At 45.1% G+C, this 121,896-nt stretch overlaps 8 protein-coding genes, 1 non-coding gene and 2 pseudogenes across 12 annotated transcripts; 6 read left to right on the top strand and 5 right to left on the bottom strand.

Annotated features, from left to right (window-relative positions):
• The first annotated feature begins 575 nt into the window (after positions 1-575).
• On the top strand, positions 576-8,631 carry LOC117848763 (protein MODIFIER OF SNC1 1). The gene is made up of 9 exons (XM_034730296.2): positions 576-1,001; positions 2,584-2,664; positions 2,754-2,798; positions 2,920-3,283; positions 3,367-3,448; positions 3,736-3,816; positions 3,915-5,452; positions 5,873-8,278; positions 8,369-8,631. Exons 1-8 carry the CDS (start codon positions 973-975, stop codon positions 8,210-8,212), a joined length of 4,560 nt encoding a protein of 1,519 aa, XP_034586187.1. The 5' UTR covers positions 576-972; the 3' UTR covers positions 8,213-8,278; positions 8,369-8,631.
• Positions 8,632-10,128: 1,497 nt separating this feature from the next.
• On the top strand, positions 10,129-14,399 carry LOC117848764 (ATP-citrate synthase alpha chain protein 3). 2 transcript variants are annotated; one of them, XM_034730298.2, is made up of 12 exons: positions 10,129-10,376; positions 11,790-11,966; positions 12,060-12,302; positions 12,453-12,504; positions 12,595-12,709; positions 12,843-12,924; positions 13,062-13,157; positions 13,337-13,438; positions 13,524-13,640; positions 13,754-13,870; positions 14,002-14,076; positions 14,195-14,399. In XM_034730298.2, exons 1-11 carry the CDS (start codon positions 10,278-10,280, stop codon positions 14,068-14,070), a joined length of 1,269 nt encoding a protein of 422 aa, XP_034586189.1. In that variant the 5' UTR covers positions 10,129-10,277; the 3' UTR covers positions 14,071-14,076; positions 14,195-14,399. The 2 variants fall into 2 exon arrangements, with proteins under 2 accessions (XP_034586189.1, XP_034586188.1); XM_034730297.2 differs by having other exon boundaries at positions 14,002-14,399.
• Positions 14,400-17,713: 3,314 nt separating this feature from the next.
• Positions 17,714-20,678, top strand: LOC117846937 (membrane magnesium transporter). The gene is made up of 4 exons (XM_034728062.2): positions 17,714-17,908; positions 18,339-18,391; positions 19,117-19,217; positions 20,377-20,678. The coding sequence occupies exons 1-4, from the start codon at positions 17,836-17,838 to the stop codon at positions 20,468-20,470; spliced, it is 321 nt and encodes a 106-aa protein (XP_034583953.1). The 5' UTR covers positions 17,714-17,835; the 3' UTR covers positions 20,471-20,678.
• Positions 20,679-21,457: 779 nt separating this feature from the next.
• On the top strand, positions 21,458-29,884 carry LOC117850834 (uncharacterized). Of its 3 annotated transcripts, XM_072292855.1 has the most exons (10): positions 21,458-21,707; positions 22,481-22,571; positions 22,706-23,641; positions 23,732-23,841; positions 24,260-25,106; positions 25,602-26,081; positions 26,211-26,491; positions 26,918-27,013; positions 27,137-27,262; positions 27,689-29,884. In XM_072292855.1, the coding sequence occupies exons 1-10, from the start codon at positions 21,558-21,560 to the stop codon at positions 29,483-29,485; spliced, it is 4,914 nt and encodes a 1,637-aa protein (XP_072148956.1). In that variant the 5' UTR covers positions 21,458-21,557; the 3' UTR covers positions 29,486-29,884. The 3 variants fall into 3 exon arrangements, with proteins under 3 accessions (XP_072148956.1, XP_034588599.1, XP_072148955.1); XM_034732708.2 differs by having other exon boundaries at positions 21,459-21,707; positions 22,709-23,841; XM_072292854.1 differs by having other exon boundaries at positions 21,459-21,707; positions 22,706-23,841.
• Positions 29,885-32,042: 2,158 nt separating this feature from the next.
• On the top strand, positions 32,043-32,181 carry LOC117851133 (small nucleolar RNA Z247). The gene has a single exon (XR_004639492.1). It is a non-coding gene; the product is annotated as a small nucleolar RNA Z247 (small nucleolar RNA).
• A 4,273-nt stretch (positions 32,182-36,454) lies between these two features.
• Positions 36,455-39,383, top strand: LOC117849296 (leucine--tRNA ligase, cytoplasmic-like; annotated as a pseudogene).
• A 14,605-nt stretch (positions 39,384-53,988) lies between these two features.
• On the bottom strand, positions 53,989-56,940 carry LOC117847333 (cellulose synthase-like protein G2). The gene is made up of 5 exons (XM_034728524.2): positions 56,276-56,940; positions 56,084-56,191; positions 55,840-55,971; positions 55,443-55,661; positions 53,989-55,354 (listed from the first exon to the last, which is right to left on the bottom strand). Exons 1-5 carry the CDS (start codon positions 56,888-56,890, stop codon positions 54,131-54,133), a joined length of 2,298 nt encoding a protein of 765 aa, XP_034584415.1. The 5' UTR covers positions 56,891-56,940; the 3' UTR covers positions 53,989-54,130.
• A 19,358-nt stretch (positions 56,941-76,298) lies between these two features.
• On the bottom strand, positions 76,299-81,042 carry LOC117849295 (uncharacterized; annotated as a pseudogene).
• A 139-nt stretch (positions 81,043-81,181) lies between these two features.
• LOC117847302 (L10-interacting MYB domain-containing protein-like) lies at positions 81,182-82,136 on the bottom strand. The gene is made up of 3 exons (XM_034728489.1): positions 81,923-82,136; positions 81,831-81,847; positions 81,182-81,742 (listed from the first exon to the last, which is right to left on the bottom strand). Exons 1-3 carry the CDS (start codon positions 82,134-82,136, stop codon positions 81,182-81,184), a joined length of 792 nt encoding a protein of 263 aa, XP_034584380.1.
• Positions 82,137-99,890: 17,754 nt separating this feature from the next.
• Positions 99,891-102,215, bottom strand: LOC117849294 (uncharacterized). Its single transcript, XM_034730851.1, has 7 exons — positions 102,049-102,215; positions 101,599-101,878; positions 101,190-101,513; positions 101,045-101,131; positions 100,922-100,981; positions 100,719-100,844; positions 99,891-100,637 (listed from the first exon to the last, which is right to left on the bottom strand). Exons 1-7 carry the CDS (start codon positions 102,213-102,215, stop codon positions 100,479-100,481), a joined length of 1,203 nt encoding a protein of 400 aa, XP_034586742.1. The 3' UTR covers positions 99,891-100,478.
• A 3,521-nt stretch (positions 102,216-105,736) lies between these two features.
• LOC117847204 (cellulose synthase-like protein G2) lies at positions 105,737-110,672 on the bottom strand. Its single transcript, XM_034728368.2, has 5 exons — positions 109,984-110,672; positions 109,792-109,899; positions 109,548-109,679; positions 107,309-107,527; positions 105,737-107,220 (listed from the first exon to the last, which is right to left on the bottom strand). Exons 1-5 carry the CDS (start codon positions 110,596-110,598, stop codon positions 105,997-105,999), a joined length of 2,298 nt encoding a protein of 765 aa, XP_034584259.1. The 5' UTR covers positions 110,599-110,672; the 3' UTR covers positions 105,737-105,996.
• Between the last annotated feature and the right edge of the window lie 11,224 nt (positions 110,673-121,896).

Here is a 121,896-nt window from a genome sequence, read left to right as displayed (position 1 = left end):
CAACAGGACTGACAAGATGATATCACATGAATGATCGCAGACTGATAGCTTGGAAGATAAGGAAGAGAGCCTGATAACCTGGTTGCTTCACTTGTAAGTACTTTCATGAAACACATGCTCAAGGTCAGACACGTTCTCAAAAGACTTGTAATAAGTGCTTTAGCTATCAACTTATCAAATCTTTTACATATCGTTTATATCTTATACTAATGATTACTGTGGATGATTCGTGACATCATTAAATTAACGAAGTGAAACCGCACTGCCTCTTGTACAACCTTGGCTCGCACGAAACGTCCACGTCGCGGCCTCCGACGTGGCGAGCCAAATCCAAGCACGCAATTACGCCAAACCACCTCAAGCCCGTCACACCGGATCCTCTGCTCCCCGCGGCCACACCCCACCCACCCCACGTGGCCTATCCACCCTGACACCTGGGCCCGGGGCGCGCACGGGCTCCCGTCCCCACGTCCAGTCTCGCCCCGCCACGCGTCCCTCCTCTCCGCCCTTTATATCGCTCTCACGAACACACCCCACAACCTTCTCTCTTCCCCCTCCCCTCCCCTCCCCTCCCCCCCCCCCCGTCTCCTCGTCCTCCCGCCTCCGCCTCTGACGAGCGGGCCCCACCTGTCATCCTCCCCTCCCCCGCCGCCGCCGCTCGCCGGACGGCAGGGCGCCGAGGGTCCCCGTTACCTCCCCTCCCGCAACAGCATCGTTTCCCGCCTCCGCGGTCGCGCGCCGCCGATCCGGGCCTGCCGCTACCCGCGCTGATCGCTTCGTCCGCCTCCGCCTCCTAGGGTTTCGGCGGTCCCCATCGCTCCTCGGGGCTCCAGGGAGGCGGCCCCAGGGATCTCGATCTCCACGGCCTCGGGGCCCTCTTCACGCCCCGGCAGTTGGTTCCGCTCGATTCGCCACCGGGAAATTAGAGAGGCGTGTCCCGCCGGAGGAGCTCGCTCGCGGGGAGGAGGGGCCATGGCCTCGACGCTCAGCACGGACCGGAGGTTCGCGATCTCCATCCCCACCTCTCAAGCGCGATGCAATTATGTTTCCCAAATTGCCCCTTAAGCAATTCTGGTATTTTGCGTTGGGACTGTGCATTGTTACTGCGGATTCTCTAGGGGGTAAAAATTAGAAAATCTAGCATCTGTTTGCTGTGGTGTGTGTGTAGCATGCATCTGGTTTCAATTGATTACGGGGGTAAAGATGATACCTTTTGGAAGGTCAGGTTTGATATCGAGCCATCATTTTTGGACAATTGGCCCAACGGACTCACAGAGTTGAGAGGGTGTGGTACTCGTGTCATCGTGTGTGACCTAAGTGTTTTATTGGTGAGATTTACATGTAGATTTTGTCAGTTTTGGATAACGGTCGTGTCCGGTAATCCAGTTTGTGTGGGAAATCACCAGACTGTTAAATGATGCGGTGATTATATCCATTGTCTTGTGAATGAAGAGCTGCGGTCCTGGAAATTCTGGGGTCGTGCTTACAATTTCGTGCAGCTGAGCTGCCTCTCTCAATAGCTGGCATACCTTTTCCCATATTTAAATCACCTCTTTTTTCTGCTTAACTATTCTGTTTAACATATTTGTGATTAGGGTTGACTTATTGAAGTTTTAAGGTAAGAACAGTGATTAATTATTAGGTCATGGTGCTGAAGTTTCTAGTTAACCCTATCACAAATATAAGTCCATCTAGGTTTGTCCCAAGTCGAGCTTTTTTTTTTTAACTTTGATCATATATATCTAAAATATTTTATATAGATTGAATGGATTCATTATGGAAACTACTTTTATACTCCATCCGTCACAAATTATAGGTCATTTTGGCTTTTTAAGGTTCATAGTTTTTACTATGCATATAGATATACGCTATGTCTAGATACATAGCAAATCTATGAATCTAGAAAAGCCAAAACGACCTATAATTTGAAATGGAGGGAGTAACATATAACTCCTTTTCATTTAACATAATACATTTTAATAGAAGTTGCTAGTCAAAAGTTAAAAAGTTTGACTTAGAACAAACCTAAATGGACTTATATTCGTTGTCAAAGTTAAAAATGTTTGACTTGGAACAAAACTAATTAGATTTTTATTCATTATCAAAGTTAAAAAGGTTTGACTGAGAACAAACATAAATAGACTTATATTTTTTTGAGGTAAAATAGACTTATATTTATGATGAAAGGAAGTATCTATTTATGTTGGGGACCCCTTTAGGTTGAGGATCCCTAATTAATGATTGTGCAATAACAGAAACAAGCTTGTTACGCTATTGCATGTACACTGGGTCACAAATTGAGGTGATATTCATTTTGTCCCATCCAGAGCTAGCCATGTGCGAGTTGTCACATAAATTTTGTTTTCAAATGTTGTCCCACATGTAACAAATCTTCCTTGGCACCTGCAAATTAAATGTTGTATCCACATGAACTGCCTTGTTTTGTGATGTCATTTATTGCGATGTTTCATATTTGTAATTTGTGTGGGTAGATTTTTGTGTTGTACTGGCTGCAAACATTTTCCTTTGTACTTGCATAATCAGTTCTCTGCTAATTTAATTCTTCCTTATGGCTTCCTTCAGATGGGGTGCTGCTCCTGCAAGGAAATCTGGTATGACTGTTCTAGGAAAAGTCCCAAAACCGATTAATTTACCAAGTGTGAGGTAACAGTTTCGCTATTAGCTTCTTGTAGCAAATCCTTAATTCTGTAAAATTTTCTGTATGTGGATTGATTTGGTTATTGCTTATGAAGGTCGGAAAACAATGGTCTTGATCCCAACCTGGAAATTGTTCCAAAGTAAGTATACATTCTTGTTTGGTTCGTAAGTGTTGATATAACTCGATGTTTTTTTATGTTTAAGATGATCTCAATGTTTTCCCATAATTAGTATGCCACGAAACTTTTGTTTCAATGTTAGGGGCACCCTCACATGGGGCAGCAAAGCACCTTCTGCAACACCAAATGCATGGGGTTCCTCATCAATTATGTCTACCAAGAATGATGGAAGTTCCAGTTCATCCAGCCACTTCAATGGCCGGCCCTCCTCTGGGGGCGGCTCAAGGCCATCAACAGCTGGAAGTGAATCACTTGGTTCACCCAATGCTTGGGGTCCAAATTCTCGCCCATCTTCAGCATCAGGCACATTCCCATCATCTCATGTACCAGTGGCTACAAATCGTCCCCGAAGTGCGGAAACAAGACCAGGAAGTTCACAGCTTTCTCGATTCGCTGATAGTGCTCCAGATAATATGAAAGCATCGATAAGGACTATTGATAGATCGGTAATTCTGCAGACCTACAACTCAATCTAGATTGGGATTCAGTACATCCTTCTTTTCATATTTGTGTTTTTTTAACTATGTAGGGATCTTCATCACATGGGCATGGTTTTACTCTAAGTACTGGTGATTTCCCAACCCTTGGCTCTGAAGTTAACAGTCAACGAGGTACTTTGTGCAACATAAGATATGTTCTATAGTTTTTATGTCTGCTCCTGCCAAATTGTTTTTGTAGTTTTTATGTTTAGCATGTCAAATTGTGAGCTGTCTTTAAAACATTTACATAAATACAAGGTAAATGCTAGCATTGGTAAACTATTTTTGGCAAAAACGGTTTATTGACTTTGCCACAATTTGTTTTTGTTCAGACTTCTTTGTCTACGACTGCTAATATTATCTACTTACTTTATGTATAAAGATAAGAAAAATCCTCCTTACACGTCTTTTTATTCTAGGCCATAGTTCGAAAGGGCGCCCAACTTCTAGTTCGGGTAAAGAGGCACCGCAAGTGGAACAAGTGAAGAGCCTAACAGCTGGTATGGTAATTTCATAATTACATCATCGGTTGATAACATTCACTGCTGTTGGATACATATAATTGTCTTATTGTAATCGGAAATATCTTATGTGCTAGGAAATGCTGAAGTGATTTCGTCATCCAATAATCATGCTGTTGATATCATGAAGACAGAGCAGCATGCCCACACTGGAGGTGCTCCTGCCCCTGTCACAAGTCTGCCAACTGAGGGCCTGCAGCCACAACCATATCCACAAAATTTTCATATGCCTCCTCCACAGTTCGATTCATGGCGTGCACCTCATGGTCAACCCCCCGAGGGAATGTGGCATAGAGGAGCAGCACCAGGTGGACCATACAGACCTGTAGGCCCCCCTGGCAGTTTCCCTGTCGAACCATTTGGTTATTATGGTCAGTTCCCACCCAACTCTGAAGCTGCAGCAAGGCAGGGGTCAGGGCATGGTGGATATCACCCTAAAAATGGTGATGTGTATCATCCTATGCCTCCTAATTCCTATATTATGAATCAGCCTGTTATTCCAGTCAGAACAGTTTATCAGGGTCCAGTGCCTTATGATGGATATTATGGCCCTCGAGCAAATTTCAATAATGCCAATGTGAGGGATCCTAATTTTGTTGGAGGTCCTCGTCAACCTGGAGTATTGAATCATTTTCCAAATCAGAATGACAAGTTCCACCCTGGACATTCTCAAAGCAGACCAGACAAACATGAAACGGTTCTGAGGGAGCAGCTGGAACCTGATAAAGTAAATGTGTTTCGTCGAGGACAACCTGGGAGTTTACATGATAACCCTGATCGCCTAGGAGGTTCCCATGAATTTGAAAGGAATGTGAAGCCAGCACTGCCACTTCTTCCGCATCCTGATGGAAACCGGACTGATATGAACATGAGGACAGATACAAGGGACACCTATGGTGAAAGAAATAGGGTACTTACAAAGTCGGTGCCTAACCAGAGAGGTCCCGTTGGTACGGACCATTCATCTGTTTCTCAAAATGCACATTCCCATCCCAGGGAAACTGGTGATGGCACTGTGCGCAAGAAATTCAAGGAGGATAGTTCAGTTACACTTGATCAGCAACCTGTCATTAAGAAGAATACAGCTTTAATAGAGAAAATTGAGAGTTTGAACAACAAAGCCAGAAATGTTGATGCACGTAATGTTCCAGAACCAGCTTCTTCCAAGGAATTCAAGAAACAGCAAAAAAGCACTGATATTTCATCTACTGCTGTCATTACTGGAGCTTGCACTTCTGACCGGGTGACTTCTGTTTCTCATATCTCTCCTGTGGTGCAGAGACTACCAAATGTGCCTAGCGAGGGTGCAGTTGTTGGACCGGCACACTCACAGTTAACTGAATTTAGCAAAGCTGGAAAGCTGGGTGATTCAATTAATGATCGTGCACATAGGAGAGGTGATTCTTTAAGAAACAGTCACCATGGTCCTTCTAAAGACAGACTAGCTATTAAGTTAGCGAGTCATGGAAGGGGAGAAAGTTCCACTGCTGATTCATTACCAGTAGCTGATCTGAGGAATAACATTCAGCATGGCCAACCAGCTGAGAGTGCTTCACAGCTGCAACCTGTGATCTTACCTGATGATATGCCAGCTTCACTTGATTATGAGTCCCAGGTATATTTGCAGATTTGTGATATTCTTACTAGTTGTATGGCCACCATTCTTATCTTCTAGAAGTTTCTTATTGCAATTATCTTTTTAGCCACTATCTCTGAAATTTTTAATCCAATGAAACCTCGCTTATCAAGTGCGTATGAAAAAAAGTCAATTAGAAAAGTATGCTACGTGCTGCAGCATTGCCATTGCTTCAAGTTATAATATATTATCCTACCTTGTCTATTTGTATCTGGGATTCCAGTTGGAATTCATATCACAGGACAGTTGTTGCGCCATAATCAACTAATGACTAGCTTTTGCTAATTAAGACATATTAGTCTGCTTTTATTGCCTGTGGAATTTCTTAAAGTAGTGAGGTTACTTGAATGATGTTGATTGCTGATTAGTGTTGTATTTGTTTTTTTCCTCCCAATTCAGCGTGCAAAAATGAAGGAGTTGGCTGCAGAACGTGCAAAAAAGTTGAAAGCTGAGGAGGAGGAACGGATTAAGAACCAAAAGGCAAAAGCTCTCGCGAAATTGGAAGAACTGAACAGACGATCATCAGTTCTTCAGAAGAAATCAAATGATACAAAAGTAGAAACTGATGATGCGCATGATGATAAGCAAAAGGCTGGACCTGATATGACTGCTAAACTTGACACTTCAGTTGCTGGACCATGTGATGTTACTGCATCTGACAATCTTATTGTTCTTCCACCTCCTAATGATCCCAAGCATACTGTGGTTCATGTACAGCCCCAGACTACTGCACTATCACATACTTCAGATGGTGGCAAAGACCCTGCTGCTCATTCCACCTCATCCTCAGTCAGGAACACACAGATCAACATGAATCATGTTGGGCAGAAGAGTATCTCACAGTCTCATGACACCAGCGTTCCAAAGCCTAAGCAGGGTTACAGGAAAAGGCATGTTGTTTCAGAGGAGAAAAATTCTAGCGAGAAGCCAATCGTTTCGATAAGCACTGGGAATGCCAAGAAAAATGCTGAGGTTCCTGTGGACACAGCAACAGCTGGTGCACCACATGATGATCCCCCAGCTCAGAACAAGAAGGGTGCCCGGCATTTGAGAAATAAGAAAAAGGTGGATGATGCTCCAGTTACTTCTAAACATCCACCTACAGTGTTTAATGAGCAGAATACAATGAAAGTCCCTAGTGAGCCAAAGACACATACTGGTGGTGTGATCATCAGTAGCTCTATAGTTCCCACTGAAGGTACTATTGTAACTGTGGGAAGTATAACTGTGGGTGGAATATCACTTGCATCTCTAAATCAGAATCGTGTTAAATCACCAGATGGACCACATAATACAGAAAGTAGCCGACCAAGACCTCAGCAAGCAAAAAGATCCGGAAAACATCAGCATGGTGTTCGGGCTGTTGAAAAGCCACTTGGGAATGAAGGTGTCTTGTGGGCACCAATTAAGCCACCAGTGCAGAATGAGCAGTCTGATGGAGCCATGCGGAATGCAGCAGCAGCTGACCCCACTGCTGGGAAGACCTCCAATGATGGGGAGAATGTTACTAGAACAAAGAGGGCTGAAATGGAAAGATATGTTCCTAAGCCTATGTCCAAAGAGCTGCAACAGCAGAATCTGGGTCATGATAAGGAAGCAATCGATAACTCCAGTGCTGCTAAATTAGATGCTGCAGCCGAACCCAAGAAATTGGAGGACAAGAAAACTAGCAAGGGGCATGGGAAGTCTAATCCTTCTTGGCGCAGAAGGAATACTGATGAATCATCTTTGGTGGTACCAAATTCTATTGAGCAAGCAGACAACTCTCATGAATCAAAGGAAGTTCAGAAGTCCACCAATCAGAATCAGCCAGTTGAACCTGGCAAGCAAGAAGATAAGCAGTTAAAATCCAAGGCAGATGCTGCTGCTGAGAGCAACTCAGCTCGAGCTCAAACAGTTCCCTTATCTGTCAATGCTGTAAAAGAACATAGTGCAGCTAACAGGCAAAGACGACAGCATGTTAAGGCTCAAAGAAACGAAGCAAGTAGCTACTCAAATGAGAGCAAAGATAGAGAGGGCAGGACTGACTTTGTCTATCAATCAACAACCCCAGCCATGGATTCAAACTCATCCGAACACAGGAGCATGCCAAGATCTGATGTGAAAAGCAGCGGGTCAGTTTCACATTCTAGAACGCACTGGAAGCCTAAATCCAACTCCCATCCTCAGAACAGCTCAGATGGCAACAATGCTGTTGAAGGGCAAGTGGGTACCCATGGAGCTAGGGTTGAGGTGAACAGCTTCAAAGGACCTGATAGTTCTACCTGTCAAGACAGCCGCAGTAGTAAACCTACAGAAAGGAATGATGGCATTGATGAGAAGTTCACACACAGTGAACAGGAGAATCTGACACGGGTAGATGGTAACCAGAAAGGTGAGACAGAACAGGAGCCGGTTAATCCTTCACCACGTCGCCAGGGCCAGCATAACACAAGGTACCACAGAGGTGGTGGGGCACATAGGGGAAGGGGTGGTTATGATGCTGGGAGGCCAAGCCATGGCACAAATGCGGAACGGCGGAGGGGTGGCAGTCATCTTGAATACCAGCCAGTCGGATCCCACAGTAAAGCTACAGACTTCCAGCAGAACCTGAGTGTTGAAGAACGAACCGAGGTGCCTCCCGCTTCTGGTCCGGCTTTCAGGGAGCGGGGCCACAACAGGGGGCCACGTCCAGCAGGCCACTTCGTCAGGCGAAACCCAGCTCCTGCGCCAGCTGCTGACTCTTACCAAGATGAATAATCTTCCACCGCTCCCACGACTGCTGAGCTGCAGGAAGTCGCTCTCTTCTGATATCTCAACAATCAGGTAGGTGAATGTGGTATTTTTGTGACCTGTACAGGGATCATGTCCTCCAATCTCCATCCCGCCATGTCTAACATGTTCTGGGGCTGGCAGGTTGGACGCGCTCGGGCTGGCGGCAGATGCTCGTCGTCTACGGTGGTGAGCAGTAGTAGTAGGATCATGTAATGATAATAGTCTTTGTTCCCCAGGGCCGTTGGGCCCTCGCGTGTGGTTGTCAATTGTTCCGTAGGACATCCCCTTTGGTGAGATGCGATGTTGGAATGTGTACTAACGGAGTTGAGTTGTGTTTGAGAACTGGGTTTAAATGTTGTTAGCTCGTGATGCTAATGGGAACAGAAAGTGTTCGTTTTTGCTCAGCTTATGGCCCCCGCGTGTTGGGTGATTTGTTGTGCCCGGGTTGCGGAAGATGAAAGCATGCTCTCTTTTCCTTTTGGTTTGTTTGTTGGTGGTGTCAGTGGTATTCATTCAAGCTAATGGTTCCTTTGGGTCCACGGGATCCTGGTAATCTATCAGATGCAGCGTTCGATTTGAGAAATGGACGCTGATAATCTCATCCGTTTCCATGCTAAACTTGTTCATCATATATGTAGCCGCACGAATGCAGCTAAAAACTTAGTACATCTATACAATTACACGTGAAGGTTGCGAGTAACGCAAATAAAAAGAAGGCGAGAGAGTTTGGTATGGTGGAAGTGTGAACTTTGCTTGTTCTTGCGGGAAGCAGGTGAGGTAGTAACGACGGGGAACCCACCCAACCTCCCATGATTCCATCGACATCACCAACATCGGGTTGCATGGTTTCCAACGCCCATCGATCACCGGCACACCAGGCCATCCGTCCATCCACCCCGCGCACGACCGCTCAACGGGTGAGGCGCCCTGCGTTGAACGCTGGCCCTGCCGTCTCCGAGACGCGGAGACCGGCTGTGCGCGCAGAAGAGATTGGGATGCACGTTATCTGCCCAGTAAAAATACTGAATTGGGAAAGACTAGGACATGGCACGAGTAGAGAGTAGTGCAGCCGCATCCGTGGCATGGCACCGTTAAGTTTTAGAGGCGTACGACAATGCCTTGGTATCACACCTACCCTCCCGCACTAAAGCTCCTTTTTCCTCTGTGTCACTACTTTGTCGTTGAATTGTAGATACGAGTTGGCATTATCCTCAAGTCAAAAGTTCATCTTTTGTGAAGTCAAAAGTTATACAGGAAGTCAAGAAAAAAAAGAGGTGAGAACAATTAGTCTTAAACCAGGACTCATGTGCCACTTTCACCTTGTTAGTAGCTTCCAACGATCCAAACCAAGGGATAAGTTGTGCTAGTTGCTAGGTATGGACAAGGAGCTAATATAGCCAACGGTTTTTGCTAGTCTGTTAAAAAAATTCAACTTTAGCGAAGAGGACGGGTCAACCTCAAGTTAGAGCCTATCTTCGTGAGGTAAGAAAGGCACCCTCTCTCTCATGTATACTCGCACATGGTGTAACGAGACAGCTCGGGTAACCGACAAATTAGGAGATGCTCCTAAATAATCTTTCGTGACTACAGTAAAATTATTTTAAAAGGAAAATATTGCCGCTGCCCTGTTACCTGTGATGCCCCTTGACAGTGGCAAGGTAGGTACCCCACATGTCCTAAGTTCAAATGTTTGTGCTTGCGTGTCAGCCCGTGTGGTACGTTACCACTCACCGCACCAACCCAAACGGTCCCAACGCAACCAGATCCCATCCACCTGCAGCCAAACCAAACCAGCCGGGGCCCACATCCCAGTGGCCGAAAGAAACCCGCAGCCGCTTCACCACCGGCGGGCGCCTCTCGTGTCTCGTCTCGGCCGGCCTCGCTATATAAGCCGCCCGTCGCGCCCGCGCCGCGGTGGCAGCGCACGGCGCACACGAGTCCCGACGTCGCCGTTGGCCACCCCGTCCGAACGCTCGCTCACCGCTAGAGCTCTCCACCAACCCACCTGCTCCCCCCCCTCCGCTTTCAGAAGCCTCGGCGAGCGGCGGCGATGGCGCGGAAGAAGATCCGGGAGTACGACTCCAAGCGCCTCCTCCGGGAGCACCTCAAGCGCCTCGCCGGCATCGACCTCCAGATCCTCTCCGCGCAGGTCATTCCCTGTTTCCTTCCTCTCTCTCCCGCCGCGCTGCAGCCTGCTGCTTGCTGGATCGGCTCGTGATCTGGGGGTATTGGGAAGGTCAGTCGGCGGATCTCAGCGGCGCGGGGCGCGGATCCTGCCCTCCGGCGCGCGAGGGGTTCGATTGGATGGGCAATTCTGGCTTCTTGGGGTGAGGTGTGGCTCTGGGGGCGTGTGGAGTGAGTACTTGTGCTGGGAGAGACTAGGTGGGCGCAATTTACGCTCTGAGACTGGGAGTTCTGAGCTCGAGCAGTTGTTGGTGTTTCCTGCTCATGATTGCAGTTTGAAGCTGTTGCAAACGTGCAACTCTTCTAGGCTTGCAGTAGTTGCTTTGCTGTTTGTTGGTAGTTTAAGATTCCAGAGTGGACGAAGACCTCGGCTGGGCAGAAGCCAACCGCAGCTATTTGATTTGAGAGTCATGATTGTTGTTGTTGTTGTTAATTGGTGCTAAAATTTGCTGGAAACTTTCTGGGCAATGGAATTCTGTTGTGTACTTGGGATTTTGACACGGTACTTTTTGTACGGATCATGCGGGAATTAGATTTGAAACAATTGCAATGCACTATGCTGCAAGAGCTGCTGTTTGCAGTAATATGCGGTAGAATGCTTGCCTACATAACTTTTCACCACCGCCGTTTCCAATTAATGATTTAATGAACTGATAATGTTTTGGTTGGACGAGTCAAATGATGCTCAATGCGTAGTTATCCAAGACATGTGTGGCCTGTCCGAAGATATGTTTATGACCTGATCCATTGTGACGTTAGTATATATCATGTACGAATATTGGATATGTTATATTACTGAGACCCATCTTTTGTTTATTGTGTGTATGATTGGCCCATTAGTTATTCGTTGTTAGTTGGTGAAAGCTGGCTAGTACTTTGGCTGGGAATGTTCAATTCCTCTTCCTAGTTTAGAGAAATGTTGAAGTCATAATAATTGGTTTGCTATAATGGATTTGTAAGGTGCAGTGCTGCTATGATCCAGAGTCTCAACATTCACTAGGCTGTGATACTTTAAGTAATAGTATCTCTAATTTGCTCTGATAAATTGGATCTGCATCAAACACTGGTACTTCATTGGTTAATGCTAAAACATTGTGTTGGTTTTCACTCAGCAGATAGCAACAGGAAATTCATGATCTTTATGTGGTTTCTCTTGGGTAGGTGGGCTTGCTGAGTATTTTACATTAGCTGGGTTTGTTGGTTGTAGAAACACAGATTGAATTTGATTGAGCGGAATGCTTCAACTTTTTTTTTCTTGAACCAAATGCTTCAAGTTTTGATGCTCTATAGTAGTTAACTTTTCTCTCTCAAAAGCATCCCTGTTTCTGAATATTCGTCAGGATGAATTTGACTGAATGTCAAGTATGCTTATTTGTAGGTCACACAATCAACGGACTTCACTGAGCTTGCAAACCAGGAGCCATGGCTCTCATCTATGAAGTTGGTCGTGAAGCCTGACATGCTGTTTGGTAAGCGTGGGAAGAGCGGACTTGTGGCCCTCAACCTAGACCTTGCCCAAGTTCGCCAATTTGTTAAGGAGCGGTTGGGAGTTGAGGTAGTGAAAAACAACATTTTCCCATGCTTCCCCAGTACAAGCTTGATTGTTAAAGCTATTTATAATCTGTATGGGTTTGCTCGTGTATCTTAGGTTGAGATGGGTGGCTGCAAAGCTCCAATTACAACCTTCATAGTTGAGCCGTTTGTGCCCCATGATCAAGAGTACTACCTTTCAATTGTATCAGAAAGGCTTGGCTGCACCATTAGTTTCTCTGAGTGTGGAGGTATTGAGATTGAGGAGAACTGGGACAAGGTTAAGACAATCTTTCTTCCCACAGAGAAGCAAATGACACCTGATGCATGTGCTCCGTTGATTGCCACCCTGCCACTGGAGGTGAGCTATTGCCCTGTTACTTGCCTATTTATCATATCATTTATTTTGTTCCCTGCAGGTTTGAACTTGTTACTGCTGGTAGTTTTCGGATTCTTGATTAACCATCAACGCTCTATTGATTCTCAGTGATGATTCATGTTTGAATTTCAGGTCCGCACAAAAATAGGTGATTTCATTAGAGGTGTATTTTCTGTTTTCCAAGGTACCTCACCCATGCTTTCCAAAGGCAGACAGTTTGTAATTGTTGATTTTCCGGTCTCTACAATATGATGATCATTGATTCTTTTGGCAGACTTGGATTTCTCATTTCTTGAGATGAACCCATTTACCTTGGTAAATGGTGAACCATATCCTCTGGATATGAGAGGAGAACTAGATGACACAGCCGCTTTCAAGAACTTCAATAAGTATGATTCAGGCTTTTGATGTACCTCACAGATTCTTATTTTCTCCTGCATACTAATCACTTTTTTTTATGTGAAAAGGTAGAGGGTTTCCTACTGTATCTCCAATCATAATGATCATTGTTTTCATGTACAGGTGGGGTAACATTGAGTTCCCTCTACCTTTCGGAAGAGTTCTCAGTCCCTCAGAAAGCTTTATCCATGAACTGGATGAGAAGGTATATTCATGTGAAATTGGAAATCTGATATTCCTTTTCACCCTTTCCCCTGTCTGCATTTGTATATGGATTAACTTGTGTTGACAGTTCTGTATGTTCCATCTGATTTTAGTAATGAACCATTTTCCTTCTTTCAGACAAGTGCTTCTCTGAAATTCACAGTATTGAACCCAAAAGGACGCATTTGGACAATGGTTGCAGGTGGTGGTGCTAGTGTCATATATGCTGATACGGTAAGCCTGAATTTCTGGCAAACCCTCCTTCAAGTTACTTTGCACCTTTTGATACCTTCTCTCGATAACTTCATATTTGTCATAAAATGGATTTCTAAAAGGAACTTATATTTAACAATAAAATGTGCCATCTGTGAAATGTATGGCGGAATAATCTCATAGTTCCTCTTGCATACCAGGTTGGAGATTTGGGTTATGCTTCAGAGCTAGGAAATTATGCAGAGTACAGTGGAGCTCCCAACGAGGAGGAGGTTCTGCAGTATGCTAGAGTGGTTCTGGATGTAAGAACAGTAAAGAACCTTTCAGCTATCTGTCTATTCTGCTCATTACTTTTATTTGTCATGAATAATGTTTGAATCCTTGCAGTGTGCTACTGCTGATCCTGACGGTCGCAAGAGAGCCCTTCTCATTGGAGGAGGTATTGCTAACTTCACTGATGTTGCTGCCACATTTAGTGGCATCATTCGGGCTTTAAGAGAGAAGGTAAATTGGACCGCATGGTTTGATTGCTGTTCAATTTCACAACCACTCCCACCTGTCTCCATTTAAAACCTTCACCAATCCCATTTGTTTTTACCTTCCAAATCTGGTTCCAGGAATCCAAATTGAAGGCCGCAAGGATGAACATTTACGTCCGGAGAGGCGGTCCAAACTACCAAACCGGACTCGCGAAAATGCGCACTCTTGGTGCGGAACTTGGTGTCCCAATTGAGGTATGATTGCTCATTCTTCTTTCACAGAAACGCCGTACATGCCGTTTCCTGAAATGAAATCACCGGGATCAGCTCCATGCCTCCATCCCCATAACAGATGACCTGACTATGCTTAAAAAAACTCGTTGCAGGTGTACGGACCAGAGGCGACCATGACTGGGATCTGCAAGGAAGCCATTGAATGCATCATGGCTGCGTAAACCACGGTATAGTTTCTCCCATTGCAGTTGCACCCGTTTTGCACCAGACGTTCAATGTAAGCGATTGTTCGAGTGAAACAGAGAACGATCATTGTTGTGAGTAAACTCTACCTTTGTAACACAGTTGCGCAATAATCAAGATCTTGGCTTGGGACGTGAATGTGTAATGCAGTTGTGGTGATCCACCGGATTGCAGTGTTCCTGGCCGTGCTGGCATCCTATACCGTCTCTGTTCTTTCGAGTGAAACAGAGAACGATCATTGTTGTGAGTAAACTCTACCTTTGTAACACAGTTACGCAATAATCAAGATCTTGGCTTGGGACGTGAATGTGTAATGCAGTTGTGGTGATCCACCGGATTGCAGTGTTCCTGGCCGTGCTGGCATCCTATACCGTCTCTGTTCTTCTGTCGTGTGTTTCAGTGTGTTGGAGCCTTGTGCTGTGTATTTCTCGGTTGAGACTCTACGGTTGTAGCCAGGCAAGGTCCTGAGATTTTGGGGGCCAGGGACCGCAATTATATGGGGGCCTTTTAATAATTAAAAATGTTACTCCTTCTGTTCCAAATTACTATTCGTTTTCACTTTTCTATGTATATTGCTTTTGTTATGAACATAGATATAGGTCTTGTTTGTATCCGCTTATTTCCCGCTTATCTGTGGAAATAAGCGATAAGCCCACCCAAATAGCTTATTTTTCGCTTACCCCCTAAGCCGCTTAGTCCACAATCCAAAAAACAACTGGGGCACCACTTATCCAGTAAGCGAGCTCGGGGGCGCTTCTCGGGTAAGCATCGCGATTTTTACCCCCGATACCCCCACCAACCCCTGCCATCCGCTCCTCGCGCCCGCCGCCGGGTGCGTCCACCGCCCGCCACCTTCCGACCGGCGCCATCCCTGGGCTTGCCCCCGCCGCCGGCCGCCCCTGCCCTCCTCCCTTCCTCCGACGCCGCCCCGCCCTGCCCGCCTCCCTTCCTCCGGCGTCGCCCCGGGGCTTAGCCCCCGCCCGCCCCTGCCCTCCTCCCTTCCTCCGGCGCCGCCCCGGGGCTTGGCCCCCGCCGCGGCCGCCCCTGCCCTCCTCCCTTCCTCCGGCGCCGCCCCGGGGCTTGGCCCCCGCCGCCGGCCGCCCCTGCCCGCCTCCCTTCCTCCGGCGCCGCCTCCCGCGACTCCCACGACCGCTGCCGGCTCCCGTCCGCCGCCTGGCTTCCTGCAACCGACGAGGCGCCCCTGGGCTCGCCCTCCGCTGCCGGCCGCCCCTGCCGCCTGGGCTCCGCCCTCCGCCGCCGGCCGCTCCTGCCGCCTGGGCTCCGCCCTCCGCCGCCGGCCGCCCCTGCCGCCTGGGCTCCGCCCTCCGCCGCCGGCCGCTCCTGCCGCCTGGGCTCCGCCCTCCGCCGCCGGCCGCCCCTGCCGCCTGGGCTCCGCCCTCCGCCGCCGGCCGCCCCTGCCGCCTGGGCTCCGCCCTCCGCCGCCGGCCGCCCCTGCCGCCTGGGCTCCGCCCTCCGCCGCCGGCCGCCCCTGCCGCCTGGGCTCCGCCCTCCGCCGCCGGCCGCCCCTGCCGCCTGGGCTCCGCCCTCCGCCGCCGGCCGCTCCTGCCGCCTGGGCTCCGCCCTCCGCCGCCGGCCGCCCCTGCCGCCTGGGCTCCGCCCTCCGCCGCCGGCCGCTCCTGCCGCCTGGGCTCCGCCCTCCGCCGCCGGCCGCTCCTGCCGCCTGGGCTCCGCCCTCCGCCGCCGGCCGCTCCTGCCGCCTGGGCTCCGCCCTCCGCCGCCGGCCGCCCCTGCCGCCTGGGCTCCGCCCTCCGCCGCCGGCCGCTCCTGCCGCCTGGGCTCCGCCCTCCGCCGCCGGCCGCCCCTGCCGCTGCACTGCACACGCGCTCCCCGGTCCCAGCATCATTCTCGCCGCCAGTCGCCAGCTGCTCTGCGCGCGTCGTCTCCACCCTGGTGGCCGTGGGGACTGGGGACAAAAGGGGCAGAGGCCGCAGAGCAAACAGGAAACGGTGAAGTGTTGAGGGGCATTCAGGTCAATTTACCAACCAGGACAGACAATCGACACAAAATAATCAGGATTGCCAAACACCCTGCTTATTCAAACAGCAGATTCTCCAGGCAGCAGGCTTATCAGATAAGCTTGCTTGCCAGAAAAGCAAGTTCCAGAAAAGCGTATACAAACAGGGCCATATATTATGTCTAAATACATAGCAAAAGTTATGCATCTAAAAAGTCAAAACGAACAGTAATTTGAGACGGGGAGGGAGTACGAAACACTCAAGATGCATAAAAAAATATTCATATCAAAGCAATGTATATATATTACCTTAAAAGTTTCTCTTAACATTTCTAGATGCAAAATCATTGGTGATTGTATCAAAATCAATCTTATCCAATAATCTCTTCTTGACACATTTCTAGATGACATGTTAGTGCTTTTTACTGAATATAAAAGAAAAATACAATTAGTCGTGGGTGTCAATGATTTAGAGCAAATATCTGGTGTCCTAGTTGCTTTTGATTGGCTAATTAGTGCACAAGAAATTGGATATTTGGATTGGACGAACTCCTCCTTTACTTGCTCAATGCTGCTCGGTGGGCTAAGAATTAAAGAAAAATGTGGCACCTGTTTTTTTATCAGTGGCACATCAAATACTCAAATCATGCATGTACTTATGGCGCGGCATGTACAACTCATTGGTCATGTTCGCTTCAGCTTATAAGCCGGCTGAAAAGCTGAAACGACTGATTTGTTGTGAGAGGAAAACACTATTTGGTGGCTGATAAACCGGCTGAATAAGCTGAAGCGAACAGACCCATTAACTCATATACCTTCCCTGTATACATACCTGCCCCCCCACACACACATACAAAAGGACCGGGCCTAGTTGCAGCCGGTGCTGCATTTACCTTTTCTTCCTCTCAAGTAAATGCAGGATACTTTATATTATTATTAGATAAAAACTCCTTAAAAAACCTTTGTTTCTTCTTCACAAATTCATGGTACTCTATGCGTGGTTCTTTTTCTTTTTTGAGATGGAAAAAGTTTCCATGAAACAAAGACAGGTAATATCAACCGTTGTCGAAGAGATTACATCGGAGGGTACATTGTCAGACCCAAAGTTAGCAAAAACTGGTCCTAACTTTATATCCAACTCGACAAGAACATGAACAACATTCCCTTCAAAAAAAAAAAAGAGAACATGAACAACATATAATTGCAAGTGCGAGGGTTATGCAAAATTATACTCCTTCAATCTCAAAATGACAAAGTATAGATCGTCCTACTTTTATCCCAAAATAATACTTCCCTAACTTTTGATCAAGTTTAAAAAATACACCAACATCTATAATATCAAATTAGTGTTTTTTTGTTAAAATCCACATTAAAATGTGTCTTCGTAGTGCATCTATTTGATTAGATGCCATATATTTTTCTATAAATTTGGTTAAAGTTGAACTTGATTTAAGAGAAAAATCAAATCAAGTTACATTTTTGAAATGAGGGAGTAGTTTTTTAAAGATTACTATATGCAAAATAATAGTACATTCGAAGAAAAGGCTACATCCAATTTTGTATGGTGCTAGATCCACACCGTAGATCGGACGGTGCACGCACCCTTCAGGCCTGACAGTCTCTACTAGTCTAGTCAATCTGTTAGCCGGCACGGCCAGCAGAGACCAACGTGCTCGTCGAGGCATCGAACCGCATCGAACCCGAAGGAGATTCCCCGCGGCGCGGCGAGCAGGAGCAGGGGGAAGCCACAGCCAGCCTCGCCTCCGCCATGGGGATCGGCTACGTGGTGGGCGTCCTCGGCGGCGCCATCCTCGCCCACGCCGCCTACGCCACCATCCAGTGTACGCTCCATCCCCATCCTCTCCCCTACCTTCGCCGCGCTCCGACCTAAATTTGCTCTGGATCTTCGGTTTCCGCGGGCGGCCACCTCTGATTTCCCGTGTGGTTCTAGGTTGCGTTCCCGTTTGGTGGGTTCCCGGTTCTCCGGCGCCCGCCGCGCGCTCGGATCGGGCCCGCCGTCGAGCTCTGGGTGGATTGGGGGAGGGGTTTAGATCTAGTCAGTTCATTGGTTCATGAGTTTTGTGATCCTGGTGCTCTCTTCATCTGCCGGCTGGAGGCTGCGGGTTGATTTTCAGGATAGTAGTAGACTAGTATGACGAGTTGGCTTTATCTGCGTGGCAGTCCCGGCGAGCTTTCTGTATAATAATTATCTTGAATCGGGTGCTGTTGGTGACTAGGTTTCATGGATTGACGTTTCCTGTGTTGCTGCAGATCGCACGGTGCTGAAGATCACGGAGGAAGAGTTCACTCGGCCACCCATGGATGTAAGTATGCTCAGAACTGGGCAATCCTTTTTTTACCTTTGCCCCAATCTTTGTGATGCAGTGGAATTTGGTGGCTAGACATTTGCTCTCTATCTACCTTGGTAACTTAGGGTGGTGCCCAGAAGTGGGGATTTGGTGATGTATAGGTGTAGACTATGGTTTACGGATTGTACAAAGATGTGTACTTTTACTGTCAGTCAGTGTTTCAAAGGCGTCGCCTAGGAGCCCAGGCGGTCCTAGCTCGCCTTGGGAAACCGGTCCACCTTGTCGCCTAGGACGCCTAGGTGATAAGGCGTGCAAAGATTTCCAAGGTCGCCTTATCGCCTTTAAAACACTGCTGTCAGTGCGTGCCATCTAGGTTGTTTATAGTGACACAGTAAGTTAGCGTCATCAGGGGCCGGTTGTTCTAGGCAGTGCACAAACACTGCTGTCAACGTGAGTAGTTGAGTACCCTGCACCCGTGCTGTGTAACAGTTGTGTAAAACACTTTCACCTTTACCTTTTCAATACCAAGACATGGCAAAGAAAATGTGATTTATATTAGTTCAGAGGCTAGAAGTTTTCTGCCAGTACTGAAAAATTTGGGCATGCTTATGAGAAGAAGTATCCTGACGTGCTTTAGCTCCAAAGATTATGTAAAACATTTTTGTTTCTAGCTCCTAGTTTTGTTTTTACCAACCAAATTGGTGCGTTGCTTTATCTAATGTTTGCTTCTGACCGTACAGGTGATGATCGAGTTGCTCCTGGGGTTGGCCTTGTGCATGTGGGCAGGCCTTGCTGTTCCAGCAAAGTTTTGCTCGGTGCTTCCACATTCTGAGGAGAATAGGTGAGCCTATTTGGTGTTCAGTACTGTGTTCGATTGTTCGAGTCCTGAACTTGTGACGTCGTGGTAATTTAGCTGGTTGGCATGAAGTGGCTTTGAAGATATTGCAATCTAAGAAAGTTGAAACTGGGTTCTTTCCCAAGTTATAATCGGGAAATTTTGGAACACAGAGCTAGCAAACAGAGTTACAGAACGTGGGACTTTATACCATTGTTTTAGCCATGTGATCAGAATAAATTTTGGAACTGGGAGCTAGCAAACAGCTGAGTTTATTGCCCAGGACTATAGTAAATTGCAGTCTCATGGGCTAATTTCGACCTAAAATACAAGAATGCACAACTGTTTGCAGTGCATCGTCCATTGGTGATTCTATCAATAGGAAATAATGATGAAAGGTTAAATGCTGTAACATATTTGAAATTGGCAGATTCATTCAAACATCAATTGTTAGTCATTCAACATTGGGTTCATTTCACCATAGCATACCCTGACTGCATTGCACTTAATTTTATTCAATGATGGCTGTATGGCACCTGACAGGTGACAGTTTTGTATATTGAAAGAGGGAGAAGCATATTTTCATAATATATGTGGGAGGCTATAGCATGACATCAAATTTAGTTTCGTGTTGAAAGTTTTATTAATTTTATCACTATTAGGACTTGATACAGTGTTACTATTTTGTAAACCTATAACTGTCCTGCTACGTGAACCTACTGCTTGCTCTGATTCCAGTTACTTGAAATATCTATTTTAATAGTGTTATTTAGCAATGACTTGTAACAAAAAAACCCCTCTTTAAGTTCTGGCACTTGCTCTCTTTTTCTTTGGGGGTCATTTCGATGTTATTTTCGGTCATAGATAGCTGAACTGTACCATAGTACTGGATACCTGAAAGCCACTAGCCCACTAGGTGGTTCTGGACTTGTGTGGTTGGGGTATACGAATAAGGATCCTTCTCATTCATGCTTTTATTCTCCTATGCTTACTCAAGGATCAGAGATTTACTTGTATCCTTGTTATCAGAAAGAGTTGAACCTACATTGAGCTTTCTATTGGATTATCTAATTTGATGAACCCTGGTTGTGTTGGGGGTATCCACTTACATCGAGAAGAGTTCTGTTGTTGTGGGTCTCTAATACATTTGCCACCATGCTTGCAGGATCGTCTCACTCCCGGCTAACCTGGATTTCATGATCTTCAACCACCGCGGGAGAGCGCTGCCGTCCGACCCAGACCTAAAGCTGAAGACATAGACACACATCTCTTCAGATTTTGTTCTTTTACTTGCCTTGTAACCTTTGATCAGGAGGAGGTTCCAGTTTTTGTGTGTCCATTTGTTTAGGGGAAAAGAACCTTCCCAGACCATAATTAACTTATCTACGATGTAACTCTTAGAATTCGTGGCACTGTGATTCTACAGATTTGTATGGAGGTCACGTAATTCAAGCTTCTGTTGCAGCCTGAGCTGATTCGGTACTGCGTGATGCGTGAATCATCATCACCCATCAGCTAATCACTTGCCAGCTGATCATGGTAACTAGTAGAAAAGCTTTCTTACGCCTACCTTCCAACGGGTATGAAATATCTGATCGGTCAGCCAGTGTGTCCAGCCACACCATTCCGAATTTCCGATGATGATTTTTCTGTGGTCGCAGCAAAGCATGCGCGAGTCGGATGGATCGGAGATCTGAGGAGGTGGCAAAACGGAAGAATCGGGGGTGTTTGGATCCCGAGCTAAATTTTAGTCCCTGTCACATCAAATGTTTAGACAGAGTATTAAACAACATAGGTTAATTACAAAACTAATTTCACAACCCCTAGACTAAATCGCGAGACGAATCTATTAAGCCTAATTAGTCCATGATTTGACAATATGATGCTATAGTAAACATTCGCTAATGATGGATTAATTAGGCTTAATAGATTTGTTTCGTGATTTAGTCTAGGAATTCTGCAATTAGTTTTGTAATTAGCTCATGTCCTCCTAATTAGTATCCAAATATCACACGGACTAAACTTGAACTGCAGGATCCAAACACCCCGAAGGCGAAAAAAAAAGAAAAGAAACGGGGGGCGCGGCCCACGTTGGAATTGGAATCTCGCTCGCGCTCTCGGCTCTCTCCTCCCCCACCACGGCACGGCGCCCTCGCGCCTCGCCGGCGGGCCCCACCGGGCAGCCTCCCGGCGCCCGGCCCCAGAAAAATCACCCCCTGATACTCCACCTGCTTTCCCTTTGCCTTCCATTCCCTCCTCCCCTCCTCGGAGACGAGACGGCGACCGAGCGCGGCGGCACGCGAAAGCGACGCGGCCGCCTCGCGAGCAAAACCCTCGCCTCCTCCCATGTCGGGCCCGAGGCCCGCGCCCGCTGCCACTCAGAACCCTAGCGTGCCCCAGGCCCCGCCTCGTCCTCCTCCCCCTCCGCCGCCGGTGTCGGCGGCGGCGAGGGCGCGTGAGGAGGGCGAGCTCTCCTCCGGCGCCGACGACGACGAGGTGAGCTTCCGCGCCCCCGGCCCGTACGCTCTCCTGCTTGTCTCGGATCTAGCTGCTTTGCTCTCCTTCCGCTCCCGGCCTCCCGCGCTTCGGCGTTGGCTGGGCCCCGTGTGGGGGGAGCTGCCGCGCTGCAGTTGCTTGCCGCTGACGCTTTGAATCGTCCCCGCGGCTTGGATTAGCGCGGTTGGGGGTGCTTGGTTAGATGCTTCGCGGCCTGCTTGTTTGCAGCTCGACGGATTGTGGGGGCATGGGATCAGTTTTTTGGCAGTGGCGCTGAAATCTAGCAAGGGATAGGGTTTCTAGGATGGGAAACATGCTTATGAGCTCATCGCATTGTTTTAGGAACTTGGACATCCTCGCCTCCTTGGTTTGTTTGAGGGACCTGGATATGCTCGGTTTTAATATGATCTGATTCTGCAGTTATGGCTGAGCTGGATTAAGCTGTAGTGCTGCTTATAAATCAAGATGTACGGGCAAACGGGTTGTTGATGTGTGCTTTCCGTTACTAGTTGCCAAGTCGGTGTTGTAGGTTTGGGAACAGTGCACGGATGGCGGCATGGCGCTCTAAGTGTTGTGGAGTTTCGATTGGTGTATTTATGCACTGAATTTATCGTCTTATTATGCCAGTACTCATGTAGGATGCGCATCATCATGTTTTTGTCACCTGTTCGTGTTGTGTATGTATATATGTACGTCTCGACGCATTTATTGCCCATTCGTGCGCTTAGATTAACGTTTGTCACTTTTCATTCTCATTAAATTGCCCTGAGCAGGCTCTGCAAACTCGGAGGGCTGCTTCATCCATTATTCGAAAGTTTGCGGAGGCTGCTTCTCAAGTTCCATCGGCAACTCTCCTTGGTAAAGGTAAGTTCCGACTTCCGATTGGTGTTAAACTGCAACTTTTGTGCGTTTCGTGTTTTGTTTCAGTTTCCTTTCATGGAAGGATGGTCTGCCTCTTATACTGATCCTGCTGCATTGCTTCTTATCTTTTGACTTAGCAGGCGGTAATAGCTTGAGTGTCTCGAATGCTATGGCTCACAAATCAGCTGCTCCAAGTTACAAGAAGGTCATGAGGGGGAATCAAGGGCAATTCAAACCTGGCACGAACCGAAATCTTTCATGGCAGAAGCCTGTGCCAAGTGATAACCTTGTGATAACATTCTCTGATGATGATAGTGGGACCGACTCTGGAAAGACAAAGCAAGATACAGTAAGAGGCAGGAAGGCCACCCCTCAAGGTACACAGAAAACAGGGAATTGTATGCAGACTAGGATCACGAGAGAGGAAGTATCTCAGCAGAAAACTCTTGGTGCAAAGGTAGGACCTACCCATGTGCCTGCTTTTCCATTCACACTCAGAAATGTAGGGGCTGGTAGGGGATCAGGTACCACCTTTTTCAGGAAAGAGCCACCTGTGCGCCAAGTTAATACTCTGAAGTCTAAGCAGAAGGATGGAAATGGTGTAGGAGTACATTCTGCCGATCATAGGTTAGAAAGGTTGCGCCATAAAATTGCTGCTAGAGAAAATGAACTAAAAGGTCAAAAAAGACCTTTAGCCCCTGTTGCTATGAAGAATACAGATTTGTCCTCCAACCAGGCAAGGCTGCCATCAGAAAAGATAGGGTTTGAAGCTTCCAACAATGGTGAATGTTCACGCCCTAATAGTCCGTTTGAACATGATGGAAGACCAATTAAAAGGTTGAAGCTCAATCAGCAGCATTCCTACAACCAAGATCACAGTGACTCGGTAACACTTGCACATAGTGGTGGTTCATCAAGGAAAAACACTCTGCAATCTTCTGAAATGGGGGATCACTTTGCAAATGGAATTACCATGAACACTAATGTTGATGAAACAGAGGTCAGAGTCACAACAGAGCTTTCAGGTCAGATGCACAATGGTGGTGCAACTAAGAATCTTCCTTACCACAAAGGTACAGAAGTTGCTGGAAATCATCCTATGATTGAGTTGAATGGCAGGCTTGCAGCAGCAACATTGACTAATACACAAATTATTTCTAAAGATACTAGTGCTTTGATGCCTGCTGCTTCCACCCAAGCTGGGCAACAGGTATTGCCTGTTGGTCCTTCAGCAGTGTTAGACAGGAGGCCGCACTTGAAACCTGGAGAGGAGGTTAGTTTAACACTCTTGTGTCACTCTACTTGTTTATCCTGTTCTTTAAAATAAATTTAACTGTTGGTGCTTAATGAATGCTATTGCGAACCTGGTAGAATGTCCCTTGTTTGAACTTGAGTTCCTGAGATGCAAATACTGGCAGTTCGGAATCATTAGAAGTTTACTGCTGATTATGCTTAATACCAAACTGAGATGGTTCCTTCTGAGAGCATGTATTTCAGCAGTTCCATGTTTTGATTTGATTGTTGAACTCATTTTAGTTTCTTTTTCTGTAGAGTATTAGTTGTATTCAATTTTGATAGTACACATATATTTTTTGACCAACAGTACACATATATTGAAATAATATAATTTGAATCAGGATGCCAATCTGTGTGTAGAGTAAATGGTCAATTACCCTTTTCTATTTTTGCAGAATGCCCACCAGATGAACTGTAGCAACCAGATAGGCGCAGAAGGCCGGAGCACAAGATTGTTCTCGCTCCTTGAAATGGAGGAACTTCAAGAGAAGGAATTGGAGGATGCTCAGGAACACAGAAGAAAATGTGAAGTTGAAGAAATGGAAGCTCTTAGAGCATATCGCAAAGCACAAAGAGCTCTACTTGAGGCAAATGAAAGATGTACAATTCTCCGAAGGAAAAGAGAGATTTGCTCTGCGCAAGTTCATGGTTTAATTGCAGAGAATTCTTCTTTGGTTATACGGAATACTGAAGATGGCCTTGCAATGCCATCCCTGCTCAATTCACAGATTCATGCAAACAGTCAGATGCCTGAAAATCAGGGTGGTAGACACAGCTTGCACCCTGAAGAACCTCCGCAGCAGCCAGTTGATAAACATGAGGCACAGCCACACAGTTCACACTATGATGAGCTTGCTGCCAGCACAGCTGATCCAAACTTTGTGAGTACTGTCAATGATAACAACATGCCTTCGGATTACATGGATGATGATCTTCTCTTCCCCGCTAGGCAAGCAAGATCAGAATGCCCTTTGGATCTGGAGAATCAAATGGAAGAAACTATACATGTATATGCAGAGAACAGGCGAGCTTCTGGTGACAGTGTGCAGGATTATGAGCTTTTAGAAGCTTCTTTGAGGTCTAGATTGGTGGAAAGGTTTGGGAAGAAACCATGTCTGAATAGCACTGGTGAAGGCACAGAAGAACTTGCTGTTGGAAAAGTAGCTGCAGAACATGGCAAACAGCCTGCACATGTGCTTCGATTACAGGAAGCAGAGCAGAATGATATGACAACTCCTGAAGGTCATATCACTTTCATTTGTATTATGGACCTCTAAATTCTCTACTTAATGATCTGCATGTGTTGAGGTGTTGTAATGATATACTGATTTACCCTGCGAGTGTTCATTCTATAAGATAATCATTAATATTAATATCTCTGTGATGACTATCGTTGGGCTCTTCAAAATATACACACAACATGAACCACTTTACTAAACTTTACTGACAGTTTTAGTGCAATAATGCTACTATCTTCCTTTCATCATTATGCTGAACTTGCATGGAAATCTATTACAGTTCTAAGTCCTGTAGGATGAAATCATTACTATTTAGAGGCATCAGTTTCTTATGTGCATGGGAATGGAAAGGTCTAACTATACGAACATTTGGGCAAATACATTTGATATCCAAGTGTGGCTAAAATATTCTGTATCTGCCTTTCCTTTTCTATAAAATGATGAGCATTCTACACTGCATGCAGGCTTCTGTGTAACTATATTTCATTGTGTTGTACAGGTACAATGGAGCTGGGAAATGATGGTGCTGAGAAGACTGGCGATCTCTCTAATTCTAGCAGTGGCCCTTCAATGGGCAATTGTGATCATGAGGACACAATCTCTTCTCTCAGAGAAATATGCATGCCATCGGGTACAAACAATTTGGCTTTTCCTTCTCCAGCTCCGCAAAATGCTGCTAGACACATCAAGCAGGCGTTTCCTTGGTTTTGTAAGGAGGCTTCAAACTACAAGAATGACTATCTGACCAGTGATACATCATCTGAAGCTACAGAATGTGTACAAGATATGATACAGGACTGTGTTAGAGAGAACACAAAGGATAGTGATATGGCACACAGTCTGATTGATCCCTTCTGGCCCTTCTGCATGTTTGAGCTTCGAGGAAAATGCAATGATGAAGAGTGCCAATGGCAACATGTTGAGCATCATGCTTGGAGAAAGTCAAAGCATACAAAACATGCTATGACCTCTGTTTCAGGTTTGTTATATGTGCAATCAATCTCTTGTCATTTTGGATTACTTGATTTAATCTGTATTCGTATGACTTCCATATGCGTCGTTCATGGTGAAGGTTCCACATCTAATGCATTAAAATGAATTAATGCAGGCCAAATTCCTTATGGTCTGTCTCAATATATGCTTCCTGTACCAGCATATCGTGTTGGTTCGAATCTTATTAAAGCTGATCAGAACTTGACGCAGTCAGTGTTGGCTAGCAGCTTGTGGCAATATTGGCAAAGGGGGTTTTGTGCTTCCTTTCCTTTACCTTTATCTGTTCAGAGAGTTCTTCCATCAGATGCACCATTCTTACAGGCTGGTGATGGTTCGATTTCAGATTTTCATAGGAACAGACAGCTATCAAAGTTTCGAATGCTGGATAGCTGGAAGGTGGGTAGAGTGCACTGTATCACAATTATCATCTCATCGCGGAAGTGGCATACATCTCGGAGTCTGGTTCTCCACACTGAACAACTTTTTTTTCCTGCTCTCCCTATTCACATGATGGCTCAATGGCATATGCTATATTTTGATTAGCTTGTATATTGGTACTCGCTAGATGATACTGCACTCTTTTCTTGTGACTTCCTTGCAAAATGCTTTGAATTTGTCATTTGCTTCTGCAGTAAACCAACTTCACCACTTAAGGTGCTCAAATTTAAACTTTATTGGCATACATGATACATTTCATGTTATAGTAGCTTAAACATGATGAATTGACATTTTTCCTTTGAATTATAACATACAATCATACATATAGTTCATTGATTTCTGATCTTATATTTAATTACTGCCATGTAACTTTTTGTTCTGTAGAATAAAACTGTACAGGGATCTGTTGATGTTGAAGGCTTCTTAGAAGGAGCACTTGATTTATATTGTGGAAAAGTAAGCAAACCTGACAGGATCAAGGTGATTTTTCCTGTCTTGGATAGCGTAACTTTCTCATGATACATGTTTTAGCTGCTGCTATACTGTTGGATTCAGGTTAGATATTGTTGGTGACCTTGTTTCTAAATAATATGTGCTCTGTAGGCTCTTTTATTTCTGGCGCGGTCTATCGAGGCTGATCCAAGTACAGTTATCCTCTGGGTGTTTTATCTCCACATTTACTATCAAAAGGATGAAGGACTTGGAAAAGATGACATGTTTTCTGATGCGGTACACTATTTATTGATCATTCTCTTGCTGTTTAGTTCTGACCCTAAAAAATTATTATGTTGAAATTCATGAGCTACGGATTCTTTTGTTCTTTTGTTTTATCACATTGCTTGTTCTAATGTATTGAGCGCTCACCTTATTAGCACAAAAACTAAATTGTGTCATTTACTCATTTGGTACAGTTTCTGTCCTCCATATAACCCAAGTCAATTACCTTAGATTGCACCCACTTATGCCAGAGTTACCTAAATCCCAGTCTGGTTTGTCCAGTTTTTCACTTTATTGTTGGGACATGGGAAACCACTTGATGGGATTTTGGGCATTTCATATTTATAGTCTGCATCCAATCTATGCATGTTTGTTTTATCATTTGATACCTGCTATTATGTAATATTCAATAAACCTTATACTTTGTTTTCTTTCTAGGTCCAACACAACGTTTATTCTTATGAACTATGGCTTATGTATATTAATAGTAGGTTACGCTTTGATGACCGATTGGATGCTTATAATGATGCTTTGAGCATGCTCTGCCAAATGACAGCTGATACTGACAAGGATCTAAAAGAAAGAAGTGCTTTCATACTAGACATCTTCTTACAGATGATTTACTTCCTGTGCATGTCTGGAAATGTAGAGAAGGCGATATGTAGGATTTTTGGGATTCTTCCAACTGCAACACCTGACAATTCTGGTGACAAGTTGCTCGCTGATGTCATTTCTTGCTTGACCATGCCCGACAGATGTGTATTTTGGATTTCGTGCCTATATGTCTCAATTTACAGGAAGCTCCCGGAGGAAATTATTGATCAGCTAGAGTTCCAGAAAGCTTTGCCTCGTGCCTTAATATGGTCTCCTATTGATCCTAGCGCAGATAACAGAAACCAGATCATAGAGCTGTTGAACTATGCTGCTTATAAGATGGCTGAAGATATTAGCGAGTGTGTAAAAAATGGGGATCCGTCTTACCTTATGTTATCGCAATTCCTCGCTGTTAACCACATTGGCTGTCTAGCAGCTGTTGAAGGATTCAAATCTTCTGCTGATATGCTGGTGAAGTATATGAAGGAGTACCCAATGTGTCCTCAGATTCTCCTTATCTCAGCACGGCTAGATAGAAAGCATGGTGCATGCCCTGGTCTGAAAGGATTTGATGAACTGATCTTGAATTGGCCTAAAGAGATGCAAGGAATTCAATATCTATGGAATCAATATTTTGAGCATGCTCTGGCTGCTGATACCAAACTAGCTGAGAAGGTACTGAATTGCTGGTTTGAAGAATATGGAAAAGATTGTGATATCCAAAGTGATACTGCTGTTGGTGCAGTAGAATTCAGCAATGAAGAGCCTGGGCCACCATCACTTGTTTCAGCCCAGGAAGTTGGTTCTGGTCCATCTGCACCAGAAGATCATGTCTTTTTGTTATTAAACCTGTCATTGTACAAGATACTAGAGAACAACCTACAGGAAGCACAAGTTGCTGTGGATAAAGCATTCAAATTGGCTCATGGGGAGTGCTATGAGCATTGTTTAAGAGAACATGCTGCAATTCATGTGCTGGAACTGGAGAAATCATCGTCTTATTCAGATGCTCAAACTCGGTCTACATTCAGTTTCATCATTGGCCATCTTGCAGATCATCGGAATTTGCCCACAAGGGAGCTGCTGTCGCGAAGGTTTTGCCAGAATGTTAAGAAGCATAGGCTTAGGCAGTTAATAGATGACACTATAGGTCCTGTTCCCGCAGATTCTACTTTGGTAAACTCTGTCCTGGAAGTGTGCTTTGGCCCGTCACTCCTTCCAGGAAGAATTGGCGATTTGAAGTACCTGGTAGATTTTGTCGAAACAGTAATGGAGGTTCTTCCTGCGAACTATCGGCTAGCCCTGGCAGTTGGTCGATTCATCATTATGCGCTACAAAGGTTCTGATGCTACCTCCATGGGCACCAGGTTCTGGGCAAGCTCTGTTCTGATCAATGCCATCTTCCGAGCAGTACCAGTTGCACCAGAATCCGTATGGCTAGAAGGCGCTGACCTCCTGGAGAAACTGCAAACCACAGAGATCGTCAAGAGGTTCTACCAGCAGGCCACATCGGTCTACCCCTTCTCCTTCAAGCTGTGGCGCGCGCACCTGAACTCCTGCAAGGCCAGCGGCGGCAATGCAGAGGGCATCGTGGAATCTGCGAGGCAGCGCGGCATTGAGTTGAATCTGACACCAACGTAGTGTTGTCCCTTTGATCCAAAGGCGTGGTGGTTCGACATGTGGAGGTGTAGTCAGTGTTGTGTTAACTGGAGATGGTGTGGATATACTGGTCAGTGGTGATGGTGGTGTGACCATTTTGTTGTTTAGGTGCAGATTTAGTGGCACATAGTGACATAGTCTTCGATAGAGCATACAGTATGTGGTGTTGCTGATGAGTAGTGACTAGGGGGCGGAGGATACTGGGATATGGGGGCATAGCATGCAGTGGCCGACTTTTGACTGGCTGGAGATTGATGTAGCAGGCAGTTATGTTTATCCGTTCTCAGTTCTAATCTATTTGTGTCAATGTACTAGATGCATAACTGCTATTTTCAAACATCATGATCAATGCAGATATGAAATGGGAATTTATCGTTTTTATCTTGCAGTGCTTCTCAGTGTTGTGTTAACGTGTTAGTCTCGATTGATTCTGCGATGTGGGTAGAACGACGTGTTAGTACCAGCTGTGCATTATTTTCTGGTAAGATTATTTGACCACTCGCCTTAGAATAGATGGAAGAGCAAAGGTTGACACACAAGGCAGCAGAAACGACACACTGCATTTTCCTTTTACCTATAAAAAAGATGCTTTTGCGCCATCAGAGAGCCAACGGCACCACCAACTGGAACGTGTGCTCATGGATCTGTGACTGACACAACGGACCCGGTTCCGTTTCGCTTCTTATTACTACCATACGAGCTTAGTTGCCTACTAAACAAACTTGGGTGTCAAGGAAGCCGACTCGGATTAACCAAGGGTTTTACCGGCAAAACGTCACACAAACCGCCGCCTCCGCCGCTGCCGTCCCACGTCTTCTTCCGTTTCAGCTGGCTGGCTCTGGCCTCGCGCCCCCGGCTTGTCGCCTGCGCGCACCGCGGCGGGCTCCTCGTCAGGTACGGCAGTCCTCGATTCCCTTCCGCCCCACTCTCCTGGCCGTACTCCGGCGCAATCAAGGTTGGAATTCTCCAGCTCAGCGTTCCGCTTGTTAGGTCGGCGTGGTTACCTTCTCGGCGGGAGGTTGGAGTACCGGGTTCTCTCGTTGATCCTCTTGTTGATTGCCTGGCCGGGGGCGGTTTCTAGTGCGGCGGAGAAATTACTAAGCGCGCCGGCGGGTAAATTCATCTGCTTCATCGCTGCTCTCTCGATGAAGAGGTGCCGAATTAATAGAAGCAGGCCATTTGTGTTCCACGCTAATTTGGGGTAGACTGAAACTGAAGTGAACTTAGCTGAACTGCTTTTCCTCACGTTACATTACACACGCATCCATGCCAACCAGCTGTACTAGTCTCGCGGCAAGTACATTGCTACACGTCAGCGGTCTCGTAGGTCGACTCATGCAGTGTCACGTAGGATTTTTGATGATGTGGAGGAGAGAGAGCGAGGAGAGAGAAAGAGGTCGTTGCTTCGCGAAACAACCACCTCATGAGCTAAATTGTAGGATTACGAGACAACTTAACAACCATTGTACGAGTTATTGTTGCCATGCAACTCATAATATTTTATTTTTCTTATGCACAAATTAAGGAATTATATACCACTACCAGACAACTTATAGGACAACCCATTGTATGGGTTGCCTGTTGAATCGTCTCAAGATTACGTGTCAATGCATGAGACCACCTATTAGATGACACCAATGTACTTGCCCTTAGGACGAAAAGAATCAAAGTTTGTGATGCTATACTTTGTTCAGAAATACGTAAACATTTGTTTCTGTATGTTTCTTGTTGTTTCTGTTAGCACTCCCCTTTTTTACGCTTCAGATATGAATTCAGTCTACTTTGTTAGAAATATAGTCGGTCTAGAGTCCGGCTCATGTAAATCTTGTTCAAAGGAGAATTCGGTTTGTTATAGATAGGATAGATTTGTTAGCTCTATCTCTAAGATTGTAAATCTACACAACAAACCGGATATCCTACGATCTCATTTGTAATTGTGTTGAAGTCTTTAGTACTCCCATATATAAACACGTAACCTGTAGTATGCCGAGATAGGCAACTACAGTTCCACCAATTCTTTCATGGTAATCAGAGCTGCCTCTTCCTAAAGCACACGCAAGATCCGTCCATGACATCCTCCTCCTCCACATCGCTGCAACTCGGACAAGTATCCGAGAAACTCACACGGGACAATTATGTCCTGTGGAAGGCGCAGTTCCTCCCTGCTGTTCGTGGCGCCCAGCTTCTTGGGATCCTCGAGGGGAAGGTTCCCGCGCCAAGTCCAATCCTGGAGGTACTGCTGGACTGCAAGAAGAAAGCAGTCTCCAACCCCGAGTACGATTCGTGGGTGAGTAAATATCAACAGCTCCTCAGCTATCTGCTGAATTCCATCACCCGAGAGGTGCTGGCAGGAGTAGCAACCACGACAACCTCCGCTGAAGCATGGAAGGCATTAGAGGTTATGTTCGCGGCGCAATCTAGAGCACGGGTCACCAACCTGCGAATGCAACTGGCTACCTTGAAGAAGGGAAGCCTGACGACGGCGGCCTACTTCAACAAGATGCAGAACATCAAGGATGAACTCGCCGCCGCCGGAAAATCCATTGGCGGCGAAGAGGTGGTTGCTCATATTCTTAATGGTCTTGATTATGATTATCACCCCTTTGTGTCTGCTATGCTTGGCCGTGGGGGTGCTATTTCCCTTTCAGATCTATACTCACAGTTGATGGAGTACGATCTTCGCCTTGAGATGTTTCAAGAGGCCGGTCAATATCAATCGTCGGCCAATGCTGCTTCTCGCGGGCGCGGCTCTAATCGTGCGCGAGGAAGCTATCGTGGCAGAGGCAATGGTGGAGGCCGTGGTGGTCGCGGACACCCTGGCCAAAACCAGATCGGCGGCACCAACAACACCTCAGCCTCGCTCAAGAAGAAGGTTCAGTGTCAGATCTGCAAGAAAGTGGGACATGAGGCCTCAAGATGCTGGTACCGCTATGACGACGATGAGCAACAGCCAAGCAAGACAGCAGGCTTTGCTGAAGCAAGCTACGGATATGACACCAACTGGTATGCTGACAGTGGTGCTACTGATCATGTAACTAGTGAGTTGGAGAAGCTCACTGTGCGTGACAAATATACGGGACGAGATCAAATCCACACCGCCAGCGGCTCAGGTATGAAAATTAGTAATATTGGGCATTCAATTTTTCATACCCCCAGCAAGGATTTTCATCTCAAAAACATCCTTCATGTTCCTAGCTCCCAGAAGAATCTTGTTTCTGTTCACAAGTGTACAAATTAACATGAGACAATAATGCTTTCCTTGAATTTCATTCGAATTTCTTTCTAATTAAGGATCATGACACGAAGAAAATCCTTCATCAAAGCAGATGTAAAGGCGGTCTCTATCCTCTAGCGTCGCATTCGTTCCAAGAAAATTCCAGTAAACAAGTTTATGCAGTCAATAAGCCATCTATCTCTAGATGGCATAGTCGACTAGGTCATCCAGCTATTCCCATTGTCGAGAAAATTCTTAGTACTAATAATTTGCCGCATGATAGTGCTCATAATCATGAGTCTGTTTGTGATGCTTGCCAAAGGGCTAAAAGCCATCAGCTTCCATATACAGTTTCGAATAAAGTTTCTAGTGCTCCTCTTGATTTAATCTATTCTGATGTGTGGGGACTGGCTCCTACCTCTATTGGGCGATACACTTACTATGTCAACTTTATCGATGATTATAGCAAATACACCTGGATCTATCTCTTGCGCCACAAATATGATGTTTTTCAGGTTTTTCATGACTTTCATAATCTTGTCGAAAGGAAGCTTAATAAGAAAATTATCTGCATCCAATCTGATTGGGGAGGGGAATATGAAAAGCTGCACTCCTTCTTTCAACGGATTGGCATCACCCATCGCGTGTCTTGCCCTCATACTCATCAGCAAAATGGGGCGGCTGAGAGAAAACACAGGCATATTGTCGAAGTTGGCCTCGCACTTCTTGCCAATGCATCGATGCCTTTAAAATTTTGGGATCAGGCGTTCCTCACAGCCACATATCTTATTAATTTTCTGCCGAGTAAGGTGATCAATTATGACACACCTGTTGCAAGATTGTCTCATGAAACTCCTAATTACGACAGCCTTCGTATTTTTGGCTGCGCATGCTGGCCTAATTTGCGACCATATAATTCTCGCAAGCTCTCGTTTCGCTCCACCCAATGTGCTTTTCTCGGTTATAGTTCCATGCACAAAGGTTTTAAATGTCTAGATATTTCCACTGGTCGCATCTACATCTCTCGCGATGTCGTCTTTGATGAAACTATCTTTCCCTTTGCTAAGCTTCATCCCAATGCTGGCGCTCAACTTCGCAAAGACATTATCCTCCTTCCTGATTTCCTTCGCAATCCTGGGGATGAAAATTGTTTTGCTTCCAATAATACTAATGCTACTAATCTGTCCAGTGCTAGTGATGATCTACAGGAAAAATCGGCAGTGGATTCTACATCACCTTATGTACCTGATTTTCACGCGGACGCGTGCGCCGTACCAGCTCCCACGATGACGGTCCCGCACTCGCCGCATGGGGGGGCCACGATGGCTCCCGCGGGCGCCAGGCTGGTTCCAAGCGAGCCGTCCGGCGAGCCGATGGGCGGGCTGCCAGGCGCGACGGGCGAGCCACCAGGCGAGCCGCCACTCCCTGACGAGTCGCCTGCTACTCCAACAGCACCAGCTTCTTTTAGGCGACACACAAGATCACAAAGTGGGATTGTCAAGCCCAAGAAACTGTATGATGGGATGATACGGTATGGTTTGTTCAGCTCCACTGGTGAGCCTGAATCAGTACAAGAAGCACTTGGGGATTCAAAATGGCGACATGCAATGCAAGAGGAATACCTTGCATTGATGCGTAATGGGACTTGGCACCTTGTTCCAAATAAAGCAGGTAGGAATTTGATTGATTGCAAGTGGGTGTACAAAATCAAGAAAAGAGCTGATGGCAATATAGACAGATACAAGGCAAGGTTGGTAGCTAAAGGTTTTAAACAGCGCTACGGTATCGATTATGAGGACACATTTAGTCCAGTTGTGAAAATAGCTACTGTCAGACTTGTGTTGTCGGTTGCGGTCTCCAAAGGATGTTGTCTTCGACAGCTTGATGTGCAGAACGCGTTCTTGCATGGTGTTCTGGAAGAGGAGGTTTATATGAGACAGCCACCAGGATTTGAAGATCCAAATAAACCTACATTTGTATGCAAATTGGATAAAGCTTTTTATGGACTGAAGCAAGCGCCAAGAGCGTGGTACTCGAGGTTAAGTACCAAGTTGTTTTCTCTCGGTTTCACTTCCTCAAAATCCGACACTTCATTATTTATTTATAGAAAGGGACATGTAACAATTTTTATGCTTGTCTATGTTGATGATATTATTGTGACAAGCTTGTCCCGAGAAGCGGTGTCGGCCCTCCTTGAAGATTTGAAGAAAGAATTTGCATTAAAGGATCTTGGTGAGCTGCATTATTTTCTGGGCATTGAAGTGAAGAAAGAAAAGGACGGTATAATCCTCTCTCAAGGTAAATATGCACAAGACATATTGGCCCGAGTTGGCATGACCGAGTGCAAACCGTGTAATACACCACTATCGGCATCTAAGAAGCTTTCTAGCTATGAAGGGGAGGCACTCGGTCAAGAAGATAGCACTAGATACAGAAGTGTTGTTGGTGCTCTACAGTACTTGACGCTGACACGTCCTGATTTGTCATATTCAGTAAACAAAGTCTGTCAGTTTCTGCATGCGCCCACTACATTGCATTGGACAGCAGTCAAGCGAATATTGAGGTATATTAAGTACACCTTGAGTTTGGGTCTCAAAATTCAGAAGTCAATGTCTGCTATCATTAGTGGATTCTCTGATGCTGACTGGGCAGGAAGTGTTGATGATAGAAGATCAACAGGTGGTTTTGCAATATTTGTTGGTGCAAATCTGATATCCTGGAGTGCTAGAAAACAAGCAACTGTGTCAAGATCAAGTACTGAAGCTGAGTATAAATCCATGGCCAATGCAACAGCTGAGATAATCTGGTTAGAATCGCTACTAGCTGAACTTGGGTTTAAAATTGAGCAAACATCAATTCTATAGTGTGATAATCTGGGAGCTACATACTTGTCTGCTAATCCGGTGTTTCATGCTAGAGCAAAGCACATAGAAATTGATTTCCACTTCGTGCGAGAGCGAGTCATGAAGAAACAGTTGCAAGTTCGATTTGTTCCTTCAGGAGATTAGTTGGCGGACGGATTCACCAAAGCTTTGCCTGTTCGGTCACTTCAGTGTTTTGTGCGCAATCTAAACCTCGTGGCATCAGGAGGTTAAGATTGAGAGAGGGTGTTAGAAATATAGTCGGTCTAGAGTCCGGCTCATGTAAATCTTGTTCAAAGGAGAATTCGGTTTGTTATAGATAGGATAGATTTGTTAGCTCTATCTCTAAGATTGTAAATCTACACAACAAACCGGATATCCTACGATCTCATTTGTAATTGTGTTGGAGTCTTTAGTACTCCCATATATAAACACGTAACTTGTAGTATGCCGAGATAGGCAACTACAGTTCCACCAATTCTTTCAGACTTAACATCAAATTGATGACGCAATACAAGTATGTTTCTTTCTGTATGTTTCATGCGTCAGTCAGCACTTCTTTCTTTTACGATTCAGATATGGATTCAGTTGAGTTGACACCAACTTGTGATGCTGTGCTTTATTCAAAACAGATGTTTGTTAAGATTTCACAACTGTTGCTCTTCTATTTCTTTACACTTACGATATGAACTCAGTCAAGTTAAACATGAGATTGTGATGCTATACATTAAAAAATTAATGTTTATCTCTGTATATGTTTCATACATTTGTTAGCTTCTCTCTCTTTTACACTTCAGATACGAATTCAGTTGAATCAAATGAATCAAATTGAGACGCTTGTCCACTGACGTCCTTTTTAGTTGGTTCTCCAGGAAAATGTCGTCGAATCCCGACGAACCTAAGAGTCGTGCCCGGACAGACTTTCTGCGCAGGAAAGTATCAGAGGTTCAGCGTTCTTGGGATGAGAAAAAGGTTTTGAGGCTGATCCTGGCAGTGGAGCTCCAGGGCCTGGTGAAAAGTTCTTCGGCAACTTTCCGGACCCTTACATGAATGGCTTGCTGCACCGGGGTCATGCATTCTCGTTGTCCAAGCTTGAGTTTGGTAGTGCCTACCACAGGCTCCGAGGTTCCAACGTCCTTTTGCCCTTTGCTTTCCACTGCACTGGAATGCCCATCAAAGCCTCAGCTGATAAGCTTGATAGGGAGATCCAACAGTATATGGAAATCCTCCGGTATTTCCCACGGCGCAGGAGGGTTCTGGTGCTGCAGTTACTGATGCTATCGAGTCTGATGCTGTTGCCCCGGATAAATTTAAGGGCAAGAAGTCCAAGGCTGCTACAAAGGCTGGTGCGCAAAAGTACCAGTGGGAGATCGTGAGGAGCTTTGGTCTAGAGGGCGGAGAAATTGCTAAATTTCAGGATCCTTATCACTGGTTGACACACTTCCCCACATTGGCAAAGGAGGTTCTCAAGAAATTTGGCTTGGGTTGTGACTGGAGGAGGTCATTCGTAACTACTGACATGAATCCATACTATGATGCTTTTGTCAAGTGGCAGATGAGGAAGCTGAAGAAATTGGGCAAGGTTGTTAAAGACATGAGGTACACGATCTACTCGCCGTTGGATGGCCAACCTTGCGCTGATCATGATAGGGCAATAGGTGAAGGTGTGCAGCCGCAAGAATATGTGTTGATTAAGATGAAGGTGATCTCACCTTTTCCTCCCAGGTTGAAGGCCTTGGAAGGGAGGAAGGTGTATTTGGCAGCTGCTACACTGAGACCTGAGACGATGTATGGACAGACAAATTGCTGGGTGCTTCCTGATGGAGTCTATGGTGCTTTTGAGATCAACGACACTGATGTCTTCATCCTTACAGCAAGGGCTGCTCTTAATCTTGCATACCAACACCTATCCAGGGTCCCAGAAAAACCAACCTGCTTATGTGAGTTGTCTGGCAATGATTTGATTGGTTTGGCACTGAAATCTCCTCTTGCCTTCAATGAAACCATGTATGCATTTCCAATGCTCACTGTCTTGACTGATAAAGGTACTGGCATTGTGACTAGTGTTCCAAGTGATTCACCCGATGATTTCATGGCACTGCAGGATTTGGTCACGAAGCCACCTTTGAGAGCAAAGTATGGATTGAAAGACGAGTGGGTTCTTCCCTATAAAGTTGTACCGATAATCCACATTCCTGAATTTTGTGATAAGTCAGCAGAGAAGGGTTTGCCATGACCTTAAGATTAAGAGCCAGAACGACAAGGCGAAGCTTGCTGAAGCAAAAAGAATGACATATCTGAAAGGATTTACTGATGGAACAATGATTGTAGGTGAGTTTAGCGGTAGAAAGGTTCAAGAAGCAAAGCCTCTGATTAAAACCAAGCTTTTGGAAGAAGGCACATCAGTGTTGTATAGTGATCCAGAGAAGAAGCTCATGTCTAGATCTGGTGATGAGTGTGTTGTTGCCCTCACTGATCAGTGGTACATTACATGTGGTGAGACTGAATGGAAGCTGAAGGCAGTCAAATGTTTGAGTGGCATAAATATATTCTCAGCTGAAACCCGTAATGGTTTTGAGCACACATTGGGCTGGCTGAACCAGTGGGCATGTTCACGTTCTTTTGGGCTTGGCACTCGAATTCCATGGGACGAGCAGTTCCTTGTAGAATCTCTTTCTGATTCAACCCTGTACATGGCTTACTACACAGTTTCGCATGTTTTGCAAAATGGCAACATGTATGGGAAAGAAATATCTTCAATAAAGCCAGAAGAAATGACAGATGATGTTTGGGATTATGTGTTTTGTGATGGTCCAGCTCCCAAAAGTGACATCCCTCCTACTTTATTGAACAAGATGAAGCAAGAATTTCAGTATTGGTATCCATTTGATATCGGGTGTCTGGTGTTTGCAAATGAGATGAACATAGCAATCCAAGAAACTGAGAAGAGCTACAATTTTTTCATGTTCAGAGATGCGCTGAAGTCCGGGTTCTATGACCTCCAATTGGCTAGAGACGAGTACAGGCTCTCTTGTGGCGCATCAGGCATGAACCATGATCTGCTGTGGCGGTTTATGGACGTCCAGACCAGGCTCATCACCCCCATTTGCCCACACTACGCTGAGTACGTGTGGCAAAAGATCTTGAAGAAAGAAGGCTTTGCAATAAAAGCTGGCTGGCCTGTCGCAGACACCCCGGATCTTACTTTGAGAATTGCAAACAAATACTTGCAGGATTCCATAGTTTCGATGAGGAAGCTGCTTCAGAAGCAAGAGTCTGGTTCCAAGAAGCCCAAGAAAGGAGCTGCGCCCGCACTTCCATCAGTGGAAAAAAAAGATGACCATTGACCTTCTATATGCGAACGAGCACTACTTTGTAAGCTTGTGTGCTGGTACCTTGGATCTTGGTGGCTTGCCGGCAAGTCTTTAACCCTCCGGCTTGGTGTGGAGTGGCGACGACAACCGTGTGCAAGGGATGAGGAGACCACTATCTTCATGGAGAAGATCCGTAGTGGAGACGGCATCAAGGTGACCGTAAAAGTGGGAGTGGTGAGCCTTGCCTTAGTGGCAAGCTTCTTATCCGGTTTTGTGAGAGCCTTTGTGGCGAGCCCAAAACCTTGACCGGGAGAGACTTGGTGATCAGGAGTATATTCTTGGTGGAGCTCCAACGTGGACTAGGGGTGGTATTTGCCTACCGACACCACGGGATAAATCGTCGTGCTCGAGTTTGCATCCTTTCTAACCTACTCCCTTTACGTTTCCACATTTCATACTTGCAACTTGAGAGATTTACTTACTAGAGTAGAATCTTGATAGGATTGGCTCTAGGTTGCAAAATTTATTTTGGGTGGGAAGAATTACTAGATCAACCATATATTGCACATCTAGATTGAAGGGTTACAAGGTAGGCTACGCTAGCGCAAAATAAATTTTCTACCGCGTAAAACCAGGAACACTGCTGTTATAGATCATGAGATTACCACTAGACGCGCAGATGCGAAAGTTGATGAAGCGCGTCGGGGCAGTGTAGTCGAACACGTCCACGGCAAGCAGCTCCTCGTGCAGCAGCTCATCCACGTGCAGCGGCTCGTCCACCTCGTGCAGCAGCTCGTCCACGTGGTGCAGCGGCTCATCCAAGTGCTGCAAATGCAACACCTCCAAGGTATCCACACGTGCGGGAAGGAAGCGTCGCAAACCGGACTGCTAGATCCGCGAGTGCAACTCGGTGAGGGCGTGGGAGGTGCGGCTGCTGTTTGGCCAAAAGGATTGAAACCATAAGCCGCCCCCACCCCTTAATATATAGGGGTCCCTGATGGGCCTCTAGGTCCAAGGTCCATTAGTACTCCTAAACCTGAACTAATTCAGATCATATCCTCATTGGGGCTTCTAGCCCCTTAAGTGTGTGACCCTATAGGTTCATATACATATAGACATGACACGAGTACTCCTACTCGGCCAATAGTTGGTAGTGGCCTCTAGCAAGATATGCGAACTCCTATACGCACACGAAGATCATATCAGACGAACCATCACAATATCACGTATATGCTATTCCTTTTGCCTCATGATATTTGGTCTAGCTCCAAGCCGACCTCTCTTTCTCGATCCTGTGATTCAAAATCCCTTCCTAGGTTAACTCTTAACCTTACGTAGCATGGCCATGCATTTCCGGATCTGATCACTCGAGGGGTCTAGAGATATCTCTCTCAAGTAGAGAGGGGCAAATTTCATCTTGAATGATCATGCCTCACAGCATGCTTCCTGACAAACCCGAAAGCTACCTTTATAACTACTCAGTTACGGAGTAGCGTTTGACAGCTCCTAAGTAAGTCAATTCACATCTTGAGTACATGCAACAATCTCAGGTCCAAGGACAAAGCGTACACGCTGTGTAAAGAGAACTATGTAACTATGTCTTGTGTTGAGTCAGTCCTAGCACATGTCTCTACACGTGCCCACATTATTAGTTTGACATCTCCATGTCCATGACTTGTGAAACATAGTCATCAACTAATACATGTACTAGTCTAATATTCATGTGTGTCCTTACATGAACTCCGACTAGGGATAATTTTAGAATAACCATACAAGTAAAGAGTTTCACATACAATTTACATAATTGCAAAATCAATTCAAGTAGCCTTTAATGGATATTCAAGGAACACAATATTAAATCATGGATACAATGGAATATCATCATCTCTATGATTACCTCTAGGGCATACCTCCAACATAGATAGCATGATCTAGTTTATGTTTTGAAGCAAACAGTGGAAGCCATAGGCTAAGAATTTTAAGTTATCCTAATTCACCCGCTCCCCCTCTTAGGATACGAGCACCGATTCCTTACAAGTAGTATCAGAACCCTCACATCTTTCATAAAGAATCACCAATTCCATTGGCAAATTGTGAAACCAGCTCATTGGAAACGGTTAGGCTTCACCGCCTAGTGAGTTAGCTCGATAGGGAAGGGATGGATAACATAGGTTTGGCTCCATTTTTCGACGGCACAGTTTACCAACATTGGAAAGTTCTAACGGAAGCATTTCTCCAAGTAAAGGGCCTTAATGTTTGAGAGTCACTACTGAGGGCATGAAAAATGAGAAGCAACAACTTAGTGAAAGTGTTTTCAATCGTGTGTTTACTTGTGAAAATGCTCATAAGCTATGGAAGACTATCAAATAGAACAATGAGGGTACGGAGGATGTGTCAAATGAAAGATATGATGTTCTCATTGAAAATCTCAATAGCTTTAAGCAACTTGATCATGAGAATGCCGAGGCTATGTATTCATGTTTAAATGTCCTTGTGAATGAGATCCATTCTTTAGGTGTGAAGAAGATTGGAGATACGGATCTCAATCGCAAGATCCTTCATACCCTTCGAAGGTCGGACTACGATTTGGTGAAGGCCATCATCTATGAGAAGAAGCTCACCAAATTCACTCCTAATCAAATCCTCAACAAGGTGATGGCATATGAGATACGACTATTGGCCAAGCCCAAAGAGCAACCCAAAGAACCACCAACCTGAAGCATTGCCCTTGCAAGTGAGCAAGAGAAGAAGTTGAGGAAGATGGCCATCCATGGAAGCTCAAGTGAAGAACTAGAGGATGATGATGATGAAGGCTCCTCAAGTGATGAAGAAACAAACCCCAAGCTTGTTGAATACACAAAGAAGGTGTTCAAGTATTTGAAGAAGATCAACATGATGGGGTACAATGTGCTCTTGAGAGATGGGCTTCATGATCAATAAATGAATGTTAAGAAGATCAAGTACAAGAAGTAGAAGAAAAAGAATAATAATAATAATAATAATAATAATAATAATAATAATAATAATAATAATAATAATAATAATAATAATAATAATAATAATAATAATAATAATAAGAAAGACAAGGAGAGGAAGCCCAAGCATGAAGCACTCACCGTTGTCCGTGAGTGGATAAGCGATGAAGAATCAAGTTCTTGTAGCTCAAGTAATAAATCAAGCAAGAACTTCACCACCCGCTTCTAAGGCTTTTCCTCATCATCACCACACATTTTCCTAATGGCTAAAGGTATGGAAAGTGATGTAAGTGATGATGAATCTGAGTTCCCTTCCATTGATGATCTTCTTGAAGTAATTCGTGAGCAACAAGGAATCCTTAAGAAACAATCTAAAAAACTAAAACAACTCAAGGCTCTCAATGATCTTAATGCTACCATTGTTACAAATTATGAGAATTTGTTATGCAAATTTAAATTGCTTAACAAGGATTATCATCAATACCAGTAATCAATACCAGTAGTAGGTTGAGAGTTTAATGTGTACCTTAGCCCTATAGCTTTTTCAACAAAAGTGATCCTTGGTTTGTTTACCGAAATTGAAAGCAAATCAATCTCAATAATTGGGGGTGGTTCTTCATTATCATCTTGCAATCCCTCCAGTTCTCCATCATGTGGAACATGCAGTCCATTAGCAATATTAGCAATCACCTCTTCTTTGAATTCTTCATTATTTTGGATCTCACCCACATCTTAATCTTCAAAGTCTTTTGTATTGTTTTCATTATCTTCCATGTGCCACATGTCATCAAGATTGTTTGTTGTAGACTCACTCTTTTCTTCATCTTTGATCAAATACATGTCTTAAGTCTCTGGTAAAAAAGCTTCAATAGCACACAACCTATAAACCTGTGCAGCTGGAGCTTTCAAGTGTGCAAGATGCACCTTAGCTGATTGGCATGAGCATGCTAAGCTGATCGGCTTGGGTTGTTTTTGCTTCTTCTCCGTGTCATCTTTTCCCCACTCGTTCTCTAGCTTGAGTCTTACCGTTTTCTACAATTTTTTCATATGAGACATCACCATATCATCACAGTCATCGGAGAAGAGTTTTGACATACTTCTGCAGTTATCTTCATGTTGGGAGTGATTCCCATCTCAATAGCTCTCCTCTTTATTGTCCTTCTCTCCTTAGAAGTAAACTTCCTTCCATGATCAAACAGCAACAACCAATCGAGATCTTGTAATGAGTCAATTTTTTCTTCTTCAATTGGTGTGCATGATGTTGTAGAGAGGGACCTTTTAGGCTTATCATAATTCTACACTTCTTAGGTTTCACCATCTATCTTTGAAATATAATTTTGATTGATCCATCCCTCATGTTCTTCTCCTTCTTCTTCTTCAAATATTTTCTAGATCGATTCTCCACTCATCTCTTGATCAAATATATCATCAGTTCTTTTGACTTCACTTCGGTGTTTCTCATTTCGTACGTTGTGGACAAAATGGACAAATTCAATTGGAATCCAATCAAAACGATCGAATTCCACCAATGGTGTCTAGCATTCTCAAAACTTTAGCCTACATTCACGTTAGTTTCAACAGTTTAAATATGCGTAATGACTTATCTTACCTTAGGAAGTAGTTCTTTGATTTTTAGTGTGGTCGTTTCATCTTCCATGAGGTCTAATTCATCTTTTTCAAAATTTTAAGATGTTTGTATTGTTTTGCTCCTTTCGATAACAAACGTAGCAAATTGACTTGTTCCTTGGGAACGACACTAAAAAAATCTTGTTTGGCGGTGGTTAGCATGCCAATTCGTGAACCGTAAGCACACGGATTAGTGGTAGCTTTTTTCTTAGAGTCCCCCAAGGTTTATCAATCTGTGGAATAAGTGGAATGCTGGCTCTCACTTTATACTAATCTTAGTACCAAAATAAGGCAATATGAGTTGGGTAGAGAGACAAACTAAACTAAACTAAACTAAATAATGAACAAAGGTTGATACAATATCGAAAAGAAAGATAGATATACGTTCCCTTTCTAGGATCTAGGTTCACATGGATATGGATCTACTATACAAATGTGTGCTGCCTTTACTAGCTATCACAGAGATTAAATGCTCGCTCGGCCTTTTTCCTCATGCATACTGTAACTACACAAGGGTAATCAACCACCTCACTTAGAAACCTATATCAAAGCATCCGCAGAGTTAAGCTAATCACCACAATTACCACAAACTCTACTAAGAACATATGCTGATCACAATACATATGTAAATGAAACATTGTAATGACATAGACCATGAAGTATTGATAGGCATAGTGTACATGTAAAAGTTACATATCAAGTATCCAAACAATCCTAGGGATGAATAGAGGCTTTACCCCATCATCTTATTCTTGGCACTTGTTATTGTCACCTTTTTAGTGCTGTTTAAGTGGTATTTTTGATTAATTCTTATACTAACCCTCCACTTGACACCTGAAATAACACCATTATTGCATATGTATTGTATTTTGGAGCATATTGTGTTTTGACAGGAAGTACGACATAATCAAAGGGTTTTCATATGGAGTAAATGCATAATTGGACGTGGATCATTAGGAAGGGCCGGCACACGAAAGGGAAGGACCAAGTGGGCCAAAAAGAGCCCAGGCCGATCAGCCTGGGACTCTATAGGCTGATCGGCCTGGCCTATTCCAAGGCCCGATGACGCTCCCATTTCTTCAGCGTGAAGTCTATGAAGCCTCTAGGGTTTTTCCAGCAACCATTTGCCCAGAGCCGCCTCCCAACCGGCTGGAACAGGAGTATAGATATCCCCTGAAGGACCACAAGTAGTAGAGAGCTAGAGGAGAGGAAAAATACCACGCATACACCATTCCACCGCTGCCACAAGGTCAGTAATAGAGAGAAAATTGGATCTACAGGAGGCCACCTGAGGCAGAGCTCGGGAGGAGGAAGAAACACCCCAAGCCGATGGACGTGGAGGTGCTCAGGCTGATCGACCTAGGGCCTCCTGCCCCTAACCGTCATCCCCTTCGGTCCAATTGATCTCAAGGGCATCCCTTACCCCTTTGTGCATCAACATGTGTAAGATCATGAGGTAAAGTCTCTGTTTGTCCTTAGGATTGTATGGAGATCTTCATTTGTAATTTCCAAACCTCTTGTTGAAGATCTGTTTGTTATCATTCATATATTGATCATGCTCTTATGGCTAGCCAGCGCTACTTTGGGTTGCTTTGTTGCTTACTTAGAACTATCATCATGCCGTGTTCTTATTGTTCAATAGTCGATTACCCTCGTGTAGTGACACTATGTGGGAGGGAAAGTGTTGAGCATGGTTCACATTCACATATGATAACACATGGTTCCATCTACCTTGTTCACACATTATGTCTCCATTTACTTTGATCTAGACTTCTTAGCTCTTTTGTTAGCATAATAATATTCTATACATAGAGCCTTCTAGTTACATTGATCAGTTGTTGGTTAAGCGTGCAAATCCCTTGTTCCACATATTGATAAATCTTGGGGGAGTACTCTAAGGAAAAAGCTACAACTAGTCCGTGCGCTTGCGGTTCACACAAACATTGATGCGCTAACTACCACCAACAATTATATAGATCGATGCACAAAGGGGACATGGAGACTCTGGAGAACGTCGTCACTGAAGATGGCAGCAAGGGGAGGTAGGAACATCCTAGGCTAATCGGCCTAGGGCTCCTGAAGCCGAGCGGCCAGGGGGCTTCTTCCTCCTTCCTAGCGTCCGCTGGCATTGGTCATCGTGGTGATCTGATCTAAGCCCTGTTTGTCATCTTGTGGCGGTGGTGGAATGTGATGAGTGGACTCCCAACTCGCCAGGGGATTTCCCTGTTGAATGTACTAGGCATTTATTTATAATTGTCCGTGTCGTTTGTGGTACCTTTTGGGCAAAGTATATGGAGAAAAATCCTAGGATTATCGAGAGCCTTCCTCTGGTGAAACAGGCGTCCATCGACGCTAAAAATGGGCCAGGCTGATCAGCCCAAACCCGCTTGGGTTGATCGGCCTACCCTCCATATAGCTCAAATGTCCAAGCGCTCCATACGGAAGTTTTAGATCTTTTTGAGCCATGCAAGTTTGACAGCAAATTTGCCCCAATCAAAGTTCGAATTAGGAAGATATGGCCCATGCAAGTTAAGCTCCTCCTACGGGCCTGCAGTTCAATGTTCGTTTTTGGACTTTCCAATATCCAAAGTCCAAGCCCAAATCCAACTTGTACAAAAAACTCTTCATTTATGTCTTATTTCCTATGATTTCAATACGGTTCAAAACACAACACATATGTGAATATAGGATTATTTTAGGTGGCGAGTGGCGGGTTAGTATAAGAATAAGTCCAATAATACCATTGAAACAGTACAAAAAAGGTAACAATAATGAGTGCCAACACTGGCCTCTCTCTATCGGGGTGACGCGAACCGAGGTCCGTCCTGCTCGCAGTGGCTGTGGGGTGGACAACGGCAGGGGATGTTCTACGAGCCGCAATAACGATAAGCTCAAGGAGCTCTAATGGCTATGCGGACATATGCATCGGCTTTCAACTATGACAAAACTCCCATGAGCTAGGGCCTCTTTGACGACACAACATCAGGCCAACCCGCACCCGCCGCTGGAGAAGTCATCTGAAGAATGCCTGCAAGATTTTCTTTCCTTGGTCACCGGAAATGGCCAACTTGTCCACATAAGTATGCATTTTTTTCGGTCAACGAGTGGTGTATGATTTGTTATTTGCCTTTGATGGTATTTGTTCTCAGTTCTTACCCTTTCGTTCTTTTGTTCCTCTCGGATAAGCAGGTGAGATCCCCCATGAGGTAAGGCACGATTAAGTACTAGGAGCATGCAGTGGCAAGCACCGTGGTGGCGTGCAAGACTACATGCGGGAGCAAAACTGCAGCACACACAGACAGAGTGAGGCCACTGAAGGGGAGAGAGGATGAAGACAAAGACGAGGGAGAAGTTTATGGCATGTGGATCCGAGGGTAACATGAACTTTCCACACCTCCTCTAACGCAAAAATCATTATTTTACTTGTTGTAGTGTGTTGCAAACCAAACTGCAATTTCAGGACGTGTTGGAAGCCAAATCAACTTTCACAATGTGTTCCACACAAAACCAACCTTTAGCAATGTCCCTCGGACAAATTTCCATATTTTCTGTGCTGTACAATAAATTTGTTTGTACATGCATGATCCTCGTTACCGCATCTTACTACCATCAAGCATATTGTTTGGTATGTTCATGGAACTTTGGACTATGGTTTAATCCTTCGTCACATATCTTCAGCAAATTTGATTGTGTATTATGGTGATTAGGCCAGTTTTGTCTGTACACTCGTAAAACAACTCTGAAAACTTAATGTGCTAGCGGGAATAACATGTGCAGACAACAATTCCACCTCCTCAGCCAATGCATCGGAAAACTAGTCGAGGACAGTCTACTTTGACTACTCGTTTCAACTAGAAAACTAGTCGAGGGCGGGTTCCACGTGATCAACAACTAGTCGGAATCGACTCTGACAGTTGGCTTCATCAACAATCGACACGGCTTTGTCGACAATCGTCCATGAATCAACCTAAGTCACTTTTTTAATCATTTTTTATAAACTTTCTAGCTTGTTTTCTGCGTGCAGGGCAACACGCAGACTACTTATTTGTGTATGCCTCTCAACGAAAGTTACCCTCCAGAGCTACACTTTGCCAATTATTCCTGGGGCATGTTAACCGACAGTCATGGGCTTGGTACACCAAATTATGGAGGCTATAGCCATGGGTTTTGTGCACTGAGTTCTGGAAGCTTCGCCAACAGGCTTGGTATATCGAATTTCGGAGGCTACGGCCACGGGTTTGGTGCACTGAGTGCTGGTGGCTCGCAGCGGCTACACCCTAAGGAGGCACAAATTCTATGTGCGGCAACACACGCTTTTCTCGCCAAAAGGCAGAAAAGTCTCAACGACTACTTTAAGCGCAATCGCGCTCTCTTTTTGTCACAATGCTTATTTTAAATATCTTCTCTTAGTGGTTGCCAATATCCTTGAGCAGAACACACCTTAATTCATGATAGTTTTGGATCTTCTGTTATGCCTAAACACTAGGAAGTGAGACAAAGATCTCCGTAGCAGCAGTGCTAGTACGCGTACACAAGACAAAGATCCCACACGCAGTGGCAATGGCTAAATAGGGACTGAGAGCCTAAACGTAATAGGCTAATTACTTGGGAGAAATATGGCCGAAACAAGAGCATGACACACAACATTTACATTATATTTATCACTAAATAAATTTCAGTAGTTCCAAATTCTATAAATATTCTACATAATGTATGCATCTCTTTTTGCAGGTCAAGCTTCGGCGACGACTCTCCAGGACGCTCAGCGTACCTCCAATGGCTCCGTTAGCTCCCAGCTCGGGGGCTAAGTGCCAATTACTACTCGGAATATCTCCAGTGGCTCAGCTAGCTTCCAAGCTCAGGGGCTACAGCGCCAATTACTACTCGGAATACCTCCGGTAGCTTTCAAATTCGGGGGCTAAGCACCAATAACTGCTCGACGTGGCTCTTACGGCTCACTTGGCGCATAAGCTTGGGGGTTGGATGCCATAAAACTACTCGGATGATGACTTGTGTGAAGACTAAACACCCTCAGATTGATTAATTTATCATTCCAAGGCTCGGGGGCTGATAAGCTACACCCAACAGTTGAGTTTTTTCAAGATGAAAGAAGAAGATTCAAGATTTTATTGACCCTCAGCCTGATTCTTCAATTTAACCTAAGTCTTAGGGACTACTCCATATGGAGTGCGACTTCCACCACCCTCCATATCACATTCCAAAGATGAAGATTACAAAATCAAGATGATCAAGGGCTTGAGCACACCATAGCCTCATGACAGCTTTGATGAGCTTTGAAGATTTAGCTAGAAAAAGTACTCAAAGAGCACCAAAACTACTTGACGAGAATCTGAAAAGTACTCAAGACTGCTACATTCGACCATGAAGCGCTCGGGGGCTTGTCGGGGATAGATCCCCAGTACTCGCAAGGAAGGAAGAAGACGGACTCCTACTAAGTATATAAAGGAGGGCAGGGGTCCCTAGATCGGTAGGCGAAGACCTTATAGAGAACCACAACAGAGGACCAAATCCTCAACACGAAACAACACCTAAACGCAGGGCGCAATATACAACACCCCAAACAGGACGTAGGGTATAACGCTACTCTGGCGGCCCGAACCTGTATAAATTTATGTCTTGTGTCCTCGCTTTTACCTTCGAGTTCTAGGTCCAACGATCCCCCACCAATCAATCTACTACCAAGGGATACCCCTCAGTAAGTTGCCGGGTATAAAATACTGGCACTTGGTGAGCTCAGGCGGCCAACAACGAGTTCTCATGATTAGTGTTGTCAAGTTTCATGATAAGACTAGTCGAGGAAGCACCCAAGAGTCCTAAGAGGAGGATGACAATGTTCTAGAGAAAACTGGTTGTCTTGCCTGTGTTTCTCAACAACTTCAGCATGCTTTTTCACCAACTTAGGATATTCTTGCATATGCATTAGGCAAACCTTGAAATACTTTCATAGATAGATAAAGTAAACAATACAAAAGACATTTTCTTAATTTCTAGTGATGCACTCCCTATTCAAAAGAAGTTGTGTACTAGAAGGCCGTCCAGCTCTCACCTGAGACATACATTAATACACCTGATATGTGAGCTTACCAGAAGCATTTTAGATCCTAATCCTTCAGTTGTACCAGTATTATCAACTAAAGTAGATAGAGCTACAAAAATTGCATTCAAACTTGAATTGTACTAGCTGAAGCACATAACATGCAAATCTTTTTTCTTGAAAATTTGCAAGGATTCATAAAGTTTCATCCGATATCGCTTATGACACTTTAAATTATGATTTTAATTCATCACCTTATTATAGTCAATCCAAAATTTTAATGATTTTATTTTTAAGTCCTCTGATTCCTAAAAATGTTTTTTATTCACCCTGAAACAAATCATAGGTTGCATGCCTAGGCAGAGGTTTGCTAGTTATTCTAGTTGATGAATGTCATCAGCTTTCGAGATGGAGTGGCACCAAGATGATGGAATTTCTATTGCATGGAAATGACAGAAAGGTAGATTTGTTGAATATATTGTAATTTAGAAGGAAGTAATACAAGGAAATGACAGAAAGATGAGAAAAGGAGAAGAAGAGAAGAAACAAGAAAATGAGACAAAGGGGAAGACAATAAGGAACAAAAGGCAAGTGGTCCAAGTTAAATAAATCAAACTAATTATTATGTACTCATGTCACTACCTTTCGTGAACAAAATCGATTGTCTAGAAATATCTTTTAAAAATATCTTTTAAAGTACCAAGTTTTATAAGATTTATATACCATTTTACAAGAATGGTATATCAAGCCTATTTGTGAGGTAATAGTTTTTTGAGGTTGCAATAAGAATGTTATGTTCATGTAGTACATTTGAAAAAAAATAAGGCTTATTCTAAATATCTTTTACAAATGCCAGGGAGGACATGTTTATGATTGCAATAGAAAAAGAAAGATTTTTTTACACTAATATATTGTTCTGACCTAACCAGTATCACACACATGTAATACGTGTCAAAATCACAAAATATTTAAAAGTTTATCACATATGGTTGGTCTTTGCTGTCTCTGTGTTCGATCTGATGCCTTGTGCACATCAAGGCACTAACACTGTCTTCTAGTTAATGCTTGTGTCGGTGGGGTGGAGAGTTAGAAGACACCTACAATGTCATGGAGATCCAGGCATGAAGACATAAGCATTTTCCTATATATGTAGTAATGATTGTGTGAGTGCTGTTGCTACCGCCGCGGGGTTTGCCTCCTCCCGCGACTGTGGATCAACGGCATGGAAGGCCCAGCCGGAGATGAGGCACGGGCACGTGGGTATGAATGGGTACAGCGGGCAGGTATGGGAAACGCAGGTGAGAAAAAAAATCAGTTTTCGACATAAACCTTTTCTAACTCACGATTTTTTTGGATATGCATTCCCTCCACCTCCCGAGCCTAGTCAACATGAGAAACCTACGTGAGAGGCACTGTGGGCCTAATCTGAGTGAGAAACATTTTCCATTCAACTCATTCTTTGAAGTGTATATATATAAAGTTATAAACCATAAAGGGAGACCTAAACGAATTTCAGGTTTTGTTGGTTAGATCTATTCCAAGATAAACGAGATGATGAGCAGATACTTTATCTCATCTATGACCTTCCAATTACACTACTAGTTGTCCCCTCTGAGCCATTAATCCACAGACATTAGGCCCCTAGGAAGATGGAACAGTAAGCGCATTATGAGCAGATTGCAATCATAGGGTTCATCATGTATTATACCGCTTCTTTAATATGAGAATGGCAAAATCCCCTGCTTCCCCTGCAGGTTTTGCAGCAAGAGGTCCCTGCGTTGGAAGCAGTGGGATGATCATGTTCGTCTGCCCGATCACCTGGTGTCTGGTGTTATTGCTGCTGCTTTTGTTTCTTCTCTGGTGGGGTTGGCTTCATCATCCCAACCATTTAACGTTCAGCCAAGGGTCTTTATAAGTTGTACTACCCTGACAAGAAGTATTAGTATGCTATCCTTAGTTCCTGAGAAATGGTGGCCATCGTGGTGCCATGGACTTCGTATGGAGTTCTTATCTACCCCTAAATCCTAAATTATAAGTTATTCTGGCTTTTCTTGATTCATAGATATTATTATGCATTTAGACATTGGGTATATCTAAGTGCATAATAAAATTTATGAATCTAAAAAAATTAAAACGACCTATAATTTGGGACGGAGGGAGTATTATATATGTGGCGGGCACAATTGTATTTGGTAGTTTATAACCTGAAGGCTGAAGCTGGGTCCGATCCACTGTTTATATAGTTCATCTTGTGCATCTAGCTTCTGAAGTGTGACTGTCGCTAAATTGGGTGTTCCATTGGCTGTTGCAATACGTAGTTTGCAATCTATCTGACATATTGTTCATCTTGTGCCTAACTATGCCGGATTGGTCATCTATGTACGACATTTGATTTGGTTTGTTTCAAGAAAAAAGGGTCATAGGTTCAACTAGAACTGTGCTTGTCTCTTTCAATAAAATTAACTCTGTATCTATGAGGGCGTATCAAATGTAAATAATAGTAGCCTAATACTAGTAATCAACATAAATAATCGTAATAAACTCGTATACCTTCTTAATGCGGAATGAAGTGATTAAGTGTTTGTGGCATTTTGCCATTGAAATTCATCGCCCTTATTTTCTTCTTATCAGAAATATAAGTGCATTTATGTGAGCGTGCGTGTGTATTCGTAGGGTTGAGTCTGCGTACATTACTATATTTAAAAAAATTAAAAATAAGTCCATTAGAACATCGACTCGATCTCCAATATGATACTTTAACTAACAATATCTATTAAAACTTATTATTTTAAATCGAAAATTTATACATCATGAAAATATATTTCTATCCAATCTAAGTAATACTAACCTTGTATTGTTGATTTATATAAATTTTAGATATATGTAGTTAAAATTTAAAGGTTGGACTTATGCTCTGATAGGAGGGAGTATCATCTTATTCGAGGTTGTATACCTATGAACATTCATTAAGAGAAAGCCAAGATGAGGTATACGGCTTGGATCTGCTTGATCTTTTTCACGGCGACTCTGATCATTATCACTCACAGACTCACTGGCACTTGGCATGGCACCGATGTCAGTATGGCACAAGTCTTTCTTCTGCAAGATGTTGGCCCTTCAATGAATCATCCCCGTTATGGAACAATAAGAATGTGAGAGAAATAACCTGAATAGGAAAATAAAAACAATAACAATGCTTGGTTCACATTGGTCAGTTAAATATATACTCGACTATGGTCTCAAGTCTCCGCTCCTGATTTCATCAATAGCAACAAGATGCAACACTTCATTACCGACAGCGCGGCAACACATCGTCCGTTTACTTCAAGAATCACTGGTGACACCAGGTTCTTTCAGCATACTCAAATAAATGCCACATTATACGACAAATAATTAAGTCCAAACCATTGACTGTTTTCAAATTTTACATCCCTAATCACTTTATCCATTTGACTCATCCACAAAGTATTGACTCAATGTAGTCCCAAAACAATTAAATTGATCCAATTCACCTCTAATGGGATTCCTTCTTCTTCTTCTTTTTTGTCTCTCATCCTGCAAGTTGTCTTTTGGGTTCTAATATATATGCTATAAGAATATTTCAGAAGTTTTCATGGTTATTTACATCGGTTGGGAGCACGCATTTGATACTACTTTATCCCTTGAAATTGTAAATGCATGAAAAAAATAATAAAAAAGCATCAAAATATTTTTTCGAACATATGGGTTTCAACAATGTCGTGTAACATGTCATGAAATTTGAACCTAGAACACTACTCGTGCCAGGAGAAATGAATAAAACAAATTTTATTAGGGAGTGAGGTGGACTAGTGTGAATACAGGAGAGCAAATCGATTTGTATACGGGTCAAACTGACAAAATGAATTGTTTGGATAGTAAAATGCACGTTTGCTATTTTTAACTCAACTCACTTCAAACAGGGGAAAGAAGATTTTCAGGAAAAATTTTCCAACTGCATACCTAAAATTGAACTACTTCATGAATGGTGATTATTTTCAGGGACTAATCCACAGAATGCCCAGTACCCTCTATGTTCTTCCTCAATCCCCCTCTCTCCTGCATACTCCCCCTCTCTGAATCCTGCATTGACACGCACGGCTAGGATTCAAGGTGGCGCAGATTGAGATTGCATGTGGGAAGCATGGCGTGGGGCCGCGGCGAGCAGTGCGGCGTGGCTGGCAACTCATGGTGGGCGGTGCGGCTGGTGGCTGGCCGCACAGCGTGGGGTCGCAGTAGGTGGAAGGGTGAGGGCAGGCGGTGACGAGCTCGGAGGCAAGGTTTGACGGCCGGAGATGGTGTGGTGGCGGGATGAGTGCAAGGCCGCTCGAGGGAGCGCGATGCATGATGGCTGGGCAAGGCGGGGGCTGCTTCGAGGTGGTGGCGAGGTAGCCAGGGGGCGCATCGCTGCACAGCGGGGTGGGGCGGCGTATAGCTGGAGGGGGGGGTGGCACAGCCCGCATGGACGAGGCCATAGCTTGTACGGTTCGCCATGTCCATGTACTTCTAGCTTTTTGCACTCCATCGTACGTCTTGACGAATGGCAGACGAGGGGGTGCCGTCCCTATCCAAACAGGGAGAGCAGCACCGCGGCCAAGGCGACTGAGAGTGCGGTGATGCGCCCTGGAACCCTTGCGGAGTCCATCCGGAGGAACATCCCCTCCAGCAGCGGGTAGCTCAGCGCCGCCACGTAGCTCAGGAGAAACAGCTGCGGCAACATCTCGCCGGACAAGCCGCCGCCGCCTCCGGTCATCATTTTCCAGGTGCCCCCGACCAGCGCCGCGGCGTTGAGCGCGCAGAGGGTGGTGGCCGGGAGCAGCAGCGTGGAGCACCCCGTGAAGTCGAACACGCCCTTCTGGTATAGCCTGCCGCCATCATCGTCGTCGGCCTTGGTGGTGAGGTCGAAGCGCAGCACGGCGGCGCCGACGAGGTCCTGGACGGCGCTGACGCAGCCGAAGAGCTGGGCGGTGACGGCGTTGAGCATCCAGAACCTCTGCTCGTTCCACCACGTCCGCACTGCCAGCCCGCGCCTCGCCACCGACACCTCGACCAGGTGCTGCACCAAGGAGGATGCGAAGGCGGCGGCGAACCACGGGGCGGCGGCGGCGTCCGGGAACAGAGGGACGCCGCGGAGGAAGCAGAGCTGCGGCAGGGTGGCGTAGCACAGCGCCGGGAACGCGTAGAGCGAAAGGAAGCCGAAGTAGGCGACGGTCATGGCCTGCGGCACGGAGACGGCGAGGAGCCCCCGGCAGGTGAGCGGGCAGTAGCGCCTAGAGAGGCCGACGGCGAGGAGGCCAGACATCCAGCGCTTGTTCTGGACCAGCACGTCGTTGAGGTTTGTGGGCATGGTGCCGAGGAACGGCGGCCGGGACGAGGGCGCCGGGTAGCAGTAGGCCGACGTCCAGCCCCGGGAGAAGAAGCGGCGGTAGCCGGTGAAGTAGTCCTCCACCACCGACTGGTACATGAACCCCACCTCGTCGCCCCACCCGGTGCCGGTCTCGTACGCGCAGGAGGCCACCAGCGCCGCGTCTCGAGGAAGACGACGACGATGGCGACCAGCAGCAGGTGGTTTCTGCAGGTGGAGGTTGCGCACGGAGGATATGAGGTCGTCGGAGTGGCCGAACCTCCTCACCAGCTCGCCGGCCTCCATGGACGAGAACTCTGCACCGTGCGCCGGCAACGAGGTGGCGGCGGACGGCATGGCCCCGTACAGTGCGTCCCTCCTGACGTAGAAGCCGGTGCCAACGAGGAGCGGGCCCCGGAGGCCGTCCTGGCCGATCCATCGAGTCTGCCGGACGCATGCAATTGATCATCGCTTGTCAGCTGAGAGCTGGCCATGTCAACAACTCAACATACGAGTGAGTCTGATACATTACCGCGAAGAAGGATCGGAGGTCATTGGTGTAGATGTCGTTGGGGCTGAGGTTGTGGAACATCTGCGGGAACTGCACGAAGGCGAGGCTCTCCGGCGCCGGCGGGGATCGGTCGAGATGGAAGCACATGGCCTCCAGGGCGGAGGAGCGGCTGTTGCAGGACATGTCGCAGTCGAGCACCAGCAAGTAGGGCGCGTTGCTCACAAGGCTCGACACCCGCAGCTGCAAGCAGATCATATCATTGTCGTCATCCGATCCGTGTTAGTCTTAGTACTGATAGTTATATTAGTATCGTGTCAAAAACCGACCGGTTAGAATCAATGCTCAGTTTTTTATTAGCAGTTGAGAGCGGATTATTATTATAACCAACAAGGAATTATACAAGCAGATGACAGCGCACCAGGGCGTTGAGAGCGCCGGCCTTGAAGTGGTGAGGGGACGCCCTCCGCTTCTGGCGGGACACGTACACCAGCAACGGCATGGTTTCCTCGCCCTGTTGGTCGTCGTCCTCCTCCTCGCCCGCGGTGATGATCTGCGGATTGAATTGGTTGCATGCAAGATACAGATTTACATATATAGATGAAGCTGCTAGTTAATTCAACTCAACTGATGATCAGGAATTGCTTTGATTGAATTGGATTTACCTCGACATAAGCATCGTGATCCTGACGTTTTTCTTTCGTCCAGCTCCTGGAAATACTCTTCTCCTTACTGGCCTCCTCTATGTCCCCTTTGAACGTCTCGTACATTTTCTGCACAGAAATTAAGTTATACGTACAAAAGACATTAGTTGAGAAAATTTGTTGACGCTAGCTCCATCATCGTTACACAGATACCTTCATTCTTCGCCTCTCCTCGGCGGCCTCACCGCAGCGATCGCCGCCGTCATCCTGGCCGTCGTCGCCGGCGAAGTACCTGTCGGGCCACGGGCACTGCACCGAGTGCCTCCTGCAGAAGGGCACCCACGCCCTGGCGAAGGCGTAGGCCTTGCGGGCGGCCATCAGCGTCAGCGGCGACCCGGCATCGTCCGATAGGTACACGCTCAGCCTCCCGCCGTGGTAGTCCAGCGCCATGGCCGACACCACCGTGTTCATCACCCCCAACGCCGGCTCCTTGTCCGGGTCCGCCGTCACCACCAGCACGTCCACGGCCGGGAGGTCCCCGCGCCGCCGGGACTCCAGCAGCCGGTCCGGGAACGCGGCGCGCGAGACGGGCCGCCACAGGCCCGACTGCGACAGCGTCCACAGGAACAGGAGCGTCAGGTCCGCCGCGACCATGGCGGCGTTGCGGGCCACGCCGCCGCTGAGCTGATGCAGGTGCAGGGCGCGGTGGGCGATGGCCGCGGCGGCGAGCGCTGCGTGGACGGCCGCCATGAGGCGGTTGGCGGTGGCCAGGCGCCTGTTCACGTGCACGGAACTGAACGGCGGTGTCGTCGTCTCGCCAGCAGCCATGTGTGGTAATTGCTCGGCAAGGTTTAATTAGCTGCTTGCTCAGGTGATGGGAGCACTGTGCATTCTGCCGGGCCTGATCTGTAGACCTGTGGTTATATATGATGCGATTGGATACGGCAAGGATCAGCTACCTCTAGCCAGTTGCATTGGATCATCCACAAGTAGAAGATTGGAGAGCAACCTGGGATGGGAATGAGGTGCTCATTCGCGACAGTTTTGCTCGAATTTGATGCGGAGAGCATCCTAAAAATCCATCTCAATAGGAGTAGTCAAAAGCACGACATTCTCAAATATGCATGCTCCATCCTCCAGCAGCTCCGACTCATGGCTAAAGGTGTGGTCACTGTGGAGCGCCATACCAAATAAAGATTCGATTGTTCTGGTGGACAACTTGTGAGTACCAAATCTGGGGTTGTGATGCTAAGCTTATAAAGGAAAAAAGGATGAAGATTTACATTAATTTGAAGAACGGAGGGTTTGCACTGTGATGCTAAGCCTGTACAAGGAAAAAGGGGTTAAGATTTATATTTGAGAATTTGAGAATATAATGGAGGGAGTGCAAGAGAAGGGAAGCTTGTTCACCACAGAAAACCCGTCGGGTCGTGGTTTTCCTGAGGTTACTGGTGATCCTATTGTAGCTGAATGCTTGTACGCGCTGAAATGTTGGCAAGGGATGAAGAAGCTTACACTGACCAACTCGGCTAAATTAAAACATCTCTCTTGAAACAATAATTCTGCAGGTACAAGTGGGAACCAAAGAACAACCCTAATGAATCTCAAAAACATTATGCAATCAAAATTTGTGTGACAGATCGCAGACACAAAAGCAAATATAATGTAGAGTCATATTAAGCATCTCCGTGCTACATAAAAAGAGTCAAGGCACTTACATCATCCAGCACTACTAGAGAACTCGGTATTAATACCGGTTCGTAGACTGCATATCTTCCGAAAATGCATCCGGGATTAATCCGTCGAGATAAAAGGGGGATCTTTTATCACTGGTCCCTCAACCGGGATATAAGATCCTACTTTAGTCCCGGTTGGTGTTACAAACCGGGACTAAAGGTCGCCTAACCGGGACTAAAGTGCGTGCGTACAGCGCCATGCAAGCCTGCATGGCGCCTATAATTTTGTGCATATCTCACGTACCCCTTTAGTTAACCTTTAGTGGTTGAGAACTTTTTTTTATAATAAAATCAATCAAACTAGTATTTAAACGAATCAAATAAGTATTTAAATGAATCAAACAAGTATTCATACAAATACTATACAATTCTTAGTGTACTATATATATATATATACAAATCTAATAAGTGTACATATTATATATATATATACAAACTAAATCAAACTATATATATATATCTACGATGATCTTCCCGTCGAGGTGCTGGGAGCGTCTAATTTTCGTCCATCGTAATGAAAATCTTCTTGTGGATTTACCACCTCGTCCATCAGGAATCCAATGAGACCTTCACATATTGCCGCTACTCTTTCTTTCTTCAAGAGTCCCAATTGAATATTCCACATCTGTAATTTGGATACATATATGTGAATTTTACACGAACAATTGTAGAAAATAAATAACTATTAATAGTTTTATTTTACATACTTTAAATTCGTGCTCCGTGGCCTTGGTGGTATTGGGTCCCAATAAATTGTGCATGTGCTCACAGACATAGTAACCACATAGATTATCATTCCCAGGTTCCTATCTTAAGCAATGTAGTGGGAAAAAATAATTAAGTTATTAAATATTCGTGTTATAGAATGTACAAAATGTGCAAACTTCATACGTACCGGGAAGTCTGTTCTCCATGTAAGTTTTTCTTTGAATTGACCTGATCTATCTGCCTTGATGAATTCTCTCCATGCTCTGCAAATTAAAATAATGAATGATATAGTGTTAGGTTAAAATTTAGGAAACAAAATTTTGTATAGAGATAGAGGTCCAGAATTAGTACATGTCTAGCGTGTGTTGCACGTCTTGATACTCCTTCAGATCTCTCCTCAACGAATCGAAGACAGTGACATGACTTCAATCAATGTTAATAATAATGAGGATCCAGTGGAAGCTGTGTATGTAAATGTTCATATATATTAGAGGTAACTAACATTAATCAGATAAGGAAAAAGAAAACGAATATAGACGGTATACACACACTTACTTGAAGTTGTATGGAAGTAGTATGTGATCCTTTAATTTTTATCTGTCTAAGGAATTGTATACTGCGAGCAACATTTTGTCTGGAAAATCTCGTATCTGGGCTTGCTTCACTATGGATGGATCCATGAAGCCAATATGGAGGTACGCTTCATGTCGGCCCATCCGAATTAGCATCCTATATAAAATGAAAGATAAAGTTAATTAGTACGGTGAACGCATGCAAAAAAATGATATGAGTCAAAATTTACATGTACATATAAACGGACACTTACAGAGTCCAAGCGCTCATCAGAGAGACGTCTAGGGCACCATGATGGTACACTTCGTATATATCCTTGAATCGTAGCCACAGGACTGCCTCGCCTTCGCCATGAAAATCTATCGGTTTTATCTTAAGGCCCAACATCTCCCTCTCGTCGGCAGACAACTTCATGTACCATTGATGGAATTCGTACATCTTCGTTGATAGCTTCTTTAGCGAATCAGGGCTAACAATAGGCATGCCTAGCTCAAAGGTCCATTTCGGTTCACTTGGCGGTGTAGCTGGTAGCTCGACTTTTTTCCTTTTTTTCTTCTCATCAACCTTTACTAATGCCCGTTCATAGTTTGATAGTAGTGGTTGACTGTTCTTGGCTTGTTCCTGTGTCTTGATGAATTTATATAATTCTCTTCGATCTACTGGCGGTGGCTCCATCTCCCTTCCTTTTCTTAATTCCCTCTATTCCCTCAACCACTCACTAGCTTGCACTTGGATTCTGGTCCAGTGTTCCTCATGAGTCATTGCCTCCTAGCGTTCCTCAGAAGTCACCTCAGGCTCCTTTGTTTTCTTCTTACGCTGTATTGGCTTGGGAGGCGGTAGTCGGGACTTCTTAAATGGTGCTCTTAGTCCCGGCGAAGGTGATCATGGAGGGGTGTTGTTGTCGTCATCGTCGCTCCAACCACCAGGCTATAGTGGAGATGGAGACCTTGATCGTGGAGCAGGTTGTGGTGCAGATGATGGTCTGGATGTTTGAGGAGATGGTCGCTGCTATGGATTTGCGGAGAGTGGTCTTGAGCTTTGAGGAGGTGCCTCCACGCCGGGGATGATGATGTAGCATTTGCGCCATAGAATGACCTCGGGAACCACTTCTCCTAGTGTTGTTGACCCGAAGCCTGTTGCGAAGTCGAGCTCTAGGTCTTCAAATTGGCCATCAGGGATTCTCTCTACGCCAACACTGGCATAGCTAGGTGGAAGCTCCATGCCATGGCATGTATGATTTGGCAGGATTGGCAATGCACTCCCATACGCCACCTGGATATATAAAAGAAATGATGTTCTTAACCTTCAAATTGCCAAAGCACTCCCGAGGCTCCAGTGCATAAATATTATGTATATATACGTACCTTATTGCTGAGGTTGTTGATCGGTGTATGCAGCTCACATGTGGTGCGTTGCGTGATGGCATCCACAAGGAATAGTTGCTCTTCCACGGGTAATCCTGGCGTATATGGCTCAGGGTGCCCTGTGGATGCACAGCTGCTCCCGAGGTGTTGAAAAGGGCTAGCAACTGTGTCAACCATTCGTCTACTGCCTCCCTCCTGCATTCTTACTTCTAATGACTGCAGTTTGGATTCTATCGTACGCCGCCATCTCTCATCCTCTTGCTCCTTTCTTTGGTTCTGGCTTGTGTACATGTCCAAGTCGCCTCGGAATACGAACTTCCACAGAAAAAGCCCGAACCCTCGGGTACGTCCTGGGTGTTCGGGATTCCCGAGGGCCATTGTGAGCTCATCATTCTCTTGGCACACCATCAATGTCCCATCCTTAACATCTTTAATAATCTTGTCAAGCTTTGTGGCCGCTTCACTTAACAGGTCATCGAAGACCAGCGTCCCATCATCTAGGTTTATCTCACCTTCATGAGCGTAATACCAATTTTTTGATCGTTCGGGCCAATCAATTGTTCCTGGTATGATACCCCGCTCAATCAGGTCTTTTTCCATCTAATTCCATTTGGGAATTGTTTTGGCGTAACTACCTCGCCCTAGCTTATGATGGTACTCCTTCCCCCCAGCATTGCCTGTGTTCTGGGTGACCTTGTTCTTACTATCTTCGGTGCTCTTGTATTTTACAAATGCCTCCCAGTGGTCCTTACACTATGGACACACACTAAAATCTGGAGTTCGGCCCTTCTTAATGTAGGCGATATCCAACATCTTCTTGAATGTCTGGAATTGTGTGGCCATCTTCTTCTGTGTCCACGCTTTCACATCATTTTCAATATATCCGTCGGGAAATGTGAAATGTTTCTTAACTTCTTCTCAATGCATATTCTTTTCTGTATCCTAGAGCGCGTATGGATTAGTCATTTTGTCCTTCCATTCCCTTATGCTGATGGGCACGTTCTCCCTTACGATTGCCCCGATCTGACTCACGTACTGTGTTGCCACTTCTTGGGGAGCAACCGGCCTGCCCTCTTCTGTGACTTCCGTGATGATAGCCTTTTTTGTTCCAGTCTTCAACTTGGAAGGACCTCAGTGGCTTCGGACGAAGATTCATCGATCCAGAGAGCTAACATTTCAAGACTCATTAATTAATTAGTACATAGTAATAATGAATAACATCATATATTATAGATAGAGAGGGTTAAAATATGATCTATACCTCGTCGGAACCTTCTGCCACGATAACATTTTGCTGGAGCTCGGGCTCTTCATTGCCATCGGCAGACAGGTTGAGAAACATGTCTGCCTGGCTACCCTCTTCATCGGTGTACGCTATGGGAAGGTTGGAATTACTATCACTAGCAATAATCCGCTCCATTAGATACCTTCTGGCCTCGTCGTCTGCCATCGTTCTCAACTACTTTGTACATGAAATCATATATAGAACAACCACGAAAAAAATTCATTTCAACAATTTTTTTTGAAATATACAAAATGTAATATACAAAATGTACTATGTAAAATGTAATATAAAAACTAATTTCTAAGAATTTCAACAAAAATTTGTAAAAATTTGTACCAAAGTTCAATTAATTTCTAAGCATTAATTAGTAGTATACAACTATATTCCACAAACAATTAGAAGTAATCTACCAAATTTCTAAAACTAATTCGGGCCAGGGGGACGACCGGAGTTGGAGGTGGGTGCGTTGGCGATGAGGATGCGTGGCGATGACGGGGGAGGCGGCCGGCCGACTGGCGATGGGGACAGCGGTCGCGGCGATGGGGACAGCTACGACGACGGGGAGGAGGTGGCGCTGGTGCGCGATGAGGGGCACGCGCGGAGGTCACGGCGATAGGGATGGACGCGCCGGCGGCAGCGACAGGGACAGAGGAGGAGGCCGGCGATGATTGCGGGCGAAGATGATGGCGGCGGCGACGGAGATGGAGGAGGCCAGCGAGTAGGATGGGCCGGCGGTGGCGACGGGGAGCGGCAACGGCGGATGCCGGCGACGGGTGGGACGAGGCCGAGGAGTAAAAATTTTGCTAAGTGTTGGTCGCGGGGGCTTGTAGAAGATGCTAAAACTTTAATCCCGCTTTGTAATTGAAACCTGGATTACAGGACATTTAACCTCGGTTTCTAATACAAACCGAGATAAAAGGGGGGGGCCTTTTATCTCGGTTTATGATCACCCGCGATAAAAGGCCCTCCCCTTTTATCTCGGTTTATTATCATCCGGGATAAATGGGTACTTCTAGGCGGGAATCGAAAAATCCCCTTTTATGCCGGTTCTACTTTATAACCGGGATAAATGGGGACCTTCTCCTGTTTTTCATCTCCCGACTGGTTTTTGGAAATTTATTCGATTTATGTTTTCACAGGATTTCAGGAAGCAAAAAATAAGAAATTTACATATTTCAAACATGCAAAAATATATTAAATTAATAAGTTTGTTTACAATAAGTTTTAACTAGTCATAAATTCTATACTATTTCTTTTTGCTTCGAGTTGGAAATTTATTCGATTTATGTTTTCAATGGATTTCAAGAAGCAAAAAATAAGAAATTTACATACTTCATACATGCAAAAATATATTAAATTGGCAAGTTTGTTTACAAGAAGTTTTAACTAGTCATATGTTCTATACGATTTATTTTTGCTTCTATTTGGAAATTTATTCTATTTTTGTTTTCACTGGATTTCAGGAAACAAAAAATAAGAAATTTACATATTTCAAACATGCAAAAATATGTTAAATTAGCAAGTTTGTTTACAATAAGTTTTAACTAGTCATAAATTCTACACTATTTCTATTTGCTTCTATTTGAAAATTTATACTCGCCGGGTGGAACTTGTAGGCATCGGATCTCGCCGGGTTTCGCTGGATTTCATGAAGTAGAAATTAAAACTTTACATATTTCAAACATGCAAAAATATATTCAATTAGCAATTATATTTACAATAAGCTTGAATGACTCATTAATTCTACACTAGTTATATTACCTTCTTAAATAATTATTTTACTGCATCACTATCATCTATCATTAATCCCAGAGGGCAAACAATCTGTTTAGCTTCATATGTTGTGGATGGCAATTCATTATTCTCAGGAAGAATCTTCTTGATAATTTCTAACATCAGTATCACAAACTCAAATATTGCTGAAAGTTTACATAGAAATACATAAATTATTTAGCCCATATTTGATTTTCAAATAACTAAACTATTAAAAAATTCAATAGTTCCCACATAATTTACTTATTCTAAAAATGGCTAATTCCATACCTCTATCTGAAAAGTACTAAAGTATGAAATTACACCTATAATTTATATGGCTAATTTATACATATCCATCACATTGTAGCTCAAAAATATATATAAATACAAATCATCTACATGCTTAACAACAAACAAACTTATTTTTCTCCCTCTCTAAAGTATAAAACAAAGCTTAACAACAATAAATGAGCGGAGCCCATGTTTTGTGAAGGTTAGCTACTTCATGCTCGGTTCACTTACATTTTGTACATTACATTTTGTATGTTACATTTTTTATATTAAATTTTGCATAGTACATTTTGTATATTATATTTTGTATGTTACATTTTTTATATTACATTTTGCCTAGTACGTTTTGTATATTACATTTTGTATAGTAAATTTTGTATATTATATTTTGTATGTTACATTTTGCATAGTATATTTTGTATATTACATTTTGTATACTACATTTTGTATGTTACATTTTTTATATTATATTTTGTATAGTACATTTTGTATATTACATTTTGTATATTTCAAAAATGTAGTAAATTTTGTATATTTCAAAAAAAATTGTTGAAATGAATTTTTTTTCATGGTTGTTCTATATATGATTTCATGTACAAAGTAGCTGAGATCGATGGTAGACGACGAGGCCAGAAGGTATCTAATGGAGCGGATTATTGCTGGTGATAGTAGTTCCAACCTTCCCATAGCGTACACCGATGAAGAAGGTAGCCAGGCAAACATGTTTCTCAACCTGTCTGCCGAAGGCAATGAAGAGCCCGAGCCCCAGCAAAACGTTACTATGGCAGAAGGTTCCGACGAGGTATAGATCATATTTTAACCCTCTCTATAAATAATATAGGATGTTATTCATTATTACTATGTACTAATTAATTAATGAATCTTGAACTGTTAGCCCTATGGATCGATGAACCGTCGTTCGAAGCCCCGAGGTCCTTCCAAGGTGAAAACTGGAGCAAAAAAGGCTATCATCACGAAAGTCACAAAAGAGGGCAGGCCGGTTGCTCCCCAAAAAGTGGCAACACAGTACGTGAGTCAGATCGAGGCAATCATAAGGGAGAACATGCCCATCAGCATAAGGGAATGGAAGGGCAAAACGACTAATCCATATGCGCTCCAGGAACCAGAAAAGAATATGCTATGGGAAGAAGTTAAGAAATATTTCACATTTCTCAACGGATATATTGAAAATGATGTGAAAGCGTGGACCCTGAAGAAGATGGCCACACAATTCCAGACATTCAAGAAGATGTTGGATACCACCTACATTAAGAAGGGCCGAACTCTAGATTTTAATGTGTATCCATAGTGTAAGGACCACTGGGAGGCATTTGTACAATACAAGAGCACCGAAGATAGTAAGAACAAGTTCACCCAGAACACAGGCAATACTAGGGGGAAGGAGTACCATCATAAGCTAGGGTGAGGTGGTTACGCCAAAGCAATTCCCAAATGGAATCAGATTGGAAAAAGATCTGATTGAGCGGGGTATTGTACCAGGAACAATTGATTAGCCCGAACGATCGAAAAATTGGTATTACGCTGTTGACGCCGGATTTTGACACGTGTTTTGAATCGGCGTCAAAAGAAGGAAAAAGACGTGTCGATGCGGCGAGCTAAAAGCTACAGTTGGGAATCAGCCAATTGAAGCTACAGTGTTTCGGCCGATTGACAAAAGGGGTCGGTAAAGGTTGGCCGATTGGGAGCTAGAGCGGCTTGGTCAGTATGGGCCTAAGGTGGGCCGGAGAAAAGATTGGCTGAAGAAGGAGATTGGCCCGTGGGGATATGATAACCAACTCCGATACGAGTTGTGTTTGTTATCATATAAAATTAGAGATAGATCCTAGTCGGTTAGAAAATCAGTTGTAACAGGCTATAAATAGCCACCTCTAGAGGTTTGTAAAGAGAACACATCAATTAATACAACCAATATACTTTTTCCTCGTACTTTATTTTCAAGTCGGCGACCTTGCCAGAATACCTTTTTCTTTCACGAGTTCGTACGGGTTGGCAGGGCTACATCAACACAATCTTCGGCCGATTCTGTAAGTTCCGCTTACCGAGTAATATCTAAGCTTTAACTTCGGGCGCATCGCTGTTGTTTCATTTAGATTTATTCACCAGTGATCGATATCAACTAGAATCGTAGATTCTACCTATTGTTTTAGTTTTTATTACCAGTTATCCAACTTGAGATACGAACTGTCGGCTTTTATTGCTTTCGTTCTTTGTCGTCATACAGCCGATTAGATCTATCCCAAGTGTTGTTTCCCTAGCGTTGTTTAGTTTGCTCTAGTAGCTTTTCTTTACAATCGCTACACAGTATCGGCTGTTTTATAGCTGGTCACCTCTACAGTAAATCGGCCGATTCGCCGACACGCTTTTAAAGACAGATCGGAACTCTAGCCGATCGGAGCCCTTGGAATTTAATATTTTTATTTCCTTATCAATCAACAAGTCAGATTGACTGGCACGCCGCGCGAACCGCACCGGTGCGATAACCCGAACAGGAGTTAAGCAGATTCTCTCGGGTCGTGTGTCCGACGCTGAGGATCATCGGCTGATTTTCAGCATGAACATACGCTCATGGAGGTGAGATAAAACTAGATGATGGGATGGTGGTCTTCGATGACCTGCTACGTGAAGCGGCCACAAAGCTTGACAAGATTATTAAAGATGTTAAGGATGGGATGTTTACGGTGTGCCGAGAGAATGATGAGCTCACAATGGCCCTCAGGAATCCCGAACACCCAGGACGTACCTGAGGGTTCGGGCTTGTTCTGTGGAAGTTCGCATTCCAAGGTGACTTGGACAAGTACACAAGCCAAAATCGAAGAAAGGAGCAAGAGGATGAGAGTTGGCGGCGCACGATAGAATCCAAACTACAATCTGTAGAAGTAAGAATGCAGGAGGGAGGCAGTAGACGAATGGCCGACGCAGTTGGCAGCCCTTCTCAACACCTCGGGAGCAGCTGCGTCCATAGGGCTCCCTAAGCCACATACGCCAGGATTACCCGTGGAAGAGCAACTATGCCCTGTGGATGCCATCACGCAATGCACCACATGTGAGCTGCATACACCGATCCGCAATGTCAGCATTAAGGTACGTATATATACATAATATTTATGCACCGGAGCCTTGGGAGTGCTTTGGCAAGTTGAAGTTTAAGAACATCATTTCTTTTATATATCCAGGTGGCGTATGGGAGTACATTGCCAATCCTGCCAAATCATACATGCCATGGTATGGAGCTTCCACCTGGCTATGCTAGTGTTGGCGTAGAGAGAATCCCTGATAGCCAATTTGAAGGCCTCGAGCTCGACTTCCCAGCAGGCGACGGGTCAACAACACTAGGAGAAGTGGTTCAGGGGGTCATTCTATGGCGCAAACGCTACATCATCATCCCCGGCGTGGAGGCACCTCCTCAGAGCTCAAGACCACTCTCCGTAAATCCACAGCAGCGACCATCTCCTCAAACATCCAGACCATCATCTCCACCACAACCTGCTCCATGATCAAGGTCTCCATCTCCACCACATCCTGGTGGTTGGAGCGACGATGACGACAACAACACCCCTCCACAATCACCTTCGCCGGGACTAAGAGCACCATTTAAGAAGTCACGACTACTGCCTCCCAAGCCAAGACAGCATAAGAAGAAAACAAAGGAGCCTGAGGTGGCTTCTGAGGAACGCTGAGAGGCAATGGCTCATGAGGAACGCTGGACCGAAATCCAAGTGCAAGCTAGTGAGTGGTTGAGGGAACAGAGAGAATTAAGAAAAGCAAGGGAGATGGAGCCATCGCCAGTAGATCGAAGAGAATTATATAAATTCATCAAGACACAAGAACAAACCAAGAACAGTCAACCACTACTATCGAACTATGAACGGGCATTAGTAAAGGAAAGATGTGGAATAAAACTATTAATAGTTATTTATTTTCTACAATTGTTGGTGTAAAATTCACATATATGTATCCAAATTACAGATGTGGAATATTCAATTGGGACTTTTGAAGAAGGAAAGAGTAGCGGTAATATGTGAAGGTCTCATTTTATTCCTGGTGGACGAGGTGGTAAATTCAAAAGGAGAATTTTATTACCATGGATGAAAATTAGGTGCTCCCAGCACCTCGATGGGAAGATCATCATAGATATATATGTAGTTTGATTTATTTTGTATATATATGTAATACGTACGCTAATTAGATTTATATGCATATATAGTATGCTAAGAATTGTATAGTATTTGTATAAATACTGGTTTGATTCATTTAAATAATTGTTTGATTCGTTTAAATATTAGTTTGATTGATTTCATTAAAAAAAGGTTCTCAACTACTAAAGGTTAACTAAAGGTGTACGTGAGATATGCATGAAATTATAGGCGCCATGCAGGCGCCTGCATGGTGCTGTACGCACGCACTTTAGTCCCGGTTTGTTTTACAAACCGTCACTAAAGAGGCGACCTTTAGTCCCGGTTTGTAACACCAACCGAGACTAAAGGGGTCTGTCCACCGCCTAGCGTGGCAATCTCGTTAGTCCCGGTTGGTTTTACAAACTGGGACTAAATGAGGGTTTGATATCCCGGTTAAGGGACCCGTGATAAAAGACCCCCCTTTTATCTCGACGGATTAATCCCGGATGCATTTTTGGAAGATATGCAGTCTACGAATCGATACTAATACCGAGTTCTCTAGTAGTGCTTTCATGGAAAGATTGACGACTGGCGTAGTACCATCTCTTCATCACCAGCCTAGCATTCAATGATGCTCATCGAGAACAAGAATACAACAGCGCAGATCATACTTAACCCCTAATTTAAGTACCCGCGCCCAATCCCCCTACTATGCACCCCAATCACAAAGAGCCACAACCAGCTCCCCGATCCGGAAAACCCAAACCAAAGCAAATTAACCTATCAGATCAAATCGAATAAGAAGTGCTATGCCACTCCAGCGTCTCCGCGCAGCTGCTACTCCGGCCGATCGGCCACCGTGCGCCGCACCAAGGCGTTGCACCTCTCCTTCCGCATCTGGGATCATCACCGGCTGTCCCTGCGGTAGGCATGGGTCACCTAATGCACACGGTTAGGGCTTGCATGCTTTCCCATACACAATTTCTTGCTTTGCTGGATACGTTTGATTATTACTTCCTCCATTCCAAATTGTTGGTCGTTTTGGTTTTTGTAGGTGCTATATAATGTAGGTCTAGATGCTGGATGCATACTAATATCTATGAACCTAGAAAAGTTTAAACGATCTAGAATTTGAAACAGAAGGTTTGTTTCTCAGCTACATACACTACAGGAAACAGTAAAGTTGCCGAGTGCCAGAGGCACTCGGCGAAGACCCAAAAACACTCGGCAAAGGGTTTGCCGAGTGTAACACTCAGCATTCAGCACACGGCAAATTTTGCGTCGGCAAACAGATGTTTGCCGAGTGTCAAACATCGCGCACTCGGCAAATAGACACTCGGCGAAAATAAACACTCGACGACAATGGCGGTGACGGCGTCCAGGTAAACGGCAAGGTTGCCGAGTGTCAGATGGCAGACACTCGGCATAAAACTAAAGTTTGCCGAGTGTTGGCCTCGAGGCACTCGGTAAAAAATTAAGATTTGCCGAGTGTAGGTTGGTTTAGTATCCATGGTCTACTCTGACCCAAGATAGAATTTCGGCAGCACCTCCCCGCTGTTCTCCAAATACACGTCCTTGATGGGAGATTGTGTATCCGGAGAACAATAGGGAGGTGCTGCCGAAACTCTATCTCGGATCGGAGTAGACCATGGATACTAAACCCACCTACACATCCTCGGGTTGTCCAAAAAACGTGGACAATTCAAAACAGATACGGTTATAGATATGCAAAGATCTGCATATTTCCAACCGTATCTCTTTCGAACAGGAGAGGCCTACATAGGTTACATGATATATGAACATCTTACGGAAAAGAGAGGTGTAGGATGCATCACCTTGCTATCCTGCAAAGTGACGAGTTGTGGACGGTAACGTAGCCTCTCCTGCAAGAAAAGAAATATAAAACTGTCAAGTCGTAATTTTGGCAGCACCTCCCCTGCACGAGGAGGTTTCTAAAACCTGCATCAAATCAAACAGCATGATGGCCGACAACCATATCCACTCCAATTTAACGGCACGATGGCCGACAACCACACACAGCTCAAAAGGAAGCAAATAATCCATACATCATTCAACCTCTTCTAATTTTTAAAAGAAACTCCTATCACCTCCCTAGTCATCCTACCCTTTTATAATTTCTAATCATTTTTCAAATTTCTAATCTACAAGTCATTTTCTAATTCATCCTATCATTTCCTAATTACTAATTTATTTTCTAATTAATTTGAACAGCAAATATTGAAAAATTACCGGCTGAGAGCGATAAGGGGGCCAGCGGGGCACGCCGGGGGCCGGGGGCGCACTGGGGGCGAGCACGGCGCGGCATCGAGGGTTGGGGGCGGCGGCTGGGGGCGCGCGGCACCGGCGGCCGGGGGCACGGGGGGCCGGGGGCGGGTGGGAGGCGTGTGTGTGTGGTGTGTGGGTGTGTGCTTGTGTGTGTGAGTTAGGGCGGGCAGCCAGCCCGGGTGCTTAACTTCCAGGCTTTGCCGAGTGCCAGATCGCGGGCACTCGGCAAAGGCCCTATTTTAATTTATTTTTCGGATTTTCAAACGGTGTTGCTGCCTGGTGGTGGGCCCGCGGAATGTTTGCCGAGTGTTTCGATGTGACACTCAGCAAGCAACGTACTTTTTCCGAGTGCCTCGATGCGATACTCGGCAAGTAGCCTCCTTTGCCGAGTGTTTCCGCAGGACACTCGGCAAAGTACGCTTATATTTCATGTGTAAACCTTTACTAATATTACAACGTGTTTTAGTAATTTTTTGTCCGTAAACTTTGCAAAAACCTAGTCAAAATCACTAAACAATGCCTAGTTCATTTTTCTACTCATATTATTCCATTATTTCATGGATTTATAGGTCAAATTGAATTTATATCTATTAAATTTATATAATTGCAATTAATAAATAAAAATTATCAAACGGATCCGAAAAATTCCCAAAATTTGACATGAACCAATCTATGTTGTCTATGGCCTATACAAAAAATTTTGAACTCAATCCCAAATTCAAGTATCAATTCGACTCAAAATCTTACCGGATCTTTCCAACTTCTACGAATCCTCTCCTGAGATGCTTCGATTTCTAAGCATCATATGTCAAAATTTGTGCGAAACCTTCTCAATTTTTTACCACAGCCTCCATATATGAAATCATGGCATCTTGGCAAATCTCGTGATTTTCAGACTTCGTTTATATTTTTGAGAAATAAAAAATCATTCGGCCACACGTTCGTGGTCGTGTTTTCTTAACAAAATGTTCGAAATTTCTTTTCATTTCCCGGATGAGACCTCAATTTGGACTCATTAACATGAATATGATTTTTTCACTCATATTATTCCATTATTCCAATAACTTGCAGTTCAAATTTGACTTAAATCAACAAATTACTCTAAATGAAATTAATTCATTAAATATAGCAAACAAGTTAAGAAATAGACCACCTTCTAACATGCAGTGCCAAATGTCATACGTGGGGAGTACAAAAAGTGTGGAGGGTGGAGGAGGGAAAAATTATTTTGGTTTTGCCGAGTGTCGCAAAAAACACTCGGCAAACATTCATGTTTACCGAGTGCCGTAGAAAACCACTCGGCAAACACATGTCTTTGCTGAGTGTCGACCGTGGCACTCGGCAAACTTGTAACTTTGTCGAGTGTCTGCAACCGACACTCGGCAAAGGACTAACGTCCGGCACGTCCCCCCTAACGGACGTCGCACGTGCCGGTCATGTGGTTAAGGTTTGCCGAGTATCAGTTGTTTGCTGGGTGTCGGTTACGAGTTTGCCGAGTGTTTTCAGTTTGACACTCGGTAAAGAGGATTTATGCCGAGTGTATAATGTTTGCCGAGTGTTTTCAATTTGACACTCGGCAAATACCTCCTTTGCCGAGTGCCCGAGATAAAACACTCGGCAAATAGAAAATACTCGGCAACTTTACTGTTTCCCGTAGTGATAGGGTGTGTTGGGTGAGAAAACTGTCACTACTAACGACATGTCCACATCCTGTTATTAGTACCAGCTGCATTAATTAAATTACACATAGATTTATGAATATATGCTAGACGCTTCCGATCCCTTCGTGTTGTAGTAGATAATAAACAAAACAAAACGCAATATAAGGTTGGCTGGGCTTGGTTTACATCACGTACACCATATTGATCTGAGCGTTGCAGGAGCAATGGCGAAACCCTGCCCTTCCTGCTGGACGAACCGGGAGCATCAAGGCGTCTGGGAGGATGGCACAGTAAGTTCAGTACTTCTCGTCAGTACACTTTATTTACAACAGCAGAGCATATATACATTGCAGTCAAATACTCAAATGGTTCATGCATTATACTGCTTGTTCAAATCAAAGTGATCACAAAATCCCCTGCAGGTTTTCCAGCAAGAGGTTCGTGCATAGTATCGCGGTCAGCCCGAAATCAATGCTATGGGCGCTGCTTGTGCTGTTGGTTCTGTTATTTCGGCGATCATGATGATGCTCCCAAGCCTTTTTCGAGAAGTAGGAGGAGGTGTACAGATGGGGGCACGTGGCGCAGCCCAATGCTCTACCTCTCTGATGGAATGAACTTGTACGGAGTGGTTATCTAGTATCCATGTAGCACACTTACATGTACTAGTGGAGATGCACGTAATAGTAAAATAAAAACTTATGCTCATAGAAATCTTGCGAAGACTAATTTTCTATCGGTTATACTTGGGTCGGGACGTCCGTGCCTCAACAAAAACTCGTACGCCCCAACCCAGCGATAATGTTGTGGTGGGAATTCTTAACGTGTGATTTTGTCACGATAAACACGTGATGATATTGCAGCAGGGGAGACCGTCCAACTCCAAGGACGGATGCTGCCATGGGAATTTTTTGTGTGTGTTTTTGTTGCGATAGTTGTATGGTGATGTTATAAGGGATTTCAGTTAATATGTGATGTTGAGGTGGTTATTTTCGGGATGTTAGATATGTGACGGAAAGTTTCAACAACTATTTTGGAATGTTGCAAAAATGTATCTTAGATGTTTCAATAGTTATTTTTTCATGTTGCACCTTTCTAGTCTAACTAACTAATTATATTTATTTTACTGATATTTTCAATAAAAATATACTTTTAGAATGTTGCAATAGTATTTTTAATATATTACGACTATATGTTTTAAAATGTTGTAAAATGTAAATTTTGATGTTGCAAACTTTGTTTTTAAGTGACGTCACTCTTCGTGGATATTGCATGAAACATGGTGTTATGTTGTAGCGGGGTTTTTCTATCCCCGAATCGGACAAAAGAGTCATTTTTATACACATCTTTTTCTAGCATTGCTAAAGTTCATTTTCACTGTTGCGACGGAGCATACGATGAGAAAATCCCCATCAGATGTCCAGGTGCTAGCAGCTCCGATTTTCTATTTACAATCAGGATGTCTATGTGGAACAAATGTATTTAAAAAAATAAAAATCTCATATCCATAAAAATCTTGTTTACAAGAATTTTAGATTCAATAACAAACGATTTAGCACCATACATATAAAAACCATTTGGTCATCCGAAAAAGTTAAGCCATACCATAATTATTTTCATCGCATCAGCGAAAAAGTTAGGAGATCAATCTGCTTACCCATAAGAGTAGGGACTACAAGGCGGGCACCGGCAGGAGTTCCGCATGCTCTGCTCAGCAGAGAAGGGGAAGGGAGCCATGGACTATGGGCCGCCACCACTGCTTCCGCCTCCTCCGGGTGATGCGGCCGCGCCTTATCCGATTGAAAAGATGGAGGCTAGGACGGTAGGCACTATTATGCAGAAATTCAAGGGCTAAAGCAAAAGAAACAGGATCTAGATCTAATTATCTTTGAACTGCGATAGACCGCGGTTGCAAAACTAGAAAGATCAGGGACTCTTTAGCAAAAGCGGCACGGCTGACCGGCGGTTGACCGGTATGCTGACCGGGTCAGATCTGATCCCACTGTCGGATTTAGATCCGACGGCTGCGGTCGACTTTGACTATAGCGGCGGCGCACGGGCCACAGAGGACGGCGGCAAGCGGTGGCGCACGGCGGTACTTTGATTGGAATGTGAATGCTTATGGGGTGGTCTGGTTTCCTGTCGTGTGCACATGCTCATCCATGCGCGTGTTCGACACAATACAACGATCCTGCCTGATGAACATTAGCGTCGGGTGCACACGTTTGGCCTGATGAACATAGGCGTCTGATTTTGGCTGATGAATTTGGCCACCCCCGCTGTGGGTATAGCCATATAGGCCGTCTGATGCACACGGTATGGTCATCATGTTTTTTTCCGAGTTACAAATATTTTTAGAGATTCTGATGTTTTATCCTCTCATGTCTTCTTCACATGTTTATGATGAACATAGGCGTCGTAGAACTTCAGCCCGAGCCAGATACAAGGTAGAGGCCGAGATGGAAACATCTTGCCTGCCTTCTAAGGACCAATGGTGGTCACCCTTGGATGATGAGTAATTGATAACGTTGTGTTGGTTTGATGTTGCTCTTGCTTTGCAGGTGTAGGATGCAAGGTGGCGGTTGACAGCGTGCGGTGAAGGTCAAGCAAAAGGTTCGTGCCGATGGACCAAGGGCGGTGAAGGATGAATGCGAGTAGGCTTGGACCGATGGACCCGAGGAGTCCGAGCGACGTCATGGGCGGTTCACATGGTTCACGGAATGGCGAGAGGACATGACGGGATGGAGACGGCGTCGGTCGAGTCGAGCAAGAGGCTTGGTGGAGGCTGGACATGCGTCGACATCGAGGAGATCACGTGGCGGCCAAGCGAAGATGGACGTTTTGGGGTGGTTTGGGCCTTAAAACCACCGCATAGTCAGGTTTTCCGGTTTGGTCCTCAAAACTGAGGACGAGCCTGGTGCAGCCGGAGCTTCGAGAAGGAGGGCACGTGGCGTCATCGTGAAGTTTGCGTCGTGGCGAAGTAAAGTCGTGAAGGCGGCGTGTCCGTCCGATGCGCGGATAAAAACTTGGACTAAAATACCCCTGCGTGGGTAGTTATCCTAGTTTTTATGTTAGGGGTAGTATAGTCATTCATCCCGGACTATATATAGGGATGGGGAGCTGGTTATTTTAGCACCTCTCTTGTTTTAGCAACTTATTATCATCTTGCTTAGAGGTTGTCATGTGCTCAGTGAGAGGAGAGAGGGAGATGAGAGGTAATTACTCTTTATCTCTTGATTTCTTCATCATTAATGGGTGGATGAAGGGAGGAGGCTAGTCCTCATCTTGTATAAAAAATGTTCTCGTAATTCAACTTTGTTTGTTGTCTCAAATCGTGCTAAATCTTTGATTTCCGAACATTTTTCTTTTTTGCCATTTTCGGAGTTATGTTTTGAGATTTTGTATTCATCATGTTTGAGCCCGAATCTCGTGAGGTGGGTTGAAGGGAGTTGTTACTAGGATCTTAGGGAGCATTCTTATTGTGATCCCTCTCCAAATCCCTCACGAATCCAGCTCGATTTTGAGTTTTTCCTGAATCATGTTCTTGAGTTAGGGTTTCGGTTTTCTCCAAAATTTACGATGAATGCTTGAGCTTTTTAAGATTTGTCTTATGGATCTATTTGCTTTAGTGGTATTGCATCCTTGTCTCAAGTTTTATCTTGATCCGGGGAGTATCGAAGGAGTTCTTGTGATTCGAAGTGGAGCGTGTTCTTTGTTCTTTGCTGTTCTTGTGTGCGTTGTTTCTGTTCTTCGTTCCTTTCCTGTTCGTGTGCGCAGGTGACAGGGAAGCAGCAAGTGGATCAGGCCATCACGTGTAGGAGCAACAGGCTGGCTTGGTAAGTCACGGCCCAGCTACACCAGGGGAGTGCTTCACCAGGTTGCAGGCCCAGGAGTGGGAGGCCAGCTGCTTGCCTCGCGGGCCAGACAAGCCTGGCGGCCCAGGCAGCAGTGCTAGAGGCCCAGCAGCCAGGCCAACCGGCCCAACAGGAGCAAAGCGGGGGAGGCCATCGCGCCTGGCGCAGGTTGCAAGCCAGCAGGCTGACAGCGAAGTAGCGAACGGTTAATTCTTGGAACTTGGTTTGTTAGCCCCTGTTTGACATGACTCCAACTCTGGGTGGAGCTGCTCCACTCCAGAACTCCAGGTGGAGCCAGTTCTGGGTGGAGTTGGAGCAGGCCCGTACCTATATTTTTGTGGCCCTGGTGCAAGATATAAAGTGGGGCCTATATTTATAAAATGCAAAAAACTAAAGTGCACGTAGACTTCCTCGTGTAATACCATAAGTATTTGTACAAAACGATTAAATGACGAATCTTACTTACTGATAACTTCTTAGCTTCCATTAAAAAACATCATTCGTCTAGTATTCTTCGAAATGAAATCTTCAATTATATCTTCATACTTAATCTTCTCTAGAAGATCATTTTCAAGCGCAATTGTCGCCAATCTATTTAGCCTTTCTTATTTCATAGTACTGCGCATGTAGGTCTTTAGCAACTTCAATTTGGAAAAGCTTCGTTCTGCAGATGCAACTGTTACAGGAATAGTTAACAAAATTCTGTATGCAACAAGGGCATTAGGAAAACAGCCCATCCGTTTCACAAACTTCAGAATATCAAGAGGGCACATGTCTTCCTTTGGAATGAAATCTTGGAGGAACTTTAACTCCACGTGTAATTCTTTGCCATCAATATCAGAATGGTCACCACTTCCATCAATATCAGAATGGTCACCACTCTTAAGTGCAGCCTCAAGATGAGCACAAGAAGACAACAGACTCTTGTCATCTAAGGAGCATAATTTCTTTGAAGTAAACAAAAAACCAAAAGTTTTTTTGTATCCCTGGTATTGTTCGAATCTCTTTGTAAGTGAAGCAATAGCTTGATCAACAATGGATAGAAAATAATTGATTCTAATTAACTCCTCTGTAGATTGTGAAGCAATAGATTCATCTTCACGTGCCTCATCAAATTGCCGTTTCCTTTTGATTTTACGCTTGGTACGGAATGTTGGTTCAACATCCATCTCACGTGCAATTTCTTTTGCAGATTCTAATGCATTTGGAAAACCAGTTTCTCTATACTTAGTGAAGAATGAAAGCAACCCCTGCACTTTCTCAATAGCAATATCAATAAGCATATCCTTTGCTTGTAATTGTTTACTGACCAAATTAATGGCAGATAATACTTCATACCAGATAACTATTGCCACTATAAATTCAAAGTCACCAAGCTCATTGGTCGCCAAGGATTTAGCTTCACTACATATTGTTGCATCATTATCAGTATCCGACACTTCCAGTAAAGCTTGTCGTATATCCTGCATTTGGAACCTTATAGCCTTAACACTGTCAACACAACTCTCCCAACGAGTTGCTGACAATGGCTTGAGAGTGAATCCTGATATGTTATCTTTTAAAATTTGCCATCTCTTAGTGGACTTACCAAATATTGTATAGATACATTGTATGATTCAAAAAAATCTTTTGCTTTACCGCAACTCTTTGCCATATCACATAGTGCTAAATTAAGACTATGACAGCCACAAGCAGAATAAAAGGCTCGAGGACTGATCTCCAAAACTTTCTTTTGTACCCCTATATTTTTCCCTTTCATATTTGATCCATTGTCGTATCCTTGTCCTCTCACATTGTCTATATCAAGGTCAAGATTCTTTAATTCATTTTGTAAAACATCAAATAACCCTTGGCCTGTAGTATCATTAATATCCAGAAAACCTAAGAATGATTCCTCAATGCAAATAGAATCTGAAGATGTGTCAACATATCTTATGATCAAAGACATTTGTTCTTGGTGGCTTATATCAGGGGTACAATCAAGGATAACTGAGAAATATTTTGATTCCTTTATTTTTCTAATTATTTCAGACCTGATAGAAGCAGCAAGCAAATGTATTACCTCATTCTGGATGCCATGACCGAGGTAATGTGTATGGATATCATCATTTGTTATGCGTTGAACATGCTCCTGCATAACCGGATCAAATTCAGCCATCATTTCAACCATGCCTAGAAAATTGCCATTGCTGTCCTGATACAGCTTGCTATTGGTGCCACGAAATGCTAAGTTATGCTTTGCAAGAAATTTTGCAATCAAAATAATTCTGAACAAAACCTTCCTCCAATGTTCCTTTTCCTTCTCAATTTCTCTATGAGCAACTTTATCAATAGTTTGGTTGTTATCAAATCTGAGACGCATGTCATACCAAGAAGCCATATTTGTAATATGATCTGCACTAGTTTCATGATCTTTAAGTCGAGTGCCAACATGTGACCAATCACTCAGACCTTCATTTGCTAGCTGACTCCTTAAATACCCCTTTCTAAATAACTTGCAACAAAAACAGAATACTCTATCAAGCTCTTTGGAATATACCAGCCATTCTCTATCACAAGTTTCCCCATTTGATAAAATTCTAGTATATAATGCTGCAGAAAACCTCCTTGATAACCTATCTTTAGGACCTTTCTGAATAGACAAGTCCCTTTTAGGACCCTTTTGGACCAAAATATCAACCTGTTTTTGATCTAGTCCATCCCAATATCTTGGATCAAATATGTTAGGCTGAAAAGGAACCCTCAAATCATTGTCTCTTTCAATACTAGCTGATCCATCAAGGGTAGCATCAACACCATCCGCATTGTTGGGATTAACTTGCACTGATTCAGTTCCTAAAGTGTGAGCTTCAACGTTGTCTGTGTTATCACCGTGATTTCCATCACTATGTGCCTCAGGAGTTTCATCTTGTGCACTTGTTTGACAGTTCTTAACAACAAATCTATCAAGACACCCTTTTGAGTCCCAGCAAATTGTTCAAGCCTTTGTTTCTTCTTGCACTTTTCATTACCTGACTCATATTTTCTATTTCTAGAAGACATGATATGATGATAAATAAATAGGACTCCCTGTTTCATGAATTACAAAGCAACAAAGCTAAATTAACATTTAACAAATCATTGACCCAATTGCACACAAATCATAGAGCCGGTCACCTAGCATTACCTTACCTGGCGGTAGCTTTTGCCTTTTGTAGTTCTGTTGTGCTGTTGGCCTGTTGTGGAGAAGACCTGCCGTCAGATGGTCAGAGGCAGGTGGAGTCACTGCATGCAGGCTTGATTGCGGCAGCGCAATTTCGCATGCAGCTTGGTGACTCGGCGAGATTGCGGCGGCTGGCGGCGCTCTGGCGATTAGATTTAGAAATTAAAATAATCGGCAGGCGGCAGCGGCAGGCCAGGCCTGCTAGGCTGCTAATCAGTATCGGATGATTCGGATGATCAGATCGGACGGTCCTGGTCCGGCAACACGGCAACAGATTCTCCAATCTCTAGGGCCCAGGCTAAAAACACAAAAAGTTGCATGCAGCCATGCAGGCCTGGTCGCATACTCGCATGCAGGCAGGAATAGAGGCCACCAGAGAGAGATTGACAGGTCAGTAGGTCACATACTCACGTACACATGGGGGCCCCAAAATTTTGGAGGCCGTGCGGTCGGCCCACTTGCCATGCATGATGTACGGGCCTAAGTTGGAGCTGTCTGGTGAGGGTGTTTGGCTGGGAGGGTGTAACCAACTCCAGAAAAGAGGAGTTTGAGGGTAGATTGCCTTTCTTGCCCTTGGTTCGACTTGAACTACTTATCACAAATATAAAATGAAAGTACATGCATTTAAGTCCAAAATAATAATAAATTACATGTTCCAAAAATTTAAAATTTCGAAATAAATTCATAGTTCCAAAATAAGGTCGTTACAATAATCATTGCACTAATTCCATGTTAGGGCAATTGATGTAGTCATACTATCATGAAAGGTATCCATAGTCACAAAGCTTGATTCCGAAGTTGATCCATCGGAGGCATGTTGAGACACGGCATACTTTTTGTATCTTTCCGAAATAGTAGGCATGTAGGTAGGATCATACTATCACGAAAGGTATCCATAGTCACAAAGCTTGATTTCGAAGTTGATCCATCGGAGGCATGTTGAGACACGGCATACTTGTTGTATCTTTCCGGAATAGTAGGCATGTAGGTAGGATCTCTATCAAAATTAGCAAAGTCCACATCAATGCTAGCATGGTCACGTATGAAATTGTGTAGAACCATAGTAGTAGCAACAATCTTCTTTTGTGTGACCATGGAATAACCGGGCATCTTGTAAAGGATTTGCCATTTCATTTTTAATACTCCAAATGACCGCTCAATAACATTGCGAACAGATGAGTGTATACGGTTGAACTTCTCTTTTGGAGTATTTGGTTCCATACCTCGATGCCACTCGGGTAAGTGGTACCTTTCACCCTTGTATGGAGCCAGATACCCCGAACGATTAGGATAGCCCGCATCTACAACATAGTACTTGCCTACACATATGTAAAATAAGATAAGTTTGTACATACAAATATGAAAAGGAACATAAGAAAAAATCTTTACCTTGAGGAGGATGTGGGAAGACATTTACATCTACTTCCAATGCATGGTACAATACACTAGTGTTGCAAAGAATCTGGTTGACCCGCAGCTACATAGGTGAAGCGCATATCAAAATCACAAACGGCAAGCACATTTTGAGTTGCAATTCCAGTCTTACCAATATATCTCACTTGTTCTTCAGGTGATAAATACACATGAATATGGGTTCCATCAAGTGCACCAATACAATCCTTAAAGTGTGGGTATGCTCTCTTGTCATTCCTAATCCTCTCGTGCACATTGCGAAAATTAGGATCTGTTGGTCTCAAGAAATCTTGTGCCATGGCAACCAGACAATTTAGAACTTCATGAAATTTTCTACTAATGGTTTCACCTGAGTGTTTGAACTTATTTTGTCCTCTTCTATTTGACTCACACCCACCACATGTGAATAGGAAAATGGCCAACATTTCATGAGTATTCACGTGCTTCGATGGTTTTAATCCGTACCTCTCAACCAACACATCATGAAGATCCTGAAAAATAACCTCATTCATCCGAAGCATTCGATGGCACTCCCTTGGAGTGTTTACCATCTCCATCAGCCAACCTATTCCACTTTGTTGTGAAAACATAAATCTCGGCGGTGCCTTATCCATATATGAGTCATGATAACTTTGTGCTAGCTTACCACAGCTCTTAACCATTTTAAAAAAATATTCACCATCAGAATCACTAGATTCATCAGACTCACTTGAAGACATCTGTGAACATTGACATAAATGAAATGTAAGATACAACTGTCATACCTAAATAAAATGCAATAAAATTAAATGTACCACACATGCGACAAAAATAAAATAGTAGCACACACAAATGACATCACTCTCACTAAGCCAATTTCTACTTTTCATATTTATCATTGTACTTCCTTCTAAGCCAATTGAACCTAATTTCATTAGTAGGCAAGGTCATGAACATCTCCCTTTGCTCCTTCTTCACAAACAGTTCAGATGCCATGTAATGTTCATTGCTATCATAACCGGCCCCACAAGCAATCACAACCTCCATTACTTCCTCAATAGAATATTTTCCATGTCTCTTCGAAACATATTCATTGGCTGAACTTGTCATACTTGTTACAGCTTCTTGAATTAGGAGTGCATTTCCAGACTTCGCTTTTTTACTACTCCTGTCAACAGGCCTTGCTAGTCTCTTGCCACTCGCAGGTGAGGGAGAAATACCAATATCCTCCTCTTGTGTTTTAGGAATGAAATCATCACCTTCTAGCTCAAAATTGGTTGCCTCATCTTGTGTCACATCAACATTTTCTGTTGCTTCAACATTAACAACATGAGGAGACCAATGATCAATACCAATAGTAGTAATGTCAGCAAAACACTTGGCTAATTCATCTTCATTCTCAAGGCCCTTCTTTTTGAACTTGCCACAACCCGGAATGTTCTGAAATAAGCACATAATATTATTATAAGTATTACCAACAGGTTTGACATGTGGAAAAAAATATAGGAAATTTTTTTAACCAACTTACAGCTCTAGCTTTTTTCCACCATTCATCATCCATAGCAATAGTCTTCTTTATAGGATCCCAACCAGTCCCTGTTTGCCTTAGCATTAGTTTCTTCCATGCCTTGAAATCTTCCTTCAACTTGTCCCATTTGTTCTTGATCTGACCCTTGGTAGCCACAATTCCAGTCCTTTCCGTGAACCCTTTCTCAACCTCAGCATAACCAAGTGCATTCAAGTGTGTGTTTGGCCGATTTCCTTTTTCAACTTGTTCGGCAAACAACACACACAACACTCGAGTGTTCTCCGAATTCCAATCAATTTCAGGCATCTATCGAACTCACAAATTTCATATTAGAAGGCCTCGAGTATATCAATTTCATACACACACAGCAATGGAGTATATCAATTTCATACACACACAGCACTCGAGATTGCGCATATCAAAAGTAAAGAGAAACATTTCCCAAACATTATGTATTACTTTGTACTTAGGTATGCAATCTAGTCTGATTACGTTATCAGCTTTAGTTAACACAAAGTGAAACCTTACTCGACAAATCAGAATCACTAGATTTAGGCATTGGTTCACCTCAAAACAGGTCACTTACAAAAAGCAACATTAACTGCTTTGAGCAGAAAATGAATTTCACGAACATAATTGGCCTCACAAGTAGACCGAGATGACTTGTGCCACCAGATATGCTTTCCCCAACGGCAGCAAACCAACTTTTACATGTACATGTACAATCACACCTAATCCTCTGATTTTACTTAAAAAAATAGTTCAGGAACCATACCTTCGGCGAGGGATCTTCGGTGACGGGGGATCTTCGGCGGCGGGGCAAACCGGCGGTCGGGCGCTGTGGCCGGCGGCGGCCTTCGGCGGCGGGGCGACACGGGCGGCCTTGGGCGCAGCGGCCGGCGGCGGGCCTTCGACGGAGGGGCGTGAAGGCCGGCGGCGGGCCTCGGCGGAGCGGCACGAAGGCCGGCGGCGGGCCTCGGCGGAGGGGCGCGAAGGCCGGCGGCGGGGCTCGGCAGGGGGGCGCGAAGGCCGACGGCGGGGCTCGGCAGGAGGGCGCGAAGGCCGGCGGTGGGGCACTCCGGCCGCCGACGGGCCTAGGGGCGCCTGGCGGTGGGGCTAGGCGGGCGGGCGGACCGGCGTCGGGCCAAGGGCGCCTGGCGGCGGTGGGGCGCTGTCTCCGGCCGCCGGTAGGGGCTACAGCGGCGGCAACGCTAGCCGCCGGCGCAACCCTAGCCGCCGGCGCAGGTCCAAGCGCGGGCGGGTGAACTCATGGGAGAACAGAAAGAAACAGAGGCGCACGGGAGAATAGAAAGAAAGAGGCAAACAGATGAAACGTTATTTTTGTGTAATCAGTGGCAGTGGTGGGTAATTACCCACCAACTCCACAAGGAGGTTCAAAAGAGGACATTTTGGAGCAGCAAAAAGGGTGCTCAAAAACTCCAGCCCCATTTGCACTACAGCTCCATGGAGTTGGCAGCTCCATGGAGTTTTGGAGTTGACGTGTTTGGCTGGATTTTTTGCTGGAGTCGCTGGAGTTATGGAGTGGAGCCGTGCCAAACAGGGCCTTAGTCTCTGTTCTTTTGTTTAGCTTCTTAATTAGAACTGTCACTTACTAATCATGTTAATATGTTACTGATTAAGTTCTTGCACTTTGCTAATTAATCTTTGACACCTTGTTTAGTATTTTGTCTTACTAATCATGCCTAGTTTATTGCTAGTCCTTCCATGCCTAGTTTAGTAAGTGGTTAATAGTATCTTTGCTTTGTCTCATATGTGCAAATTTGATGGAGTCGATTCATGCTATGTTTCCACTGTGATTTGAGCGTTCTCTTATCGTTCCTAGGGTGAGCTTATCACGAGTTCACTTACATCATCTTGACCATACAACGCGCAGTGTGCTTTGAGGTTGCATTTGGGACATAGGCCTTGTTCTCGTTGATAATTGTTATAGACTCTTATTCACCCTCCCTTATCGCCCTTTCGGTCCTTCACCTTCTTTGCGCGGGGCGATCGTAGTCGATAAGCCCTCCCTCCCTCGTCCCTCCCGGATACATATATCGATCTGTTGAGAGAGAAAAGATCGAGAGAGAGAGAGGGAGGAACAGGACACGCGAGGAGAAGGTGATGGCGGTGGCGGCAGCGATGTTGGCGAAGGTGCTCCACGGCGGGCGCTCCGGCTTGTCTTCCGGGCTGTTTCCGGAGGTCGGCCGCCGCGTGCCGCACGAGTGTATGCTTCCACCGCCGAGACCATCTGATCTGCGGCCACCCAGGCTATGGGTGTAGGCCGTCTAGTGCACACGGTAAGGGTATTTTTTATCCGAGTTAGTAAATCTCAGCTGGTTGTCGTCTATGGCTCTATGCTGCTCATTATATAGTCTCATTCGCGATCATGTGTGTTGCAGGGCTAGTGGCGAAATCATGTGCTTTCATCTCAAGGAGGTGGGACGATCATCGATCAAGGCCCCTGCTGGGAAGATGGAACAGTAAGCGCATTACGATTTAGGGGGTGTTTGGGAGGAGGGGGTTAAATTTTAGCCCCCGTCACATCGAATGTTTGACACTAATTAGGAGTATTAAACCTAGACTAATTACAAAACTAATTACACAACCCCTAGGCTAAATCGCGAGATGAATCTATTAAGCCTAATTAGTCCATGATTTGATAATGTGGTGCTACAGTAACCATTCACTAATGATGGATTAATTAGGCTTAATAGATTCGTCTCACGATTTAGCCTAGGGGTTCTGCAATTAGTTTTGTAATTATCTTATGTTTAGTCCTTCTAATTAGTATCCGAACATCCAACGTGACTGGGCTAAAGTTTAGCCCCCTCCTCCCAAACACCCCCTTACGAGCAGATTGCAATCAAACAGTTCACCATGCACTATTCTGCTTTTTCCAATAATGGAAGTGACGAAACCCTCTGCTTCCCCTGCAGGTTTTCCAGCAAGAGGTCCCTGCATTGGCGGCGGGGGCATGATTACGTGCCTCCGCCCGACCACCCGGTGTCTGCAGTTGTTGCCGCTGCTTTCGTTCCTTCGCTGGTGGCTTTCACCCTCCCAACCATTTACCGTTCAGCCAGGGGCCTTTATAGGTGCTACTATCCTGACAAGAAGTAGTTTCTCTATCCTGACCAGTGTTTAAAATTTTGGCCGAAATTTCGTGAATTTCATGAAATTTTGATCTTTTTGGTAGTGACCGAAATTACTATATGCCGGAAATTTCACTCCCTTCACCGAAACATACACTTTTTTATCCAAATTTCGGTCAAAATTTGTCGAAATTCGGTGTTTTCGAAGGGACCGAAAAAATTCAAAAAATGAAATCCCAATCCCTGATCCTGACAAATGGTTGCCATCATGCAGGTGCAATGGACTTGTATGGAGTTCTTATTATCTATTATATGTATATGATGTATCTATATGGCTGGCTCACTTGTATGTGGCAGTTTGTAACATGAAGCTGGGTATCCTATCTGCTATATAGTTATATAGTTCATCACGTGCCCTACTAAATAATCGAGGGTTTTAGCGATAATCCCAGAACAGATAATGGTATAAAAAAGAATCTGTCTCCTTGTGAACTTATTGATATTTTGCTTTTCTATCAATCAAATCCAACGTCTCTGTATTGATGTTCTAGGCCCGCGTCCTTCTGTTGATAGCGTCGATTGATAATCAACATTTCAACCGGTTGACAAGGAGCAAATCTGATAAAAAATCTGTATATGCGTCTGCGCCAACACTCACCAACTTAGCTAAATTCAAACATATCTCTTGAAAGAATAATTCTGCAGGTACAAGTGGGAACCAAAGAATAACCATGATGAATCACGAAAACATTATGCAATCAAAATTATAAAGGTATGAGCTAGTGATCAAAGACACACAAGCAGATAGAACTAACATCTGATGGCAGTGACTATTTATAAAGTATATATTAAACACCTCCGTACCACATAAAAAGAGTCACGCAGGCAATGTATAGCTGTTCAAAACACAGAGGTAATGTATTACTTAGCATTGGAGAGATTTTGCGTATATAAAAAAAAGTACTACCTACGTATCAAAATATTTGTCGCTATTGACTTTTAGTCACGATGTTTGACCATTCATGTTATTCAAAAAATTATGTAAGCATATATCATTTATTTTGTTTGTAACTTACTTTACCATCATAGATATTTTGAGCATGACTTATCTTTTCGTGCATCTGCAATTAAATTTTTGAATAAGACGAATGGTCAAACATTATAGGAAAAGGTCAATAGCGACAAATATGTTGATACGGAGGGAGTAGAAAGTTAACTTATATGTCAAGCCACCTGCATGATCCTAAGCCAAAAAAGTAAAGAAATATTCCTCCGGAATCCATATCCATCTCCTGAGTCGTCCTCTATTTCTCGTTCTAAAGTCCTGTACTAGAACCCTGGCGCGCCTTTGGCTCACCCGTAGGACTCATGCTTTTACCGTTCCCACTATTATGACATAATGAATTGATTTTTGCAAACCATTTTAGATTGGTGTAATGCATAATCATGTCCAAAGCTTTGCTTCCTTCATGACTACTGCATGCTTCACCGTGGCATGTAGTGTCTGGTATTTTAAGATGTGAACAAGAGGAGGTACATCAAAAACATATGGTCTACATTTTGTGCACTAAAGCACATCAGAAGTCTGTTTTCCAAAGATCTAGTGTCGATTAAACAACTTATATGTACAAACAGAAAGAAACAGAAGTTGGTTAGAATGTGCCATATCCACATTTTCGAATGAAGGCGTAGATTAGCAAAATATTCCATTGAAGTTGACAAAAAAGGTTGCTCCTTCATGTGGCAGTTACCTCTCTTAGCAGCTTTGTATGCTTACATAAACAATAAAAGGAGTATTGCTAGTAAGAAATACTTGACACAGATTGCAACAATGAAACTATAGGCTATTCCAATTGGATCATCAACTGCGATAACTGATAAGGAGTGCCTTTATGTTGCATCTTTCTGAGTGAATTTGAAGTTGCCATAACATTTGCCTAGTAGAGTCTAACATTGTTATTCCAAAAAAAAGAGCAAATAATGTTTTTGCTAAGAAAACTCTTCTCTTTTTCTTAACAAATAACTTGGACTGACATCTCAAAATAGATAAGTATAAAAAGATCCTGTTTGCTTCTACCGAAAAGGGATGTATGGTTCAAAAGTAAACAGTAGGTGATTTACTAATCTATGTGGCATAAAACAATTAGCACAACTACAGAGATTTGCATAATGTAACTATACGATGCTACAATTCTGAACATCTTAAGCGTACATATATTTATCTTGCACTGATGCATTTTCTTGATGCATTTTCTTGAGCACTTTAAAAAGCCCTCGCAGCAATAATCTATAGATGATTCAAATGCTCTGGTATTAAGGGAAAGGCCCATTGTCAAAGATTGAGGGCTATGTGATGCAAGTGAGCCCAAAACAAAGAAGCAAAGAATCATATAGGAGCAGGGCTTTTTTTTTTTTACCAAAATTTTAGGTAACAGAAGGTTAATGTGGATCCACCAAAGCAGTAATTTAGTCACATATATAGGGGAAAATGAAATTTAAGTTTTTTTTTCTCATACATGGTTCAGAGGATAAATGTATCTAGGATTCAAAAAATAGAAAAGAGTGGAACATATATTGTACTTAAATGCAGTCAGCAACAATTTTGTTGTACTCCAACAGAAATATATGAAGCTACTCTATGAGAAAAATAGGTATGCTTACTTTCCTGATGCACCCATTTTCAGGGAAGAGAAATTTTTTCCATAAAAATGGGAAAATAATTAGTACATAAGCTGACTCATGCACAATCAGTATGAACACAATAGTAAGCAGCTATGCCAATGAGCTATCACATGAATAAGGGCCACAACTGTAAAATAGTAGTTTGTTATATAACTATATAAACTGCATAGCAGCTGCTCCAGAAACTTCCCTAGACCACTTTTTATATCAGAACAACTGTTTTTTCATTTGGGAGAAACAGGCCAAGCAAATTTGAATGCTTAGAACTCTACACCAAATTGCAAAAGTGCCATTGATGCAGCAATGAGATTTACTGGGGAAATCAAATAAGAAAACTGTAGGAAGAGGTAATATCTCTGGCAACCACAAATGGAAACTTTTAGCCATACATAACTAGTGTTCATTCTAGGCACAAATTTGGGTGTAGGATTAAATGACATGACATACTGTTTAGAAGGAATAAACTTTTAGCCATAACTATGTATTTGGATGTAGGATTAGATGACAGGACATACCATTTAGAAGGAATACATATACTAAGGGGATTCTATCAAACGCATGATATGTAATTCCTTTAGAAGGAATGCAAATGATATAGTTTTTAAGTAGTAGTACATCAGAAGCAGAGCATGTATCCTTCTAGAGTATGAAAGGAATTTTATAAAATTGTAACCGCATCTGCTAAGAGCAATGCAATTCCACCTACAGAAGCAGTTATAGCAATAAAATTCGTGTTCAGTTGAGCACACAACCAAAATAACTGCAGAAATTGGTGCAGGATGACGGGAGTGTGGTGGAGGAAGATGGGGAGCTGCAAACACTAATTACTAATTACTATAGAAATTTATTTACCATAAATGCAGGTGACCGTATGGATGAACTCCTCCAGCATGTCAAGCAGGCGGTTTCAAATGAGATGAACGATCAGCTGCTACGTGATTTCACAGAGGAGGAGGTGCGCCAAGGTCTTGATGCCATCGGGGACCTTAAAGCTCCGGGGGCAGATGGCATGTCGTCTCTTTTCTACAAGAAGCATTGGAGCATTGTGGGGGTGGATGTGGTGAGGGAAGTTCTCACTTTCCTAAATGATGGCAGCATGCCGGCAAAATGGAATGAGACGGTGCTGGTGTTGATTCCTAAGGTGCAAAATCCTGAGCGGCTAAAAGACCTACGGCCAATAAGTTTGTGTAATGTCATATACAAGATCATCTCCAAAGTTTTGTCCAATCGGCTCAAGTTAATTCTTCCTGAGATCATCTCTCAAAACCAGAGTGCTTTTGTCCCGGGCAAGCTCATTTCGGATAATGTCCTGATAGCTTATGAGATGACTCATTACTTGCAGAATAAGAGATCGGGGGTGAGGGCTTTGGTGCACTGGAGCTAGACATGAGCAAAGCGTATGATAGAGTGGAATGGAACTATTTGGAGAAAAATATGTTGAAGATGGGTTTCAGCCGGTGATGGGTCAATTTGATCTTGTGCTGTATTTCTACGGTGACTTATAGAGTTAAGGTGAATGGTGTACTCACAGAAAAAATTCAGCCAACGAGGGGGTTGCGGCAGGGTGACCCGTTGTCCCCGTATTTGTTCCTTTTATGTTCTGAGGGTTTCTCATCAATGTTGAATGCAGCGGAGGAAGGCGGGAGGCTGCAGGGGATCAGTATATGTGCTAATGCGCCCAGCATGACTCACTTGCTCTTTGCAGATGATGCTTTGCTTCTCTTAAAAGCAAACCATGAGAATGCAAATTATCTGCAATATGTGCTCCAAGTGTATGAGGCATGCTCGGGTCAGATAATAAACAAAGACAAGCCTTCTATACTTTTCAGTAAGAACACAAGTTAAATATCAGGTGATCAATTCCTATCCACACTCGGTCTTGCACAGAGGGTGAGAACGGACAGGTACCTTGGCTTGCCTGTCTATATGGGTCGTTCAAGGACACAAACATTTGCATATCTAAAAGACAGAATCTAGAAGCGCATACATGGCTGGAAGGAGAAGCTTTTGTCGAAGTCCAAAAAAGAAACTCTTATAAAAGCGGTGGCCCAAGCAATTCCAAGCTATGCGGTGGCCTGTTTTGATATCACAAAGTCATTGGCGGATGAGATTAGTACCATGATTTGCCGTTTTTGGTGGGCTCAAATGGAGAAGGAAAATAATGCATTGGGTGTCTTGGGAGACTTTGACAACTCAGAAAGATGAGGGTGGTATGGGCTACAGGGACCTGCATCTTTTCAATCTTGCTATGCTAGCGAGACAAGCTTGGCGCATTTTGCAAAACCCGGAGTCTTTATGTGCGAGATTACTCACAGCCCGGTATTGCCCAAATGGTGACCTTTTGCGGGTGTCCGAGGGGTCAGGAATTTCTTATACTTGGCGCAGCATTGTTCGGGGATTTAAAGTTTTGAAGAATGGTTTGATCTGGCGGATTGGTGATGGGTCCCAAGTGAGAATTTGGGATGACCCCTGGATCCCAACAGGTATATCCCGCTGACCAAGAACACCACGGGGTTCGATGCTACTCTCAAAGGTTGAAGAACTCATCGATCCGATTACTGGAACATGCCCAACTTGTGCGTGAAATGTTTTTGGGAAGAAGACGTTCCAAATATTCTATCGATTTCGGTGCGCCTCGGCAGGGATGATGTTATTGCCTGGCACCATGACAGGAAGGGGATGTTTTCGGTCAAGTCAGCATACCATGTGTTAGTACATGAAGAGAAGCGCCAGCGGCAGAACCAACAAGGAGAAAGTAGCTTGTGCAGTCGGGAGGGAGATCACGAAGCACAGAAGTGGAAGAATTGTGGAAGCTGCCATGTCCTCCAAAGGTACGCCTTTTCATTTGGCGCCTGGCTCACAACAGCTTACCACTGAAGCAAAACATCAAACGGAGAGGGGTTATTCTTGACACGAGATGTCCGGTGTGCCTGCGTTTTGATTAGGACGGGGGTCACTGTTTTCTAAAATGCAAGCTAATAAAGAGATGTTGGCGTCTCTTGGAAATGGAACAAACACGTCTTGTTTTGCTGTCGGCCAAATCAGCGAAGGATTTTGTTTGGAATGTGCTGCAACTTGAACAAAGCTTGGCCTGTAAGGTTAGCCTCTTGCTGTGGAAGTGGTGGGATGTAAGAAACAAGGTAAATGCTGGAGATCCAATTCAAAATATACATAATATCTGTCACTCAATCTTAGAGATGGCGGGGCTGCTGGAATTGCCAAGAATGAAAATCAGACCGGCTGCTAGGCTACAACCGAGATGGCTCAGACCTCCCCAAGGTGTCCTGAAAATCAATACTGATGGAGCTTTTGTGCAGGCAACTAAGAATGGCGCCTAGGGCTTCATTATCAGAGATTACACAGGTGAACACGTGCTGGCAGGTGCAGGCAATGCTGTCAGCTTCATGACGCGTTAATGGCGGAAGCAGTTAGCTGCCTCAAGGCATTGGAGACAGCAGAATTGTATGGCATCTCCCATGTGCAGCTGGAGGTTGACTCAAGTGTTTTAAAGGAAGCTATTACATGTGATGCTCATGATCGTGCTCCTTGATGAATCACGAAAACACTATTCAATCAAAATTATAAAGGTACCCGCTAGTAGTAGGTATGAGCTAGTGATCAAAGACACACAAGCAGATAGAACTAACATCTGATGGCAGTGACTATTTATAAAGTATATATTAAACACCTCCGTACCACATAAAAATAGTCACGCAGGCAATGTATAGCTGTTCAAAAAACAGAGGTAATGTATTACTTAGCATTGGAGAGATTTAGCATATATAAAAAAGTACTACCTACGTATCAAAATATTTGTCATTGTTGACTTTTAGTACCATTCGTCTTATTCAAGGCACTAACACTGTCTTCTAGTTAATGCTTGTGTCGGTGGGATGGAGAGTTAAAGAAGACACCTACAATGTCATGGAGATCCGGGCATGAAAACATAAACATTTTCCTTCTATATATGTAGTAGTGATTGTGTGAGTGTTGTCGCTACTGCCACGGGGTTTGCCTCCTCCCGTGACTGTGGATCAATGGCATGGGAGGCCTAGCCGGAGACGAGGCACGGACACGTGGGTATGAATGGATACAGCAGGCGGGTAAGGGAAACGCAGGTGAGAGAAAAAAAATCAGTTTTCAATATAAACATTTTCTAACTCACGATTTTTTTGGATCTGCATTCCCTCCACAGCTCCGCTTCCTGGGCCTAATCAACGTGAGAAACCTACATGAGAGGTACTGCGGGCCTAATCTGAGTGAGAAACATTTTCCATTCTACTCATTCTTTGTAGTGTATATATATAAAGTTATAAACCATAAAGGTAAAGTTTCAGGTTTTGTTGGTTAGATCTATTCCAAGATAAACGAGATGATGAGCAGATACTTTATCTCATCTATGACCTTCCAATTACACTACTAGTTGTCCCCTCTGAGCCATTAATCCACAGACATTAGGCCCCTAGGAAGATGGAACAGTAAGCGCATTATGAGCAGATTGCAATCATAGGGTTCATCATGTATTATACCGCTTCTTCCAATATGAGAATGGCAAAATCCCCTGCTTCCCCTGCAGGTTTTGCAGCAAGAGGTCCCTGCGTTGGAAGCAGTGGGATGATCATGTTCGTCTGCCCGATCACCCAGTGTCTGGTGTTATTGCTGCTGCTTTTGTTTCTTCTCTGATGGGGTTGGCTTCATCATCCCAATGCAACCATTTAACGTTCAGCCAAGGGTCTTTATAAGTTGTACTACCCTGATAAGAGAAGTATTAGTATGCTATCCTTAGTTCCTAAGAAATGGTGGCCATCGTGGTGCCAAGGGCTTCATATGGAGTTCTTATCTCCCCCCCCCCCCCCCCCTCAAATCCCAAATTATAAGTCGTTTTGGCTTTTCTTGATTCATAGATATTATTATGCATCTAGATATTGGCTATATCTAAGTGCATAATAAAATTTATGAATCTAAAAAAATCAAAACGACCTATAATTTGGGATGGAGGGAGTATTATATATGTGGTGGGCACAATTGTATTTGGTAGTTTATGACCTGAAGGCTGAAGCTGGTCCTATCGACTGTTTATATAGTTCATCTTGTGCATCTATCTTCTGAAGTGTGACTGTCGCTAAATTGGGTGTTCCATTGGCTGTTGCAATACTTAGTTTGCAATCTATCTGACATATTGTTCATCTTGTGTCTAACTATGCCAGATTGGTCATCTATTTACGACATTTGATTTGGTTTGTTTCTAGAAAAAAGGGTCATAGGTTCAACTAGAACTGTGCTTGTCTCTTTCAATAAAATTAACTATGTATCTATAAGGGCGTATCAAATATAAATAATAGTAGCATAATACTAGTAATCAACATAAATAATTGTAATAAACTCTTATACCTTCTTAATGCGGAATGAAGGGATTAAGTGTTTGTGGCATTTTGCCATTAAAATTTATCAACATAGTACGTATTTTCTTCTTATCAGAAACATAAGTGCATTTATGTGAGTCGTGTGTATTCGTAGGGTTGAGTTTGCGTACGTTACCGTGTTTAAAAAAAATAAAAAATAAGTCCATTAGAACATCGACTCGGTCTCCAATATGGTACTTTAACTAACAATATCTATTAAAACATATTATTTTAAATCGAAAATTTATACATCATGAAAATATATTTCTATCCAATCTAAGTAATACTAACCTTGTATTGTTGATTTATATAAATTTTAGATATATGTAGTTAAAATTAAAAGGTTGGACTTATGCTTCTGATAGGAGGGAGTATCATCTTATTCGAGGTTGTATACCTATGGACATTCATTAAGAGAAAGCCACGATGAGCTATACGGCTTGGATCTGCTTGATCTTTTTCGCTTGGCATGGCACCGATTTCAGTATGGCACTAGTCTTTCTTCTGCAAGATGTTGGCCCTTTAATGAATCATCCCGGCTATGGAACAATAAGAATGTGAGACAAAAACAACAACAATGCTTGGTTCACATTGGTCAGTTAAATATATACTCGAATTCGGTCTCAAGTCTCAGCTCCTGATTTCATCAATAGCAACAAACTTCATTACCGACAGCGCGGCAACACATCGTCCGTTTACTTCAAGAATCACTGGTGACACCAGGTTCTTTCAGCATACTCCATTAAAATGCCACATTAGACGACAAATAATTAAGTCCAAACCATTGACTGTTTTCAAATTTTACATCCCTAATCACTTTATCCATTTGACTCATCCATAAAGTATTGACTCAATGTAGTCCCAAAACAATTAAATTGATCCAATTCACCTCTAATGGGATTCCTTCTTCTTCTTCTTTTTTGTCTCTCATCCTGCAAGTTGTCTTTTGGGTTCTAATATATATGTTATAAGCATATTTCAGAAGTTTTCATGGTTATTTACATCGGTTGGGAGCACGCATTTGATACTACTTTATACCTTGAAATTGTAAATGCATGAAAAAATAATAAAAAAGCATCAAAATATTTTTTCGAACATATGGGTTTCAACAATGTCGTGTAACATGTCATGAAATTTGAACCTAGAACACTACTCGTGCCAGGAGAAATAAATAAAACAAATTTTATTAGGGAGTGAGGTGGACTAGTGTGAAGGCACGAGAGCAAATCGATTTGTATACGGGTCAAACTGACAAAATGAATTGTTTGGATAGTAAAATGCACGGTTGCTATTTTTAACTCAACACACTTCAAACAGGAGAATGAAGATTTTCACGAAAAAAATTTCAAACAGCATACCTAAAATTAAACTACTTCATGAATGGTGATTATTTTCAGGGACTAATCCACAAAATGCCCAGTACCCTCTATGTTCTTCCTCAATCCCCCTCTCTCCTGCATACTCCCCCTCTCTGAATCTTGCTTTGACGCGCACGGCTAGGATTCAAGGTGGCGCAGCTTGAGATTGCGTGTGGGCGGCACTGTGTGGGGCCACGGCGGGTAGTGCAGCGTAGCTGGCAACTCATGGTGGGTGGTGCGGCTGGTGGCTGGCCGCACAGCGTGGGGTCGCAGTAGGTGTGTTGATGCCAGATTTTGACACATATGGAATTGGCGTCAAGGGAAGAAAGAATTGGCCGATGCGGCAGATTAAAAGGCCACGACTGGGAATCGGCCGATTGGTGCTACAATTGGGGATCGGCCGATTGGCGCTACAGTGTTTTGGCGGACAGAGTTGTTGGAGATCGGCCGACTGAAAGGTTGGAGCGATTGAGCCAATGTGGGCTTAAAGTGGATCAGAGAAAGAAGATAGAGAAAGATTGGCCCGCGGGAGTATAATAACCAACTCCGATACGAGTTGTGTTTGTAAATATTCATTTTTGTGTAAGATTAGAGATAGATCCTAGTCGGTTAGGAAATTGGTTGTAACAGGATATAAATAGCCATCCTCAGAGATTTGTAAAGAACACATCAATCAATCAAACAAATCTACTTTTTCATCGTACTTTACTTTCAAGTCGGCGACTTCGCCAATACTTTTTTTCTTTCACGAGTTCGTACGGGTTGGTAGGGCTGCATCGACACGATCTCCGGCCGATTCTGTAAGTTCCGTTTATCGAGTAATATCTAAGCTTTAACTTCGGGCGCATCGCTGTTGTTTCGTTTAGATTTATTCACCAGTTATCGATATTTACTAGAATTATAGGTTTTATCGATTGTTCTAGTTTTATCACCAGTTATCCAGCTTGAGATTTGAACTATTGGCTCTATTTTTGTTACTTTTTATTCATCATTATCGCATAGCCGATTAGATCTATTTCAAGTGTTGCTTTCGTAGCTTTGTCTAGTTTACTCTAGTAGTTTTCTTCGCAATCGCTACGTGATTGTCGGCCGTATCATAGCCGATTATCTTTATATAGCAAATCGGCCGATTCGCTGATACGCTTTTCGAGATTGGAATCTTAGCCGATCGGAACCCTTGGAATTTGACACGTTTTCTTCCTTGCCAATCAACAGGTCAGATTGGCTGGCACGCCGCGCGAACCGCAGCAGTGCGATCACCCGAACAGGAGCTAAGCAGATTATCCCGGGTCGTGTGTTCGACGCGGAGGGTCAATCGGCTAACTTTTAGCGCCAACACACTTTTGGCACGCCCAGTGGGATCACTTCAACCTTCAATATGTCGAAAGCTGCTTAAATCTCCAAAGACAACGTCATCGAAGTGACGAAAGCAAATCTCAAGGACGACCAGAAAAAAGAGTTGGCAAAGCAAATAGAACAATACCGGAAAACATGCTTGCAATCTTTCAGTCGTACCAGAAGCGGGGAGACCGTCAAGAAAGCTCCTTTCCCAACTCCCCGCCAGATCACCATCGCGGAGGATTCAGCCAAGATGTCCGACATGATCCAACAGTCTGTCTATCAGGCCTTCATCGATCAATCCCCAGTGATGGCCAACACGGTGTACAATGCTATCATCAACTCCCTGGCCAACGGCGTGTCTCAAGGATATCAGGGGCCGGCGTATGCCCCACCAATCAAGAGCTTACCGGGCACGTCGCAATCGGCTCCTCAGTCGATGCCGACACAGCATGGAGGACACAACACTTCACTGCCTTCAATGCATCCAGGATACAACGGTGCGCCATACTTTCAATCACAAGCACCGCTGCAGCCTGCTCAAGTTCCCTCCGTGCAATCATTGCCATCAAACTTAGTGCCTTGGGGGGCACCGTCGACAGCGGCCGTTCTGGATCAATCGGCCGGCTATGGAGGCTCTCCGATCCAGGCACCATTCCTATCGGCCACCCGGCCGACGGGTCCACAGTATCAACCGGCCACGTCAGAAATCGGCAGGAGGGCATACGCTACTGAGGCACTCCGAGGTGCGGCGCCGATGATACTGTACAATGAGATGACCTGTTCGCTGCGCCATCAAATGCCAACCGCTCAGCCGACCACGTTGCCGCAGAATCCGCCGCACGCTTTGATTCATCACCCGGTCATCCCGCCGCCGATCCACCAACATGTGCCGATTCCCTAGCCAGTAATTCATCAGCAGCAAGTAGACTGGACGACAAGGATAGCGGAGGTGATTCAAGATCAATTCGGGTTGAAGCCAAAGGTACAAACTTACACGTACAAAACGCCATACCCGCCCGCCTATGATCTACTGCCGTTTCCTCATCGGTACAAAGTTCCCGACTTCACTAAGTTTTCGGGGCTGGATGACACCTCAACTGTGGAACACGTAAACAGATTCATCATCCAATGCGGGAAGGCGGCTACACAGGATGCTCTGCGGGTGCATCTATTCTCATCGTCCCTGTCCGGGTCGGCTTTCTAGTGGTTCACTACGCTGCCGCCCAATTCCATCATCACCTGGGCCGACCTGGAAAAATAGTTTCACAAATACTTCTACGTGGGAATCCACGAGATGAAGCTCTCAAATTTGACTAGCCTCAGGCTGAGGAGCGATACGCCAGTGAACAATTATGTGCAGTGGTTCAGAGAAATCAGAAACAAATGCTACACCCTAGTCCTGACCGACGCGCAGCTGGCCGATATCGCCTTCCAAGGTCTCCTGCCACACATCAAAGAGAAGTACGCTTCCCAGGAGTTCGAGAGCCTGAGTCAGATCGTTCACCGATTGGCCGGTCAGGAAGCACACCCTTTTGATCAGTGGAGAAATTTTTAGAAAAAGGTGGTGTACCTGGAGGGATCTGAATCTGACGAAGAAGCAGAAATCAGTCTAGCAGAATGAGTTAAGGGTAAGAAGCCGATATCGTGTCCTTTCGGGAAAAAGGAACCGGAGGCGTTCAATTTTGACACATCAAAGGCCGACAAAATCTTCGACCTACTTCTCCAAGAGGGGCAGATCAAACTCTCACCTTATCATACAATCCCATCGGCCGAGCAGCTAAAAAAGATGAAGTATTGCAAATGGCACAATGCCACGTCCCACGACACAAACGAATGCAAGATCTTCCGTCAGTAGATACAATCGGCCATCGAACAAGGCAGGCTCAAGTTCGAGGTCCCGACAAAGCCAGCGAAGCTAATGAAGATTGATCAGCATCCTTTCCCTACTAACATGGTTGATACGGGAAGGAACGCGCTGCAAACCAAAGTGCTAACGTCGGAATTGGCCAAGAAAAGCGGGGCTGTGGACCTCAGAAATCAGGCTACTGCGGAAGATGTCAAGGGGAAGAGACGGGTTGACGATGAGGGTGAAGGATCGGAAAGGTCGCACAGACCTATTACTTCCCAGTTCTTGCTCAACAAATATCAGCGGCAGCAGGAAAGTTCGAGATATCGCGAAGAAATAATGCGGCGACATGAGGATCATTGGCGATGCCCATTCTTCATCCATTGCTGGGAAAATAACCTCAGGTTGCCATTAGTTGATAATTGCCCAGAGTGCAGCGGTCCATATCATGATAATCATCCATTCTAGAGGTCCCGCTCCAGGGGCAGAGGATCAGAGCCAATCAGCAGAAACTGGCGCGAGCAAGAGGATCGGCGCCTTTCAGTGCGTGATCGGTTGGGGGGCAGAGTTGACCGGTATGATCGGCCAAGGGGCAGACGTGAACAGTATGATCGGCCGGGGGTAGATCCGACTAGCATGACCGACCGGGGGGTAGAGTCAGCGCACACGATCGGCTAGAGGAGATGGCCGATGCCAGGGTGTCAGATGAAAACCCCCTAGGACGAGAACCAGACTGGGAGCGCACTAGACCGCCGGCCAAACCGATGAACCCCAGGTGGTGCCCTGATGGATTGACCAAATCCCAAAAATGAAGGATCCAACGCCTGCGCCAATGGGAACAACAGGAAGAAGAGCAGAGGCAGATGATGGATAAGAAGGATGACAGGTCTCGAGTCTAGCGCCCCAAAAGAAACAACAATGAGGAAGATGGCAACCAGGAATCGGCAGCTGACGTCAGCATGGTGTTCATCTTGTTGATGGAGTTCATGGCTCCCACCGATCGGTACGACACAACGAAGATGGAGGAACAAATGGCACAATTGGCTTTGGAGCCAATGACAGCCACTTTTGAGAAACCCGAAGATGAAAAACGGCAACACCTCAAGGCACTGTTCCTCAAAGGACACGTCAACGGTCGACCTGTCACCAGGCTACTAGTAGATGGAGGCGCTGCAGTCAACATCATGCCATACGCCATGTTCCGAAAACTGGGTAAAAGCAACGAAGATCTAACCAAGATGGACATGATGCTTAAGGACTTCGAAGGCAATACGGTCCAAGGATCCTAAGTTCGGTAAATGGTCGCCCACTTGGGAAGGGCTGTATAAAATCGGCCGATGCGCCCCAGGAAATGCATATATACTGGAAATGATCGAAGGAGAGGAGTTCACAAGGGCCTTGAACGGAAGATATCTGAAGAGGTACTATCCTAGTATATGGGTCGATGCATAACTAATGGTGGAGTGTATCGAGATGGCGCGGCCAACTCCTATTAGATCAGCCGATGCAAAGATAACATCGCCTTAAGAACGAAACATTCGTCTGATCTGGCCGATTTATTATTCGATACAAACGACGGGGTACATGGCCGACATGGTACAAGTCGCCCTTAGAACAAAAAGTACCAACGCATCTATTGACCATGCTTTTTCTTAATCTCCCTCTCTACCTGACCTAATTCTATCAAGAGGCGGATGCTCTTTTCCTCCAAGTCCATCGCGGCTTTGGCCTCAACTTGACGAGGAAGGGGTGGCTCCGGTCAAGTGGCGATTGAGATGTTCCCGCTGCAGCGTCTTCGAGGGCGACTGGGCGAGGAAGTGGATGACTCCTTTCGACTGTCGGCCGCCTGGAGCAGTTGGCGTCGATGTCATCCCAGATCTTCTGAACTTCAGCAGGAACGTGATCCATGAGTTCTTCGCGATGAGCTCTGATCAGATCTTTGTCCGCCTGTGGCAGCGGTTCATCGGAGTGCATGATTTTGATCGCCCGTTCCAGTTCAGGACTAAGGTGTCTCGGTTGAGAATCAACAAATAACCGCTCGACGTTAGATCGATCAAGATGTTAGATGGGGGAATGGAGAACGGAAGAAGATTTCGTACCTGGTTGACAGAAAAGGAAGAGAAGGAGGAAGACGAAGAAGACATCTCAGTGAATAGTCCGATGGTATGAACTACTAGAGGAAAAGAAGACAAGCAATGCGAATGCCTTTGGAAACAATACGGGGCTTCATACTTATAGAAGGATAAGGGCGAGAGTTTGGTAGGACGCGTCCCATCGGAGTAAAAGGGGTAATAAATGAAAGGCCGCCACGAAGGACGGGTCAAGATTGGATTCACATGTCAAACGGTCAAAAGACATTAATGTTTTTACATAGCGGCCAGTACTCTTACAGTTCATCCAAGGAGGGCATTAATAGCCGTAATCGTTCGCTGCCTAACCTGATCGGCCGAGTCTAAAGTTCGCTGGTCGTCGTTGGCCGATCCTGGGACTTCTGGCGTGTAGCGATGGAGCTTGATTGCTTCGTGGGCCAGACTTTGTCTCTCCTGCTTCAGCTCGGCGATGACAGAAGGGAGGTCTTGGAGTCTTTTCTCTTCAATGGCTATTTCCTTGGTCACCTGCTCCATCTTCTTGGCGAGCTCTGCCCTTCGGCGTTTAAGGCGATCTATAGCACCAACAATATCCGGGCGGGAGCTTTCGAGAAAGTTGATTTGATGATGTACCTCTTGGGCTCGATGTTCATAGGAATCTTCTTCCTCGCGAGCTTTAGCCAGCTTGGCGCGATCGGCCATGTGGCGCAAAGCTCTAAACACTGGGATCCGCATTGATTCAATGTATGCGGCTGGCGTCAGAGCTTCCTCCGCCTCTTCTGGGACTCGGCCTCTAATATCGCTAAAGAGCTGCCGAATCGGCGAGGCGTCCTCCACCAATCAGCCAATATCATCTTGGAGGAGGGTCCGTATGCTCTCGAGCTTGGCACGGACGTCATCGGGGATTGAGCTCAGAGTGACTTGACGTGAAGCAACCTCCTCGTCATCAGAAAGGGCGACTGCGAAAGAGAAAAGGCTGTTGTTGGGAGTATCCTTTTCCTGTGAAAGAGTAAAAAATAATAAATACATATTAGCCGACGGCAATAGGAAATCGGCCGATTTGGGTGATGAGTCTCTTACCTCTTTGAAGCGCATTTCTTCTGCTTGCGCCGGTGGGAGTGCTGCCCTCGGTTCAGGAACTGGTGCGACCAGCTTATCAGAGGAGGAGGATTCGACGATTATTGGTCCCCTACTCGGACCGACCTCCTGGAAAGGTACGAGGGGAAATTCTTATGAGTATAATACAAATGATTAGGTCTGATGACATGTGGTGATTGCCATACCTCCGTGGGTTCCCTGGCCGATGGCTGTTGGAAAGGTACAATTGACGTACCAAGGGTAGCCTGCATCAGAAATGGTCAAGCTTTTGATTAAGTATCAAAAAATTGAGTTAAGGGATTCTTTACCTCGGTGGGAGGAATTACTGGCGCTCCAATTTCTGCTTGGGGTGTGGCCGATTGCTGCGGAGGTTGCCCTGGGGTGATTTGTGCAGCCTGATAGAAAGAAGTTAATATCGGAAGAATACTTAGAAAGGCATGAGTGCAAGGTTACCTGGACAGCTTCTAATAGCAATGATGCAACGGCCGTGTCAGCTTCTGTAGCAGCTTGGGGGTCAACTTCTTCGATGACTGGAAGAATCGGCGCAACCAAAGATTCAGCCGATGCCGCTGCCGACTGATCGGCCGATTCCGTGCGGGCACGCACTCGGCGGCTCGTCTTCTTTAAAGTTTTCTTCGGCGTCTGTTTCAATCGGCCAATGGTGATGTCATCAATGGTTGGGGCATGATGGCCGATGAGTGGGAATTCCGTATATGGGTAGCGATTCTCTATCGACCTACCACTCTGGCTGCGCTTTGGAGGAGGTCGACTCTCAGACTGCAAAAGAAAGTAAGAGTTAGCAACAAAATTTGTAGCATAAGAACGAAAATGACATCGAAATCGGCTGAGGGAAAAGCAGTACCGCTACAGTTGGGTCGATGTTCTCAGGATCCAGATCATTGCAATATGTCACGGGAGACGCACAAAATAGATGCTGCTTCCATTCTGCCCACCATGATTTGAATGGTTGGACAGCAAAAGGAGCTACTATCCAGTTATTCAAATCAATGGTGCTGGAATCGGGTACCTTGTCGCACAGCCGACTGTAGTCAAGACCCTTCGTGAGCTCGTCCGGAATTTCACGCGGCCAGCGAAGTAGACTTGAATCGGCAGTTGACCTAAGCCGAATAGCCGTGCCGCAACTGATGGATTGTAAAACTCATAAGTAGGGGCATCCTTCCTTGAGAAAAAGTTCGTAGGTAAGATCCCTGGCTTGATCAAGACGTCCATGAGATCATTGTCAAAGGTGTTGGATGTCGAGTCATAACAAAAGGGGAGCTCAAAAAGCAGCTCTGATCTCTGGTACGGGTACCAGCTGGTGGTTTCTTCACTAAAGCCGTTGTAAAAACATTGGAAGTATTCGGCTACTTTAGTAGCGGTGAGCTGGCAACCGGAGAAGATTGACACTGCTTCGCTGAAGGAGGTGCATCGGCGCCGTACAGTGGGGTTTTCTTCTGACTCAATATTGGGGAATGTCATGTGCTCTACCCGCTGCTGTGAGATCTTGCTCATATGCAAATTGAGCCAGAGATTGATGAACCACCAGGGGCCACCTGGATTTCCAATCGACTCCCCCTTGGATAGTTTGACGCCGATTTGGTGCAACATATGATAGGCCGATCCTAGTAGATGCTTCCCGAGAGGAATGAAGGCTCCTCTTGATAATGCTTCGGCCAGAGCTTGTGTATTGGAAGAAGGGCCGACTGCTCTGCCGCAGAAAAGATATTTCTCTAGCCACATCATCAAGAAGGCCGCGTATTCTCTCTCTGAAACTGTCCCGGTCTTCATATTGTTCTTTATGTACCCCTTCCACCCGCCGATTCCTTTTGTTTCCAGCCGATGGGTCGGCTTGACCAGATAATGGAAGGGGGTATCGGGGGAAGAAATGTCAAGGCCGGTCAACATCACAACATCAGCCAGAGTGGGGGTCATGGGCCCATGTCCGAAAAGGAACACGTTGAGAGAGTCGGACCAGAAGTAGGAGGCTGCTATGACCAAGGGTTCATTTCTTTCCATCTGGGACACAGAAAGATTGATGCACTGGCCGATTTTTTGCTCATCCCATTGAACTCTCTTGGAGTTGGCTATTCTTTGGTACCACTCTTTCCAAGTTGATCCGGTCGGTTGGGTCTGGGTTCCCCATAGGGCCTAAATAGATCAGACCAGGAGCTTCCGAAAGACGGATGGTTATTTGGTGTCTGACTGCCTAAAAAAGAAAAAAGGGAAGAACTAAGAACGGATCTAAAAAGATGCATGGACGGTAAAAGTAAAAAGAAAAGTTCCAGATGAGTACCTCTGGAATGAAGGTCATCGTTGCCGACGGGGCTGCTGGTGGAGCTGTCGCCACTGATGAAGCTGCCGGTGGAGCCTCCGTCGTCGATGGAGTTGCTGCCGCCATTGATGGAGTTGTCGGCGGAGCCTCCGTTGCTGGTGGAGTTGTTGATGGTGCCGCCATTGGGAAGATGGAGCGGAATGCGGATGAAAAGGGGATCGCCGGAGGATGCGGTTGGAAGCCAAAAGAGCGTCGGAAGAAGATGGAAACTAATGCGCCGGAAACGAAGTTACTAGCTTGTGAACAAGAAGTGCAGGGCGTGCTAGTATTTAAAGACGGTCCGAGAGAAGGGGTAAAGGTGGGATTTTACCGCGCCGTCTACACGAATTTCGGGGAAGTGGTTGTCTCAGGCACCCATTTCGAAAAGATTGCAATCATTAGGTAGGAGACCGCGAAACCGAAGGAGATTTTTGATGCGTTTGTTTCGGAGGAGAGGTTAAAAAAGAATTTCGAAGTAAAAGTTATATTTTACTCCAAAACTAGGGGGCATGTGTTGACACCAGATTTTGACACATATGGAATCGGCGTCAAGGGAAGAAAGAATTGGCTGATGCGGCAGATTAAAAGGCCACGACTGGGAATCGGCCGATTGGTGCTACAGGTGGGGATCGGCCGATTGGCGCTACAGTGTTTTGGCGGACGGAGTTGGTGGAGATCGGCCGACTAGAAAGTTGGAGCGATTGGGCCAATATAGGCTTAAAGTGGATCAGAGAAAGAAGATAGAGAAAGATTGGCCCGCGGGAGTATAATAACCAAGTCTGATACGAGTTGTGTTTGTAAATATTCGTTTTTGTTTAAGATTAGAGATAGATCCTAGTCGGTTAGGAAATTGGTTGTAACAGGCTATAAATAGCCATCCTCAGAGATTTGTAAAGAACACATCAATCAATCAAACAAATCTACTTTTTCATCGTACTTTACTTTCAAGTCGGCGACTTTGCCAATACTTTTCTTCTTTCACGAGTTCGTACGGGTTGGCAGTGCTGCATCGACACGATCTCCGGCTGATTCTTTAAGTTCCATTTATCAAGTGATATCTAAGCTTTAACTTCGGGCGCATCGCTGTTGTTTCATTTAGATTTATTCACCAGTTATCGATATTTACTAGAATTATAGGTTTTATCGATTGTTCTAGTTTTATCACCAGTTATCCAGCTTGAGATTTGAACTATCGGCTCTATTTTTGTTACTTTTTATTCATCATTATCGCATAGCCGATTAGATCTATTTCAAGTGTTGCTTTTGTAGCTTTGTCTAGTTTACTCTAGTAGTTTTCTTCGCAATCGCTATGTGATTGTCGGCTGTATCATAGCCGATTATCTTTAGATAGCAAATCGGCCGATTCGCTGATACGCTTTTCGAGATCGGAACCTTAGCCGATTGGAACCCTTGGAATTTGACACGTTTTCTTCCTTGCCAATGAACAAGTCAGATTGGCTGGCACGCCGCGCGAACCGCACCAGGGCGATCACCTGAACAGGAGCTAAGCAGATTCTCCCGGGTCGTGTGTCCGACGCTGAGGGTCAATCGGCTGACTTTTAGCGCCAACGAGGTGGAAGGGTGAAGGCAGGCGGCGATGAGCTTGGAGGCAAGGTTTGATGGCCGGAGATGGCGTGGTGGCGGGATGAGTGCAAGGCCGCTCAAGGGAGCGCGATCCATGATGGCCAGGCAAGGCGGGTGCTGCATCGAGGTGGTAGCGAGGTAGCCAGGGGGCGCGTCGCCGCACAGCGGGGTGGGATGGCGTATAGCAGGGGTGGGATGGCGTATAGCGGGGGGGGGGGGGGGGGAGGGGGGGGGGAGGGGTCGCAGTCCGCATGGCGGCAAGAGTGGGACAGCGCACGTTGGAGCATAGGAGGGCAGCTAGGGCCGGTGGCGGTGGTCGGGGAGGTAGAGAGTTGAGGGCTGGTGGCGGCGAGGTCGGCAGCGTGGTCCGATGGTTGGAGGTGGCATGGTTGGGGGCAGTGGCGGACCTAGGTTTTCACCAAGACTAGGGCCAAGCTGTAAGGCTCATGACACAACAATATATATGCGAAAAATATGATAGTAAAATATAATATACTACCGTAAAATCTAAGTTGTCTTCAAAATTGACTATCATAGCATACTATTTTCTCAAAATATACACAAATAACATAATTATTAGTCGATTCTAGCACTCCGTTGTGCTGCCCTAAAATTCATGTGTGGCCCCAATAAATTGCTTCATTTAGTCTATTGTGCAATGGTTTACACTTAAACCGAAACTGGATATATTCTTTTTTTGAAACGAAGAAACTGGATATAATCAACTAATTGTTAGGTTACTTTGCCTTTACTAGTGTTTGCTACACAGCTGCATGGGGAACTTCGATGCTGCGTCCTAGGTCCTACATGACAAGATGAAGGAAAGCACAATGGCCACAAGGTAAGCTGGGCACGCTAGCACTGGTCTACGGAGATACGTACGTGCTCATGCTCGCTGGTCGCTGCTCTGCTTGCCGTGTCAGTTGACAACCAAAGACGCTTTGGCAAGGCCACAAGGTGGCAGACGGCGTGAACGCAGTGGCCTACCAATGGCGCAAGCTCGGAGCCACGAGCCAGAGTATGATCCCAATTAAGATGGATGATGGAGGATCTACGAAGGAACGAGCGAAGAGGTCAGAGTTTGATGGCCGGGTAATGCAGGATAGACTTGTGACGTGTTGTCGTGTTTCTTGCGGGCATGCTGCTGCAGAGAAGAAAAACGCAAAAAAGAGAGAAGGACTCAAATCTAGTGTTTCCGTGCCTGATGGCACTCAGAGTGCCAGCAGACTCAACAACACTCGAGTTTGCATTACACAGCTACGTGAACGAGGCCATAGCTTGTACGGTTCGCCATGTCCACGTACTTCTAGCTTTTTGCACTCCATCGTCTTGACGAATATAATGGCAGACGAGGGGGTGCCGTCCCTATCCAAACAGGGAGAGCAGCACCGCGGCCAAGGCGACTGAGAGTGCGGTGATGCGCCCTGGAACCCTTGCGGAGTCCATCCGGAGGAACATCCCCTCCAGCAGCGGGTAGCTCAGCGCCGCCACGTAGCTCAGGAGAAACAGCTGCGGCAACATCTCGCCGGACAAGCCGCCGCCGCCTCCGGTCATCATTTTCCAGGTGCCCCCGACCAGCGCCGCGGCGTTGAGGGCGCAGAGGGTGGTGGCCGGGAGCAGCAGCGTGGAGCACCCCGTGAAGTCGAACACGCCCTTCTGGTACAGCCTGCCGCCATCATCGTCGTCGGCCTTGCTGGTGAGGTCGAAGCGCAGCGCGGCGGCGCCGACGAGGTCCTGGACGGCGCTGACGCAGCCGAACAGCTGGGCGGTGACGGCGTTGAGCATCCAGAACCTCTGCTCGTTCCACCACGTCCGCACTGCCAGCCCGCGCCTCGCCACCGACACCTCGACCAGGTGCTGCACCAAGGAGGATGCGAAGGCGGCGGCGAACCACGGGGCGGCGGCGGCGTCCGGGAACAGAGGGACGCCGCGGAGGAAGCAGAGCTGCGGCAGGGTGGCGTAGCACAGCGCCGGGAACGCGTAGAGAGAAAGGAAGCCGAAGTGGGCGTAGGTCATGGCCTGCGGCACGGAGACGGCGAGGAGCCCCCGGCAGGCGAGCGGGCAGTAGCGCCTAGAGAGGCCGACGGCGAGGAGGCCAGACATCCAGCGCTTGTTCTGGACCAGCACGTCGTTGAGGTTGGTGGGCATGGTGCCGAGGAACGGCGGCCGGGACGAGGGCGCCGGGTAGCAGTAGGCCGACGTCCAGCCCCGGGAGAAGAAGCGGCGGTAGCCGGTGAAGTAGTCCTCCACCACCGACTGGTACATGAACCCCACCTCGTCGCCCCACCCGGTGCCGGTCTCGTACGCGCAGGAGGCCACCAGCGCCGCGTCTCGAGGAAGACGACGATGATGGCGACCAGCAGCAGGTGGTTTCTGCAGGTGGAGGTTGCGCACGGAGGATATGAGGTCGTCGGAGTGGCCGAACCTCCTCACCAGCTCGCCGGCCTCCATGGACGAGAACTCTGCACCGTGCGCCGGCAACGAGGTGGCGGCGGACGGCATGGCCCCGTACAGTGCGTCCCTCCTGACGTAGAAGCCGGTGCCGGCGAGGAGCGGGCCCCGGAGGCCGTCCTGGCCGATCCATCGAGTCTGCCGGACGCATGCAATTGATCATCGCTTGTCAGCTGAGAGCTGGCCATGTCAACAACTCAACATACGAGTGAGTCTGATACATTACCGCGAAGATGTATCGGAGGTCATTGGTGTAGATGTCGTTGGGGCTGAGGTTGTGGAACATCTGCGGGAACTGCACGAAGGCGAGGCTCTCCGGCGCCGGCGGGGATCGGTCGAGATGGAAGCACATGGCCTCCAGGGCGGAGGAGGGGCTGTTGCAGGACATGTCGCAGTCGAGCACCAGCAAGTAGGGCGCGTTGCTCACAAGGCTCGACACCCGCAGCTGCAAGCAGATCATATCATTGTCGTCATCCGATCCGTGTTAGTCTCGGTACTGATGCTTATATTAGTACCGTGTGAAAAATCAACCGGTACTAAGGGTTAGAATCAATCACTACCGGAAAGCTAAAAATTGCCGAGTGTTTTTTCTTTGCCGAGTGTTTTTTTTCGAACACTCGGCAAACAAGCTCTTCGCCGAGTGCCAAACTAAAAACACTTGGCAAAAAAAACACTCGACAAACTTGATCTTTGCCGAGTGTCAAGAGAAAAACACTCGGCAAACCCGTTTCTTTGCCGAGTGTCAAAAAAAAACACTCGGCAAAGAGGAAGCTTTGCCGAGTGTTTTTTTTTGACACTTGGCAAAAAAATAATTTTTCCCCTCTTTTCACCTTGAAATTTTTTCTACTCCCCACATACAACATGTGGTACTTCATATTAAAATTTGGTATATTTTTGGATTTGTTTGCTATATTTAATTAATTAATTGCATTTTAAGGGAATTTTTGGTATAAGTCAAATTTGAACTGCAAGTGATTCAAATTATAGAATAAAATGCGTAGAAAAATGATATTTATGTTATTTAGCCCAGTTTGAGTCCTTACCCATGAAATGAAAAGAAATTTCAAACATCTTGTTCAGGAAACATAACCACAAACATGTGATCGAATGATTTTTAAATTCTAAAAAAGGGAAACGAAGTCGGAAAATCATGAGATTTGTCATGGTGTGATGATATCATACGTGGAGGTTGTGGTAAAAAATTGAGAAGGTTTTGCACATTTTGTCACGTGCGATGTTTACAAACCGAAGCATCTCCGAAGAAGAATAGTAGCGTTGAGAATAATTCGATTAGATTTAGAGTCAAAATGACGGTCGAGATTTGATTTGACCACAAAACTTTTTTTTTATATGCAATAGAGAACATATATTGTTTCATGTGTCATTTTGCTAATTTTTTGGAACTGTTGGATATTTTTAATAATGTATTAAAGGTAATTATATAATGTTTGCCGAGTGTTTTTTCTTTTCACACTCGGCAAATTTTTTTTCTTTTTCTTTGCCGAGTGTCCCCCACGGGACACTCGGCAAACGTCAACACCAAGTATTTTACCCGGCCCGTCCCCCCGGTCCCCCGACCCAGCACCCCAGCGCCCCCCCCGACCGACACCCCTCTCCTCTTCCTAGCTCCGCCCCCCACCTCCCTCTCCCCGCCGCCGGCTAGCCGCCGCCCCTTCCCTCCCTCCCTCTCCCTCTCCTGTCGGCGCCCCTCCCCCTCCTCTCCCCTCCTCCCTCCCCGGCGACGGCGCGGCCCGCCCCTCCCGACCGGATCCGGCGGCGGTGCGGCACCTCCCGGCCGGATCCGGCGGCGGCGCGGCCGCCCCTCCATCCCCCGGCGAGGCCCCCTCCCCTTCCCCCGCCGAGGCTCCCTCCCCTTCTCTCCGGCAGCGGGCGACAGCGGGTGTGGCGGCGGGCGGCAGCGGGCGAGGCGGCGTGCAGGTGGCGGGCGGCAACGCGGCACCAGGCGAGGCGGCGTGCAGGGGGCGGGCGGCAGCGGGCGAGGCGGCGTGCAGGTGGCAGGCGGCAGCGCGGCAACAGGCGAGGCGGCGTGGGGGCAGCAGGCGAGGCGGCGTGGTGGCGGGCAGCAGCGGGCGAGGCGGCGTGGTGGCGTGGCGGCCGGTGGCGGCGTGGGGGCCGGCGGCCGGTGTTTGTATTTTTTTTATTTTTTCCGAAAATGTTTGCCGAGTGCTTTTTGACACTCGGCAAACCATTTGCCGAGTGCCCGACGTTCGGCACTCGGCAACTCCACTGTTTGCCGAGGCGAAATTTGCCGAGTGCGGTTCGCCGAGTGTTACACTCGGCAAACTATTTGCCGAGTGTTTTTGGGCCTTTGCCGAGTGCCCCCAGGCACTCGGTAAACTTCGTGTTTCCGGTAGTGAATGCTCCGTTTTTATTAGTAGTTGAGAGCAGATTATTATTATAACTAACAAGGAATTAAGAATTGATACAAGCAGATGACAGCGCACCAGGGCGTTGAGAGCGCCGGCCTTGAAGTGGTGAGGGGACGCCCTCCGCTTCTCGCGGGACACGTACACCAGCAACGGCACGGTTTCCTCGCCCTGTTGGTCGTCCTCCTCCTCCTCCCCCGCGGTGATGATCTGCGGATTGAATTGGTTGCATGCAAGATACAGATTTACATATATAGATGAAGCTGCTAGTTAATTCAACTCAACTGATGATCAGGAATTGCTTTGATTGAATTGGATTTACCTCGACATAAGCATCGTGATCCTGACGTTTTTCTTTCGTCCAGCTCCTGGAAATACTCTTCTCCTTACTGGCCTCCTCTATGTCCCCTTTGAACGTCTCGTACATTTTCTGCACAGAAATTAAGTTATACGTACAAAAGACATTAGTTGAGAAAATTTGTTGACGCTAGCTCCATCATCGTGACGCAGATACCTTCATTCTTCGCCTCTCCTCGGCGGCCTCACCGCAGCGATCGCCGCCGTCATCCTGGCCGTCGTCGCCGGCGAAGTACCTGTCGGGCCACGGGCACTGCACCGAGTGCCTCCTGCAGAAGGGCACCCACGCCCTGGCGAAGGCGTAGGCCTTGCGGGCGGCCATCAGCGTCAGCGGCGACCCGGCATCGTCCGACAGGTACACGCTCAGCCTCCCGCCGTGGTAGTCCAGCGCCATGGCCGACACCACCGTGTTCATCACCCCCAACGCCGGCTCCTTGTCCGGGTCCGCCGTCACCACCAGCACGTCCACGGCCGGGAGGTCCCCGCGCCGCCGGGACTCCAGCAGCCGGTCCGGGAACGCGGCGCGCGAGACGGGCCGCCACAGGCCCGACTGCGACAGCGTCCACAGGAACAGGAGCGTCAGGTCCGCCGCGACCATGGCGGCGTTGCGGGCCACGCCGCCGCTGAGCTGATGCAGGTGCAGGGCGCGGTGGGCGATGGCCGCGGCGGCGAGCGCTGCGTGGACGGCCGCCATGAGGCGGTTGGCGGTGGCCAGGCGCCTGTTCACGTGCACGGAACTGAACGGCGGTGTCGTCGTCTCGCCGGCAGCCATGTGTGGTAATTGCTCGGCAAGGTTAATTAGCTGCTTGCTCAGGTGATGGGAGCACTGTGCTTTCTGCCGGGCCTGATCTGTAGACCTGTGGTTATATATGATGGGATTGGATACGGCAAGGATCAGCTACCTCTAGCCAGTTGCATTGGATCATCCACAAGTAGAAGATTGGAGAGCAACCTCGGATGGGAATGAGGTGCTCATTCGCGACAGTTTTGCTCGAATTTGATGCGGAAAGCATCCTAAAAATCCATCTCAATAGGAGTAGTCAAAAGCACGACATTCGGAGCGATCAGCGTACAGCTTGCTCAAGAATTCTCAAATATGCATGCTCCATCCTCCAGCAGCTCCGACTCATGGCTAAAGGTGTGGTCACTGTGGAGCGCCATACCAAATAAAGATTCGATTGTTCTGGTGGACAACTTGTGAGTACCAAATCTGGGGTTGTGATGCTAAGCTTATAAAGGAAAAAAGGATGAAGATTTACATTAATTTGAAGAACGGAGGGTTTGCACTGTGGTGCTCAGCCTGTACAAGGAGAAAGGGGTTAAGATTTATATTTGAGAATTTGAGAATATAATGGAGGGAGTACAAGAGAAGGGAAGCTTGTTCACCACAGAAAACCCGTCGGGTCGTGGTTTTCCTGAGGTTACTGGTGATCCTATTGTAGCTGAATGCTTGTACGCGCTGAAATGTTGGCAAGGGATGAAGAAGCTTACACTCACCAACTCGGCTAAATTAAAACATCTCTCTTGAAACAATAATTCTGCAGGTACAAGTGGGAACCAAAGAACAACCCTAATGAATCTCAAAAACATTATGCAATCAAAATTTGTGTGACAGATCGCAGACACACAAGCAAATATAATATCTGATGGCAGTGGCCATAAAGTAGTGTCATATTAAGCATCTCCGTGCTACATAAAAAGAGTCCAGGCACTTACATCATCCAGCACTACTAGAGAACTCGGTATTAGTACCGGTTCGTAGACTGCATATCTTCCGAAAATGCATCCGGGATTAATCCGTCGAGATAAAAGAGGGATTTTTTTATCACTGGTCCCTCAACCGGGATATAAAATCCTCCTTTAGTCCCGGTTGGTGTTACAAACCGGGACTAAAGGTCGCCTAACCGGGACTAAAGTGTGTGCGTACAACGCCATGCAAGCCTGCATGGCGCCTATAATTTTGTGCATATCTCACGTACCCCTTTAGTTAACCTTTAGTGGTTGAGAACTTTTTTTTATAATGAAATCAATCAAACTAGTATTTAAACTAATCAAACAAGTATTTAAATGAATCAAACAAGTATTCATACAAATACTATACAATTCTTAGTGTACTATATATATATATATACAAATCTAATTAGTGTACGTGTTACATATATATACAAACTAAATCAAACTTTATATATCTACGATGATCTTCCCGTCGAGGTGCTGGGAGCGTCTAATTTTCGTCCATCGTAATGAAAGTCTTCTTGTGGATTTACCACCTCGTCCATCAGGAATCCAATGAGACCTTCACATATTGACGCTACTCTTTCCTTCTTCAAGAGTCCCAATTGAATATTCCACATCTGTAATTTGGATACATATATGTGAATTTTACACGAACAATTGTAGAAAATAAATAACTATTAATAGTTTTATTTTACATACTTTAAATTCGTGCTCCGTGGCCTTGGTGGTCTTGGGTCCCAATAAATTGTGCATGTGCTCACAGACATAGTAGCCACATAGATTATCATTCCCAGGTTCCTGTCTTAAGCACTGTAGTGGGAAAAAATAATTAAGTTATTAAATATTCGTGCTATAGAATATACAAAATGTGCAGACTTCATACGTACCGGGAAGTCTGTTCTCCATGTAAGTTTTTCTTTGAATTGACCTAATCTATCTGCCCTGATGAATTCTCTCCATGCTCTGCAGATTAAAATAATGAATGATATAGTGTTAGGTGAAAATTTAGGAAACAAAATTTTGTATAGAGATAGAGGTCCAGAATTAGTACATGTCTAGCGTGTGTTGCACGTCTTGGTACTCCTTTGGATCTCTCCTCAACGAATCAAAGACAGTGACATGACTTCAATCAATGTTAATAATAATGAGGATCCAGTGGGAGCTGTGTACGTAAATGTTCATATATATTAGAAGTAACTAACATTAATCAGGTAAGGAAAAAGAAAACGAATATAGACGGTATACACACACTTACTTGAAGTTGTATGGAAGTAGTATGTGATCCTTTAATTTTTATCTGTCTAAGGAATTGTATACTGCCAGCAACGTTTTGTCTGAAAAATCTCGTATCTAGGCTTGGTTCACTATGGATGGATCCATGAAGCCAATATGGAGGTACGCTTCATGTTGGCCCGTTCGAATTAGCATCCTATATATAATGAAAGACGAAGTTAATTAGTACGGAGAACGCATGCAAAAAAAATGATATGAGCCAAAATTTACATGTACATATAAACGGACACTTACAGAGTCCAGGCGCTCATCAGAGAGACGTCTAGGGCACCATGATGGTACACTTCGTATATATCCTTGAATCGTAGCCACAGGACTGCCTCGCCTTCGCCGTGAAAATCTATCGGTTTTATCTTAAGGCCCAACATCTCCCTCTCGTCGGCAGACAACTTCATGTACCATTGATGGAATTCGTACATCTTCGTTGATAGCTTCTTTAGCGAATCAGGGCTAACAATAGGCATGCCTAGCTCAAAGGTCCATTTCGGTTCACTTGGCGGTGCAGCTGGTAGCTCGACTTTTTTCCTTTTTTTCTTCTCATCAACCTTTACTAATGCCCGTTCATAGTTCAATAGTAGTGGTTGACTGTTCTTGGCTTGTTCTTGCGTCTTGATGAATTTATATAATTCTCTTCGATCTACTGGCGGTGGCTCCATCTCCCTTGCTTTTCTTAATTCCCTCTATTCCCTCAACCACTCACTAGCTTGCACTTGGATTTCGGTCCAGCGTTCCTCATGAGTCATTGCCTCCCAGCGTTCCTCAGAAGTCACCTCAGGCTCCTTTGTTTTCTTCTTACGCTGTCTTGGCTTGGGAGGCGGTAGTCGCGACTTCTTAAATAGTGCTCTTAGTCCCGGCGAAGGTGATCGTGGAGGGGTGTTGTTGTCATCGTCGTCGCTCCAACCACCAGGCTGTAGTGGAGATGGAGACCTTGATCGTGGAGCAGGTTGTGGTGCAGATGATGGTCTAGATGTTTGAGGAGATGGTCGCTGCTATGGATTTGCGGAGAGTGGTCTTGAGCTCTGAGGAGGTGCCTCCACGCCGGGGATGATGATGTAGCATTTTCGCCATAGAATGACCCCGGGAACCACTTCTCCTAGTGTTGTTGACCCGTCGCCTGCTGGGAAGTCGAGCTCTAGGTCTTCAAATTGGCTATCAGGGATTCTCTCTACGCCAACACTGGCATAGCCAGGTGGAAGCTCCATGCCATGGCATGTATTATTTGGCAGGATTGGCAATGCACTCCCATACGTCACCTGGATATATAAAAGAAATGAAGTTCTTAACCTTCAAATTGCCAAAGCACTCCCGAGGCTCCGGTGCATAAATATTATGTATATATACGTACCTTATTGCTGAGGTTGCCGATCGGTGTATGCAGCTCACATGTGGTGCGTTGCGTGATGGCATCCACAAGGAATAGTTGCTCTTCCACGGGTAATCCTGGCGTATGTGGCTTAGGGAGCCCTGTGGACCCACAGCTGCTCCCGAGGTGTTGAAAAGGGCTGGCAACTGCGTCGGCCATTCGTCTACTGCCTCCCTCCTGCATTCTTACTTCTACAGATTGCAGTTTGGATTCTATCATGCGCCGCCACCTCTCATCCTCTTGCTCCTTTCTTCGATTCTGGCTTGTGTACATGTCCAAGTCGCCTCGAAATGTGAACTTTCACGGAAAAAGCCCGAACCCTCGGGTACGTCCTGGGTGTTCAGGATTCCCGAGGGCCATTGTGAGCTCATCATTCTCTTAGCACACCGTCAATGTCCCATCCTTAACATCTTTAATAATCTTGTCAAGCTTTGTGGCCGCTTCACGTAACAGGTCATCGAAGCCCAGCGTCCCATCATCTAGGTTTATCTCACCTTCATGAGCGTAATACCAATTTTTCGATCGTTCGGGCCAATCAATTGTTCCTGTTATGATACCCCGCTCAATCAGGTCTTTTTCCATCTGATTCCATTTGGGAATTGCTTTGGCGTAACTATCTCACCCTAGCTTATGATGGTACTCCTTCCCCCCAGCATTTCCTGTGTTCTGGGCGACCTTGTTCTTACTGTCTTCGGTGCTCTTGTATTGTACAAATGCCTCCCAGTGGTCCTTACACTATGGACACACACTAAAATCTAGAGTTCGGCCCTTCTTAATGTAGGCGGTATCCAACATCTTCTTGAATGTCTGGAATTGTGTGGCCATCTTCTTCAGTGTCCACGCTTTCACATCATTTTCAATATATCCGTCGGGAAATGTGAAATGTTTCTTAACTTCTTCCCACAGCATATTCTTTTCTGTATTCTAGAGCGCGTATGGATTAGTCGTTTTGCCCTTCCATTCCCTTATGCTGATGGGCACGTTCTCCCTTACAAATTGCCCCAATCTGACTCACGTACTGTGTTGCCACTTCTTGGGGAGCAACCAGCCTGCCCTCTTCGGTGACTTCCGTGATGATAGCCTTTTTTGTTCCAGTCTTCAACTTGGAAGGACCTCAGTGGCTTCGGACAACGGTGATGAGGATGCATGGCGATGACGGGGGAGGCGGCCGGCCGGCTGGCGATGGGGACGGCGGTCGCGGCGATGGGGACAGCTACGATGAAGGGGAGGAGGTGGCGCTGGTGCGCGATGAGGGGCACGCGCGGAGGTCACGGCGATAGGGATGGATGCGCCAGCGGCAGCGACGGGGAAAGAGGAGGAGGCTGGCGATGATTGCAGGTGAAGATGATGGCGGCGGCAACGGAGACGGAGGAGGCCGGCGAGTAGGATGGGCCGGCGGCGGCGACGGCGGATGCCGGCGACGGGCGGGACCAGGACGAGGAGTGAAAATTTTGCTAAGTGTTGGTCGCGGGGGCTTGTAAAAGATGCTAAAACTTTTATACAGGACCCTCCTTTTTATCCCGGTTTGTAATTGAAACCTGGATTAAAGGACATTTAACCTCGGTTTCTAATACAAACCGAGATAAAATGGGGGCCTTTTATCTCAGTTTATAATCACCCGCGATAAAAGGCCCTTCCCTTTTATCTTGGTTTATTATCATCCGGGATAAATGGGTACTTCCAGGCAGGAATCGAAAAGTCCCCTTTTATCCCGGTTCTACTTTATAACCGGGATAAATGGGGACCTTCTCCTGTTTTTCATCTCCCGGTTGGTTTTTGGAAATTTATTCGATTTATATTTTCACAGGATTTCAGAAGGCAAAAAATAAGAAATTTACATATTTCAAACATGCAAAAATATATTAAACTAATAAGTTTGTTTACAATAAGTTTTAACTAGTCATAAATTCTATACTATTTTTTTTTGCTTCGATTTGCAAATTTATTCGATTTATGTTTTCAATGGATTTCAGGAAGCAAAAAATAAGAAATTTACATATTTCAAACATGCAAAAATATATTAAATTAGCAAGTTTGTTTACAAGAAGTTTTAACTAGTCATATATTCTATACTATTTCTTTTTGCTTCTATTTGGAAATTTATTCTATTTATGTTTTCATTGGATTTCAGGAAACAAAAAATAAGAAATTTACATATTTCAAACATGCAAAAATATGTTAAATTAGCAAGTTTGTTTACAATAAGTTTTAACTAGTCATAAATTCTACACTATTTCTGTTTGCTTCTATTTGAAAATTTATTCTCGCTGGGTGGAACTTGTAGGCATCGGATCTCGCCGGGTTTCGTTCATGAAGCAGAAATTAAAACTACACAGCTGGCACGATGGCACGATGGCCGACAACCACACATAGCTCAAAAGGAAGCAAATAATCCATACATCATTCATCCTCTTCTAATTTTTAAAAGAAACTCCTATCACCTCCCTAGTCATCCTACCCTTTTATAATTTCTAATTTTTTTTTCCAATTTCTAATCTACAAGTCATTTTCTAATTCATCCTATCATTTTCTAATTACTAATTTATTTTCTAATTAATTTGAACAGCAAATATTGAAAAATTATCGGCTGAGAGCGGTGAGGGGGCGGGCGGGGCACGCCGGGGGCCAAGGGTGCTGGCCGAGGGGGCACACGGGCCGGGTGCCGGGGGCGGGCGCGCGCGGCATCGAGGGTCAGGGGCGGCGGCCGGGGGCGCGCGGCATCGGCGGCCGGGGGCGGGCGCGGCGCGGCGCCGGGGTCCGGGGGCGGCGGCCGGGGGCGCGAGGGGCCGGGGGCGGGCGGGAGGTGTGTGTGTGTGGCGTGTGGGTGTGTGCGTGTGTGTGTGTGAGTTAGGGCGGGCGGCCGGCCCGGGTGCTTAACTTCCAGGCTTTGCCGAGTGCCAGATCGCGGGCACTCGGCAAAGGCCCTATTTTAATTTTTTTGTCGAATTTTCAAACGGTGTCGCCGCCTGGTGGTAGGCCCGCGGAATGTTTGCCGAGTGTTTCGATGTGACACTCAGCCAACAACGTACTTTGCCGAGTGCCTCGATGCGATACTCGGCAAGTAGCCTCGGCAAAGTACGCTTATATTTCATGTGTAAACCTTTACTAATATTACAACGTGTTTTAGTAATTTTTTGTCCGTAAACTTGCAAAAACCTAGTCAAAATCACTAAACAATGCCTATTTCATTTTTCTACTCATATCATTCCATTATTTCATGGATTTATAGCTCAAATTGAATTTATATCTATTAAATTTATATAATTGCAATTAATAAATAAAAATTATCAAACGGATCCGAAAAATTCCCAAAATTTGACATGAACCAATCTATGTTGTCTATGGCCTATACAAAAAAGTTAGAACTTAATCCCAAATTCAAGTATCAATTCGACTCAAAATCTTACCAGATCCTTCCAACTTCTACGAATCCTCTCCTAAGATGCTTCGATTTCTAAGCATCATATATCAAAATTTGTGAGAAACCTTCTCAATTTTTTACCACAGCCTCCATATATGAAATCATGGCATCTTGGCAAATCTCATGATTTTCATACTTCGTTTTTATTTTTGAGAATTAAAAAATCATTCGGCAACACATTCGTGATCGTGTTTTGTTAACAAAATGTTCAAAATTTCTTTTCATTTTCCGGATGAGACCTCAATTCGGACTCATTAACATGAATATGATTTTTTCACTCATATTATTCCATTATTCCAATCACTTGCAGTTCAAATTTGACTTAAATCAACAAATTACTCTAAATGAAATTAATTCATTAAATATAGCAAACAGGTTAAGAAATAGACCACCTTCTAACATGTAGTGCCAAATGTCATACGTGGGGAGTACAAAAAGTGTGGAGGGTGGAGGAGGGAAAATTATTTTGGTTTTGCCGAGTGTCGCAAAAAACACTCGGCAAATGTTTACCGAGTGCCGTAGAAAACCACTCGGCAAACACATGTCTTTGCTGAGTGTCGACCGCGGCACTCGACAAACTTGTAACTTTGTAGAGTGTCTGCAACCGACACTCGGCAAAGGACTAATGTCCGGCACGCCCCCCCCCCCAATGGACGCCGCACGTGCCGGTCATGTGGTTAAGGTTTGCCGAGTGTCAGTTGTTTGCCGGGTGTCGGTTACGAGTTTGCCGAGAGTTTTCAGTTTGACACTCGGTAAAGAGGATTTATGCCGAGTGTATAATGTTTGCCGAGTGTTTTCAATTTGACACTCGGCAAATACCTCCTTTGCCGAGTGCCCGAGATAAAACACTCGGCAAATAGAAAACACTCGGCAACTTTACTGTTTCCCGTAGTGATAGGGTGTGTTGGGTGAGAAAACTGTCACTACTAACAACATGTCCACATCCTGTTATTAGTACCAGCTGCATTAATTAAATTACACATAGATTTATGAATATATGCTAGACGCTTCCGATTCCTTCGTGTTGTAGTAGATAATAAACAAAACAAAACGCAATATAAGGTTGGCTTGGCTTGGTTTACATCACGTACACCATATTGATCTGAGCGTTGCAGGAGCAATGGCGAAACCCTGCGCTTCCTGCTGGACGAACCGGGAGAATCAAGGCGTCTGGGAGGATGGCACAGTAAGTTCAGTACTTCTCGTCAGTACACTTTATTTACAACAGCAGAGCATATATACATTGCAGTCAAATACTCAAATGGTTCATGCATTATACTGCTTGTTCAAATCAAAGTGATCACAAAATCCCCTGCAGGTTTTCCAGCAAGAGGTTCATGCATAGTATCGCGGTCCGCCCGAAATCAATGCTATGGGCGCTGCTTGTGCTGTTGGTTCTGTTATTTCGGCGATCATGATGATGCTCCCAAGCCTTTACCGTTCTACCAAAGCGGCCTTTTTCGAGAAGTACAAGTAGGAGGAGGTGTACAGATGGGGGCACGTGGCGCAGCCCAATGCTCTACCTCTCTGATGGAATGAACTTGTACGGAGTGGTTATCTAGTATCCATGTAGCACACTTACATGAACTAGTGGAGATGCACGTAATAGTAAAATAAAAACTTATGCTCATAGAAATCTTGCGAAGACTAATTTTCTATCGGTTATACTTGGGTCGGGACGTCCGTGCCTCAACAAAAACTCGTACGCCCCAACCCAGCGACAATGTTGTGGTGGGAATTCTTAACGTGTGATTTTGTTACGATAGACACGTGATGATATTGCAGCAGGGGAGACCGTCCAACTCCAAGGACGGATGCTGCCATGGGAATTTTTTGTGTGTGTTTTTGTTGCGATAGTTGTATGGTGATGTTGTAAGGGATTTCAGTTAATATGTGATGTTGAGGTGGTTATTTTCGGGATGTAAGACATGTGACGGGAAGTTTCAACAACTATTTTGGAATGTTGCAAAAATGTATCTTAGATGTTTCAATAGTTATTTTTTCACGTTGCACCTTTCTAGTCTAATTAACTAATTATATTTATTTTACTGATATTTTCAATAAAAATATACTTTTAGAATGTTGCAATAGTATTTTTAATATATTACGACTATATGTTTTAAAATGTTGTAAAACGTAAATTTTGATGTTGCAAACTTTGTTTTTAAGTGACGTCACTCTCCATGGATGTTGCATGAAACATGGTGTTATGTTGTAACGGGAATTTTCTATCCCCGAATCGGACAAAAGAGTCATTTTTATACACATCTTTTTTAGCATTGCTAAAATTCATTTTCACTGTTGCGACGGAGCATACGATGAGAAAATCCCCATCAGATGTCCAGGTGCTAGCAGCTCCGATTTTCTATTTACAATCAGGATGTCCATGTGGAACAAATGTATTTAAAAAAATAAAAATCTCATATCCATAAAAATCTTGTAAACAAGAATTTTAGATTCAATAACAAACGATTTAGCACCATACATATAAAAACCATTTGGTCATCCGAAAAAGTTAAGCCATACCATAATTATTTTCATCGCATGAGCGAGAAAGTTAGGAGATTGATCTGCTTACCCATAAGAGTAGGGACTACACGGCGGGCACCGGCAGGAGTTCCGCATGCTCTGCTCAGCAGAGAAGGGGAAGGGAGCCATGGACTATGGGCCGCCACCACCGCTTCCGCCTCCTCCGGGTGATGCGGCCACACCTTATCCGATTGAAAAGATAGAGGCTAGGACGGTAGGCACTATTATGCAGAAATTCAAGGGCTAAAGCAAAAGAAACAGGATCTAGATCTAATTATCTTTGAACTGCGATAGACCGCGGTTGCAAAACCAGAAAGATCAGGGACACTTTAGCAAAAGCGGCGCGGCTGACCGGCGGTTGACCGGTATGCTGACCGGGTCAGATCTGATCCCACCGTCGGATTTAGATCCGACGGCTGCGGTCGACTGCGACTATAGCGGCGGCGCACCGGCCACAGAGGACGGCGGCAAGCGGTGGCGCACGGCGGTACTTTGATTGGAATGTGAATGCTTATGGGGTGGTCTGGTTTCCTGTCGTGTGCACATGCTCATCCATGCGCGTGTTCGACACAATACAACGATCCTGCCTGATGAACATTAGCGTCTGGTGCACACGTTTTGCCTGATGAACATAGGCGTCTGATTTTGGCTGATGAATTTGGCCACCCCCGCTGTTGGTATAGCCATATAGGCCATCTGATGCACACGGTATGGTCATCATGTTTTTTTTCCGAGTTACAAATTTTTTTAGAGATTCTGATGTTTTATCCTCTCATGTCTTCTTCACATGTTTATGATGAACATAGGCGTCGTAGAACTTCAGCCCGGGCCAGATACAAGGTAGAGGCCGAGATGGAAACATCTTGACTACCTTCTGAGGATCAATGGTGGTTACCCTTGGATGATGAGTAATTGATAACGTTGTGTTGGTTTGATGTTGCTCTTGCTCTGCAGGTGTAGGATGCAACGTGGCGGTTGACGGTGTGCGGTGAAGGTCAAGCAAAAGGTTCATGCCGATGGACCAATGAATGCGAGTAGGCTTGGACCGATGGACCCGAGGAGTCCGGGCGAAGTCATGGGCGGTTCACATGGTGCACGAAATGGCGGGAGGACATGACGGGATGGAGACAGCGTCGGTCGAGTCGAGTAGGAGGCTTGGTGGAGGCTGGACACGCGTCGACATTGAGGAGGTCGCGTGGCGGCCAAGCGAAGATGGACGTTTTGGGGTGGTTTGGGCCTTAAAACCACCGCACAGTCAGGTTTTCCGGTTTGGGCCTCAAAACTGAGGGCGAGCCCGGTGCGGCCGGAGCTTCGAGAAGGAGGGCACGTGGCGTCATCATGAAGTTTGCGTCGAGGCGAAGTAAAGTCGTGAAGGCGGCGTGTTCGTCCGATGCGCGGATAAAAACTTGGATTAAAATACCCTTGCGTGGGTAGTTATCCTAGTTTTAGTGTTAGGGGTAGTATAGTCATTCATCCCGGACTATATATAGGGATGGGGAGCTAGTTATTTCAGCACCTCTCTTGTTTTAGCAACTTATTATCATCTTGCTTAGAGGCTAGTCATGTGCTCAGTGAGAGGAGAGAGGGAGATGAGAGGTAATTACTCTTTATCTCTTGATTTCTTCATCATTAATGGGTGGATGATGGGAGGAGGCTAGTCCTCATCTTGTATAGAAGATGTTCTCGTAATTCAGCTTTGTTTGTTGTCTCAAATCGTGCTAAATCTT

Source organism: Setaria viridis, chromosome 3 (genome assembly GCF_005286985.2).
Source record: "Setaria viridis chromosome 3, Setaria_viridis_v4.0, whole genome shotgun sequence".
Lineage (NCBI taxonomy): Eukaryota > Viridiplantae > Streptophyta > Magnoliopsida > Poales > Poaceae > Setaria > Setaria viridis.
Note: the sequence above shows the minus strand (reverse complement) of the source record. Positions and strands in the feature narration are given on the sequence as shown.

Excerpts from the sequence above, each read along its gene's own strand:
- LOC117848763 (XM_034730296.2), top strand. The coding sequence starts at position 973 with ATGGCCTCGACGCTCAGCACGGACCGGAG. Across the intron at positions 3,449-3,735 it reads TGAAGTTAACAGTCAACGAG|GCCATAGTTCGAAAGGGCGC; the intron begins GTACTTTGTGCA and ends TTTTTATTCTAG. Across the intron at positions 3,817-3,914 it reads AGTGAAGAGCCTAACAGCTG|GAAATGCTGAAGTGATTTCG; the intron begins GTATGGTAATTT and ends CTTATGTGCTAG.
- LOC117848764 (XM_034730298.2), top strand. The coding sequence starts at position 10,278 with ATGGCGCGGAAGAAGATCCGGGAGTACGACTCCAAGCGCCTCCTCCGG. Across the intron at positions 13,439-13,523 it reads ATGCTAGAGTGGTTCTGGAT|TGTGCTACTGCTGATCCTGA; the intron begins GTAAGAACAGTA and ends GAATCCTTGCAG. Across the intron at positions 13,871-14,001 it reads AACTTGGTGTCCCAATTGAG|GTGTACGGACCAGAGGCGAC; the intron begins GTATGATTGCTC and ends AACTCGTTGCAG.
- LOC117846937 (XM_034728062.2), top strand. The coding sequence starts at position 17,836 with ATGGGGATCGGCTACGTGGTGGGCGTCCTCGGCGGCGCCATCCTCGCC. Across the intron at positions 17,909-18,338 it reads CGCCTACGCCACCATCCAGT|ATCGCACGGTGCTGAAGATC; the intron begins GTACGCTCCATC and ends GTGTTGCTGCAG. Across the intron at positions 19,218-20,376 it reads CCACATTCTGAGGAGAATAG|GATCGTCTCACTCCCGGCTA; the intron begins GTGAGCCTATTT and ends CCATGCTTGCAG.
- LOC117850834 (XM_072292854.1), top strand. The coding sequence starts at position 21,558 with ATGTCGGGCCCGAGGCCCGCGCCCGCTGCCACTCAGAACCCTAGCGTG. Across the intron at positions 26,082-26,210 it reads TGCTATGACCTCTGTTTCAG|GCCAAATTCCTTATGGTCTG; the intron begins GTTTGTTATATG and ends GAATTAATGCAG. Across the intron at positions 26,492-26,917 it reads GAATGCTGGATAGCTGGAAG|AATAAAACTGTACAGGGATC; the intron begins GTGGGTAGAGTG and ends TTTGTTCTGTAG.
- LOC117847333 (XM_034728524.2), bottom strand. The coding sequence starts at position 56,890 with ATGGCTGCTGGCGAGACGACGACACCGCCGTTCAGTTCCGTGCACGTG. Across the intron at positions 55,972-56,083 it reads ATCACGATGCTTATGTCGAG|ATCATCACCGCGGGCGAGGA; the intron begins GTAAATCCAATT and ends TTCAATCCGCAG. Across the intron at positions 55,662-55,839 it reads CCGGCGCTCTCAACGCCCTG|CTGCGGGTGTCGAGCCTTGT; the intron begins GTGCGCTGTCAT and ends ATCTGCTTGCAG.
- LOC117847302 (XM_034728489.1), bottom strand. The coding sequence starts at position 82,136 with ATGCCTGAAATTGATTGGAATTCGGAGAACACTCGAGTGTTGTGTGTG.
- LOC117849294 (XM_034730851.1), bottom strand. The coding sequence starts at position 102,215 with ATGACATTCCCCAATATTGAGTCAGAAGAAAACCCCACTGTACGGCGC. Across the intron at positions 101,514-101,598 it reads ACATCGACCCAACTGTAGCG|TCTGAGAGTCGACCTCCTCC; the intron begins GTACTGCTTTTC and ends TTTCTTTTGCAG. Across the intron at positions 101,132-101,189 it reads TGCTATTAGAAGCTGTCCAG|GCTGCACAAATCACCCCAGG; the intron begins GTAACCTTGCAC and ends TCTTTCTATCAG.
- LOC117847204 (XM_034728368.2), bottom strand. The coding sequence starts at position 110,598 with ATGGCTGCCGGCGAGACGACGACACCGCCGTTCAGTTCCGTGCACGTG. Across the intron at positions 109,900-109,983 it reads AGGAGAGGCGAAGAATGAAG|AAAATGTACGAGACGTTCAA; the intron begins GTATCTGCGTCA and ends ATTTCTGTGCAG. Across the intron at positions 109,680-109,791 it reads ATCACGATGCTTATGTCGAG|ATCATCACCGCGGGGGAGGA; the intron begins GTAAATCCAATT and ends TTCAATCCGCAG.